General features: G+C 34.4%; 1 protein-coding gene across 7 annotated transcripts; it reads right to left on the bottom strand.

The window, feature by feature from the left end:
- Nucleotides 1-5,720: 5,720 nt before the first annotated feature.
- On the bottom strand, nucleotides 5,721-121,896 carry CCDC102B (coiled-coil domain containing 102B). 7 transcript variants are annotated; one of them, XM_085537551.1, is made up of 7 exons: nucleotides 121,756-121,896; nucleotides 113,710-113,758; nucleotides 103,637-104,260; nucleotides 102,153-102,373; nucleotides 98,048-98,156; nucleotides 78,026-78,235; nucleotides 5,721-11,837 (listed from the first exon to the last, which is right to left on the bottom strand). In XM_085537551.1, the coding sequence occupies exons 3-7, from the start codon at nucleotides 104,243-104,245 to the stop codon at nucleotides 11,748-11,750; spliced, it is 1,239 nt and encodes a 412-aa protein (XP_085393677.1). In that variant the 5' UTR covers nucleotides 104,246-104,260; nucleotides 113,710-113,758; nucleotides 121,756-121,896; the 3' UTR covers nucleotides 5,721-11,747. The 7 variants fall into 7 exon arrangements, with proteins under 7 accessions (XP_085393677.1, XP_015710675.2, XP_015710676.2 ...); XM_015855189.2 differs by lacking the exon at nucleotides 121,756-121,896 and adding an exon at nucleotides 118,121-118,229; XM_015855190.3 differs by lacking the exon at nucleotides 121,756-121,896 and adding an exon at nucleotides 114,212-114,244.
- Nucleotides 121,897-127,325: the final 5,429 nt, after the last annotated feature.

The following is a 127,325-nucleotide window of genomic DNA, read 5'->3' as shown; positions in this document are numbered from 1 at the left end:
TATAAACATAAAATAATGAACTGTGAACAAAAATTATATTTCTAAATTGCTGTGGTGCTTGTAAACTGCAGTCCTCTAACATGTAAAGTCATCACTATATACATGAAAGTTTTGGCAGCTTGGTGGGGCTGCAGGTGTAGTCAATGTGAACAGAGCCCAGCACTGCAGGAAGAGAGAAATAAGAGTTGTGAGAGAGTAGCCCTACAGGCACCAACGTCACTGCAGGAGGAGGGAGGAGTGCAGAAGGAGCTCCAAGCATACAGCAGCAGTTCCCTGCAGCCAGGAGAGGCCCATGGGGGAGCAGTCCATCCCCATTTGGCCACTGCACAGTGTATGTCTCCACGTGAAGCCATGCAGGATCCTGCAGGGCTACAGTGGATGTGGCCTGAAGGAGTAAGCAGTGATATTGGTGTCAAAAAGGAAGGAAATTTATTTGTATTAATAATGTATTAAACTGTTTTGCAATAATTTAATTTATCCCACTATGATATATTCTTGCTTATCAATGAAAAAAGAAACACTGTGGCAAAAATCAGACTAATCCCTTATTTAAGGTGAAGGTCATATGAATTTGTAACAGAGTTGGCCACAAAAATACAACTGAAATTCATTAACAATTGTAAGTTCTGAAAAGTTATTTTCTCTGGAGTGTAGGGAATGGAAAGATTGCTGAAAAATCTGTATACTGAGAATATGGTTCATAACTTGGTGCTTAGGGCTGCAATGTACCTAGTGCATGTCTGAGGTCCAGCACCTGTTATGTAGAATTTCAATGAATATGAGTTTTTCGAACAGCTCCCAGAGTAATGTTCCAGCTGTTGTTGCCAATTAGATATAAATTACCCTGCTTTTCTTTAAGAATCCAAATGTAATTTTTCCACTGGGCAAACTGGAATTATTGGTACTTCACACCCATAGAATGAAGACACAGAAGTTAAAATCATTTAGATACCTCTTCCCTATTGTCAGACCTATTCTACACTTGTTAGCGAAGGAATTCAGACCTTTTATGTTTCTAGTCACTCGAAAATGCGTCTGAGTATATCTGAATATTATAATATTTGCTACTGGAGATAGTGAGTGTTGAGTTAGTTAAGTCTGAATCTGTGTTAGCTAGGATCATTTCAAAGTATACAAACGTCACCAATAAGGTCATCAACCTTCTCTCTATGGAATGTTGGTGTGGTGCAACACACCATTACCTTACACTGCTTAACTCAGTGTTTACAACTGCAGCAGAGCAAGAATCACAAAATTGTAGGAACTGGAAAGGACCCCTAAAGATCACCAAGTCAAACCCCACTGCAAAGCAGGCCCTTTACATCAGACTGCACAGATAGGTGTCCAGGCGTGTCTCGAACATCTCCAGAGGAGGAGAATCTGCAGCCTCCCTGGGCAGCCTGTTCCAGGGCTCTGTCACCTTCACTATGAAGAAGTTCCTTTGCGTTTTGGAGTGGAACTACCTATGCTCCAGTTTATGACTGTTTCCCCTGGTCCTGTCCTCACAGACTGCTGAAAAGAAGTTGGCCACATCCCTTTGACTCCCACATTTGAGATATTCATAAACATTCATAAGATCACATCTCAGTCTTCTTTTCTCAAGGCTGAACAGACCCAGTTTGCCCAGCCTTTCTCAATGGGGAGATGCTCCAGACAGGTTCTTACTTCTGATGATTCACTCCCACCTGAGACCCAGGGGCACTGCGGAAAGCTTTTTCATGCATTCTAAAAACTGAAAAAACTATTTATATCCCAAAGGATGAAGAATTACAGACACTATAGTGACAGGCACCTTTTAGCTAGAGAATAATACTGCTTTCCTCTTGCTCTGCTGTAAGTTACTGTTATAATTAATTCTACAAGTTTAGATACAATATTTCTTGGAGAAAGAACCTTGGAGAACAGGTATTTTGGAGCAATATGATGAATGGTTGCATTATACTACTGCAACTGGAACACACTGTTGCTGTATGCAGCTCTGTTGATGGATAACTGGAATAATGCACTTTCTATTAAATATATCAGACTAAGCTCATGGAATGAGCTCCAAAGAATTTGGGGTTCACATGCCTATTCCCTATTACAAAGCCATATTTTTCTATTTCAATTGAAATTGTTTTCAAATTAATAACATCTTAAAACTCTGAAGTCATGGCATCAAAACCTCATCATACACATAGCTTATCATGACATATATCATGACCTCATAAGAAAGTCTGAGGATTTTGTTCTGGTTGTGAAGATAAATCTCTCATATTCAATTAATAGTCTTATGCTACCATTGTTCCAGTATGCTTCCATATCCTCTTAGGCTGTGGTCAATAAGAAGTAACGAGACAAGTAATTCTAGTCAAATGGAAAGTTCTTCATTCCTACACCCTTCTTAGTAGCCCTTGACAGCAACTTTCCAATTTAAATCTTATTTTCATGAACACTGGCAAAGAGTATTGTACATGGCATTACAGATATTATAACCTTCAGTGCTGTCACTGCTACTTTATGAACAGTAAAGAGGTTTTGAAACCTGTTGGTTGATTCCTTGCCCTTGGCATTTCAGACTACATTTATAACAAGGTTTTGGAGAATGTAGTTAGTTCTTAAATATATAAATTTTGATTTCTTGCTGCTGTAACTCTTTCCATTTGAATTACTTACATTCATCTGTCTCTTCAGAACTCTTTCATGTCTATATGGCATGATGGTTTGGAACCACTATCTTTGTGTTGTTAGCACTTTATAAGAACACTGTACGTTTTATTCCAAAGCCATACACAAGCTTATAAATCATGAAAGACAACAAAAACAGCAGTAGATGAAAACTACTAGTAAATGCTTTTAAATTACCTCATTTGACATCTATACCTGCAAGAGGGTATGCAGGGAGGATGCTGTTGCTGCCCCTTCTGGTATGGTACCCACTCACCAATGTCCTCTGCATCCCCTGTGGCCTATCCAGCCACAGGAATTGAAACCGCTACTCAGAGCTCCCACAGGAACACACTGTTGCTTGGGGACTGGTTGGGCATCAGTTGGCAGGTGGCGAGTAGTTGTGTTGTATATCCCTTATTTTGTAAATGTATATTATATTGTTATCATTACCAGAATGAGTCTCCTTTTTTCTCTTCCTTTTAATGTCTTAGTAAATCATTTTCATCTCAATGCATGAGTTCTACTTCATTATATTCTCTTTCTGATTCTCTCACCTATCCCACTGCAATGGGGGAGTGAGCAAACACTGATGTGGCACTGAGCTGCTGAAACAACAGCTGACCATGGGGAAGTCTGCTGCCTCCATAGGGCCTGACTAAGAGATGTTACAGAAGTCGCTAACCTGGTACAGCCCTCTGGTTATTAACCATTATTGGATTTTCATGTCAGTGGCAATGAAGCAGTAAAAAGGTCCAAGATCAATCAAAAGGGACCTCAGGGCCTTTGGGCAATGGGTTAAGGGACTGGGAGCACAGGTAGTGTTCCCTTCTTCCAGCAGCAGGGAACACTCAACATGCAGATCCAGCTGATAAATACAGAGGCTGGTATCATCATGAAAGAATTTTGGGTTTCTTGATCTACATTACACTGGGCCAGCTGGTGCCTAATGGCATACACTTTTCTCAGAGGAGGAAAAGGATTTTTGTGCAGGAGGTGGCAGGGCTGATTGATAAAGCTTTAAACTAGATTCACTGGGGGAACGGGATAAAACCAGCTGGCTGGTGATAAGTGATAGATGCTTCCCCTCAAATCCAGAAAAGTAGGACACTTGAATGTTGTCCTTAATTGATAAGCATCAAGAAAGATATATTAACATGAACTTTGAGTGGTTGTCTTAATTTTCATTTTTTATACCTTCAAACAATGTTGTTGCAAAACCTTGCAACTAAACTAAACCTTAATATTGTTATATAGCTGATGTCAAACCTAAAGATTTGTATGCTGTAAAGAAAGTATCTGTATTTTATGTACTTATATCCACTCACTCCCAGGTGTGCTGCTGATTTCAAGGTTTGTTACACATATCTCATTGATGGAAACTTTATCTGAGTATGAACAGAAGCTGACATGAGTTTTATAACATTTTCTTTATATTCATCCTGAGATGCATTCACACAACTTCACTCTGTGCATCAAACCAATTGATATCAATGCCTTATCATATATGTATTCAGTGTCAGAGATTGTGTGGAAGCAGAGTGCTTACTGCAAAAGAAAATGAGCTGGGATGTGCATTCCAAATACATTTATATGTTTATAAGTCCTTAATTATTTCTGGTCTTACAATCTCCTGAAGTGTTAAAGTGCTATGCTCCACAAGATAATTTTTTTCTCTAGGCCTTATTGTCTTAGTGTCTTATCTTTGTCCAAATGGCTTTGGTACTCATTTATAAGTTGTATTCCTATATCACTTTATTAGACTGTTTTGTATTTGTGTTATGTACAACACTTCTTTATTTTAATTCAATATAAATATATTACAAAGTCAATCTGCAGTGAAAGAGTTAAGATGACAACTACACTAAACAGAGAACATAGAATTGGTACCTTTAGAAGGAATATAAACAGTGAACTACATGCCGTGATACTTCAATTCAGTAGAAAACATGTAGATCATTTTCTTGAGGGCATAAAGCTTGATCTTTTGCATTATATCTTTTTCTAGCATGTATAATCTTTTTCTAGCATGTATAAAACCAGTATTCACTACGAATTGGTATAATATTTTCAGATTAAATAACAAGATTTTCTTGGGTTTTGTATGGGTTTTATTTATTTTCTGAATGCCAAAATCTTTTGTCTTGTGTGATTCTGTGTCTCATACAGCCTCTAAATCAATACACTTGCATTAGCCTGATATGCTTTTAAACTTACAATGTAAATGATTACTACATTAAGGATTAATTAGGAACTAGCATTGAAAAGATACTTTCATTTAAAAATATACGGAAAGTTTCCATATGGCCAAATCAGTGAAATAAAGCATTGTTCCAACAGTGCTGTAGGAAATTATGATAAAGAAAAGCTTGTCTTTTGAGATTATAGCATACAGTTCAATTTTCACTGAAAAATTTCTATGGGTGAATTGTTTTGCTATGGGAAATCAGGCTAGGAAAAAAAAAAGGCAATTATAGATTTTGAGTTATACTACTCAATTCCCTATAGGATCAGGTTATGAAAGTTTTATTTTATTTATTATTATTATTATTATTATTATTATTATTATTATTATTATTATTATTATTATTATTATTATTATTATTATTATTTCCCCACAGCACAATAAACAGAACCTTTAGTCAGTTTTTTCATGAGACCCTTCGATATTTTCCAGTATTCATATTTAGAAACAAGCATATCTAGATACATAGGAAAGTGTTCCTTACTTCCCCAGGAATTGTTTTCATCTCTGCCACCCCGCTTATTTTTCCTGTCAAACTTCCAGAGTCTAAATAATTCTTTTAAGAACTGGAAATTTATTTCTTGCATTTAATCACAACATGATGGGTCTTGACAGTTGCTATTGTAAAATTATTATAAAATTAATATTTACTACTTTTGAATCACAGTGTCTAGTGTTCCTATGAACAAGAAAGTTATCATGGGTGGAGCAGAACTACACATGGTCACACATATGCTTTTTTTTGTTTTGTATATTTCTAAGAAGATGAGATACTGGAACAGATATTGAAACATTCAGAACAAAAAAAAAAAACACAAATATCACTGACTTTCAGCACAGAAGAATTTATTAGGACAGATCTGGAACTCAGATTAGTTTCAAAATAAATACCTAGTAGCACAATGTAAACACAGCAAAGCTTTCAGTTTTGAGAAAAGAGACATGGAAAGCTGAATCTGTTTTGCTCATAAAAAAAAATCTGTTGCTCAGAGTGTTATGTGTATGCAAGGGATTGTTATGTGTGCACAAGTGTAGTGTGTAGGCTTGAGAATCCAAGAACTCCTATGTTAGGTTCCAAAGGATTAAACTTCATATTACTAAGAAATTTGGGAGGACAGAAATATATATTAAATAATAATAATAAAGTATTTTAAATAGCATTGCAAAAGAATTTCTGGTAAAATATATATATATATATTTATTTTTTAAATCTTTTTAATTTCAAGGTTTTCATAGTAATGAGAAAACCAAACCAGTCAACTATCATTTCAACTTTCTTACTGAGTATGTTAAAATGTGGATTCTACTTTTAGACTTAAAACAACAACAACAACAACAACAAAAACAAAAAAAAAAACCCACCAAACATAACTATACTATTGTATATAACATTTGATATTACATAAGATGACCAAATAATGGCACTGCATGCAACTTCTATGTCCCACTACAATGATAGTCACAGAACAAAATCTGAAATTCAGTTATCAAATTAAATTGCAATAATACTTTGCTGTAATCTGTAAGGAGGAACTACTCTAAGCATGCATTGGAAGTTGCACATGGCAAAAATACTAGCTTCCTTCTTTCCTGGTTATCCATTATGAAGATACCCCAGTAAAGTTTTTTTTTCTATTTTTGGACTCCCAGAATCTTGAGTAAATGAAATCCTGTCAGTAGAACAAAGTCCTATGTCTACCAATAACTATGCTTACATTTACTGTACAGTTCAAGAAATGAAATTTTTGTGAACAGTCTATTCCAGAATCTCTTACACCATCTTTTACATCCGAGTCTGCTTATATTCATATCCATGAAGCCAGAGGTTTCTTATAGGAATATTACAATCATATTATTAAAGATATGCTTTGCATACGCATTCAAAACTTAATTGTTTTCAGGATGCAAATTAGATTTTTCCTTTATACATAGGAATAATCACAGGTAAACCAAACATAGCTGAATATATACATGTATGTGTTTTTGGCAGAATACACTCCTCAGTCTGACTGAAACATTCCCACTTTCCTCACTAATCTTCAAATGTAATTACATTTGAAGTAGACATGTCATGAGAACAACAGAAGTACAATAACCTAATACATAGATATAAAAAATATGCAAATTATATTTAAAATATTCTGAAAAAGTATATTCAAGTTAAAAGTAGAGAAGCTCCACAGGTTTGATGATTTAATTTGTTTTCATAAAGGGTATTGCTTTCTTTCAACTTCTCTTTAAAAAGTACAGGAAAAATACATTGAAAAGTGAAATTGGCTGCTGTACAGTGATGTATAGTGACAAGAACGTAAAAACGGTACAAGAGAGGTGGTGATGAGTAACCAAAAGGTTGTATCCAAAAGGTTATTTAAAGGAAAGACTCAATCAGTAGAGGCCTCCAGTGGAAAATACAATAGTGGAAAATAGCAATCTCCACCAAGGAATAATCTCAAAGAGATGTTGCTTCAGTGGTAGTCAGCCCTTAAATGAGGTCTAGAGGAGGTGGAGTCACGCTCCACCCTTTCTGGGAGCACAGCTAAATTACCCTCTCCTGTGCTCCCACATCTTACCCAAATCTTGCCAATTAATCAGAACTTCAGGCTGTGATTACCAATTTACCATACAGCTGCATAGAGTGCTTTTTTTTCCTCTTTTTTTTTTTTTTTTTTTTTTTTCCCCCTGCTGTGGTTTTCAGTTTAGAGTCACATAAAACTCAGTACAGAATTGTTTCAAATAAATACATATGATCTGTATTAGAAATTGCAAATAAACCCACTTCTGCAAATTAGTTAAATCAGTGTTAATGTATAATATGTATAATAGTACAAACTGTGAGAACGTTAGTGTCTCTAGTTAACAAAATATGGAACATTTATTAACACTGATAATTACAGTGATTTTTAGCATATGGCTTACAAGTATGTGGAATCTATCAAGCAGTGTGTCTAAACTTCATTCTCATTAGTGAGAGTCCTGTTTAAGTTTCAAAAGTGTTAATGCAGTTTATTACACATTTTACTTTCTTTCTTAAACAAATATGCAAAAGAAGCGTCTGCAACAAAGAGAAGTAAAAACGAATGGTAACAGCAGACTTGCAGAGCTAGCAAGCAATAAAGCCTTCTTATTAACCAACTACACTTCCAGATTAACGTGTTTTTGCTTTCTTTTTTTTAAAAAATGAAGAACACATTCTGATCTTGGTGAATAAACTATCAAATATTACCACTAGAAAACTGCAGTAGTGGCAATAAGATTTCATGTCTTCCCTTTATGCATCCAAAAAACTTTGCTTCTTGTATTAAATAAGTTACTGCAGCTGCTTAAGTTTTATATGATTCAGTACTTAAGAACTGAATAACTCAATTTTCTACTGTAAGCCACAATATAAAGCCATCTGAGATCTCATAGTTATGTCTCTTAAATTCTGTGTTTTTGGATATCAGTGAAGTAGTATAATGTGCAAGGAGAAGCTGTTGAATCCATTGATATTTTCTTACCTGTCTGGAAGTTCAGCATTCATTTATTGACAGAAATATAGTATGTTTTGTATGTACCATACAGTCTTACTTGATGTGTTCAGAGATGGACAATATGTTAATACTTCTTCATTTTAGAATCTTTTACTAGGAAAACATTCAAAGCTTAAAAGAAAAGTAGCATGCCTTTATTTGTTCTTTTCTTATCTTCATTTTCTTCTTTTCAAATGTTAATAACTTTAAGAATTATTTTATTCAATCTCAGTATTGGCTTATTTATTGCCATTTTCTAATTATGATCAATTGACTTCTGAAATGGCTTTGCCTGGAAAATATCCTGTTCATGATTAAAGCAGGCAACCAAATCACATTTTCACTAGAGCATAGTAATTTTTTGTTGAACACCATCACAACATCCTTTGAAGTAATCACTGATTTTTAGATTTATTTTTTTTTTTTAATTTGACAAATTATTAATATGTTTTTTATTTCAGTTGAATAACATTCCTTACCTTCTCCTTGAAGTCATATAATAAAAGTTCTGTACTAGTAGAGGGCATCCAATAATCTCTGTAGTTCCTGAGAAGTTGTTGCATAGCGGTGTTTTCTTAATTTTGTATTTGAGGATACTGTCCCATTAAAGTGAGGAATACAGGTTCACGTTACCCTTTAATGTGATAAGACTTAGGCATGAACTCATTGAGGAAATAGGAACTGGGGAACAGAGAGGTAGAGATTTCGTGAAATAAATAAATTAAAAAAAAAAAAAAAACTTAGCTTTTAATTAAACTCTGATATCTCTGTCTCTCCAGGAGATGAAGTTCAGGACTGTTTAAATGCACTTAAATATATTCCAATGTTTGCTTGATGGAGCAGAAGAAGAACAAATTCTTATGAAATATATCTTGAAAAGTGTTTGCTAAAGTACTCTAAAGGGAAACTGATGCATTTCTCAGAAAAGCAGCATTTTATTTAGGAAGGAGGATGTATAAGACAACATTAACCTTATTTCTATATCCACTATTGGATTACCACTAAACCTCGGTAATCATTCTTTCCTATCTGTTTAATTTTTTAAATGCTTTTGTACCAATATGAAATTATATAAACATTTGTTACTTTAAATTAGATGTAACAAAATTTATCAGCTGTGAAAGTTATTTGTTGGTCTTTCTGTGTTTATTTCTTTTAGTAAACTAATTGACATGCAATGTATATAATATCATCTGTTAAAAAGAATACAAGAAATATCAGATAATTTTCAGATTATTTTTTTATTATTTAAAATTTTTTTTTTTCTAGAAGCATTCCACTATTTTAGGCACCAATCATTTCCTCTGACAGTGAGCATAGCTTAACTGTTTGGAAACAGATTTAGGGTGAGTTTTCCTGATAATTTTTTCAAATTTTATCCTTAATGACTCTGAGCAAGCCACTCTTTCTGCACAAATATGTGTGTCTTCTCTGTCCATTCCCCAGGGGGAATGTGAAGGTGAATGAATAGGAATACCAGTATAGAGCAAATATCATAGATGTATATTTAAGATCGGGAGACATTCTAGTATTATGATGAAAAGGTCATAAATTAACATTCTCTGACATTCTCAACTGCAATGAGGGCAATTATGTATTATTATCTCTTGGATTTCTTTCAAGTGACTAATTTACAGGTATGCTTCTTCACAGAGACCTCTGAAGTTCTCTGTGTAAGTAGTTGCTGAAATAAATATTTTATGCACTTAACAGATGAAGACGTAGCTGAATATTCTCAGAGAACAGGGAGAAATTACAAAAAACCAAAGTGACTTGTCTGATTATTGCACTCTTGCAATAAAACTTAAGCACCACTATTAAAAAGAAGGCACTTCAAAGTAAAATATGGTCGATAAGAATCATGTGGGATAGTGAGCGTTTCTTCATGAGAAATAAAACATACTGCATCATTATTCTGAAATATACATTCTAGAATATGTCTGATGATCTATTTATTGCAACCATGAGCACTATTATAATACAACCGTGTATTATAATACAGAGAAGTGAAGGACAAACATGTACTAAAGGTTTATACAGAAGTGCAAGTCAGATCAGCTGAAAGTAGCTCCTAGCTGTTTGATTTCCATCACTATCCTTATTAGTCTGGCAAGCTGCTACCGCACTGATGTTCTCCAGCACCAATCAAACATTATTTGTTTTTCTTTCATGTTTAGAGATACAGAGGGAAGGACAGAATCTAAGTTTCCTCAGTAACTTGTGGAATCATATGACTTGATTTTTAGCCACAGATTGTATTGTAGCCTTTAAGAGATTTTGCTAAATTGCTGAAACCCTAGAGTTTTATCTCTGAAAGACCCTTATTTCTAATGGCTTGTCAAAGAAAACAAGAATTGCTTGTCTGTAGAGGTTAGATAAAAACTTTCATCAGTATGTTGTATTCTGACATTACTATATTTTCAGCTATTTCAGTATAACCATAGAAGTACATTTGGCTGTTACAGAATTTAAAAATCAATAATTATGCACTTTCATTTTCTATGGCTCACACTGACATTTTCAGTACTGTTATGTTACACAATGGGGTGTCATGATATTGCTCCAACTCCAGCAGCTCACAAATTCCTTGGCAAAACATGATTCTTCTGTAATTGTTAACCTTCCACATTTTTCATTCACAAATCCCCACTTAAATCTAAGCAAATTTTAAATGAGACACGCTGTCTTCACACCAACTTCCACAACAGAGATACCAATTATGGAACTAATTATTCCTTTTTCTATGGTCCTATAAAAATTCAATGAAAAAAAAAAAAAAAAAAAGAAAGAAAGAAAAAAAAAAAGAAAAAAAAGAAGAAGTTTTAGAAGGAGTTTGCAGTAGATTAGTAGAGAGTGAAATGTTAGATTTATCTAACTACAACATACTGCTTTGGCAGAACTAGTGGTACTGAGAAATAGTTATTTCCCATTGCTGTATGAAAAGAAAAAAGCAAGAGACAAGGCAAAAAGCACTGACTTCCATTTCAGACTCACTGTCTTCACAAAACCAACTATGACACTCTCTCTTTCGCCATGTACATTGCAATTTTTTTTCCCAAAAAATTAAATTATGGGCTACATCAATTAGAATCCACCTTTTGCTTTAGAAGATAGAGACAAATGAGAAGGAAGAACAAACTGAAAAGTATTCTAAGATGGTGAACAATGACACGTTTCTATGGTCCTTACTGAAAATGTCAAGTACATAGAAATAATTCATGTAGTGTTTCTACATATGTTGCGGGTGCTTCCACTGTTTAATTTTTCCGTAAGTCTTTTGAAGTCTTTAAGTATTTTCTCCCTTTATTTCCTGTTAGCCTTTTTGCAGGAGGTAATGTCTCGTGTCTTCATTCACTGTCTTGGTGGAATCTCCAACAACATACAAGGAACTTTGCCTGGTCCCAAACTCTGAGCTCATTTTCTTCGGTCTCTTTAATCTGGAATTAAAATTGTTTAAAAAAAAAAATAATTAAAAAAGTGTGATGAGAGTACTGGGTGGAAAAGCCATTTAAAATTTAAAACAATTGCAGATCAAATTTCTTCTAAGACATTTCCAGAGGTGACCTGTAGAGTTTAGATGAGATACAATCTTACAGTGTGGTTAACTTTATAGTACGTCCTAGTTATTTTTCAATTGATTGTTCAATAAATTAAAAACATAAAAATAAAAGGAAAGAATAAAGAAAGAGAGAACAAGTTCTTAGAGCAATCACTTGGAATTGTCTTTCACAGGGAGAAGCAGGCTACACTCGCTTGTTTCCCTTCTGATGACTCAAGCCATTATTTATTGATTGACAGTTCTGAACTATGGTATTATTGATATTCAAGATACATTTACTGTACTCACATCTAACTCCTGAGTTTGTGGGTTGTTTTTTTTTTTTTGTTTGTTTGTTTGTTTATGTGTGTGTTTTTTATTGGAAGAAAGGAATATGGAGAAGATATTGATCTAGCCTCTCATTTACCTGAATTCTAGCCACTAGACAATTGCAAAGGCCTCACATTACATTAACAGCAGAAGGAAGAGGTTATTTTTAAAAACATGACCATTATAAAGTTCATGATTCAAACATACCTATACTAAAAATATATCAGTTTTTTTTTTTAATAAATCTTCCTTTGATAAACCACATTCTCAGTAACAATATGAATCAGAAGAATATTCATTCAAGTTGGGCACCAAAAACCTCTGTCAGCACTCAAAGCACAGTAAACAGATATTTAATAGTTCTGGACAAAACAACAGATTAATCAAGATTTACAAGCATTTACGAGCATTACCCAAAGTAGCTACACTACAAACTGATCCAGTAAGACTGCAAGTATGAGAAATAAATTCTGGAAGACCTACATTGTTTCTTTGTCTTACTACTTAGGTCACTCAGTATGGTCACTCACGTTGGCCAACTCAACATGGATTGTTTTCATTTTGCTGCTGCCACTGCTGAAATACAGTACCCACCACCTCACTGTGCTCACTGTCCCTGCTTGGTCTTCAGAAACATTCAGCAAGCATCAGTGAATGTCAATGGGTGACATTTTTCCACATGGAGGAATTCAATTACGCATTTTGCTCTGTATGCACTTCCATGTCAGACACCAATTTGTCAGACTGCTCCTTTGCTGCCATCTGTCACACTGCAACAAAATGTAAGGGAGTACTGGCTGGAAGGTTCAACCTCTACTGCCATACCATCAACATCTGCCTCGGATATCCCGGGCCAACAGAATAAGATAGAAAGTATTACTTTCAGCGTTGCCCTTCTAGTTTTTATCTCATCCATAATTAATTGAAAATGTCCTGTGTTTTAAATTTAAAGGCATACACCTCAGATTCTGTCCATATAATCTCTGCATTTTTATTGAAATCCTATCACAAACCACAGTGCAATTCCTATGGTTTTGTTTGTTTGTTTTGTATTTTTCTTACATAACTTGATCAGGTTTTCTGAAAAAAGAACTCACAAACCATGTGATTAGTCTTGACTCTAGGAACCTCTACGGAGCTGTATCTCATTTCCTGTCAGTGAGAAAGGGTCATTCATGCTACTACATACAAACATCTAACAATATGTCATTTGCTTAGAAAATGTTTAATTATTTTTTAGAAAAAAACAGAATCACAAGTAAAAATTAGTCTGAGTTAAGCAAGCTCAGTACAAAGTTTGTACAAATTCTTGTACTAATGTATGTTAAAAATCAGAGCTATTTTTGCAATTTGAATCTTTACAATGGCACTGTAAACATGATGCTACTGTCTACTGATGAACATGTCACTCTGACTAATAGCTAAGCCCTACATCAGTAAGAGTCAATAAGCTGGTAAATACTTTATCCTGCTGGATACACAAGATTAAGCTGATCAGAAACTTAGCTGTCACTATTGAGTTTCACTGGATTTTTAAAAAATCATTTCTTTGAAGCAGTGCTTTTTTCATTTACTTTAATTTCATAATGTCCAATAATAACTTTATTAAAAATTCTAGTATTATTAACTACTCCTTATTATTAAAAGTACTTGTGAATATATTAGTGCAGTGTCATTTATTGTTCCCTCATTTTTTATTCATTTTGCTAATCTATAATATTTTATTATAGCCTATATATATATAATCACTAAAGCTAGTAACTGAAAGAGTTTTAAATTAAAGAAACTAAAAACATATAAAATATATTAAACATAGTGAATAAGTATTGGCTTATATTGTTCCCCTAGGAACACACATGCTACATTTTTAAGGAAAATCACGTTACTTATTTTTGAATATTTCTTCATTAAATTAGAAACAGTCTGTTGCTTCTGCACGTATCATTTATCTACTGTCTGTAAAACAGAAAAAGTGTTTCGTTCTAACTATTTCCTAATAAAATTAATACAGTTATGCATATTGTGAGCTACTAATCAAGACAGTCCATGAGTACATAGTTTAGTATTTTCAAATGTTTATGCAAAAAAATACACACTTGACAGAACTCACTAGCATGTAGATAATTTCATTTAAAACAAGTCCCAATCTGTAGTGAAACACAGCACTTCAGAATGCCTACTGACAAGCTAATATACAAGAAATTCCAGTCATCTACAGATGGGTTTTAAACAATGCTCAAGCCTAAGCACAACTGACAAGACATAAGTGGTGTATATCACGCATATGTCAGAAGGGTTTGGCTCAGTTATTCTACTCTGTTTACATCACATAATTCCTGCAAGTAGTAATCCGCTATTGTACCTTTAATACATGTATTATTTGCATTATATCTGACAATAGTAAGGAAAGGCCTACGGAGTTTGTGTGACTGTATGTTCTAAAACGTGGTCTGCTCTTGATGGAGAGATACTGCAGTGAGGTCAAGACAGTAGCAATGCATTTATCAAAGCATAAACCTGTATTCCTATTACCGTTATTGCCAGTATACTAAATTCAAGGGCTTGTATGTAAGCAGACGATAATAATAAAAACACATTTAAGAAGAATTAATTATTCCAGATTTTATATCACAAGATAAAATCTGTAGAGCCTTATATTTTCCTACATCAACATCATAAACGTAAGTATACTAAGGCTATGAATGTATCTTGAATCATCTAAGGCAGGTTTGCACTACTTAACTTCTTACAGAAAAGCACAGGCACAAAATCAGTATGGAAAGCTATCCATGTTAACAGGCTAATGCAAGAAGCCTCCTAAAAACAGGGTGAATTGTTCTCTTCATACATCTATCACAATTATCAGTGGGATGTCTGGTGTTTCTCATTCAATTCTCCTAATCACTGAGTGATTCAAGGCTCCTGAACTGTGAGTTCTTATTATACCTCTTCCTGCTGTTGTGTTTTTAGAGATATCATAGTATTGGAATTGTGAACACTGTCATATTTCCTGACAGTTATTTGTATTACCTGCATGTAGGGTTAAAAAGTACAAAGATCTAACAAGGTAATCCAATATTTTACTCAAAGATTCCCAGAGTCATACAAAAAGATTAGAAGGAAACAGTGTAGGAGGGGGAGGGAGGATTATTACTACATTCAGGAACAACTCATTATTCTGTATTTAAATTTAGCATTTTTTTTAAAAAAAATACTTCTGCACAACAACATACATTTCTAGAATATTACATTAACATTAAATGGCTGATACCTCATGAATTTGGTAAAGTATCTATCTGGGTATAATTATGAGAGTTATTAAATTTACATGTGGTTTCTGAGTAGAATACACACCGTAAATTTCAGGAACTTTCCCAGTTTATATTTTTTTCTTATTTTAATTTCTTATCTATTTTCAACAGAATCAAACGGAGCTGTGTTGTGTGAAGAAAGCTGAGACAAGCTAGCAGTTCAGCAGCAGGTTGGTAGCTGATGGCATACTTAGATATCAAAGTGACCTTAAAGGAGAGAAAAAACATTGCAAAAAAGAAGACAACAGAGATAAAGGATAAAGGAAAACCTGTCCTTACTGAAAGAAGAGAGAAGGAAATTTTACTTTGCAGTTCATCCAAACATTGACTGCAGACATAGCAGAATTCAAACGGCATGTGAAAGATACAGTTTCAGAAACATCAGTAAGAGTGAAAAAGAAAAACTAACGATATTTTATACAAATATTTATTCAATATTTCTAATTAGCAGAAAAGTTTCTGTAAATATTTTTTTTTATCTCAGTTAGCTATTATTCGCAATTCTCTGTCTAAACAGAGCAAAAGATTCAATCTTTCAGACCTGGATAAATTCAATGAAAACAAACAAAACATCAAGCAACAAATAAAGACAGACTAGATTAAAAAATGAAATCAATATTTTTTATTTAGAAAAATAAGGAAATCTTTCCCATTGGTAGCCTGCACCAGCTGGCCTTCACAACACCTGGTACCCCAAAGAGGATGGAGAAAGTTGTTCCCTTGCATTTCTCATCCATGTGGTGTAAATGGAGCAACGTGAACTTGGAACCACTTCTGCTCCAGTGTGCTGGTGCTCCCCAAGGCAGGCAGGAAGTATCTGATTGCATATATGCCCACACAAAGCATGGTCAGCTCTGCAGTTACGTGAGCAGTTCATTAGGCCAGAAGAGAGTGTCAAAACCCTTTGTATGTGGAAGGACTACAGAGCTGTGTTCAAAATTGTTGCCTAAGAGGGTTTAAATTGTGGAAAAGCCTAACAATAAGATGAATATGCATTGTGCTAGGAAAAAAAAAGAGTCAAAATAAAATGTATGGCTTCTGAGATAAAGCATTTTAAAATCTTTTTCTTAACAGCAGAAAAATAGAAGGTGCTATCAAAGTTAGATAACAAAATCATGGAAATGCTCAGGCTTATAAAACAGGCAGCATACCATATGTCCACCAATATCCACTACAACAGGAACATTAAGAAAGCCATTAAGATAGTGTCCCCATTGTGCTCAGGTATGCAATAACATATGGCATATTTCCTGCTTCACTGTGCATTTTCTTCCTTTTGTTGTTCAGCATCACTAATTTAGAGCTCAATTAATACAGTTTGCACATGTATTTCTCTACAGAATATTATAAAATTCTCAATTTCTGCTTAACATTAATACATTATTAATGTATCTGTACAAGAAGTATTAAGAGGTATGATGTTTCCCAAACCTTATTTAACTGGTAGAGATAGAGAAATAATTTTAAAGTAGCTACACATCATACTAAAATTCTTACTAATTATGTCCTCACAGAATTTGCTGTAATGGTGACGCAGTGAAGCGCTACGAAGTTGATGTTGGCGGTAGTCAGTGAAGACTTCCCAAGGATAATGGGGGTATATATCCCAGAGTGTGGACTAGAGGCAAAATAGTACCTGACTAATGTAGCAGTAATAAAATACAACCAGAAATACAAACTGAATTTTTTTTCTCCATCTATATGTGTGGAGAAAAGAGGGAAATCAAAATGCCTGAAAGCCTTTTGTCCTCCATGAATATTTATATCCAAAATTCTGAAAACAATAAAGGAATATCAGAATTGTCATAAATAAAATGCAAATCATTTGGGATATATTGTTTCTCCCTGTGGTGTTTTTAAATTCTGCATGCCTTGCAGCATTACTCACCCATGAGTAGGATTATGAATCACAGAATCACCAAGGTAGGAAAAGACCTCCAAGATCATCCAGTCCTACCATCCACCAACAGTTCTCACATACCTCAAAACATATAAACATTCCCCGAACACCTCCAGGGCTGGTGACTCCACCTCCCTGGGCAGCCCATTCTACTGCCTGACCACTCTTTTGGAGAAGTATTTCCTAACACCCAACCTGCAGCAACTTGAGGCCATTCCCTCTAGTCCTAACACCAGTTACATGAGAGAAGAGCCCGACTCCCAGCTCTCCACAGTGCTTCAGGTAGTTACAGAGAGCAATAAGGTCTCCCATGAGCCTCCTCTTTTACATATTGAACAATCCCAGCTACTTCAGCTACTTCTCATAAGGCCTGTGCTCCAGACCCCTCACTAGTTTTGTTGCCCTTCTCTAAACTCATTCCAGGGCCTCGATGTCTTTCTTGCAGAGAGGGGCCCAAAACTGAACACAGATGCAGACTCACCAGTGCTGAGTACAGAGGTACAATTACTTTCCTGCACGTGAAACAACCAACCAACCAACCAAAAAAACAAAAACCAAAAAAAAAAAAAACAAAACCCAACAACAAGTATTTACAAGACTGGATTGAGAAACAAGGGAGGGAACTCTGATATAAAAACAGATTAGGAAGAAGAAAGGAAATCATTAAAAGCTGTAGTTCATGTCTTTGTGATATAAGCTGTGCCCCAAATGACACATTTTTCTATTCTTTTTCTATTACTTTTCCTGCTTGGAAATCATGTCGTTTATAGGATTGTAGGATTTTTGTAATGTTATTTTTATTATGAGGTGTTTTGTTTTTGGTTTTTTTTGTTGTTGTTGTTTTTGTTTTGGCATATAAATATACTTCCTCATAACTTTCAAGATTCTTCTAAAAAGAATTTCCCTGGTTCATTTCTGCATATTATGCATTAGAATGGATACCTCAAAAACTTCCTAGATAATTACTTGTAATATTTTCTCTAGCTTGAAACATGACAAAATGCATCTTTTTTTCAGCAAAACATTTGCACTACTGCAAATGGGAAACAGCAATTTGCAATTGAGTCACTGTAACTATAGAGATCAGAACCTGAAAGTAAGATTTCAGAAGACTGAGCAGTTCCTGCCATCTGGCAAGTAATCTAAGAAAGGCAGAGAAGAGCATTATGCAGTGGGCATAAAGACTCCTTAAAAATGTTATTCATAAATTCAGATTCTGTTACTTGTGAGGTTCTCCAAAAGAAGAATCACTTTCATTTATAAGATAACAATTTTACACTTTCAGCAAATAATAAAAATTAAGATGACCTTTTAAAATGCCTGATTTAGCTTAACCTATTTTTCCTTAATTCTCAGATAATCACATATTTCAGCTCTGTTGACTTTGCATAGTACTTTCTTCAATTGTACATTTTAGAATCTGATCATGCCAAGGTTGTGGCTTGCATTTATTTAAAAAAAAAAGAAAAAAGAAAAAAAAAAAAAAAGAGAGAGTGCTTCAACTACTTGAAGGAAGAAGAGATGCATCTGGTGTGCCTCCAGTGGCACAGTGGTAGGAATGCTGCTTTGCCACACCAGAGGCCTGGGTTCGAATCCCTCCTGTGGTGCAAGTGGTAGAAGTGTCACTCTGCTACACAGGAGGCTTGAATCCTGGGGGTTGGACTCGATGATCTCTAAGGTCCCTTCCAACCCGCACGAAACTATGAAACTATGAAACCCGCACGAGACTGTGATACTTTGATCCACTCTCTTCTCACAAAAGGAAACAAGAAATAATTTCAGGTTCTAGAAAACTCATGACTTTTCTGATATTTATTTCTAGAAAATCCTAAAAAGGGAAGAATGCGCAAAAAAAGTACTTTTTTCACAGTCTTACAATGTGTTTTCACCATATCCATATCTTTTATGTCTCAACTAGTTGTACCAGTAAATATATAATTTCTTGCATATTGCTATAACAGATCTGAAAATGTCCTAATATTTGAATATAAAGCATACTTAAGCTTCCTTTTTTATTGTTACACATACAGGAAGAGTAAATAAAAATCCTTTCTGATATTGTTCTCTCAAAATCATTGTGATTGACATTCATATCAAAAGCACTCAAAATTTACATACCTTTAAAACTAAAAATTGGAAAAAAATATGTCAGAAATATCAAATTTATCAACTTATAGTGTAATCCATTTTGTTTTATTTTTTCTTATGGTGAGATTAACACACACACACACACAAAAAAAAAAAAAACAAAAAAAAAACTTGAACTTTTAGCTAAAAGGCTCCTTGTTGAAAAACAAACTAAGGCCTACTTGGGAAAAGCAGATGCTGTAAGAAGATATGAGACATATTGGGAGGTAGCGTGAGACTTATTTGTCTAATGCCCTCTAATGTTTCTTGACAAAATGGCTTCTGGCTTTTTCTGGCTTTTCTAGGCCCACAAAGATTATAGTGTTAATAATATATACAAATAATTTTCCTCTATGAAGTATAATTTACATGGAAGGCAACCTTTTTTGATTTGTTTTGTTTTGTTTTTTTTCCTTAGCAGCTGGGGAAAAAAAAAAAAAAAAAAAAAAAAAAGAAGAAGAAAAAAAAAAAGAGAGAGATAAGAAAGTACACTTGATAAAACCTCTTTTCCCATTCTTTTTACATGAATTAATTCACTTTCTCCAGTATTACTTTCAACTACATAGTCTTCAGACCAATGAAAAGCACGATCATCTTTCATCCCAGTAATTACATGCTTGCTAGCTACAATTTAGTTCCATTTACCCTTTCAGAATTCTTAACTTTTAACAGTTGTTCAGTATGCATCTTCATTACTTCTCCTTTACTTCTTCCAGGTATAAGTATTCAACTCTGTAGCAGATATTATTTTTTCCCCCTTATCCACTTTCCATTCTCTGCCTAAATTTATCTAGAAATTTGAGTCCATCTACAATGGAGTATCTTAAGAAACATGCCAACTCATTTCTTTACGTACTTTAAAAAAATATATTTAAACAGAAAATGAAGTTCTTTTCAAAATAGGGATCGCCCCCCGCCCCCCCCCCTCACCCCCCTTCTACAGGCAGTACTTTCTGAAGACACTGCTATAAATTACTTTGTAGCCACAGAATGAAAAGTATATGAGATCTTTGAGAAGCACTAGAGAGTTCTGCAATACACCATGTCCAGCCTTGGACCATTGCCCAAAACACACTTTTCTTCTTTGACAGTATTACAGTCTGATATCTCTTGAAATTGCAGTAGAAACAAACACCGTGCATCACTGCAGTACTGTGATTACAAGCTCTGCAACAGCAAAAACATTTATTTTTTAGACTTCTAAGGTTGAGAGATAGAATGTGAACATGTACATGGCAAGCACTTATTCTATCCCCTTTCCTCCCAGCTTCAAATTCCAGCATGATAGAGGCTGCTATCTCACAAACTGTTAAAGATATCATGCAGCTAGAAAATTATCTAACAAGAAGTTCAAACTTCAGCTTTCAAACATCACAAAGCACAGATCTCAGTCTCCATGGTTTGTAAGGTTTTGGCTGCTGAAATCATATGGGAACTGACTTGAAAATAAGCGAATGGTGATGGTAATCTGCTGATGTTGAACAATTTGTTATCTTACGACCTACCATGTCTGATAAAATACTCCAAGTGCTTTTAGGGCAAATACCTTAAGCATGCAAAAAGCAGGTAAAGCAGTGATTCCTAAATGACAGTAAAACAGAAAAAGTCAATGACACCAATTTTTTATCTACCAAAGTGTTAGCTGACCAAATGTCATTCATAGTTTTGGTTTCATATCGGAAAAATGAAAAGAAGACAAAGAAAGGTGTCTTTTTCAAAAAGAATGATGTTTTCAGTAAGAAAAAATGCCTGAAACCTTCCACATCTCAATTATATCCATAATATATCTAATTTGCAATAAAATGTAGGACCAGTTAACTTGTTATCTGCAAACTGAACTGAAAGTTTCTAATTTTATTGTGACAATGCTAGGACACAAGCTGGCTGTTATTCTGCAGTTTATTTTCTAATAGATCTACAGCATCCAGACCAGTTGCAACAGGAATGTTTGAAAATAAATCTCTGCTTAGTACTTGTAGTATCCTTTTATTGACTTGTTGTTCAGCATTTCAGACACCTTCTGGAACCCATCAATATGTTCTTTCTGAGTAATCTCTTATAGCAGATTCACACAAATGAAGCCTGCAATCATTTTCAAGGACCTTTGCTAGACTTTCTGCAGTATGATCATATCTTTCTTGTACTACTGTACTGGGAGTTCTGTCACTGGGCTCCAGTGAGAAAAGCCTGTCCTTTTCTTCTTCACACTTTCCCTTCATGAATTCATATATATTGATAAGATCTTCCTTGAGAATCCTCTTCTTTACATGAAGCAAAACAAGCTTTTTCAGCCTTTCTTCACTGGAGAGATAGTTCAGTTACTTCACTATTTTTCTTATCCTTCATAACCTCTTAGATGACGCATCGTCCATCCCCAGTTAGAGCTCCTAACATTCCCACTGTTTTCTCACATAACGGCTAACTCTCTCTCCTTTCTGCCCTAGCCCATTCTTCCTAAAGAGACCATATCCAGCCATTGCAGTGTTCCAGTCATGTGAGTCATTTGACCACATCTCTGGTATCCCAATAAGATCACAGCCCTGCAGCTACACAGGCAGATCTAATTACTTGTTCATTCCCTGTGCTGTGTTTACTGGTGTACAGACACTTCATATGGTCATGCAGTTCTGCTGTTTTCTCAGAAAAGGAATGAGAGTTTCTCCTTTTAATGCTGTCACATCAGCACTACTAATATGTTTCAGGTGGGTCTCCTGCACTGTTTCGTTGACTTCAGTTCTTTGCTGTTCACATCAGCCCATGTCCTCTACTTGCCAACATGACCAGGTGGAGCAGAAGCCACCTGGTGCCATAAGACACTGTCTTCCAGACTTTACCATGATAGGAGACTCCACTGCTTAACTTGGTAAGCGGAGACTCTGCATGCCCCTCTTTCAGTATAGTTTCAGTATATTAAGCCTTTTAAGATACAGGCATGGGGAAGATCCAGTGAATTTCTTCATCATTTATGATTCTAGGCAGTCTAGTGAATGAATTGCACAGCTCCTTTGCTAAGCAATGCAGATTTATGACCAATGTGCAAAGAAAGGGAAGGAGTGTGAGGAGACATCTTCCTCTCTGTCAACTTCACTGAGAGTCTCCAGACACTTCTGTAGAGCTGCAGCTACTTTAGGATCTCCTTCTGGGTCAGTGCATCAATATGTGTCAATATTATCAGTGTCAATGTGGTGGCTGCAACGGGTGCTAGAGTGTGCCCTATAGGATATCATCACCATTGTTGAGAACTGTGATGTACATCTTAGCAGAATATCTGGCCATTTCTGTGCAAAACATTGCACGAACAGCTGCACCTATTTGCTGCCTTTCTTATTTGTGCTCTCCTTCTGATTTCAGTGCCATCTAGTTTTCATATTAGGTCAACAGCTGTGTTATGCTTTCCTTATCCACTGACTTCACAATTCTGCAAATCTCATTCACATCCTTCTCAGTTCTACTTTTCTCGAGTCCAAAACCTTTTAACTCTCTCTTTCAAAAACTATTTATTCATCAATTCAGAATTCTAATCCATTCAGAAGCTGAAGCAACTGTGGTTTTACTATTTATGCACAAATACAAGTGACTGCATTTATATCTCAGATGTAATACTAGCAGTATTTAGTATTTCATATACCTAAATCTTTCACAGCTTCAGAAGATCAAATATGTCAGACTACTCTTAAGACACTTTAAAGCCTCTACTACTCAAGGACATTGTAATAATATAAAAAAAAAAAAAAAAAAAAAAAGTTTACATTTCTCTTTATGGCATCAAACATTAATAGATTATTGGACTAACATCCTGTGAAACTTGCCTGTGAACAGAGATAGAATCCAGCATTTTTATATGGCTAAATCAGGCATAACTTATTCCCTTTATTTCCTGAAAATTCACAGCAAGTGTTTAAGAAGAATTATCATTCTACTGGGATCAGAAATTACAGAAGCAGGTTGAAAAGCTGTCTGTATGGTAATTATCTTAGATTTTGGGGAATTTTACAGAATTTTATAGAAGTACATAATCCACGTGATCATTACAAATGTTTTTTTCCTGGAAAATATGTAAGAGATGCCACCATGTGCGTGTGTCCATATAGATTTTAAGCATAAAACCTTGCTAACTGGAAGGAAACATCCAGACTAATAGGCATGAGTTTCCATTTCACACAAAATCAGTACTAATGTCTCAAAGTTCAAGAGGAATGAGCACAGACGATAGCCTTTTGTATTTCAGATTATGATTTATCTCTGTAACAGACATGCATAATTACAACTTCAAGGATGAATCTGAAATACATTTTCACCTTTGGAACATACGGAGCTATCTTTACCATTAAATTTCATTGCAATATAAATTTGGTCATTAATTTGATGAATTTAAGTCAGAAAATCATCATACAGTATATTTTATTTTTGACATGAAAGCTGGCCTAACAAAATCTCAAAATAACATCTCCCTATTACTTACTTAAGAATTTAAATACATTAAAGTAGCCCTGGAGTCCAACAAAGCTTGTTAAAATATGTAAAACTGGATACATCAAAATTCTCTTGCATCTTTGCTATATGTGATCTATTTTCACATAACACATATAACTTGGCACAAAATTTGCAGGATTGCTTCTCCAGCTCTAACTTTTCCCATCTTCACAGTAGAATATCTCTTCTTTTTTTTTTTTTTTTCAAATATTGCAAATACAGCTTTAGCTTTTTAAAAGGGGCCAAGACACTAGATTGCAAAAGTAGTTCTTCTAGACATTATGAATTTAATTAATCATTCAAATGGCAGGTTCCCAGGACCTTCTGCAAAGTGCATTATTGCTTGTAAGTCTCAGCAGTTGGTCATACATCACTTTTTAATTAGTGCACTTTCATATTACTTGCCACATTCTTACTTCTCTATTGTATTTCTTTGCTGCAGCTGCATCAATTAATTTTTTAATTATTCTGAGTTTGTGTAATTTGCAACAAATGACAAGCTTTCAGATTGTTCAATTCTGGATAGAAGCAACAACTTTTCCCCCACCTCCCAAATGCAATTTTTTTTTTTCTTTTGTAAAGTTTCTGAATAATTCCAGTTTGTCTTTTTAAAACTAGAATGCAATACAAAAATACATCAAAAAGTAAGAATTAACTTCATAAATTGAATAACATTTCAGAAAATGAAACATCATCAAAAATGTATTTCTGTGTGTCGAGGAAGGTATCATGTCTTTTGTTAGCTGTTGCCTTTAAATGTGCCTCTGAGGTGGGTAAGAAGATCAAATCAATTTTGAAAGCTTTTCAAAAGCTTCTTTTAAGAACAATGAGTAACCTACTTTTATCCCCCCCTCCCATATGTCAGCATATGCAGATCACAGTAGAAAGCTTTCAAGTGTGGAGGTAATGGTTAACCAGGCTACCACCTTAAAAAAGGTGTATACAATAATGCAATCCTTAACTGTTTGGAAATAGGGTTAAAAGAAAATATTTCATATATATGCTTCAAATACTTACCTAAAATCTATAAGATAATCTTTCTTCTTGTCTCAGGAATAAAATGTATCTGAAAAGTGTGCTGAGAAGTGATGAGTACATCTAAAAGATTTAATTAAAGCTCTCAGGAATAAAGAACAGAACTACTGACAGAGAAACTGACGTGATAAATTATCTGTTGAAGAACCTTAAGAAGTGGAAAATACACAGATGAGTACAGAGAAAATGCTTCAGAATGCTTATTGGAGACAATCAACTAATCTGAGCCATGATACACATTAAAAATGCTCAGTATAAGGTCATCCACTTACTCTGTTATAGTCAGAAATGCTGTAATTAGAAATTATTTCTTTTATAATCAATATGCAAGCAGTATGGATCTTTAAAAAAATTGTTTTCAAAGTTACATTTTAAGCTTACAATATTTTCTCTTAGCAGAAAAACATCCGGCAGCTAAATTACCAAGCTAATTATTCTATTAATCATTCTAAAAATGCTATTTGTCTTTGATGACAAAACAATTTCAGGAAAGATCAATGATGCATTTTAAGAACAATTATGGTGATGCTCTGCTTTTCCTATATTTAACACAGTCACCCACAATTTCAGGTTAGTTTTCAGATTAATGTTTTGTGTAACAACACATAACACATAAGAAGCAGTGTATGATGCTGTGGACATTACTATGTCATTTATATCAATATAACTAGACTTGGCTGATTGTATAGCTAAAACAGAAGCATTTCCGCTGAATTAGAATCACTAACTTGAACAGTTTCTTAACATCTAAAGCTTAAATAAACCATGGAAAACTTCATACAGAGGTGGAGTTTGCAATATCAAACAGAATTTTCTTTCCACATTTAATTTCTTTATGTTACTGCTGATTCCAGTTTTGAAAACAGAGTCAATGTAGAGCTTCAAGGATAAAGAAAACACAATTTATGCAATTATGAATTTAAATACTCTTCCATAGTGTTCATTTATTTTGCAGAAGCAAATATAACTGGGATGCTGTGTATCATTTGCATATGCAAGATATTCTCTTTGCAAAATTTATGTAAGTCTCAGTGGTCTCTTCCTAACGCTCATTTTACACACTGTAACATAATCTCTCATGTTCATTGAAATAGTATCCTTGTGATTCCTTCCTGCTAACACAGTAGGTCAAAAATACAAATATTTTAATCTGTAGATTAGAGAAAATAGTGCCGTGGTCCTACAGGTTTAGAATCAATCAATTCCCATGATGTGAATCACTTCCCAAAATCTACTGATTCACTGCTCTTTAAATTTTTCACATCCGCTGTAATAAATCTGTACATATATTCAGTAAGAAATAAAATATATTTAAATTAAATATCTTTTCAGGTTACTTATTATCTGTTCTGCAGTGGCATCAGTATTACATGCAATAATTCACACTTCTGCTGAGGGGAAATAATGCCTTCCTTAGGAGACAATTTTGACATAAGCCTTCAAACACGAAACTTTAGCAACTTTACCGAAGTTCCAATTTATTATTTTTAAGCCATAATTTACTGTTCCTGCAGGATATAATACAGTAGAATGCACACTAATCAGATTTCATATCTTTTGTGCTTGGTCAGTTCCATATCTCAAGAACCTAGTTTTAAGGCACTGAAACCTTCCTTTTTTATGATTCCCTGAATTGCAGAATCTGCATGAATACATGTTTATTCTTACTAGAAAGTTCTGTTCAAATGACTATTTCAAAAATTTTTCTACGTATTTGTCAGTTAATGGTGCAGGTGAACTAACCTATAAAATAATTTTAAATAAGATTTTTTTTTTTTCATTTTCCTTTTTGCATAAATGTCTAAAGAAATCAGAGTAAACACTCATTGAAGGTTTTTATCTAGTAAACACAGAATGTTACAAAAAAAGAGTAATTAATATCTAAATGTTGACTGAATAGCAATGTTTGATGTCTATTAAGGAAGGTAAGGGTTCACTAAAATGTTAAACTAGATCAAGACTGTTGCCCCCTCCCTCTCCATAAGCATTTAAAAAATTGATTTTTCATACAGCCTGAAAGCTGGGACCTTATTAGGAAATGCTAGATTTCACCTCCAATACTTTCTGCTCTGCATTATGTGTCTTTTATTCAAGTTAGAAGCACACTGTTAGAACTAGGGGGAATTGAAGAATGTCCACACAGTCTCCTACACTGATCTAGCCTGAAAAAAAACAAAACAAAAAAAAAAAACCTGTGAGAATAATCCTTTCTTCTTCCCATCCCAAGCAAAAAACAAAACAAAACAAAACAAACAAACAAACAATGCGAGGAAAAATAAGTGGAAAAGCCAAACACATCCTCTGTTTATGACATATTGTAAATTAGCCGTCACAATAATGCCTATACTGACAATAATTCCTCTATTCTAATTATTGCAAACTTTTATCATTATTATTACCCAACACATTTGCTAATAACATTGTCCTCTTTAGTCAGCAATTTATGCTGCTTCCAGCCTCAGTGACCTACATAGCCAGTCATACTAAAGAGAAGAGTTTGTTGTGTTGGAACTGTTTTTCTCCACATATTTGGAAATTCTCAGCAATAACAAATAAACTCTACATACTGTTAGAGTTCACCAAAGGAAAACAAACAAACAAATAAACCTTCCTATCAATATGGTAAGCTGGCAGATATTAGGGGAAGCTGAAAAAGTACATTTGTAGTAAAACAGCAGACTGCTGTGGAAAGAAAAGGTGGCTTTCTGGAAATATCAGCTAAAAATTGTTAGGAACGTCAAGCAGAAGCTGTAGAAGAGTGGATGATACCTTAGAATTTATCAATCACAAACTTCACTTTTCATTTTATTTATTTTTATTTATTTTTTAAACAAGGAAATTACAAAATGTTAAAGCACAGTAATGAGGTCATACAGCCACATTCTTAGATGCTTTATGAAGTAGTTTAAACCTTTATTCTCAGAGATGTGCCATTTTAATGAACTTAGAAAACAGTCTGAGAAGCAAAACATTTACATTCAGAAATAAAGCTCATCATACCTCTAATTATTATTATTATTATTATTATTATTATTATTATTATTATTATTATTATTATTATTATTATTTGCTATTTGGAATGCTGTAGTTTGCTTCAGTTGTAATTTTATATGTTAGCTGCTGTCATTTCCAACATACCAACTATGAATAATAGAAGCAGACTAGAATTGCTGAAGTATCTTGATTAAAAACAGCAGCTAGAGCTATCAGAGAAATGTCAAAGAACAGCAGAAATATTCCATTATTAACATATCTATTCAGGAAAGGATAAAATGAGTATAGAATTAAAATAGTGATGTATCTTGTTTTTGATAATGTACTGTTTTTGATACAGTACTCGTATATACACAAGCATACAACAATTTTTGTAGAGTTTCTGTGATTTGTATTGTATCTAACCTATGTCATAAACAACAGATGCTGAGATTATAGCGTGCAGGATCCAATCACCTGGAAGTATATTTCAGATGTATGGAAATACTGATGCTAAAGGTTACACTCTCAAATGCAGTACAAAGGCTTAAAAGAGATTGGACATTTGTGTAGATAACCAGTCTGTATAAAACATTTGGAAATGACATCTAAAGCTCTTAATTCCAAGATTAAGGCTAAACACAGTTTATTATGTAGATAGATTATTCCCAACCAACTTTCTGCATACACAAATTTCTTAAATGACTGATACCATCCTAGGGGTGGAGGGAATCATTCCCCTAAAAACATGCTGGTTTAACTAGCATAGATGCCTTTTGAAGTCATCACAGGGTCCAAACAAAGCTGTGATATCAAGCACAAAATCATTTTTGGAGGAAAGTAAGTGACATTCTTACATTTTATTAGAGAAAGTATTAATCCCACAACTTGTTTTGTTTCTGATGCATCAGATTTTCTAAAAATATAAACACTGCACTGTTATAAAATAGAACACTTTCAATTTAAAAGACTTTCATGTTTTATCTGATTTACAGTGTGCAGTTTTTGGAGAGCCATGACAAAGATCCTGCCAAATCCAGAGAGGCTGGGGGAGCTGGAGCTGTTCAGCCTGGAGAAGAGGAAGCTCCAGGGAGACCTATAAATGTCCTTCCAGTAGCCAAAGTAACTCTTGGCCCCTTTTAATTCTCAGGGGATGCAAGTATGAGCAATGTATATACAATTAACTTGCCCACACAGAGGGCTACAGTGCAGGCATAGTATTTTATATCTGCTAGCATATGCATCCAGTCCAAGCAAATAAGTCCAAGAAAGAGATGGAAGTTTATGGAATTAATAGTGGGAATGGACTCCACTGACCCTAGTATTAAGATTTTGTTTCTCTGTCAATGGATATTATGGAACATTTATATAAGTTACAATTACAAATAATTCACTGTTAATAATATCGTAACTCTAAAATGAATTTAATAAATGTAAAGTGTTGTTCTGCTGTTGTTGACTTAGTACTTACTGTATGGGCCATGTTCGACAATCAACAATTTATAACGATTTATATGTCAGATCCTTCATCAGTAATGAGCTTAATTTGACCAAACATTATTAAGTATCTTAATTAAGTCTTCCACAATGTAATTTGTTTCTTAAGCAATGCTGTTTTACTGCAACCCATTAGCCTGTTACTAATATATGGAAGTGAATTCAGAGTGCATAAGGCAGCACACAATGCTTTTCTGCATAGTGGTGTTACTATTCTGAGATCTGAATGCTGCTGCTTTTCAAATAAAATTCTGTAATTGCGTAATAAACTTTAAAGTAGCATTTATTTTTCCAGATAAAAGACTCACATACATTTGGATTTATTTGTTTGCCTCTGTTGAGATTACCATAGTTTGTTCATTAGCTTAACAGATTAAAAGCATAGCCACACCATGAGTTTTGTCAATTTAAAGTACTACAGTAGATATACTGCAACCAAATAGGGAAAAGGGAAAGTAAAACGTTCTTTTTCTCCTACAACATTTGCACCACTCCTCCTCATATACATATGGACAATTTCAGAGATCTGCACCACTTTGGGCTCATCTGCTCTGGACTTCCAACTCTTGACTCACGTGATCTTTTAAATTGCTTTCTCACGAACTATTCATCCAGTATACCTACAAATATTTGGCAAGACTGAAAAGCTGGAAACCAAACTCAAGTGAACAAAAAATCCACAGATGAATTAGAACAGTATCAAATGTGTGATATAATACAGTACAAAATACAGATGTGTTTTGGGAAAGATTCTATTTCAGAATACGTATTTGCTTTTAGAAACGGTTCAATAAGAAAACAGTTGGCATCCTCCTTCAAGATTAACTTACTACATTTAATATCTGTAATCACAGAATTAAAGAATGGTTCAGGTTAGAAGAGACCTTAAAGATCATCTCAGCCATGGACAAAGACAGTTCCTACTTGACCAGGCTGCCCAGGGCCCCATCCAACTCGGCCTTAAATACCTCCAGGTATGGGGCATCCAAAGCTTTGCTGGGCAGCCTGTGCCAATGCCTCACCACCTTCATAGTAACGGATTTATTTCTAATCTAAATCTACCTACTCTTTTAGTGTAAGATCATTATCCTTCGTACTTAACCTCATTAGGTGTTACTCCTCCTCTTTCCTGAAGCTCCCCTTTAAGTACTGGAAAGGTATCCCCTGAGCCTTCTCCACACTAAAGAACCTCAGATTTCTTAGCCTTTCTTCATAGCAGAAATGCTTCAGTCCTCTGTTCATCTTTGTGGCCCTCCTCTGGACCCACTCCAACAGCTCCATGTCTTTCTTTTGCTGGGAATCCCAGAGCTGAATGCAGTACTGCAGGTGGAACCTCAGGAGAGCAGAGTAAATGGTAATTATCACCTCCCCTGACCTGCTGGCCACCCCTTCGTTGATGCAGCCCAGGCTATGGTTGGATGTCATGACTGCAAGAATGTACTGCTGTCTTATAATCAGTTTTGCAATGATGAATCAACTTTGTCATTGTCTCATTCTTTCCATTCTGATTTCATCAGTGGCTATATAACTGTGTTTTATTACATAGTGCAAAGGATGTCATAGCTTCATGTCCTTCTCCCCTGCAGGTTACATGGGAAGAATGCTAAGATTTTAGCTCCCATAATCACTTTAGACTTTAAGCCAGAGGAGGTCACGGAAGCTATTAAGAAACCCGCAGTTTTCTGAAATTAATGAAAAATACAGCTGTGCAATGAGTATAGTTTTATTTCTGTGTTTAGTAGATTAGAAAACAACCTCCTGGTAACAATGAGAATTGCATAACAAATCCCCTGCGGACATTAGTAAAACTGTACCCATAAATGTTGAAAAGCTCTGCTCCAGCAGGATAGCATGACTGAACAGCACATAGACTCCTCTTAGAAGATTGTCTGCATGCATTAAAAGATTATTTTAACATCAATTTGCTTAAAGAACAGTTTATCCTTATAGCAGTCAATGTACCTGTATCCTATGTTAATAGTAATTATTAAAACCCTTTGTCAGTCATATGCTTATATCTTTGGCAAACTTCTGTGACAGAGAATGGTATGGATAGCCTATGAGTTCATACGTTATTGGCAAGACATACTTCTGTGGGAAGCCTATTTGTTTGTCTTTTTTTTTTTTTTTAATATGAAGACAATAAGCAGAATAATATTAAATTAAAATGTTGGAAAGCTGATAAATATGGCATCTAAATATACATTACACATTTCATAGATAGGATTACTTGATGGAAATGTATTGTCAGGGTATAGTATACCCAGCAGGGATTCCTGGGAGAAGGAGCATTGGATATGTTTCTAGGTAAAATAACACAATCTAAGCAAAGGAAAGAAGATTTGGTAAAAGTTCAGGGGCTTCACAATACAATTCAAGTTACATTAAATACACAAAACAAAGTAGGATGCAGGCATTATGGCCATGTGGATATAGTAGAGAGAGTAAGAACAGAGAAGTACCTATGTACAGCATACAGACATCTTGAAGTATACAGTATAACAGGAAGCAGCTCATATCCATAGAGGTTTTCTTTCTTTCTGGAAACTGTTACCATGAAAATGGAAATACATGTAATGTGACTATCACGTTAGTGAAATACGTTCCTGAAGCAAGCTACTTGTTATTCAACTAAATAGAAATTCTACTCCACACCCTTTGGTTCTACATTTGTATCTTCTCTCCAGATTATGCGGCATTTTTATTTCAAATGCAGTGAGCTAAATATTCAAAACAGAAAGCAGCTTAGACAGGTACAGTATTACACCAGAGGATCCTTCCTTTAAAAAACTGACCTTTGGAGATGTGATAGTGATAGAGAGATACCTAAATAGTTACACTGGGCCTCCTGCCTGACAGAGAGTTATGTGCACTTCTCCCTGTCCCCGGGCTTCCACTACTCCATGAGTAAAGCGTTACCGCTCCACAGTGGGATCCTGTGCCACTAGACAGACAGCTGCTTCACTCCTCAGGAACATTGGGGTCACCATTTGTAGACTTCTTGTGTCCTTTTCCCTGGAAGATTGCAGCTTGGCCAATCACTGAGGTGACACCAGTGTGGTGAACAGCAAAAGGCAATTTACTGAAGCTAATACACGCTTATATATTCTATGCTTATCGTGTACGCCCACTAAAGCTACACATGTCAGGATTAATAGCGTAAGTGCGTCCACCAGGACTGCACACATCATTAGTCCTTACCTCAATGGGAAGGGTCCTAACGCGTTACAACCCGAAGCCCGCTTTCACCTAATACAACAACACTCTAAACTTACAAATATGAATACAGTCTAATCATCTTGTGCTTTGAACATTATATGTACATATATATAGACAAATATTTATCTAAATCTTGTGCAAGGCAAACTGAATGATTACAGAAGTTAAAAATCGAGGTCTTTTAAATGAAAAACGCAGTAAGGACCCACACTAGAACAGATCAAGGCTCACTGGTGCTGTTTAGCATCAAGAGGGTGCATTCAAAAAGAGTGGAGTATCAGAGAAAGGCTATGGTGTTTTCCATGGGCTATTTCATCTACTTCCCTTTAGCCAGAAAATACATCTTCAGTCTGAGCAGAAAGTATTAGAATATATCATGCAGATGGAACAACTGCATGCAATGCTCATCTCACTGCAGGTTCCAGCTCTACAAGGTGAGTATAAGGAGTAAAAATGCAGTACTACTGCCAAATGCAGTAACCAACTCTAGAGTACCACACAGATGGCTCTTTGGAACAGGAAAAAAAGTGCTTGTATGTTGTTGCACCTTTGCTTCCAGGCCTGAGAGGTCTAGCAACCCAATACAGTGCGCAGCAGGATGAAATACTACAGACAGCAAAACAATTCATACTCTTAAGACTGTTTATACCATGAGAAATCAAATAATAAATTAGCTGTTTAGGACACTATTTAAAAGAACCAGGCATTAATGCGTTAATTCTGGAATACGGGAATTGGCATTATTTAAAAAACAAACAAACAACAACAAACAACAACAACAACAACAAAAACACTGCTTGGGAAACCAAAATTGAACTAAGCAAAAAACTGAAATGTGCAGAGTACTTGATAGCAGAAGACACCCTACTTTGTATGATACTCAGAAAGTGTCCAGTTATTCTGCTTCCTGACCCCTCCAGTCTCTCTAAATGTGCATAGATCAAAATACTAATAAACTCAGAGAATGAGGCTAAGGAAATATTTTAATTTACCATATTCTCTGCTCATTTTTGTGCTTGTTGACTCTTTCAACAATTAATTTTTGCAATAAAGTCTTGACCTTGTAGAAATGTTCAACACAAAACACAAAGCTCATAAATCGTGTAATAAAATGTAGTAAAGGAATATGCAGAAAAAAGGGTTGAACTCTAAGCTCCAGCACATTAACAGTGAATAAATATGATCATGTTAAGAAAAATAAATAAATAAATAAATAATATTTATGTATTGCTTATACTAAATATAAATATTACTATATAATATTTAATATTAATTCATGTATATGTATTGTTTATATATTGTTTAGCTTTCTATGATTTAATTATATATACATGTACTATATACTTCTAGAAACAATTGAAACAAATTTTGTCTTATTAGGAGTCGATTAATTGAAGAAACCCTTAGTAAGAATGATAGGCTGTACAACCCTTTTCCACTTCAGCTGCAGCATTATTGCTTTAAAATATAGATAATTAAGGTTTTATCAATATATTGTCACTGAAGACTTGGATTCAAGACATGTCACAATTAGAGACATACAAAAATATTCTGATAATTTGAAGAGAAATATTATTGGATAACTACTGCCAGCATGATGGCCAAAAATCATTAACAATCTGGTGCTTATTTTTGAACAGGTGTACAATTTAATTATCAAAGCCAATGGGCAATATTAATGCCAATTTCACAGAAGCAAAACACGGCTGGAGGTTCTGAGCCAACAAGTGAATAAATATCTCATTTCAGTCAGACGATCCAGGATAACCAAGAGTAGTCAACAGTGGTATGGAAAATACTGCAAGCAAGTAATAGAAATGACACTTTAATTCTAGAGTAAAAATAAGCAGTAGTTGTCATACTGATACATTCCTGCCAGAATATTTTGCCCTTCATTAACCTCTGAGATATTTCCAGATCTCATGCAGAATTAAGAGGGGCAAGACATGAATAGGTAAAACACATGATTATGACATTATTTGGATTACTTTCCTTTTCTATTTAGCTTTCTTAAGATAAAGGTTTCTAAAAGCTTTGGCTTCTAATCATTTCTCCAAGAAGTCAAACTTCAGAGCCTAGAAGATGCCATTTACTTAGAGAAAACCAGATGACTTGTAATCTCTAACTAATAAAACACTCTCCCTTAACTAAGAAATGACTCTTATTCATATTACATAGAGAAAATACGAATTCTGGTGAGTGTTTTTACTCTCTTTCTATTAACACACATAAAACAAACAAACAAAAAACCCAAACAATAGAAAAGTAAACAGATATGTTACAAAAACAAAAACAAAACAAAAAAACAAAACAAACAAAAAAAAACAAAAACAAAGTGTTTTCCAAATACAGTTTAGCAAAGCATCTAAAGCATATTTTGTTACATTTTATTTCCATTCTATATTAGATGTAGAACTGTAGCTTAATAACACAGTGTATACCTTCATGTTAGTTGGGTGAATCTGTTCAAAGGAAATCTCTTTGCAGTAAACTGAGAAATAACCAATTTAACAAGGTGACCATCTAAGTCAAGAGTCCTACTCCAGCCTGTCCTGTAGTTTAGGGATGATGGCGAATGTTCGTTTTGTGATTTTCTATAGTCCATGATCGTACTCTTTTTGTTATAGGGTCGTCAGTTCCTCATATGTTCAGTACACTTCTTATCCACAACTAAATATTATCTATACAGAGACACAAGAGGTGTATTGGTTTTAGAAAACATTTGAAGGTTTACGTTGATTTTTTTTTTAAAGGTGTCACAAAATACCATTTGACAGCTATTTCAGAATCTAAAATGAGCAACATCACTGAGGTTTTTGTAACACTGAGATATCAACTGTAATTTGCTCTCACATTTCAGATGACTGTTCTTTTAAATCAATTGTTGAGCAGCAAAAAAATATGCTCTGCAAGCAGCAAAACCATGACTGTCTCCTGATCTGGAGACAGCATGAGTTTGTAAGATTATTTTAAAATACTTGGATGTGCCAGTTTTGCCACTAGTTGATACTTATATATAGATATGCTTTATACGATTTTGGATAAATCATCCTGTTTTAAATATCATTCATCTGTTTTTTATACAGAAAAATATCTAGTAGCTGCAGCCACTATTAAGATGATGAGTTCCGCCAAAATCTGATTTATCAAAAAATTAGAATTTCGCATTTTCTATTCTCAATTATTTTATGTCTTTCAAAAATGGGTTTATATTGTATCTTTAGACATAGCAAATGTTTTATAAGTCTGTATTTGTTTAGTATTATAAACTTTATTAATCAACTTGTCAAATCACATGCCAACCTCTTTCAATATCTTATTCTATAATTAAGCTTAGATGGTACTTTACTGCACTCTGGTAGAGTGGCTGTGATTATCTTTATAACACCATGTCATTCCTTGTGTGTGTATGATATTATTAAATTTAGTAAAAATATTTTTAAGACTAAACATGATGAACTTTTCCACAAATTATTTAAATGTGTCTACATAAACTCAAATAAAGCCTTTCTTTTCTTTTTCTTTTTCTTTTTTTTTTTTCCAGTGACTTCTGTTAAAATCTATTTCCATGGGATTTATTTATTTTCCACCAAAAACCTATCACTATTAAGTCACATTAGATTAAAAAATAAAATAAGACATTAGACACTTTGGGGTAGTATAAGGCATCACTAGGGAAAGGCAACAGTAGAATAGTCAAGCAGCCCGTAGCATGGACTTTTATGCTTTTAAAATATAAAAGAGTACAACAAATAGAAAATTCTATTTCCTTGACGCAACGCAAGTATAATTGAGTAACATCAGAACTAAGAAATGACTATTCTTTTTTCTTTGTGGTGCTATATAAAAACCTAACAACACTAACATGAAATAAAGACTAGCCTTTCCAAAAACATTTAACTCTGAAGGACACAATCTCAATAATTTAATCAGATTGTCTGACAGTTAAATACGTTAATGCAGCTATTATAGTTTAGAAAGGAAAAAAAAAAAAAACAACCCAAAGCCCAGCCTTCTCACTCTGCAGGCTGAGTAGTGTCACTCCTGACAGTAATTATACGGTGCTTTGCTACATGATGCACATAATTTCGTGTTTAGTTGAGATTTGGAAATTACAAAAAAGCCAACACAGCAACTGCGAGTCTGAGTCATACATTTTAATCATTGTTTACTTCAAGCATTTGCAGCTTGTATTAATTTTAAAGAATTGCATGAGCACTACATTTCTATTCATCAAACATTTAATTAAAATAGACAAAAACATGCAAACAAAAACACAAGTAAAGTGACTTTATGTATGCATATGATATATATGTACTTTGCAGTGCTCAGACTTTGACTCCAGTAAATGAAATCACATAATTCTAGAGCTTATACAGTGGACAGTCACTAGTATTCGAGACAATGCTAACTGAAAACTCAAAAGTAATAGCTGATTTTGCAAGCCTATAAGACTAACTACGGTTCATCTGAAAGTCTTTAGTAAGTCAACATAATACCACAGTTTAAGAAAGCTAAACATTTGACTTGTCACATTTACAAATATACCTTTCCAAATGGAGTTTTTCAGTGCATTCAAATTGTGGCCTACAAATTACAAATGGGAATTTCTCAACACTACTAGAAAAATCACTGCTACATTCTGGTGAGACTTCTAGATATCTCTAACGTAAAACACACAACCACATAACAAGTTAACAAGTCTCTGAATGTCATCTTCACTGCTAGTGTGGTGAGTGTTAAAGATCTTTTCTTTTAAAGCAGAATGAAAACTATGACAAGGTTAATGTATGCTATACACATTTCCTACTCTAATTAATGATGGTTTAATCTCAAATCATATCACATTTCAGAATGTATGACTGTCATTACATAAAGATGTGTTGAAGGATGTTATCCTGCTATAACAAGGTCTGTTACTAAGAACTTCTAGTCTTTGCTCTCAGAATCACCTTTGACCAGAGTGTTGATCTGTTTGAGGGTAGAAAGGGTCTGCAGAGGGGTCTGGAGATGCTGAATTGATAGGCCAAATCCAATACCTTTTCATTTACCAAGGCTAAATGCCAGGTGCTGCACTCGAGTCATAACAACCTTATGCAGTAAAATAGGTTTGGAGAGGAGCAGCTGGTTGTACATCAAAAAAAGTCCTGGGGCTGCTGGTCAACAGCCAGTTGACAATGAGCCAGAAGCATGTCCAGGTGGCTAAGAAGGCAAATGTCAACCTGGCCTGTACTGGGAACAGTGCGGCCAGCTAGACAAGGGAAGTGACTGTCCCTTTATACTTGGTATTGATGAAACTATGTGTCAAGAACTATGTTCAGTTTTGGGCCCCATCAGTAAAGGAAAGAGTTGCTGTAAGGTGTACAGAGAAAAGCAACAAAACTGATGAAGGGGATAGAAAACAATGCTTCTGAAAGTGGCTGAGTGAACTGGGGCTGCTTAGTCTGAAACAGTAATTATCAGTGTCTTAAAGCTATTAAAATATGTTTCCCTTCATCGCCTAATTTCCTACTGCTGAGAGGATAGAAAATATTCAACTCATTTTTGCTATCAAGAACTCTGAGAACAAATGCTCAAGAGATGAATTGTCTATTGCCTATGAATTAATCAAAAGAAAAGAGAAAAAAATAGCTGACGCATCTGCCTTTCAATTATTTTTAAAGCCCTCGTCCTGTATAGTGAATATTTCCATATGTAATCTATTCCTGTTTATTTACGTCTCATGCAAATCCCTTCAGCATTACTTTCATAATGGCTAAAGTAAAGATTTGAAGATAACTTGCTGTTGAAAAGAGCAAAACTGAAAGTGATAACATACTAATAAAAGGTTAAAGCCTGACATAGTACACATTTCTTTTTTGTTCTGTCACCAGATTCCTGTACCTTTAAAATCCATGCTTCTAATTAATTGATAAACTACCTCTAGCCTTGGGTTACAATTTAGCAAGAAAGATTTCTTGCTTTCTGCACTCCTATGTATTTTTATTCGGATTTTAACATGAATAATTTCTCAGCACTTTTAGCTATGAATTCTCACAGTAAAAAGTACCATTCGGAAGAATCTGGTTATAACATTTGCCATTATAAATTCAAGCGGAAAGTCCCTTCATTAACACTTGTTTCAGTTCATATAGAGAAACCAGAGTTTTCACACTGGTGGCTATTCTAATTAGAAGGTAATGAGAAGAAAGGAAATAAAACATGACACAAAAGGAAAAGGCTTCCTCTTAACTAGAGAGATAAAAACCAAATAGAAAGACAATGATTTCAAGAGAGTGTTAGATAAAATAAATTGGAACCTAACTTTATGCTTAGTAGAAATCTACAATACAGCATGGAAAATGGTTTAGCCAATATATCTTTGTATTTTCTTGTATTTTGTTGCTAATGCACCCTAAGATTTCCATCTTAGAGAAAAAAATTGTTAGCATTTTATGCAGTGATACAAATAACACTGTAGAATTAAATCTCATATTATTATTCAATATAGAATCAAATCTGTCTAATATGTACAAATGTCAATTCCGTATCTGTTTCTCCCTTCCTCCTTCTGGAAGCATAATTACTTGGAAAAAAAAAACAACAAAAACAAAAAAACTGTAGGTTTTCTTTTCACATTCTTTCAGGTTTCTCCACTTTACAAGTGCAAACAATCAATCTGAATTATTTAGATGACAGCCTGTGTTATAAATTAGAAATGCCGAAGGAAAGTAAGGTTACCAAGCTATGAATATGATAGCAGCGTTGAAATATCTAGCTAGATGTAAAATTTGGATGTTAGGTCTCTGCAGAAGATCAGGAATGTTCTGAATATCAGTTCTGCTTGCGGGAAACAATATATAGAACAGTTCAAATTTATTATTCACATATGCCTTGAAGAACTGTCTGACCTTCCTTGCTCATGTGAAGACTTATTTCACTAAACATTCATATGGATATGCACACAATCTGAAGTAATTTTTGACCAGCCACAGTAAAAACAAAGAAAAAAAACCAAACTCAAATCTGACTTACGAATTAGCCTTTATTTTCTGTTTTATCCCCCATTCTTCCTCAGAAAACTTTTCACCGGGCCAAGTTTCATGCCATGATTTTATGTTCTATGTATAGGACTGCTACATGATATATTATTCACTAGGTACAGAATTTCTCCCAAACCTTACGCTAAAGCAAGAATAAGAGCTCTTTTAATTTAATACTATGTCCGTGTATTACTTCCTAAAGGCTTTCTCCAAAAAATCTGTAAAGCCTCTTCTTCTCCAAGAAGACAAGTAGATTTTTCCATAGTTACAAAGACTAAGATTCAGGAAATTGCATTTTTGGAAATTACTTCTTTTGAATTCTCACTTCAAGGAAGTTAACACTGCTGAACAAATCTGCCCATGCTGAACTAAATGACTTCTGAAGTACATATTTCAACATCAATTTTAACAGATTACATTTCCTCATTAGCTTCTTACTTTTCTTAGCCTGGTTCTAGGATTAAAAAATGACCTTTATACTTTACAAGGAAGAATGTATTTCTTCCATGAGTAGATGGAAGTCTTAATTTTATTTATTTTTGTATGGTACATTTACATATAAATTGCTGCTAAGGAATATGGGGGACACACATTACTATTTAATTTTTTTTTTCTCTGACAAAAAACTCATACTATCAATATTCAATTAGTGCTCTTCCTTCACTATTAGCACAGAAGTACTGTGAGTAAATTAGTCATTTTAATAATATACGACTGTTTCTTAAAAAATAATTATTAAGCAGTAAATTATGGGTTTTCAGCAAAATATTAGCTTTTCTTCTTGAAAATAATTTGAAATCTGATTTCTCCCAATAAAAGATCATTAGATGCCTTTAATTTTCACCTATTTTTCCATTATAATGATAGTGGACATCCATTATTTTTCCAATATATCCTTTACGGTTTATTAAGAATCCTTAGCAGAAATAACATTTTTACTCATAAGTTATGCATGCTCATTGAATACTGATGTAAGTATGTGGCTCCAGTTTTATAAAACCAACAGAATTTACTTAATTAGCAGTTCAAGTATTAAGTAGACATTTTTTCATCTTATTATGTTTCAAAAACAAAGCTTTTGTGGATACTAGATCAATCTTCTACTCCGATAAAAACTGTCTAGAAATTCAGTAAAATTAATTTTAAACTTCCATGAAAAAATTGCTATTATCCTTTCTTATCACTTATGTTTGTAGTTCTTCACATTTGTAGTTTTAAAAAGTCATGACAGAAAAAATACCTCATGATAATACATTGATACGCAACAGCTTAGTATTCATATTTCGTTCTCATCTTCTGTTTTATCATTAACCTTTCTGTTAGATTAAAAACTACAGATTAGTAATAGAATCATAGAATCACACGATCACATGGGTAGGAGGGGACTTCTGGAGGTCATCTAGTCCAACTCCCTGCTAAAACATGTTCCCTACAGCAGGTTACATAGGAAAGCATCCAGACAGGTTTTGAATATCTCCAGTGAAGGAAGCTCCATATGTAATCCCACATTTTCCCTAGCCTTCCTTTAGCTATTGACATACTTGAAGTAGTTTTTGTTGTTACCCTTAACCTTCCACACCAGATTTAATTCCATTAAACATTAGCCTTCCTTATTGCATCCCTGCATACCCAAACAACGTTCCTACATTCCTCCCAATTGACCAGACCCCTTTTCCACATTTTATAAACTTTCTTCTTCTATTTAAGCTTTTCCATAATAACCTCATCCATGACACCTTTGTCTGATTTCCTGCTTTCAGGGATGATATGATATAGCAGTTATTTTCTATGCTATGCTTGTATGAAGCTAAAAAAAACATTACCAAATAATGAAGTCTATATTCTTTTGTATATAACAGTATACCACAATTTCCTCTCTGTATTTCTTAGACTTGGCAACATTTGGACTATTTCATAGGGAAGAAAAGATGTAAACTAAGATATAAAACAGATAATAATATTATCATGTACCTGTTTTTGCCTTCTTTAATTTTAAGACAGAAAGTTTAGAATTTTAACATCATTTTAATATTATTTAATAATATCATTCTTCTCTTTTGCATTTTTTCCTTTTAATTTGCCTTTTTGTTTTCATTAGTTTCTGTATTCTGTATTTTCAGCAAGGACAAATAATGGTACAAAGAAAACCAGGAATGTTTACTATAATAAGCAAGCTAAGAGATGTTTTGTTTTGTTTTGTTGCCACTACCAAGAAAACATAAACACCATTCATAAAATGAAGAATGAGAAGAGCACAGGTGCATACAGTTTCATAGAACATAGAATCACCAAGGTTGGAGAAGATCATCCAGTCCAACTCTTCACCAATAGCCCACTAAATCATGTCCCTAAACACAACATCCACTTGTTCCTTGAACTAGTCAAGTCTTGAAGTAAACAATAGTCTAATAAATGGCAATGGACTGTCATTATAATGAGAATAAACAGTAACATAAAACTACAGTATCTTAATTTTCAGGAACAGATGCAAACTCTAATCAAACTAAACAACATAAATTATTACATAAATTTTTATGGCATCAAGATACAGCAAAGTATAAATGGAATTAGTAGGATAGCAGCTACAAAATAAATAAATAAATAAATAAATAAATAAATTCCACAGAATGGATATTCTAATATTTAGGACTACAAATGAAGGGAAGCATCAACTTCTTTTAAAGAGAACTGGAGTATAAATATATACCAAGAAAGAAAAACAGAAAATTAAATGAACTGTTTTATGAATCAATAAAACAGAATACATAGTTCTGTTCTCAGCAATTAAGCCAGAATGGAGAACAGATCTTTAACACACAGCATTTACTGAAAATATAATCGTATTTTAAGTTTTTCCTCTTTTTTTTTTAAATAGTATTTATAATATATAAATTGTTTTCTAGATCACTAACCTCATGCAAGCTTACTCACCATTGTTCCTCTTGATGATTAATAGGAGGAATAGGTTACCAGTTTATAATGAAATTTATTAAATGAATACAATTTAATCAAACATGATAAATTTTTCTCTTCTTCTGTCTGAGTGTAAGCAGTAGGATCAAGACCTATGCCATTATTAGCCATAGCAGGACTGAAAAACAGATAAAACACAGTAGCCACATAACATAATAGTTACACAGAATATGTACAAATTTTCTATCAGGAATACTTATTACTCAAAAAATATGTAATATGATATATGGCATTTGGGAAATTGCAGGTCTACAAAAAAACTCAGAATAAAACTATGGTATAATTATCTTAACTGAATTCCCAAATTGCTATGATGAATAAAAGGCCTAATACAATCTTTGGACACATAAAATGAAAATCAGAGGAGAGAAATAGAATTTTATCTTTTGAAATTAGTAACCACTGTAGGGAAAAAATCAAAGGACATGCTGTTGTACATTGTAAATTTGTAAAATTTGGATAGTTATTTGAAATATGAATAAAGAATTTTAAAAAACTACACTTCTTCCATGTTTATAAAAGTGTGAAAGGCAAAACGGACAAAAGGAAGATGTTTTTGGTGTTCCCAGCTTTTAACGTTTCTTCTCTCATATATTCTACTACAATTTGCCAAACCTTGAATGAAAGTAACTATCAGCACAAAAATGTAACTAAATTTTAAATCAATCTGCTATCATTGTTCAATTCTCATTTCAAAAACATCTGTGCTACTGAACAAAAATAAGTACTGTATCATTCAGCTTAACATTTTAGACAGTAACAGTTCCTCATAATAATTTTGAATGAGGGCTACTAATGAATGGCAACTTCACTAAAATGGAATGGTAAATATGTTTACCTATGAAAACTATGTAATCATTTGCAGATTAAACATTTAGTCTTGGATCACAGGAAAGATGATACTCTAAGCATTTACAATTTGGACAGCTGCAGAAATTACAGCTATATTTTGACTGCAATGTAATTGTTTTGTGCAGAGTATAACTAACTCTAGAGTTGTCTGCTTTGTGTTATGTTTGTTGGCTTTTTTTTTTTTTTCCCTTTTGTTTTTGTGCTTTTTCCCTTATAGACAAACTTGCATTGAAATAATGTAAGAAACTATTTTGACCAGTCTACAAAATGATAGCGTGTATCCAGATTTAGCTCAAGTCCAGACATACTCATTCTGCTCCTTTTCTCAGTCTTGGAGACACACATCTTCATTCACCTCCCTGAATGCAAATGAACCAGTATTAAACCTGATCACATTTTACGGAATGAGGTATTGCTTTCTAACAGTTTTAGTATCTCATATTCAAAAGAGAACTTTTATTTTCACAAATTGTAGAAATAAAAGAAACAACTTTTCACTTAAAGTAGCTTCTTAACCTTTTAGAGTACTGGACACTGAGGCCTGACTATGATTCTTCCGTTAATATTTTCCATAAATTTTAGTCATAGCAAATACCAGTGAGAATATATATATATATATATATATAAAGTGTTCATATAAATAAATAAATAAAATGATGAAATAAGTAGCTGAAAAATCACAAAATTAAAAAAATTAAAATAAATAAGAAAATGCCACAGTTAAAGATTAGATTACAAGATTTAAGTCAGACCCTCAGTTAAGATATAAATTCATCATTTGACTAGCACAATGTCATGTTTGCTTAAACCAGAAATGAACTTAGTTATTCGTCTTATAATTTGATTATAATTTGTTACTTGATTATAAATAACAAAATTTGATTATCTCAGCTTCAATTGAATTCAGATCTTCATTTATCTTGTTTATTAATTTCTTTAGAAGAATGGATTTAGATTTCCAAAAGTAAGTAACAATCAAAATTTGCCTTTTTTTTTCCCCCTCAAGACTAAGTTTAGAAACATTTGTTAATTCTCATCCTCTGAACAGTTGATTAGCATCTTGAGACTTATTTTAACAATGTTGTCTTCCATAAATCCAATTATTTTAGATGCTTACCAACAGTTCTTGTCTACTTTTAGAATTTCTGAGAGTTAAAACAAATGAAGAGAAAAATAGACACACACGGTCCTAACTTCTACCACAGGCATGGAACTCCCTTTGCATGGAGAATCAGAGAATCCTGAAATCTTTTTATGAGTACAGCCTGAACCACAGCAGTCCCAGTCAAATAAGGAAGGATTCTGGGAAAGGCTAGAAACACCTGGAAAATTATCTGCAATATTATTATTATTATTTAAATCTGTGATTACTCATCTTGATGAGGGGATGAGTAAATGGAAGGAACTATTTATGTAAGGTACCAACTAGTAAGAGTACCTTTCAGAACATAATTGCATTTAAAGTTCTTTATTGACCCACATAATGGCAGCAGTAACAGAATTTTCTCAAAATTGCTTTGCTACTATGCATCAGTGAGTTGTATCTTCTCCTAAGATACTAGCCTCCAGTTCCCTGCTGAGATTAAAAAATAAAAATAATAAAAATAAATTATCAAATCAAATTATTTTATAGATTTATCCACGGTGGGGAAAAAAAAAAAAAAAAAAAAAAAGTTAACTTCAGTGCAGACATTATTTAGTGTTACCTTTTCTACCTTTTCTTTTCTAAAGAACCATTGCTTTTTACTACCATAAAGATACAGAAAAGAAATACCAGTGAAGAATATCGATATATAAATAAAATGAAAGAATCAGAGTTTTCTTGTCTCACTGTCAGAAGATGAGAATGAATGCATGCTCAGGCATATGGTTTCTTAAAGGAGAATATGCATACATTCTAGAACAAATGCAAGGGTAAAAAGCTGAGAAGAAATAAATTGGTATTATTTACATCCTTCTGTACTAGCTTACTGTTGAACCATGATCCTAAAAGAGACTTTTGGTTCTAGGTTGTTTAGAAGTGCTTTGGAACCAATTAGTTTATTATAAAAGCCACCAGAATTTTGAAGATTTGATTAAATAGTCTCTCCAAAAAAAGGAAATATCAATAACCAAGTCTATTTTAGGTGACAATAGCAAAATACAGAGGTTCTAGCAAAGTGATGTGTAATTAAAACTTCTACAGTCATAAAGCATTATGTTGAAAATAGACAAGGCTCACAAAGCACTTAGAAACACTTCATGAGAGACAAAAGCAAAAGTAATTTATCAGTGAGATACTGAATTTATGTGTTTGAAGAATGAGACTAAAATCCATTTTTTTTGAAACACTTTTCTTGCACACGCACACACAAAAGCAGAAAATATGGTTAATCAATCTGCATTGTACGGAACAAGTATTGAACTTGGAAGTCTTAAATGTGGAAGTAGGAACAGCAGGAACTTACAGTAGTTCAGACATATTATATTCAAATTCTTATGCCATAAAGGGCAAAAAAACATTAGCTCTATACACAATAAACAGACCGACATAAAACTAATGATCTACAAAACTTGAGATTGGAAAGCCACAACAGCATGAACTGAATCTGTCTTAGCAATTAAGAATACAGCATTAAATACTCTATGAGGAATGTCAGAAAAATAGAATGCAATTAAAAAAAAATAAAATAAATCAATTGGATTGTCATTATAAATGGAAATGCACATGAATTGGGAAAAGCTAACAAACAGAATGATAATACATGAAGTCATGAAAATCAGAATAAATCCTTGCAAAAGGAAATTTTAATTCTTAAAGTTCTGTCATGAACAGATTTTTTTTCCCCTAATATTTATAATTTACAAAAGTATACCATAAAATACATAAGCCTTATGGATTCAGATTTCTTCTTACCTTGAGCAGTATTACCTTGGCAACATTAATTACCTTAAGGGTTTGGAAAATATATACTATTTTCAGGGATACTCATAAAGTCAGCAGTCTAATGCAAATTAGTCTAATGCAAATTAGAGTGAAGCATCTCGGGGAAGAACTTTTCTTCTCAAAGAAAGACCTCATAAGCCTTTCTTGTCATTCTTAATTGTCTTATAATAGGCATTTTGATAACACAGACTGCAAAAAAATCAAAGTTAAGGCATTAACTTTTTAAATGGACAATGGAAAAAGCCCAGGAGGAAAAAGAGTTTACAAAAGTTTTCGTTGATTAGGATAGAATGGGCATTCTGTATATGCACTTAACATTTCACTAAGATTTTCTGTATTTCTTTTCTCAGACAGTGTTACAGGTGTTCAGTTTTCCTAAGAACAAAAAAAAACAAAAGCATTTGTATCTTCCTTCTTCTTTAAAGAAAATTTTCAGCGACAGAATTTAAATAAACTGAATCAATTACAGTCCATATACTTTTTAAAAGTGCATTAATCAGAGGCTTGTCTTAGCTGGCAACCATTATCTGTTCATCCAGAGGCACAGTCGTATATGCATTATAACCATTAATATTTACGTTACAGCAACTACAGGAAAAGCATGTGTATCAGTAGGTATGTCATAAGCTATCTTTGCCTGGAGAAGTATACACATATGTTTGACAGCAAAATTGAGTTATGTCTCTGTGTTTCCTTATTCTTTTTCATAGATGTATTGATGAAAACACCAGCATTGAACACACCTTTTAGTTGTCATTTAGATAACTAGTAGTTTACTAAGACACACTAAGTTTGAGCCAGGTCATATCCAGATAGGTCTTCTAGTGGCATAAGTGACTATTAAGAAGCAACAAAGAAAATGAAAAATTGCTATGAAAACCAACCAAGTAAACAAGTAAACAAATGATGAAAAAAATATTTTTCTATAGTAGTCATGCTCAACACTATTTAGGATGAACACAACTGCCATCTGGAAAAAAAATGTTTTTCATGCAGTTTATGTTTAAAATATAATATTCATTACTGATGAAAATAATATCTTGTATATTATACACTTCATTATTTTCATTTGCTTTAAATTGTCATTTTCTATCATATACAAGAAACTTGATGGTTATTTTCTTTTATAACCTATATGTAATATTTAAAAGAAATACTTGAAATTTCAACCTTCATTTAAATTTCACAAATTTCATTTTAAATAGTATAAAAGAAATAAAATTAAAAAGAATAAGAAGGGGAAGTGTTGAATCAAGGTGTCCTTCCAGTGCATGTCTTGTTTCATAAGCTGTTCCTTTCTCTAAGGAAAGATGTCAAAATAGAGATTTAACACAGAAACAGAAAAACCTCACAGGAAAAGTATAGTGTCATTTTATAAATCATTTCAACAATATATCAAAGCTCCAACTAAAAAATAACTTCAAGATATGGTCATATGTAAAGTTAGGTTTGTTTTTTCCAAGTAAGAACACCTCAATTAATGTTCAGGACTCAGTAGAAGATGCTGCTTTTCTAAAGCAGCTAAATGCTTTTTTGGTATAGCATTTGTAGGATCAGATGCATGAAATATTTGTAATTGTAGCATAAGAGCAAATATACGTTTAAGTACTACTGAATTAGCTTGACCACTGCGTTGCCTGTAGTGCAATAAAGAATATCAAAGGGTTCAAACCCATAAGATTCTGAAATGTTTTCTCTCCACACAATTCTGCTAACGAATATATATGTAGACATATGCATATGAATAAAAGATAATGAAATAAAAGAAATTAAGAAGAGTAATAAGAATAGTCTAAGTAATGCTAATGTAAGTGCTGCATCACTTCAAATTATTTTGTTATATTTTAGAAAACGTAATTAAGATTTAACTTACAACCTTATTATTCATTTATGAGGCTTGATTAAATCTGATTTTTATTTTAATTCATTCATGATAGAAAGAATTTGGCCTGCAGACCATAGAGTCATTTACTTTATGCACTCTTCCCAACCAATTCTATCAATAAAGCTGATTATTAAAAAATAAATAAATAAATAAAATTGTTAACAACATTTATTACACATAAGCAGGAATAAAAAGACTGTAGAATACAGGAAGTTGAAGCACTACTTTATGATCCGCATTAAACATAGCAGTATTCAAACAGCTGTATGAGCAGGACATCCAAAGCTGAAACTAAAATATGCAAAGATAAAGAAGCAACACTACTGTAAGAGTAGATCAAATGCTAACAGTAAATTATCCTGAAGTTCAGTTATCTCCCAGATGAAGCAGCGCACCAGTCAGTGATTGCAGGTGCATTTCAGGGACTCTGACCCTGAGCTCAAGGAAGAAAAATATTTTAGAACACACTTAAAAATATATAAATGGCTGGCTATTAAAAAATGGGCTAGTTGGCAGAACAGCGCCTTAATGAGAAAATGGGCATAAAAGTGTCTCTTGATGATTTATTATCAGCTTCCATTCTAAAATGAGATAAAATGCCTGGAGGGATACACAGCCTCCTCTCTGACCTTGCTGTGCTAAGTCATATGAACAACACGATCACAAAGCAGATTCCTGAAGGATACAAATAATATATTTATGATTTACTTCACTTTATTTAATAGGAAAAAATTGTTAACTATTGTTATTGCCCATCCTTGGGAATAAAAATACTTTGGAAAGTTAGTAAGACTATAAGACACCACAAATTATTGATCCATAGCTTCATTTGTATTACAGGGAAGCTTTCTAACTTTTATCAGTGAAAAAGAAATCTAAACTTTAAGCAGATTATTTTTTTTAATCAGATGAGCACAGGTACAGCAAAGAAAGAACATAAAAATTTAGCCATAGAAACTGAACCCCTATATAATTTTTTAATATTGAGCTGACATTTATTCTTCCCAAACTCGTGGAAAATTTGGTATCAAAACACGATGTGTCACCTTGCTAACCATAGTCCACCTTATACAAGTAACAAATACTAAGACCATCCATATCGCAAAGCCAGAGGATAGGTTAGAAGGAGCATAAACATGTAAAATGTGCTAGTTTAGTTGAAGATTTACATGCATTAATTGTTTATATCCTTACATTGTGTAAGTATACTAATCAATATAAAAAGCAAAATATGCTATGATTTTGTTAAAAGTTCAATTCTTTTTGCCTATTATCTCCAAATAGTCCACATACAGGAATGGCACTACTCCATTCAAATAATATAATTTGTTTGAACAGAATCAAGACTTAGCTTCTTATGATGGGAATTACAGCTGAATTTAAAACTCAACTGTTCAAGATATTATTGATTGTAGAATAAGGAAAATTTCATAACATAAAGACAAGAAACTGAAAACTGTTCTCTAAATGCTGCTTTCAATATACAATGAAAGCATCTTATCCAGCAGACATGTTTATTTAGTTTTAAGTAGATTTTAGGAGCTCAAGAACATTTCAGAACTATCCCCAGTAAAACATGTCAGCATTCTGGTGTCAAAATACAACTTTTTCATAAAAGCACTTATCCATATTTTTACTGAGAAGATGAAGGATGTTTTCCTAGATAATGCTAATCTTAAAATACTGTCTAATCACAGAATCACCACCCGCCTATCACCAATAGTTGTCACTAAACTATGTCCCTCACCACAATGTCCAAGTGTTCTATTAATGCCTTCCTGAGCAGCCCATTCCACTGCCTGGCCACTCTTTCAGAGAAGCAGTATTTTCTAACGTCCAGCCCAAACCTCCCCTGGTGCAGTTTGAAGCCATTCCCTCTAGTCCTATCACCAGTTACATGAAAGAAGAGGCCAACCCCCAGCTCACAACAACCTCCCTTCAGGTAGTTATATAGAGCAATAAGGTCTCCCCTGAGCCTCCTCTTTCCCAAGTTGAACAACCCCAGCTCCTTCAGCCACTTCTCATAAAGCCTGTGCTCCAGACCCCTCACCAGCTTTGTTGTCCTTTGAACACGCTCCAGGGCCTCAATGTCTTTCTTGCAGTAAGGGGCATATAACTAAATATAGTTTAGTTATATTCCTTTTCCTGAATGGTGAATCACCTGATATGACATCCTGTGTCATCACGCCAAGTGCTGTCACATCACATATCGTCAGCTGGCTACTCTTTATAGATGCTTTACTGAGAGCACAAGAGACAGGCTGAGGGAGCTGGGCTTCTTCAGCCTAGAGAAGGCTGCAAGGAGACCTCATCGCAAGATTCCAGTATTTAAAAGGGGATTATAAGAAGGATAGGAATCAACTTTTTACAAGGGTAGACAGTGATAGGAGAAGGAGGAATGGTTTTAAGCTCAAGGAGGGACGGTCTAAACTGGATGTTAGAGGGAAGATCTTGCCCAAAAGAGCAGTGAGGTGCTAAAACATGTTGCCCAGACAGGTTGTGGATCCACCATCCATGCAGAGTTCAAGACCAGATTGGATGGGACCCTGGGCAACCTGGTCTAGTACCAGATTTGAAGGTTGGTATCCCTGCCTGTGGCAGAGGTGTTGAAAGTTGAAGATCCTTGGGGTCCCTTCCAACCCAAGCTATTCCATGATTCTGTGTCAAGACACAATGACATGTAACTAACTGGTCATCACTCCTCATATAAATGAGCCTAAGACTTTGAGGTTGTAATGAACAGCAAAAACATTATTTTCTGATTTGACAAAAAGATGCATTTAGGGATCAGACTTCTCAGTCACCATTTTCCATGCCAACTTACTTTCAATCAGTTTTTTCTACTGCCATGCAATTGACAATCTACATCAAATATCTTTCATTTTCTCCAAAACTATCAGGCACAGAATTTACAGGCAGAACATGCATATACACAGCACAATTACTTGTTCCTCAGTGAAGCTCCTTTCCCAGGACCTTCATTATTTTTCCTTTTCAGCACCACCACTGCTTATAATTTGTCTTAATGTTGTCACAACTGAAGTACAAAAACAGTATTTAAGCTCTGAAATACAGGTACAGAATAGCAAAACAAAATAATCGTTTTCTTACTCTAAGTACTGTTAAAAACTGTAAATCTAATCAACGCATAGTGTATCTTCATTTAATCTAACTAAACCTAGCTGTTAGTGCGATTTACATACTTTAAAATGTCTACGCTGGATTTACAGATTTTGTTTTGCACCTGTTGCTTAGCCGGCACTGTTGTAACTTTAGAATCTAATGTGGCAAACCATCAGGATGAAAAAAAAAGAAAAAAATAAACAACAAAACAAAAACTAATTTTAAATACTCTAAACACCTTCCTAGATTGATGTTATAATGCAATAAATGCAAATAACAAAAAATATTTTTGAAGCTGCTCTCTGCATGTGCTTATTTGTTACTTTTTAAAATGTTTAACTACAAAGAGCAGTATTCTGCTTTGCATGACTTGAACAAAATGTATTCCAATTTTATTTCATATATATTGTTGTAGTCCATATTCAGGATGCACAATATCATTTTCTTAGTTACTGTGAAATTCTTCCATTAAAGAGTTATGTAGCACCTTTATGAACAACAAGACACTACATACAACTTTCTTTCTAATCACAATCAAGGATGTTTCATTATCTTAATGTAGTTCTCCAGTTTGTATGCCACTGCTAGTTAATTATACATCACTAGTATGGAAAAGCAAAACAAACAGACTGTTTAGAAACATGCTGCATAGAATTTTTATTCCAAAACTGCTGTTTGAGCCCTATAAAACCTCTGCAATGAAAACAGGTAATAGATGATTTATTTTTTTCTGTTTTTGATAACTACGTAACTGATGCACAAACAGAACTTCTGCAAAGGATTCATGAGAAATGTCTGAGCTCATTCCAGTGTCGAGGCTTTGAACTCTTTTAAGGGAAGAGTTGATGGACAGAGGAGTGTATTCTCAGTCTCAAGAAAAAAGAGCAGTCTCAAAAGGAGAAGCAAGTAAAACATAGATAGTCCAAAGCCTACATTTATATTTCAAAAAATAGTTCAGAGTATGTCCGCATGTTTTAATATCATAATGGTAAAACTGAAAAAAGCTTTTAATGACACAATTGATATTATGGCTCAGAAACAGTTTCGAATCATGAGCTCTGTAATAAGCATCAAGATATTCTCAAAACATTCTGATTAAATTCTAAATAAAGACAGAAAAAGAATACAGTGAATGATATTCTGCACTATTTCACAATGGCTAACAATATGCCATCTTTTTTTAAGATAATTTAAGAGCATTTACAAGGGATGCCACTATGACCAGTACCACATGTCCATTTTCTATAATACCATATCCCTAATATAAACACTAATATGTTTAGATGTTTATTTCAACAGGTTTCACTTCAAAATGTAATTGACAGCATGAATAATTATACAAAAATTAGGATTTGATGTATCTCCAAAGATAATGATTTGATCACAACTTTTTGCCTTTAATTTGTACTTCTCTGAAAGTACAAACAGATTATCCAAGTCCGAATCCAGCCTGGATTCTAATTCCAGTCCCCAGATTCCCTCATCTCTTTTTTCTTTTGCATAAGAATAGCTAACACTTGATTGCCTTAGAACAAGTAGCAAATGTCAGAACATCGGTTGTTCTATCAAGTTATCAGCCTTTACATGCTGTTAGAAACTGATATACATCATCCATTTAACTGTAAAATTAAGATCTGAAATCTTATTGTTTCCAATCCCCCTGTGAAGCATTTACATCAAATTATCACATGCTAAAAGATAACCTATGCTCCTCTTTCACAAAGCTATCCTTTTAAACTTGATCAGAATGTGACTAGCGTGCTCAAAAAAAAAAAAACCAAAAAAACAAAAAAACCAAAACAAACAACAACATTGCCCTTATCTGTACCAAAAGAAACCCCATGGGTAAACACGTATTTATTGGTCAAAAAGAAAAAGCACCTTGATCACAAGGTTGATCAGCTTCAAGAGAATTGGGCAGTCTTCTGGTTATGTATTCTAATTACTTTTGTATTGATTTTAAAGTGAAGATTAATGAAATACCACAGATCTTCCCTAGATTACTACGTACTGTTAATACTACACCTTTCTCACATTTTATTAATGTTTTCTATTTTCACAGCTCTATAAATTCAAAGCATCAGTAGATGAAAGGTAGTTGATTTTGGCTACTGAACTTCTTCAGTGCCTTCGACAGGGTCCCACACCACATCTTTATCCCTAAATGAAAAAAGATGGATTAGAAGAGAGGAATATTCAGTAGATAAATAATTGGTTGGATGATCACAGCCAGGAGGTTGTTGTCAATGACTTTGTGTCCAGATGGAGGTCAGTCACAAGTTCAGTCCCCCAGGGGTATGTCTTGAGACCAGTGCTCTTTAACATCTTTAGTAATGACACAGTGGGACTGGGTATACCCCCAGGAAGCTTGCTCTGAAACTGAACTGGCTTCATCTCTCAAATCACTTTCCAAAAATTAGCAGGGTGATTTATCTGTCTGACCAAGTCCACACGAATGCTACTAACAATACCTAGTGACACTAATTAATCAGTAGTTAACATACTGGTGGAGGAAGAAGTCAGTCAATTCCCTATTCACTAGTTTCATTAGTACAAGAGTTCCTCCTACACGTAATGTACACAGGAAGTGAGAAATACACCAAATAGCTTGTTTCCTTCAAAGCATGCGTGCATCATTTCAAGTGAGCTGTATTTACACTGGAATAACATTATCTTATTTGCAAGGATCTGTCATTATGGAAGTTTTATTGTGAGCAAAATCTACAAAAATGAGCCATCATAGTTAAGAAGCAACAAAGTATGCCCCCAGTAAAGGAGTCAAGAGAATAATGCTTTTAAAAAGTGCAGCAAGTAAGAAAACTAAATATATGCATCTTTTCTAATCATGACTTCTGAAATCCCTGAATTTATGTTTTGAATTTCTGAGCAGATTGAGATAAATGGTTTCAATGAATATGCTGCATATAGCTCGACTCTTTACTAAAGTGACTCTTCATCTGCAAGGAATGGAACATAGTCTCTCTCAAGTCTTTCTCTGTGAAATCCCATGTAGAATGATGCAGACCTTGATTACATCAACTACATACAAAAGTTAAACTTGGACCATTGGTAGGATGCTACTCCACAATTTACAATAAGGGATTACGTTAATAGTGTATGAATAATTTTAAAAGTATAAATCAGTGGAAACTGAAAAGTTGGTATTCTAAGATCCTTGAGACTGCACTGCTTTTTTGCTTTTTTTTTTTTTTTTTGTTATGTGTTCAAATTGATTCTTAGTACAATATGAATGAATATGCTGTGTTGCTATTAATAAAAACACTGTTTCAACTCAAGAAAAGTGTTATCCATACAACCGAATTACAAACAGCTTAAGTACAAAGAAAAGGAAGGAAATAACAAATACTGAGCTGAACTGAAAACAGAGGGAAAATACAATTATATAGAATGCAATCATACAATTCGGTACAAGACTAGAGTAACACAGGAAATTCTGCCATATGTTCAAATTGTACAGTCTCACTAGAATCAAAGGGAAGATCTTGGTTCAGTATCTGTTAAAATCTGAGTCACTGGACTTAATCACTGCAAACAGTCAGGACCTTGGATCAGTGCCTGTCTTGAAGAGGAAATTGCATACTTTCCCTATCAGAACATTTGATACACTACGTTTAAACATCCAGTTCTCTTTAAAACAAAAACAAACAACAACAAAACAGAAAAAAAAACACCAACAATCTTCTGAACAGTATTACCACATAAATGGCTTAAAACACAACCCACCATACTGGGAGGTGCGTAGAACAACCATCTGAAACAGGCAATATTTTAATTCGGGAGAAGCTATTGGCTCCATCAAGAATAGAAGAGCCTTTCAAAGAAATCTTGACAAATTGAAGAGCAAGGCCATTTCCAACTACATGAAGTTTAATAAGAGCAAGCGCTGGATTCTGTACCTCAGATGCAGCAATCCTAGACCTGTATGCGGACCATGATCATAGAATCAAAGAACTATTTGAGTTGGAAGGGACCCTTAAATGTTACCTAGTCCAACTCTCCTGCAACAAAAAGAGGCACCTGCTGCCAGATCAAGTTGCTCACAGCCTGGTCCAGCCTGACCTTGAAGGTCTACATGTCACAACAGACCCTGCTGATGAGCCTGCCCCCTTATTTCTTATGGCTCCATTTCAGATACCTAAAGGCCATTCTCCAGTCTCCCTGCAGCCTTCTGCTCTCCAGGCTGACTAGCCTAAACTCTCTTGGCCTGACCTTGTAGGGGGAGGTATTCCATTCCTTGGCTCATTTTTGTGGTCTTACTCTGGATGTGCTCCAACAGGACAGCATCTGTCCTGTACTGAGTACTGCACACATGAAAGCAGTACTCCAGGTGAGTACTCACCAGAGTACATGGGCAGGATCACCTTCATCAGTCTCCTGGCTGCACTTTTTTGTTTGTTTTTTTAAATGCAGCCCAGGATATGGTTGGTTTTCAGAGCTGTGATGGCACAGTGCTGGCTCATATCCAACTTGCCATCCACCAGTACTCCCAAGTCTGTGGGAGTCCACATCAGGACTGTGCTCAGTCCTTACTTCTCCCAGTTTGTACTGGTAGCGTGCTCTGCACAGCATTACGCAGAGATATAGGGATGACAACCTTATCAGAAGTTCCTGCGAGGGGAAGAATCTGAGCTAGCTTCCAGTCTTTAAGAGACAGCCCACAGAAACATGCAAGAAGGAAACTGGATAGCCACCTCTGCTTGGAGCAAAAGGAGGAATCTCCTCCTTGCCCTCAAAGCATCCCTAAACATCAGATACGGAGTTCTGCGGTTTGAAAGAAGAATGGGTACATATGAAAGTTGAGACCTGGGAAGGGACAACCACATTGAGTTTGTTCAACCAAAGGCCCAAGTCAGATCCAGTGCCACCAAAAAAGTGTGAAGGTGGTAGTAGCCAGGAACTTCTCACTGAGGAGCACACATAGTATTCTCCTTAATCTTTACTTGGAGACAAGGACTCTGTTAGAAGGACAATGGATCAGTTGAATGACTGGCTATATGGATGCTCTCGGTTTGTGATACTATGATGCTGGACATGCCTTTAAGAGACTAAGCATACTGATACTGAATGAGATGCAACCTATCAGGAAGGATGTAAATGTTCTGGTAAGCAAGCTGCCCAGACTGATAACTAGAGCTTAAAATTAGGTTTGATGGGTAAGAGGATGTACTTCTGACTGACAGAAAATATTCAGAGAACACAGTCACTTCAGGCAGCAGCAGGAGAAAACTTGATAATTATCCCCAGAGGTGGGGGAGTTGTCCTCTATGATACCTAAAAGGAGCTTATAATCAGGAGGGGGTCAGTTTTAACATTGTTTGATAGTGACAGGCAAAGGGTCAAATGGCTTTTAAGCTGAAAGATGGGATATTTAGGTTAGATATGAGGGAGAAATTTCTTCCTCATAAGGTGGTGAAGCACTGGCACAGGCTGCCCAGAGAAGCTGTGGACATCCCATCCGTGGAGGTGCTCAAGGTGAGGTTGAGCCGGTGGGTGGAAACCCTGCCCCTGGAAGGCTGTTTGGAACCAGATGACACTTAAGGTCCCTTCCAGTCCAACCTATTCCATGACAACTATGATGTGGCAGGTGTTTGGAATCAAACTCGATTTATACCACTTCACACCAAACTCCCATGCCCCCCAATTTTATTTCATTTTGTTTTATTTTATGGTTAGTTTGCAGAGTATGATTCAGAACTTAAATACAATAGAGAAGATAAAGAGAAAAAAAGAATTTCCTTTTTGACTAACTTGAGCATGGTGCTTCATTAGTCATATGGGGCATACAGTAGCAGCTATAACTACCACAGTTACACCATTTTTGAGGGAAAGCCTATTTCCACATGAATAATAATGCTTTGGTCAACAATTATAGTACAATCACACTTTCAAAACTATGTCCTGCTTGACTGCATTGTGCTGATAGCCTTATAACAATCCAGCTGAGCTTAATACCCCTATTACTTGTACTGGAACACTTACTCTTCCATGTAAACAAGTTGATTCAAGTGCAGAATTTACTAACACTATGAACGAAACTGTTCATTTGAAAATTGGTTAGACATCACTCACAGGCAAAAAGAATCAACAACAACTAGTAATTAGTTACTCAGAGTATTGAAGTACATCTGGTGTTTCTGGCTCAGTCTTATCATGCTCTAGCTTCAGCCAAGACTACCAGTATATATGAACCAAATTAAGGGAGTTCAGGGACATTCATAAATATATATTTAAAAAATTATCAAAACAAAATAGTTTTTAAGTTGAACTCTCTCCCGCCATTACTACAGAATAAATTTATTTGTATTAAGAAAAATAATAATAATTAAACTTGTCTTTTTCCATCATCTAATTTTAGAAAACCTACAGCAAAAATTCCAGAAGTGTCAACATGGCAAGGGAGCTAATCAGTGAGAACTGATAATATGTCAGTCATCTCTCACCAAAACCTTTTCTCCTTAAACAGAATTTTTAACATTTGAACTGCTTACTTACATTTAAAAATAGAACACAAATACAAAGATTAATAGAGAATAAACCCAAGTTTCAGTTCATACCTTGTAAAACTCATTAAGTGGCTCAAGATGGTACTCCAGCTTTAACATATATACATAAAAATGTATGTATATATATATATACACATATATATATATATATACACACACACACACACAGATATATATATATATATATACACACAAGTTTATTTTGCTTTAGTTTTCTGAAGTACAATTGAAAATATTGTGTAGTACTCTGGAGAAAACTAACATGAGGTACATAAGGGCACAATGCATAGAGAAATTACTAGCTTTATCAACTCAGTAAAATAAATACTGTTTGCTTTAGAAGTGAAGCACCACAATATTTGAATTCCTACTATAAATTTTCATCAGTTTATGAAATCTTTTAGTACACCTAGAGATTCCTCAGCAGTCTCAAATGGATGCTCTTCCCCTAAAGTGCTATTAGGATAAGAAACTTACTGAATGAACTTTCCAAGACATGTGAAATCAATCATTGTAACTATTATAACCAAGACAAATTCCCATTAGAAACTATACTGCACTTACAAGCATCTATTTTAAATTTTTATATACTTGGTGTGCCCAATATAGCAGTACTTCTCAAATTACTTTTATAAATCTAACAGATTTAATAAATTCACACTTAAATTGCTATTCAATTACTTTTCTCTTCAGCAATTTCACAATCTAAAGCATATAGCAGAACATGAATATAATTAAAGAGCTTATTCATTAAAGAAATATTTCTCTGCTTCTGTATCACCTGGGTTTTTCCTCAAGACATTTAAGCTAAGTAAAAATATCATTATGAAAAAAAGAAAATTGTACATACTTAGTAATACACAGAAGGGGACACAATTCATCATGCAGTGAATTCATATTTTTTATTTATCTCTTAGGAACATACATGTTCATTACAGATGCTTTCTTAATATTTATTAACTGCACATCCATGGCCAAATAGGTCTTCATACATTTTTCCAGTTCATTTAATTTTTCAGTAACATGCATCTTTGGAAGGGTAACAGCTTTGACATAATTATATGTATAAATGAAGTAAAACTAAAATCAAGTTACAAAGTTCATCTGCATGTAAAGCTACTCACATCCATTTACACGTCCTGTGGGTGAAATTTCTGAAAGATCAGACAAAAGTGTGGGCCAATTATTTGGCAGTATTTGCAACACAGTGAAGAAGCATTAGCATTTTAAGCATGCAGAGGTATTGGATGTTAGAACCTTAAATTTCTCTCTGGTACCATGGACCCACATTCCTTAGAGGTCTTACAATCAAAAACTTCTGCTTATATCTAACTAACAATATAGCAAAGTATAGCCCGTCCACTTTGATTGATGAGAACTCCAAAGCACAGGAGTACTACCTACCTTCTTCTAGCCTGTACAAAACTGAACATACAAAACAGATCTATTAATCATTAGGACAATGCCTTGATCAAGATCAACACATCCTTTTCAGAGAAAAAAAAAAATTAAAATAAAAAGAAACATTTTTATCTTGAAGCTGCAATAAATCTCGCTAAAGTGAGATGTTACTACTCCAAGCAGACCCAGATAGTAGTTCCCCATATCCAAGCTAATCTAATGCTCTGATGTTCCAACCAACATTTTAGTATTGCTTAGTGTGGTTTCCTAATAAAGCGGGAAACACTGGTACTCTTCCTGCCTATGAGCAAAACCAACATTTCAAAGAATGGCGATGCTGTTAGGTGGCAGTATAACTAACTCAGCTTTCTTCACACCTTGCATTTTTCAAGGAAGGTTTTGTATTGCTTCCATTCTTAGTTTTGTATTCTCATCCATTCGTCTGCCCATACACAGATAAGAAGTCAATATAGTTTACTGTGTGCAATTTTAAGTTCTATTTTAACACAGTCTTCATGATGCTTGGAAATTTTAGTTAGATTCAGGAAAAAAAAACAAAACAAAAAAAAAACCCACAAAACAACGACAACGACAAAAACAAACATAAAATCACCAACAAATACACATGGAAGTCTTTCTCCCTTCATGCATGAATGCAACACATTTAGTGATTTCAGTGTGACCTGAGCTAGAGCACTGTGTTTCTTAAGTACAATCAATCCATATATAAATATATCTATTATCTCAGAATTTATATATGTATATATACATATCTATATACATTATATGCATTTATACACACACATATATGTATATATGTATGTATATATGTATGTATATAAATATATGAAAATGTATATAGATATGTATATATGTATATAGATATACATATATAAATTCTGAGATAATAGATCTACAAATTGCCTACAACAGTACTCCATAATTTTTACTAGAGGATATAGTCAAGTAAACAAATTATAAATGTATTTTTTAGCTTAAAACCAAAGTCCCTTCATAGACTTAACTAATTTGTGTGTCTTAATTTGTTTAAGCATTCCCTTAAAATAAAAAATGAAGCAAATTTAACTCTTGTCTAAATAAAATTTAGACAATAATAAAGCTGCTGATGAGTATGAAACAATTTTTCAGTTCTGTATCACTCCACAAACAGCACAGATGATAAATATTTTGTAAGATGGGACTTCGACCAAAGTTGTGTTAAAATCATACCTGACTTCTGCACAAAGCCTTTTGACAATAAATCTGCATTGGTAAGTGAAAGCTTAGTGTTATCAGTTACCTTGACATTTTGATGTACCAGCAATTTTTTTTCCACATACAAAACAAGTTAAACTTTAGTATGATCTTATCTGACTGTTAGATAAATCATACAAAAGGATTACCGGGGCAATGAGGAATGATGCTTCTGCTCTACTGAATTTGAATTGGACTATACATGCATCACCTCTATGTGTCTGAAGAGCTGCACTGAAATATGGAGTACAGATTTCAGTGGGATACCGCTTAATTACATGCAAGTAGGATACACTTGCTTTTTTTTTTTTTTTCTCCTGGAAGTTGCTGTGCTTAATTAGCATTATTATAATGTAATCATTATGTATACATATATTCATAATTTTCTCATCAACACAGATAGAAACACAAATATACTGACTATTTTGTATGCAATCTTGTAGAAAATTGCAAAAGCTTTCTAAATGTAATTTAATGGTTTTTGCTTTCCTTGACTTCTCTTAATTCTCTTAAGAAGGTGACTTACCTACCCAGCAGATAACATAAGGTCACCTGCACACACACAGCTGTCTTTTTTGTAATCTCAACCCTGTCTCACACAGAAAAAGAATAGGCCAGAACATTAAGGAGTAAGATGTTAAAAAGATTTCTTAAACAACGTCATTTAAATCTGACATCCTTCACTCTCCTCCTATATTTATGAATAAAAAATGATTATAACATTATGAAGATGACAAAGTTATTTATAGAAACAAAACTGAAGGGAATTGTAAAACACTAGCATATCTTTTTTTTTTTTTTTTTTTTTCCTTTAAACAAGGAACTAAGAGCTTATATGTGAGTATAGATTATAAGAGTAATGTGGTTCCTTATAAGAAAAAAAAAAAATTAGGTAGGTTTCAAGCTGATAAGCTATTGTAGGTCAAAGCAAAACATTTTAATAATCACTCAACAAACTGATTAGCAGTCAGCAGTGATGGAGAAACACAGCAAATTCTTTGCCTTAAACACTACTTAGTAATTGCACTCCCTCTCCTTTTACAAATATCATCAGTCACAAGAACCACGACATCATTCTTACTACCATTTCTCTTCACATAAGAGGCATTATACCATTATATTCTGTTGAGCTTCTGCCAAGTAACTTACCACACGAAACATTATCTGAACCAGCAGAAAAAGTGAGATATAAACATAATGTTTCCACAGCCAGAGCCTGAACACTAAACAATCCACACTTTATCATTCTCTTTTCTTAGTCCTTGCTTGTCCCAGTGAACTGATAACCAAATGCAAGAAAAAGAGCTGTTACTTTTTAGACATATCAGCAGAAAGCACAATCCTTTTGAAGTTAATGATTGCTACTGCAGTCCCAAATTGTGCCAGCAACATCTCATGCTTGATTGTTTTCCTGCTAACCAACAAACTTTAAGGAATTGTTGGTACTCTATTGCTATCTGTTGCCAACAGAACCTTAGTACATTACAAAGGCTGCTCCAAAAGTAATGCTTCCCATTTATTTCCATGGAAAATACAACAGCTACAAAGAGGACAATAACACTATTTGATAGAGAAAACAAATAAAATGCTATGAGGCTTTTCACTTCAGCTACAAGAAGCATCACACCCTCAGGTTCTCATCCTGATAGGGAATTTCAACTACTCAGTTATCTGGTGGGAAAACAACAAGGCAAGCTGCTAGAAATCCAAGAAACTCCTGTAATCCATTAACAATAAATTCCTGGCTCAGGTGTTGGACAGTCTCACCAGAGATCATGTGATTCTACAACTCTAAATTTCTTTTGAGTTAAATACTGCAGGTAGGTGATGTCACTACGCTCTCCGTATTTCTTTTTATATTTTTTCCATTCTCCAATTTTAGTAGCTGTGCTTAGCTGTAGAATATTTGACAATATGAACAATACATCACTGACATTCACAGATTAAATTCATTTCTACCTTTCATGTTTTACATCTTACATGAAATAAGAGAAGGATTAGGAAGTAAATAAGTTTTAAGAGTTCATCTACTCATGTTCCAAAGGGCCACTTTATTTTTCAGTTTCATTTCCTCCTGTTTAAATAGTAATCACTGTCACTTTATCAGAATTATGATATTGTCAGCATGATCAATACTCAGAATCCTATTGAATTCAGTACAGCTTTTGCAAATTTAAACTCACAGATTTAAAGCCTACTCCATACTTCAAATGTTTGTAACTCACTACTAAACTACTGTTTTTTAATACAAGTTAAGGAAATAAAAATCTTTACTGATGCAATTTATTAAAGAACCCGAATAAAAAAGAAAAAAAGCCTCTCTGCTTAGAAAAGCAGCAAAGCAGAAGCTTAAGAGAAAACAGAGGAGGTTAGCAAAGAAACATGTAGATAAAAAAGCAGAATATAGTAACTTCATAAACTTATTTTTATAGTGACAACATTACAGCAAGATAATCCATGATAATTTCTGTTATTTAAGATGACTTCTACTGTTTAAGGAAAAAAAAAAACCAAAAACAACAACAAAAAAAAACAAAAACAAACCCACCCAAAACCATAATTATTGAATAGAAAGGAACTTTTATCCTATGAGTTCCCTATTAAAAGGGACTATGCTGAAATGCAAATGAATGTGGAAAACAATGATACTAGGTTACCAACAAAATTATTGACATTTAAGTACTTTCCCCAATTTCTTCCTTACTTGATTTAGTGGAACAAAAAGATATTCAAACAAACAGCAGTTACACCAAAATATCCTCTGCTCATCTATCTTATTTTTCTTTGCCTTTTTACAGCAGCACTCAGAAAGAGAGCGGGACTGCAGCAGTGACTGAAATTAACAACACAATCAGATGTTTCATACTTTAAAAATCACTACCTGGTAGAGATCTGCAGAGTTTATTGCAGTTATTTATACTACATTTTATCAACAGTAAAACAAGCTATATGTATGATGTTGCTTTTACTCTTGTTACATCTGTAATCCTCTCTTTGCAATTTCTTAGCTTTGGATGATTTCTCAGCTATAGTTGCCAGGTCGTATAAATGTAAATCAAAATTAGCTCCCCTAAAGCACAGAGAACTAAACATAATCTCAAAGAAGAAGTGTGGAAACTGCTTTATATTCTTATTCAGGCATTATACTGAAGAGCTACTGTAGATAAAGAAAATCTTGCAAATTATTTAATGCTAATCAGCTAATAGACTAAATTTTCCTAAGTATTAAATTAAATATTAGCTTTTACCAGCTAAGCTCAAATTCCAAGCAGCATTTATCTAGATACTTAATCTTCTAATTTTATCCCTTAGGTCCTTTGTGTTCATGTACAAGTTTTAGAAAGAGTTAATATTGCAGCCAATTTTATAAGACATCCAACTACCAGAACCTGAGTCATAATGATAGATGAATTTCTGCTGAATGATGTGCTTGAGATAGAACAGTCTCTGTTGATCCTTTAGGCCATTCATGAACTTTTGCAGAATTCACATATTGTTATGAATTGATTCAGCTTTTCATTTCTGAATGATCATCTCATTAATGACTGACAGTGAATGACATTTGACATGCAGCACCTGTAACAAATAATCCCCTTCAAAACATCACTGTGTTTGAGACACAGAGGACATGCAGCATTACAGAGCTTGGTCCACGATTATAATACATGGGAACTGAATTCAAGCTAGAATCATCCTGACTTTACATACAACTTGCTAAACAAAGACACATTTAAAATGAAAAATAAATTCTGCTTTCAGAGTATGAAAGACACCACAAAAACTGCACTGCTGTTAAGTTCATGCTTTAAACTGTTCCTCTTTAGATGGCACGTAGAGTGAGTTTATAGATGGTTAAACAGAAACTAGCAGTTCCAAGTAAATGAAGCCTCTCAGGAAGGAAATCACTCTATTCATCTCCCAGCATCCTATTCTACTATTACAGACAATTAGATTTATTCCTCAACATTAAACTGCCCATTGTGTTGCATGATAAATTAGAGATACAAAGCATGATTAGGCAAGTTAAATAAAAGGTTATTTTTCACCCCAGAAAGACAGTGAGTTGGTTTAAAACTGATATTGTAGTGCAATTCTTGTCTCCCAGGAATACCTAAATAAAGCTGTCGGTTTCTGAAATAAAGCTGAGAACACATTTCATTTAAAAAAAAAAAAAGTTTTCTTTAATCTTCTATGTATTTTTAAATGTAACGTGCAAAGTACAGGCAAGATGAGAATAGCATCTTAGCATGATGCTCTCTGCATTCTGGCTCCTACTAAAATATTATTAATCAGTAGTTTTGTACACTAAGATACCAGAAGTGCTCTTTTACTGTCCTAATTTAAAGATTACTATAGCATAATCTGAAGTGTGGATGAGCTTTCTCAGCATACGAACCTCTTCAGTTCAAGACCTCAATTTTCATTTATTTATTTGGGTTCTGGTGTGACATAACTACAACTCCAAAACAGTCATCAATCACTGTACAATCAACAAATGTACAGGTAGAGTGGCATGCTTAGGATGGTATTTCACAGATTGTATAATTAGAAATATTACCATGGTGGAAAGAGATAATCAATGATAAATGAAATGCTCACCCATGTCCTAGGCTTACAGTAGGAAACACCAAAGGGAGGGATCTCCAGAAAGAGATTCTTCCCCAGTGGCAGCCCTTGAATTGTCTCTAGGAGAGGTGCAGCCAGGCTCCACCCCTTCCAGTCACACAGCTGAATTGTCTTCAGCTGTAGTACCACAGCTGACTCAGTCCTTGCAATCAGTGGTTTAGGCGTGACTCAACAGTTCCCACAGAGAGCACCAAATACTATCTAGGATACATCCTACTTACTGACAGCATTCAAAGTAAAAACCAGAAAAACAAAATAAAACACCAAACATCAGCAGTAGCATTCCTTCCTCTCCTTCTAATCTCCATAAACAGATGATAAAAGAGCTAAAAAAATGCCTATTCAACATTCATTGTTGTAAATTCAGGAATAAGTGATACTTGAAAATGATTGTCCTTATTAGTTTTAGCAAGAAAATCCATTTATGGTATGAAAGACCATTTTCTTCCATTTGATGAATACTCTAATAATTAAGTTAAAAAACTGACAAAATGACAGATACAGTAGACCTTATGTTTTCTGCTTTATTCCATTTTACTTATAATTATGAGGTATGAACAAGCACTTTAGACTACAGAAAAAAAATATATACCGCATGATAAATGCACACAGGCAAAGATAAAAAGATTGTGAAGAACATTCTCAAATATAATAAAAGAAACAATAATACCATTATTGCATTCTTTTATGAAGCAGATAATTAGAAATATATAACAAAATTTCCATGATTGCATAAATATGCGCTGTATATATTGTCTAGTTTCATATATTGTCTGTTCATTCTTAAAATTCTATCAATATTAAGAAAAGATATAAATAATTTATGTAGATGCTTTTAACAGACAAATGCCTGATTTTAAGCAAAGTAGTACTGTTTTAGCTTGCCTTAGAGAAGAGAAAAATGTAAGCCTAAGGAGTATTTCTTAGATTACATAAATATCATAGGATCGCTAAGGTAATGTTTAGGTTCTTACCATAATGGCATGAAGAAAAAATGCACAAAAAATGAAGGAATAATAGTTAGAAGCTCAGTGAAGATTATGGGAAGGAAGGAAAAAAAAACAACGCAAAACTGCTGTAAGAAGTGTCCAACTAGTGCATCGGTATAGTTTTCAGGCAGATACTGAAATCAACATTTTTTTGCTTGTTTATGCGTTGATGCCTGGAGCATGACTTGGTGCCAATAAGGAAGAGTGACAGTTATTTAAGATAACAAAATCATGCAGAAAAATTGATCAAATATCTACTGCACCATATCCAAATCTTGAATATGTAGGAAAGGTACCCCCTAAAAATTGTTTTTATCACCATTTACATTTCAAAAATTTTTTGTTCTCAAGTTTTTATTCTCCTTTAATGTTCATTAACACATACATGTGTCCTACTCAGCATGAGTATACTGAATCCATATTTTTCAAGAAGTCAGATCTATCAGCTATAAAGTGCGTAAGAAGTCACAAGTGCATTTAGGAATGCCAATACATTCTGCTTATGACAAATTTACTGTGCATGATCAGACCATTGATTCAGAGCAGCCTCAGTAAAAGATCTGAGCCTTTCACAACACTGACATCTCTGTACATGTCTCATGAAGCTGATGTGCATTACTGATATCAGTCTTTATGAATTTTTTTATTCCATTCAAGACTTGTACCCTGAACAAGACATCTTCGTAACATCTGTAATAAAGACCTTTGAATTCTACTTGAATACAGTTTGCAGCTGACAGGGCAGAGAGGAGATATATCCAAAACTCTCTCAACAAATAAGCATCTTAGCATAAAACATTTATTTTTTGCTTGTTTTGTGTTTAATGCAACTGTGCGCAGTCTTCAGCTATATCTTAAGCTAGATACTATCGCACTAACAAAAACATTCATTTTGCCACTTCCTATAAATAGGGTTATTCTATCATGAGTCATTCTGCCTCACGCTTCCCAATGAATTAATGCATATCACAGACTAGTTCATTTCAGTAGTTTCACATAGCTGCTGCACACTGAACACACATGTAAAAGTTAAAAACAACCTTCCATCTGAATTGGTTTCTAGACAAGTTAGTAAGATATCGCAGTTACTGTAAACACAAAGTAGCACACTGTATTAAAATAGAATAAACTAATATGCTGTTTTATGTTTTCTGCCTAACCAATTTAACACTATTTCATTCTGTTTGTAAATTGAGTGCTGTTCATGTCAGCATACTGTGGTAGCATTGGCAGCATGATTGCTTGTTTGTTTGTTTGCTTTGTGATGCTTTCGTTTGGTTTGTTGGGGTTTTATGTTTGTTTTGTGTATGTGCATGCAATCTTTGCAGTAACCATACAAGCATTATTAGGCTCAAAGGATAAGCACAAAAAATTGAATCCTTTCTGATTTTGACACTTTTGTAAAAGCTATTTAGTTTGTACATTGTGATGGAATGAATCCACAACAAGCAGTCTTCAGAGCACACCTAAAGCTTTTTTGCAAGGTAATATCTCACTACGCTATTTCAGATCTTGAAAAAGAATGTGTGAAGGATTATTCTCAGATTACCATAGAAGTTCTCTAATGTACATCTTATGAAACCAGCAAGGCACTTCTGTCAACTCTCTGGAGCAACTTGTCTGAGGACTATTCTACAGCAGAATAATTTTCCTGTCAACTTTTGCTGTGTTGTCAACAGTTATACCTAGTTTGACAGCAGGTTAGGGTAAAAGAGCAAGAGGACACAGTATACTGAAAAAGTAGAAGTTAAGAGTCGGAAGTCTCCTCTTGGTTTCTGAAGGATTCACACAAACAGAGCACTACTCCGTAAAGTTTCTGGTTAGCATGCTTATTTTATCACGACTTCCCATTTATTTTTCTAACATCAGCTATTCCTCCTTTCCCAGACTAACAAAATCCAGGCCTTCCCTACTCAGGAGGAATTATTTGAGGAATGACATAGTGTACGTATTTGGACTTTCAAAGTCCATAAAGAGAACTTGCCAAAATAAGCATTTTTCATGAATGATTTTATTATTATGTGGTTTAACTGCATGAAGTCTTAAGAAAGTGTACTTGAGCTCTGGAACTAGATGATTCACACTCTTCCAGTAATTACAAAGCATGTTTTCAGGCTCAAATATAGAGGCTGTACACTATTCATAAGGTATTCCTTGTAACAGGGCTTTATTTTACAGATTGCCTCATCTATCATTCACATTAAATATTTGAGGTTAAGCAAAATTCAAAAGCTTTGTACTTCCAATTATTCACCTTTAATCAGAAAAACTATTTTTTGACCTCCTGTTTAGGAATAATACAACAGTCAAAAATTAAAAATAGAACATTTTTAACATGCTAGCTAGAAACTATTTTCATAACACATCCATTTGTGGCTTGAAATGCATTTCCAAACCAAGCAAATTTATCACAGCATAGATATCAGTTCAATTTCCCATTTTGTGGGTGTTATGGTTTAACGCAGCAGCAGCTCAGCACCACACAGCCATTTGCTCACTTAAACTGCAATTAAACTGCTTGCCACTTGACATACAGGACCAATGTGGCACCCAACCACCAACACAAAGACTCACCCCTGAGAAGGAGCACATGGCAACCCTCAAACAACCAGTCCCAGGTAACTGCCCACAGCTTTATGACCTTCAGTACAATGCCATGTGGTACAGAATAACCCCCACAGCCTAATTCAGGTACCTCCTCTGGCTCTGCCACACCCCTTGCTGTCATGCCCTCCAGGCGCTGGCTCCAGATCACAGCTTGGTCCTAAGAGAGCACTCATCTCTCAGCAACAACTAACCATTGGCGTGCTATTAACACTAGGGCACCAATTAATTATAAGACAGTATAAAGGAGTTTATAATTCTTAAAATTTTAGAATGCACACCAACGGCAAAACAACATTATTAATAAAACCACAGTCTACAATAGTTTTTTTACCTAAGCAATTGTTATATACCGGGGGGGGGCGGGGGGGGGGAACGGGGGAAACAACAACTAATAATGATGTCTCATGTTTAATGCCTTTTTGACCATCCAGTTTCTAAAATGTAAGATATGCAAGATAACACACTATGATATAATAAGGAGTCTTCATATGTACTACTTATGAGAAGAAAAATAAGTACAATCACACAGATAACCACACATTTTCAAGTAGTCTTTTCAGACCATGTACTAATGCAAAAATGTTACCACACACCTTTCCATAGTATATGATAAACTTTAATATTAATACTGAAATTAAATATTAAATTAGATATTAATATTAAAAATACTTAAATATTTTACATTTATCTCCTGAGATAGATGAAAGTACCATTGAAACAGTGACTATTTCTAGCAATTTTTCTAATCTCATTTTTTTTGCCTCATGTTTGCATATAGATAAAATAATTAGTTTTAAAACCTCACATAGAATCGTAGAGTTACCCAGGTTGGAAAAGACCTTAAAGATCATCAAGTCCAACCACAGCCTAACCATAGTACCCTAACTCTAACAACCCACTGCTAAATCATATAGCTGAGCACCACATCCAAACGGCTCTTAAACACATCCACGGATGGTGACTCAACCACTTCCCTGGTGAGCCTATTCCAGTGCTTAACTACCCTTTCTATAAAGAAGTGTTTCCTAACATCCAATCTAAACTTAACTTGGTGCAACTTTATGCCATTTCCGCTCATCCTGTCACCAATGAGAAGAGACCTGCCCTGCTCTCACTGTAAGCACCTTTCAAATACTGGAAGAGAGCAATAATGTCTCCCCTCAGCCTCCTTTTCCCCAGCTAAACAGACCCAGCTCCCTCAACCTCTCCTCATAGGGCTGATTTTCCAAGACCTTCATTAGCCTCACAAGACCAATTTACATAACCTTCAAAAGATCTGCTCCAGCACCTCCATGTCCTTTTTGTACTGAGATGCCCAAAACTGAATATTTAATGGTTAAGATGTAAATAAAATTTATATGCAATGTTGCTGGTTTTGAATATAAACAATTTAGTCTTTTCATTTATCAGAACAACAAAGAACATTTACTTGCCAATAGTGACAGTTAAAAAGTAAACATCTTTGAAGAAGCAGAAAACATTCCCTGCATATCATCATAGTATCATAGTCTCGTGCAGGTTGGAAGGGACCTTAGAGATCATCGAGTTCAATCCCCCGGGATTCGAGCCTCCTGTGTAGCCAAGCGGCACTTCTACCACTTGCGCCACAGGGGGGATTCGAACCCAGGGCCTCCGGTGTTGCAACGCAGCATTCCTACCACTTGCGCCACCGGGGTACACTGCATATCTGCAGATTGAACTTTGATCACAGAACACAGAACACAAGGACATATTTGTCATACCTTGAAAAACATTACTGAATACAGGCTGAACCTCCAGTTGAACGAGTGTTTCAGCAAGGAGACCAACCACACGATTCTACATCTTTACCCTGAGTATCTTTACTAACTGCCTGAGCAGTCAGTCTCCAATACACATCTACATTTTAGAACACAGAGTCTCATGTAGGCATGAATATAATGATCTTAGAGATTTTAATAACAATATTCTTCATGTAAATTGATGCCATTTTACACCAGTGAAGCCAAGGACAGAAATCTGCCAAAAGCATTCACTCACAGTTGCAAATTAAACTTCTTGCGAAAAAGCAGTATTTTCAATCATAGTATGTGGCTTCTGTATACATGATGAAAGGTAAATGACTAAGATAATTCAAAACCATGGACACCGTTACACCTAGTAATCATGAAACCGCAGGAGTGTGAATGTAGAGTAACCAATTTAAACTTAATCAGTTCTAGGCCATTAGACTTGGCAAAACGGTATTTCCACTCAAGTATACTAAGGCCTGCTGCAGTCATTTCCATTTGAAGGTCAGTGATTTCCAATGTTGACCTCCAGAAAAACATAAAAGATGATAAACAATGAATTTATTCCAATAACAGCCACAAAATAATACCAAAAATAGATCAGATTTAATCATCATGAAGACAAAAGAATCTTCTTGGTATTTTAATGAATTAGATTATATTGTGCTGAACCTCTCCCTGCACAGACACTTTGTAGCCTCTTAGCCATGGTCTACTGCTGATACTATCATTTGGTGCGCAGTGAGGAATATCTGGCCTTTAAGGACACACTCCCTTCCCGCAGTTTGGCTCAGGACCAATTTGTAAACATAGATGAGGGCCAGCCCCTGCTCCCCTCTTGGGAAGGTCCTTAAGCAAAGCTCTTCCCTAAAGCTCTGATGGAAACCCTAAGCAATAACACTACCTCCTTCTCTTTGGAGTTTTTAATGGTGATGCTCCTATAGGCCATGCTTGAGGCCCAGTCCCACATGCCACACTGTGAATGCAGCCATGCCCGTGCTGGCCAAGTCAACAATCAGTTTGGGCCCCCACTATGCTGACTGAATTACAAGTCTGGAAAGACACTAAGAACTTGTGTAGTGATCTTTATTTTCAGCTGACTTTGTCCACCACCACCTAACTTATCTTTTCCATGGGCTGAAAGAATTCAGTAGAACTGAATAAGGTTGCTGGTTCTCCTGGCCTTGGTAATGTGGTCAGCTATGGCTCCTCTTTTCTTACAAAACAGGTAGAAGTCTGACATTTGACACCAATGCCAAAATTACTGTAGCACAATATACGAGACATTCAGAAGTCCAAATACTTAAAGCCACACCTTAAAGCATTTATACACAACATATATATATGTAGTATATATATAACATAAACAGTTTCTATAGCCTTATCACCTTCTGAGTTTTAAAGACATCTTGCACAATACAGTGACAGATAACAGATAATTATAAAAGCTTTAAGAAAGATTGCTACAACCCTGCTCAAACAGATTATACTCACAATGATGTAGAAAATACAGTCTGTAATTCTGTACTAAAGAAATGAATTCTCTTTTCAACATGGTTGCTGCTAATTTAAAATACACACTTGGTAATATAGCAATAAATGGCATTGCTAGGAAGAATGACTTAAATAAGTAAAAAAAAAAAAAAAAAAAAAAAATTAATGTGAAAGTGGGAAACAAGTTGTTAAGTACAGCACGACAACACAGAAAGAAAGTCCCAGACCGCAGCAAATGAAAAAAAAAAAAAGCTCAAGTGCTGCAGCCATAAACACAGGAAAAAAGGAAAGAAACTGCTTACCCTTCAAAAGCCTCAGGTACACAAAGATCTCCAAGAAGATACCCTCACCTCTACTGCAAGCCCTTAAATGAGGTCTGAGGAGTGGATCCTGGCTTTGCCCCTTCCAGTCACCGCATGAACTGAGCTCCCCTGGGTTGGCCCTACCTTCCCACCAGGTGCTCAATCACTGGTTGAAGCTGTGACATAGCTTTTCCATTACACAAGATGTGAAATGAAAACTAAATGAATCAATAAATGAGAAAATGTGTGTATTACCAACTGAAAGAAATACAACAATTACTTCAAATATCCCAGTAACTGGATTAACTAGTGTTAATTTCTATGCTAACTGATTTGTTGATATTTCTGAACGCAGGGAAAATAGGATGAAAAGGGTAAATAATGATGAAAAACAGATATTAGATGACAATAGCAGATTAAGAATGTTAGTAAGTCGTTCTTTTCTAATGTACCTAATTTTCAACGTTAATTAAACATAGAGATTAATAATACTAAATATTCTTCATTTAAAAATAAAAATCTTCCACACCGTTTCTTCATTATGAAGCTCAGATGTAGGATTTACTTGCCTTTTGAGGAACAACCTTTTCCTTCACCAAATATTAAAGAAAATTCTGGACAAGCTGCCTTAAAAAATAAATAAAAACAAACAAAAAACAAACAAAAAACCACAGATCTTACTTTTTAGACAGAGTTGCTGGTTACTTCTAGTATATCGACTCACTTCCTCACAAATTTTCTGAAACAGTGAAGGACAGAGACTTCAACATCCCTAAACTGAGCAAAGCAAAGCATATGGGATATGACTGACTGAGACAAGAGGTGTTCAGCTTTATAATTCAGTATTTAGGCCATGTGAGGATTACTCATCTCCAAAGTATACAAAACATAAGTTTTTGGTTACACCATCCCTTGACGAAATAACTTCAAACATAAGCTATATATTTACCTTTTATTATTATTTCTTTGGCACAAGATAGTTTTAATGTGGTTCTTAAGCTCTGATTTATTTAGAAACACGTAATTTGAAAAACATTAAAAATACTATGATGAAAAGATAATCCTCTTAATAAACAGTTCAACCACAATTACATGGATGAAACAACTGCAGCTCTACTCAGATGAGCACAAAATGACAAGCATCAGACCTAAATTAGAATGCTTCTGATTACATTGCTCTTCCTTTATACAGGTATGAATAAGAAACACAGAATCACAGAATCACAGAATCACAGAATCACAGAATTGTAGGGGTTGGAAGGGACCTCTAGAGATCATCGAGTCCAACCCCCCTGCCAAAGCAAGCTCCCTACACCACGTCACACAGGTAGGCGTCCAGGTGGGTCTTGAATATCTCCAGAGAAGGAGACTCCACCACCTCCCTGGGCAGCCTGTTCCAGTGCTCCGTCACCCTCACTGTAAAGAAGTTCTTGCGCACATTCGTGCGGAACTTCCTATGCTGTACTTTCATCCCATTACCCCTAGTCCTATCCCCACGCACTAGAAACAAGAAATCCCACGAGATTTAGCACTGAGAAATATTTTCTACATAGACCTAGTTAAAAGATTTAGAAAGGCAGTTTCAGAGAGAACTGAGAGCCAGGTCTCCTCCATGAACATAATAATCCAAGACAGCTGTCTTGAAAGCAATGAGGAAAGTGAAGCACATCAAAACGAAGCATAAGGTAATTCAAACACATACTCCTGGCTGTTCAAAGAACTGAGGTTTCCAAAGCTGGAAACCCACATTTCAGAACTATAAGTACATATTTTTAAGTGGAACACAGGATAACAACCCTTTTCTTTTTTCAGTACTGACAAATGATGCCCAAAATTTTACTGAAGGTTGAATTCCTGAATTATCTCTTTATTTTTTCCTCTTTAAAAGGAATTTGTCAACAAACAAATCTTAAAGGCTGTTACTTCAAAGCAGCCATTTTATTCAAGTCTGAGGCATTTCACCAGAAGTGTAATTAGGAAAAAAAGAACAACAAACATATACAACAACTGTATCCCAAGTGGTAATTCTGACAAAACATATTGCACTTGAAAAATCTGCTAAGGGAGCAAATTGTGCAGCCATTGCTCCTTAACCATCACAATAACCATCCCAGAGGTCTGCACTGAAATGAAGATAATTCTCCATTGGATGAACAGTGCTAAGTGAAGTATCAAAGTGTTTAACAATGCTAACAAAATGCTCTCTCGAGTATTATTTTCTGACAAAGAGTTAAAACTATATTAAAAATTCAACCCATGAGATCTGTGACACAGAACCAGGAATGAAACACATAGCAATTATTTTAAGCCCTTACTAATCAAACTTCTCCTAGGCAAATTACAAAATTCCATCTGTGTACTGAGGTGTCTCCTTGAACGCTTCTGGCAGATCACATGCATTAAGACAAGGGCTACAGAGACACAGACCTCTGAATGCTGTTGACAAGGTAGCAATTTGCATACATTTTTGTATCTGGCTGTATTCACACTAGTAAATCATCACAACAGAAGACAGTAATCACAGAATCATTAAGGTTGGAAACGACCTCTAAAATCATCTAGTCCAGTTCTCTACCCATCATCAATACTGCCCACTAAACCACATGCCTAAGAACTACATCCACCCTCTCCTTAAGCAGTCTGCAGCATTGGGTTCAGTACTTAGGCTCAAGCTGAAAAACGTGCAAACCTGAGTTTCGTCTGCTACTGTGTCCCCTTGATGCAATTGCAGAAATTACACTCTCATTCAGGATACTATCACTAAAAAAACAATTTTTTCCTGTGATGCGGATTCACAAATCTCTGGCATTGGGTTGGTGGTGACAGTGGCCCCTGCCAGACTTTCTCCCACCTCGGCTGCTGGGCCCGGCCATGTACTGTAGCAGGGCGTTTGGAAAGCGCAGGAATCAACTATATCCAGTAGGGGGCAGCCCCGGCCTCATTTCACAGAGAAGCCAGGCAGCACCCTGCTACCAAAACCTGCTGTGTAAATCCACTATAGGCGAACGATCTTTGTTTTTCAAAGTATTAGTGTATAAAAAAACGGAGTGCTTCTTACCTTTGAAAAAACAAGCCTGAAACGCTGATGATTGAAAACAAATGCTGCTAAATAATGTTAGTGTAAAATAGTGTCATAAAAATACATGCTGGCCATAATCCCATCTTTAAATCATGCAACAAAATTATAGTCCTGTAATATTAAAATTTGAAACTAAACAAAACAGCAACAACAAATAGTCTATAAACACAGTTTACTGTGCTGTACTCAGGCCCTATACTAGTCAGCTACAAAACATATACAATGAATAAAATGTTTAATGACTAACTATTGGCCATAATAATTAGAGACAGTACAAAAGAACACTGTTCTTATTCCCCCAAATTAATGTAGAAGTTTTTCTAAAGGTGATATTCAGAAAGAGAAAATCTCTTTCCATAAAGGGCACGTTTTGGGTATTGATCTGTGCTATCAGAAAGCACTTTTTCTTCATTTTATCTCTTCCTAGATGAACCAGTTAGACCCACTTAATATTTATTCCCATGCTATTTGTCAAATAATACAGCTATTAATTTAAATGTTTTTCTCCATTCCAAGATGCACAATCAATAAAACTAAATAGTAACAATGTCTGATCTCAACTGTTTCATCAATTCTGCTCATCTTGTAGAACAGGAGTTAACCTTTGAAAAACTTCACACAAAAACATTTTCAATCAACATAATGCCTGCTAAGAATAATGTTAAGGCTTCACACTTTGTGCAAAGTATGGTAATAAGTTTCGTGCTCAGAAACTGAATTTGCACGAGTGGCAAGAGATTGCACAAATTCTATGGACATATAAATATTAAGATAATTGTCAACGTGAAATCTTTTACACAAGAACATTAGAACTCCCCTTCTGTGTTTTGATCCCATGCCTAATATTGCCTAATATTCCTAGAATTGCTAATAAAGGAAAAAAGTTGTTGTTTGCTTGTAACCTTTCAAACTGAGAATCAGACACATTTCAACTAACAACCCTATATGCTGTTTTAAATACCTGGAATGGATGTCATATATTCTCTTACAAATGCAAGTTTTGGAGAAGCAGGGGTATAAGGTAACTGCATTTTGCTCTGCAGGTAATTCCCCAACATATTACCCATATCCATTTTATCTACTTGATAAGTAAATCTGTAATCATCCATAAACATCTAACCAATAGCTATGTCTTAAAAACCTTATGTGCTCTTCTAATCCTTGATATAACATCTGATTTCATTTGAACCAAAACTACCATCCAAGTAAAAAAGGCTTTTGGATTAGAAGCCAGACATTCTCTCAGGTTATGGATGATGCTGTTCTGTGATTATCATGAAAAGCACAGACAAACAGCTACAAATGAATCATTTCTCATCTTATTCTTTGGATGATAGCTGTTAGCACGCTACCAGATGACGATTTACATATTTTCAGTTGCCAATAAATCATCATTTTTTATTTTCTCATTGAAACTGATAACCAGTTGTTTTGAAGACAGTCTTATTCTAATATTTTCTACTACAAATAGGTAGACACTGCATGGACATTCATTTTTATGATAAGAAGAGAATGATGCCTGCACACCATATTCACCTTTTGACTTTGACAAAAATGATGCAAAGTAGTCTCCAGCAGAGCCATGCTAGTAAAAGTAAGAAATATCACAGATGTCTAACAGGTGTCTAATTCTTACAAAACTAACATTTTTTTAAAAGGCAAAAGAACAAAATGTCTAACTATAATATATTTGAAACACGGGAACATGCTGAAGCAGATATACCTCATTCTGGCCATATCTCTAAACTCAAAAACTCAAATTGCTTACATTACGAAGAAATCAGAAAAATCTTCATGTGATACAATATGATTTGATGCAATAAATGTCACTAAAGGAAAGTTAAAAATGGATGTTCATTATATAAGATGTTCTATTAGGTTAAGTTTGACTCATGAAATGCAACTTGCTGCTTTTGAGCCATCATAGAAATGCACAAAAAATCAGTTACATCTAAAAGCAGACCTCAAGCACAGAACACCTTGTTCTTCAAATCTTTACCAAGATAAATTAGTTATTTCGTCTTTCCTAAGAAGAGATTCAGTATTCAGAATGACTGAGAAACAATTTGCCTTACAACTTTTTTGCTTCAGTCTTCATCATGTAGCTACCAAAGTTTACTCAATCTTTTCAGTTCCTATTAGTCATTACTTTCACCCTTAAGTTTTCTTCTCTAACTTGTCAGTTCTCCTGGTTCTTTTTAAGACTAGAGATTTTTCTTTCTGCTTCTGTACCCTACAGACATTCACAGTCACTGTGTTTTAATTGCCCAGGTTTTAGATGCAGAAACACAGTTATTCTCTCTTGTTTTAGGGACATATTTTGTCATTTGTTATTATGAAATAGCAATTCTACACAGGAATGCTCCTAAAGTAATGAAACATAGCAATATACATACCTTATGTTTAACCTGCAGCTTACTTTGTGCATTTTGATGGTCACAACTCAACTTAATTGGTACTGCTTTATTTTTCATCTCCAGAAGTTCCTGAATTTCTTTCACTTGCAACTTCAACCTTCTGCTCTCTTCTTCCAGACACTGTTTTTCTGCATCAGGTATCTCTCTCTTTTCCCATTCAGAGGTATTCTCAAACTGCCATCTTTCCAGCTGGGAAGGATGTGGGGGCAGAGTAGGAGAATGACCAAAAGAGAAAAAGAAAGAGAAGTATGATATATTCTATTTAAAGGATGAAGCTAGCAGCCTCATCTCATACTAAGCCTTAGAAATCAGTCTAAGATAGAAGCTTACAACAGGAAACAGTCAAGAGCTTCAAAAAGGGAAAAAAAAAAAAAAAAAAAAAAAAAAAAAAAAAAAAAGATAGCTTTAACCAAGTAAAGTATAGGTAAGATTTTAAAATAATAATATGCAACTAAATGTTATTTGTTTCAGTTTCCCATTTCTTTAGGGAATAACTCTACTAAAAAGAAAAATGTTAGGATTACATATTTTCAGTTTTGTATGTCTTTACGTAGAAGTTCTAAATTAAATCTTCAGCACTAGGGAGCTACATCCTAATAAATAAATTCCTTAAGGATTTTAATTTTTCAGACTACTCTATTTCTTGAGGTCACAATTAGTACCCTTAAAAGAAATACTATCTTTTATGGTCAGTAGTGCTATTTCAGTGCAGTATAAATAACTTTTCTTAATTCACTAATCCATGTATAGGAGGAATTAAAATTAGCAACAAAAAACCATGTTACTGAGTAGTAGGAAGCAATTATCTCACAAGCTGAAATGGGCCTGAAAAATAACATTCATTTAGTAGCATGATTCAAAATGAAAGTAAGTACGGAAAGAAACACATAAACCATCAATTAAATGTTTACTATTCTTAAGAAAATATTTGAATTGACAAAAGACAAATGATCTTTTAAAATATATGTATTGTATTAAAAATATATGTATTAAATCCAAATATAAATATATATTAGTATTTTCTAAATCTATCTTGTGATGACAGAAACTATATTTGATGGAAAATGTGAAGTGATTGTCTTCTAAGACAATTTTTCTAGATACTTCTCTAGCTAGTATTCTAAATACAGTACACTGGAGTCCCAAAAAGACTGAGCGAAGCAGGAAGAAAGAGAAAATAATGAGGCTTTTTTCCTCCACAAGTGTCCTTTACCAATGATGAAAATGAGTAAAAGAAAAACAATAATGCTTTTGATTCACTGTTTCCACATACAAATTAGAACTCAGCCATGAGCTTCTCTGAAAATGAAATCTATAATACCCAAGTATATATGTAATTTGGGCATGGGCACTTCATTAACAAAAGGAATAATAGGAAATCAAAGACAAAAGAACTCTGAAATTACAAGAGAGTACTTATTTATCAAATTAATTAGAGCCAAATCCAAATTCAAAGTCCATTCACATAAATACAGAGAATGGGTGCCAACTAAAAAGTCAGTTGTCAAAGAGTTATAGACTGAATGGATTATTTTTAAAGACATTTCATCCTACCAACAAAAGCTTGTTCCTCAGGCTGTTGCTTCTCATCGTGGATTACTCATTTTTCTTTAAAAACAAAACAAAATAGAACAAAAAGCCACTCAGCCACTCTTTAAACGCTGGTCAGTCTTAAGGGTAACATTTGGAAAGAGGTCCAAAAGAGTGCTTAAAACTAAAATGGGCTTTTAATCTAAAATTAGGTACAGTAGCAAGCAAGCAAGAAACACATTCCTTTTATGCTCTGCATTATATTAACAGATTATCTGGGAACTAATTTTGACTTTTCAAAGCATTACACTATTCAGCAGTCACAGATCTGTCTTTGTATACACAGCTACAAAATTAGTCACTTGGTTGTTGTTGGTTTTGTTTATTTTTTTTCCCTTTGTTTTCCTATCTGCATTTACAAAGATACAGCAGAGTGAAGAGACTATGTGTTATACATTTATGCCATCTCATTACTTAGTACTACTTAAATAAATTCTCTAGAATGTGATAAGCATCTGCAATAATATTAAACCGGGAACCAGGGACTGTTTTCTTCCATATGATCTTCACACAAGTGACAGGAGGAGCCTAAGATGTTAACTCCAACTCTAAAATGTTAGATGCCCACATATTTAAATTCCATACAATGAATGTATGTATGATAACTGGAAAATAAAACCACATAGATCTGTTTACCATCCAGTTATTTTTCCCTCATATTACTCCGATTTATAAAATTCAACTACTGTCTATTGGACTACAGTCACAAAAACTGTATTTTTGTTTGTTTTTGTTTTTTAAAAAGGAATAATGTCTCTTAAGTGCCCATGAAAGATTTGGAACATGAAAGTTTATTCAAAGTATCTGCCAAAAGACACAACTCAAGTTTTATGCTTCAGAGTTCACCTTTTCACAATGATGATGCTAATCAATACCAATTCATTTTTGGCTGGCTTCACATAGAGAGAAAACACAAAGCCATCCAAGGTTGAATTTCAGTCAAGCAATTAAGCCCAAGATGACTACTAAGCCAAGAGGTGATGTTGAAGATAAATTTACTTATCTGTGTCTGTAAAACCTGAATTCAGTGCAGCCAGGATGTCTACAAGCTCATGTCTATAATGATAATTTTTAACATTTAATATACTAGATAAACAAAGATCTCCAGAATAAAGTCACAAGATGATATAAAAATATTTGCTATTCAATAATTTTCCGGTGAGATGCATGAATCCAATTTTATCTCTCCTTTTTTACTCAAGACACATTTTCAAAACAACTTTAATAATTGCAGTTGTATTGGTATTGAATGTGTGAGAAATATTTCCTATGACAATTCAACTACATGTTCAATTAGATAGCTTTACTCTCTTAACTTGATTAGGAAATAAAGCACATTTCAAATAGCTTAATGATTGGTCAGAAAAAAAAGCAATTGCTTGTTCATTACAAAAGCCTCAGAAAAGCTGTGCATGTACAATATTTTTAAACCTTTTAAATTTGAAAAAATAAATAAATAAAATAAAGCAGGTTTCAGTGATAAATGTTAATTTCTTTTTTAAGAGTAAAATAGAAATTATAAGGTTATGTTCTCTTGCTATTACACTGTCCTTCAAAGGCGAAATATAGATATTCAGTCAGAAATCACACTACCGCTTTTCTAATCTGAAGAGGCTTTATTTTTAAATTAGAGGTTAAGGTACACGCATATAAAACACATAATAAAAATCTTTAGAAAATTGCTTCTTCATCATTTATGTTATTACTTCAAGATGTGTAAGGAGATTAAAGCTAAGCAAAAAGATCAGGTTTTTAATGTTAGAACAAGCAAAATCTGTATTTGATGACCCCTCTCATTGCATTTTTTACTAAAGTCTTACAGAATTGTTATTCTGTTTTAGAATGCATTCATGTCTGCTGAGACCACTTTCAGATGTAAGAAGGGTCTTTTTATAACTTCCTGCTGTAGCTTCTGGAAAAGATTAGACACAATAACTAACAGCAGTGTTAGACATTAACTCAGATTTTTGGGAACAAATCCTCATTAAAACAAAGTAAAACAAAATAAAACCAAACCAAACAAACAAACAAAAAAACCTTCAGGAATCTGATTCCCTCTAGAAACAAGATCTATGATATTGTTTGTTCGCTAATTGAAAAAACTCACCAACTTCATTTTCCAAATACAAGCCTTTATGGAAAGTAAGTTTTTCACTAAAATAAAATGAAACAAGTTATAATAAGCTGATGAACTCCGTATACTGTCTCACAACTGTACTCCTGAAGGTTCTCCAAGATACCTAATCCCGCTCACTGAATTTAACATTAACACAACCCCACACACTTTGGGACTGTATGATCTACTCCTTGCTGCATAGTTTCAAAAGCCTGAAAATCACGTAATTCACTATGTAAGTAGCAGATCCACTTTCCACTTCGCAGTCAAAGACAGTTACTGTGAGACCAATACAACAAGATGGAAAAGCAACTAGAGGAACTTTTCTCAGTAAGGAAGCTAAGCCAAATGCTACTGAAAATGCAAAGAAAGGCAAATGCTCAAGAAATATTAGCTGCTTTGGAACTACAGAATAAAATTTCAGAGGATATGCATCTGTATGTAACATATATGTGTGAATCTGTGTACACACACACACATGCAGACAAATCTGTATTTCTTAAGAGACAACTTTGTAAAATAAGTATTTTAAGTATAAAGGACAGAGGTCCTGAACAAAACAACAACAACAACAAAAAAACCACAAACAAACAAACAAAAAACAAAAACAGACAGAAACAGGAACTCTTCCTAATGTGGTTAAATTACAGAAAAAGTTCTTAAAGGTATACTTCTGTTTAAAGCAACATAAGAGTTCTTCAGGCTTAAAGAGTTTCACTGGAGCAAGATTTTTCTCCTTCCTTCTAAGGAGGATGAAGTAGGCTGGAGGGCAATACCTAGTCATTTTAATGGAAATAATGATAACAAATACAGGATGAGGAAGAAGAAATGTGTGATTTCAAATGGAAAGTGGAAAACTCAGGAAAACTACACTGAAATCTCTCATGGAAGTTCCAGAAAACAGCATTTTTTTTTAATTATTATTTTTGTTTTTGGTTTGGTTTGTTTGTTTGTTTGTTATTAGCAGATGGTTCTGTTAGTTTTCTATGAGACTTGGAAAAGCTAGGAAAGTATTTTAGAAACTTCGGGCTGTCAAAAGAAAGTATTTAAAAGAGAAATGGACAGAAGACAAGCACTATGGCTAGAAGCTATGGTTTTGATTTTATCTGGTACAAACTCACAATGAGATCAGAAACAGAAAATGTTGGTTCAACATGAAATTCTCTGTAGCGCTTTTTAATAATAGCATTTTCTCACAAATATTCTCCAGACATCTGAACAAAAAAAAATAATAATAAAAAAAAAATTCCACATTATATGCAAGATCTTTTTCCCAACAGAAATGGCTAACAACAGAACATTTTCATTATTTTATTTAAAGTCTGAGCCTTGCTCAATCAAACTGAAATATCAGTTTCTAATACTGTCTGTCTTCATACTTATAATCTACAGGCAAGACAAATATGACCTATAGACCCAAGACTCAAAGAAACATGGATTACTGTTTAATAAAAAGAAAACTCTTGTAGTATCTCTCAAATATCTGAACAGTATCTGCTGTCAGATCTTGGTATTCCTAACCCTTCTCTCCTTATGTGTCTTGCTGCCTTGGCCATGAGCTTACCTAACCCCTGTGGACTTCTCTGGTGATAACAGATAACAGCCCCAGAGATGGCTCTGCTCTTCTTATGTGCTGTAGTACTGCACCCCATGTGCACTGTTCCTGCTGAATCCTAGCAGTTCTATTACAAAACCCCCAGAACTTTTGCCCTATCTTGGTGAAATTTCACATTCTGAAATTACCATGGGGAAAAAAAAAGAAGATTGCATTTTTGTTATAATTTACTAATTTTATATATTTTAATTTACAATTGAATTCTGAACTCTAAAATAATAATAGAAAATATAATTGAAGTGAGATAACTAATAAAATATCTAAATTTATGTGCACAAGTTGATAAGAATATGGTAACATTAAAAACCTCCTTCCTAAAATTATCTGTGAAATACTTCTATCACTGAACATTGATTATCTAACATATGAAGTTTTAGTTCCTGCTTCACAGTCTTTCCTACCATCACATCTTCCAGCAACAGCAAGCAGCTCTTCCTCATTCCCCTCTGAGGCTCTCAGAACTCCATACCTCTTGACTCAAATCCATGTTCTATATGCTGAATTGAATTTGTTGTTAGAAATTCATTAGAGTAATACCACTTATAATCTGTGCTAATATCATATTTCTTCCTAAACAAAAGAGAATTCTGTCTGGGAATAATTTTCAATTTAAGTTTCTGGAGGTAAATTCTTATTTTATGCAAGTAGACTACTATCAGCATAGTCATCTTCTTCCAGCATGGAAAATATATATATATATATGAAGGAAAGGAAGAAAAAATCTGAATTAGAAAATAAATAAATAAATAAATAAATAAATAACAAAACAAGAAAAGGTATTTTCATATGATAAAAATGCTATTTGAAGGAAATCCAGCTGCTAAAACCATTCCAATTCAAGAAGATTCAAGAAGAATTTAAAGACATTATATTTGATGATCTATTTATTTAATTCTACCTATTGATTTTCTACTAGTAGATTTCTTTTTTCTATTATTTTTTTCTATTGATTTTCCTTAGATGACTACAGTGCCATTCCACTGCATACCTTTCCTTCAGAAATGTGTAAGAAAATGATCAAGATGCTCATGTCCAAGAGGATTGGAAATACTTTAAGGAGTCTTTGTTACCTGTAATACAACTGTTTTGGTGCATTTTATTTCTTTTGAGATTACTGCTGCTGGAAGACTTGGATGGCAACTGCAAAAGCTCCTGATTCTGAAAGGATTCACATCTGCTTACCAGCTCAGTACTACTGTGCACAGGTGCAATGGCAAGCAAAATCATGAGGCAGTTTGTTAATGAATATTTACAGTATGTGAGACTGTTTATGTAACTTTTTTGCTTGTCATCTCAAAAAAAAGTAATTGAATACTACTAGAATGGATATCATCCTACCATAGGAAAGGTATGACAAATGTTATTTCCCTTTTTCTTTGACAAGTGCCTCAATATGCAGTATAGGAAAAAAAAAAAGTACGCTGCTTTATTTCTTAGTGTAAGCAAATCTGCCAAGAACCTTGGCTAGTCCATCAGAAACTATACTAATAAATGAGAAATGTTATCTTGTCTGACAATATCTTGAGGCAGCAAGACCTGCAAAAACTGAACTTTTAATGAATGTTTATATTCATAACAACATATTTATCTGAGCCCTAGTATGTTTAGTAATCAAATATTTCTTCCTTCTAGTACTACTCAAATGTTCAAGTCTGCAGGAACCTGATATTATTATACTGTTTTGACACTATGTTGACATAAAAAGGAATTTGCTGATTTATTGGCATTTATTTTCATCCTTCCTATCTACTCACAGAGAAAATACTTTTGGGTATATGGCTAACTTACTGAAAGAGTGATTTCTGCAGAAATCTAAGATGTTCTTAGAGGCATAAAAATATATAGGCAGAAACTTTAGAACAATCGTGGAATAACTTTCAGAGAAGTATGAATAAGTTTGAGAAATGAAAATGCTTGGAGTGAGGTGGGTAAATCACTCTTCGCCTCACAGATCTTTCCATCCATGTTGACTCTGTCATTGCTTTTATCATTTTCTTTTAAATACAATTTATATTGACTGCATATTATGTTAAATAAACAGAATCATAAAAACCCTAGAAACTGTATTCACCTTACATAATCCTTAATGCAGCTTTAGCTGTCTGAAGTAACATTCATTAATTTAAAGGACATGAAAGATAAGATTATTCTGATCTTTGCTACATTCATCTCTCAAGTGTATCATCTATGTGGAGCATAATATATCTGGTGGAGCCCAACTTCAAGCAAAGAATTCACATGAAGACATTTAAAATTACCCTGCTGATTTCACGAGAATCTAATGTGCATTCAAAAGAACACTTTTCTTTTTCTTCTTTTTCTTTTTCTTTTTCTTTTCTTTTCTTTTCTTTTTCTTTTTCTCTTTCTTTTTTTTTTCTTTTCTTTTCTTTTCTTTTCTTTTCTTTTCTTTTCTTTTCTTTTCTTTTCTTTTCTTTTCTTTTCTTTTCTTTTCTTTTCTTTTCTTTTTCTTTTTCTTTTTCTTTTTTTCCTTTTCTTTTTCTTTTTCTTTTTTTTCTTTTTCTTTTTCTTTTTCTCTTTCTTTTTCTTTTTTTTCTTTCTCTTTTTCTTTCTCTTTCTCTTTTTCTTTCTCTTTCTCTATTTTTTTTTCCCACCGAGTATCAGAGATACCTATATCTATTATGTCTGTCCAAAAATCTATAGTCATCAATTATCTGAAAAAACAGAATAAATAATTTGACCTTCCTAAACTCTTGGGATCAGTAACAACACCACCAAAACATAATATGCTATTTTTTTTACTGTGATTTATCTTACTTTAAACAAAAGAGAAATATTTACATTTTTTCATATGGAAATAAAATAAGGAAGATGTTAAGGAAATGAAACATGCCCACATGTTCTGATCATCCAGCTTACTAGTGCAAGTGTGAAAAGAACAGTGCACTTTTTTTCTGTTTTGGAACAAAACTTCTATACTTTCAACAATCTGTAATTCAAGATGCAAACCTCACAAATTCCTAGTCCATAAGAACACTTGACACTTCTGTCAAATAGGTATTTGCAGTTGAGATAAGTCACAAAACTTATTCCTAGGCCACATGTCTCTAAAAAAGAATGCTTTATTACTATGAAAACTAATGCAACTTCTCTCTAAATAAAAAATTAATTAGTAAAACTAATTAATATATATATATATGTAACAATTTCCATACACTTTGCAAAACAAAATACAATATCAGCCTTATTTCAGAGTTCACTCTTTCTCTTTCATATTTGTTACTATAAATATTTTAATATTTAATCACCATTCCTTCTTGGGAGCTCTCAGATTACATTCATATTTGCTGTCAAAAGGTAGCAGACCATATATTTGCATACATCAAAATAAAATATTTGAGTAAGAACTTTTCTTAAATTTTGTCATTAATATTGATGCTGACTGAAGTAGTGAGTGCATTTAGTAAGTAAATATTCCAGACTGAAGTTGAAAGTATTCAGCTAAGTCTCTCCTTCAGTTACTGGGCACTTTGTCAGTAACCATCTAAGGAATCTCTGGAGAGCTGCTGGACTAACTGTCCCTTTACTATCAAATTCTTAGACCCCAACAGAGCTTCAGGAGGAAGATGCAGCTCAGACTGTAAGGAATCCTTGGGGCCTCTCACTGGGGCATACAGTCTCAGGGACTGCAGGATGTGAACAATCCATACGGAGGACCTTTGCGGAAGAGCTTACCAGACTGCACAGCACTAGAGAGAATGAGACAGAAATGGACTAGATCTTCCCTGAGACCCTGAGGGGAGGCTGAAGGGGCAGGAAAAACCAAAAACTGGGAAGTGGAGGAGTGTAAGAAGCCAGAAAGTGAAAAGGAAAGTAGGCAAAGGCAGTAGGACGCCTGCAACATCTTTCAGCTTGTACAATATTAACTATTTGGAAAAATAAGCTCTTCTAGCCTACTTCATACTAGCCACTTCTAAAGGTTTCCCAACTTCTTTAAACTGTTCAAAACTCATATACTTGTAATTCTACCTTGAGCATGCACACAAATCTGAAGACACTGATCCTCAGAGCAGTTCATGATATCAGAAATCAAAGTTGAAGTCTCGGTTCCCATGGGAAGAAGAGTGTACACATTGAAGACAATTCTTACACAAATGTGTGAATATAAAATATTTCCAACAGAATTCAGTGAATGCACACTCATAAGTTTCATATTAGCCATTCTTGAAGCATCTTTTGACATGAAAGATATTTTTTTGACAAAAACTCAGATTCAAGTGCTTCCTGTAATTGGAGACTGAATCTAGATGTCTATGGATATATGTGCCATCTACAGCATCTTTTTGTAGAAACTTTATTAATGCATATTCTTCAAATAATCATTGTATTTTTTGTCCTATTTAGCAAAATATCAATGAATAGACAAGCACAATAAGCATGATCTCATATAAAAGTGGATTGAATAACATGCTCATTTCCTATGTTACTACACGCATTGATAACTGAGATGGGGTTAATGACTTAATTCCCAAACTACATTTCTTTTTTTTTCTTTTTTTTTTTTTTTTGCCTGAAGCAGAACAGAATAATTATAGCTTCAACTAAGAATAATCTAAGTGTACCAAAAAAAGAATATGAGTAGTCTAAGAGCAGTTCTTTAGATAATTTTAAATTGTTCTGTAATCTCACTCAAGAAAGAAATTCACATTTCAGTTAATCCCTTGGAGAATATAGCTTGAAATTCATAAAGGATGCAACCAGAACACTCAAAGCTTGACAATCCATCACTCATTTTGAGAATCAGCATGTTGATGCAATAACATATGCAGGGTTGCTTTTGCTACTATTTATGAAGAAGTGGAACTTTAATTATGAGAGTACACAAGCAAATCTCCCATATTGGCAATGAACTGGTCCACAAAAATTATTTGAAGCTAATTTAATGCAATAAATAAATAAATAAATAAATAAATAAATAAATAAATAAATCATGCTTTAATTTGTTGTGTTTCACTACTAAGCAAAGGCAAGTTAGAACTCTTATCATTCAGACACAAATATTTTTTCTGCTTGCTTTCTTTGCAAACAGTATCATGCTTTTCTTGCAGTTGTTTAGACTGTGACAGAACACAGTGGGGGTAATGGTGGTAATAGATTGAGCAAACTGTGTTAAAATCTAAGTAAATGGTGAAGATTGTTTTTGGCATAGGGATTACAGCAATTACGTCTCTTAATTTAATTTTAAATCTCTAAGGGCATCTGGTTTGGATCATTCTGCACCAAAAGATCTGAAGAAAAACATGAACTTTCATCCCTTAACTTGCCTCAGTGACATCTTAGCTTTATTAGAAAAAAAATCAAAAACCCTGTTCACTAACTCCCCAGCATAATTAAATGTTCAATATAGATATTTTGGTTTACATTTCAAAAGAAAATATAACAGGCCTATGCTGAGAACATTTTTATTACTTGACATATTTTATTAAACTCTGTTTTCCTTTTCATCTCAATAGTGTTAGAAGTGCAAGCTGAAATTTTTCAGTTTAAGATTTTTAATGACCAGAAGTTACTGTTCCTATTGCTGTTACCAGGGGAAAGACGATGAAAGGAGGATGCCGTTTCTTTCCTCTCCAAACATAATGGTACAACTTTCTCCCTAAAATAAGGAGGAACACAGACTACCCTCTTAGAAAGCTGAGACTGACTAATTCAAATCTTTCCCACCATCAAGACTTGCCAGTTTGCATGCTCATGTATAGAAATATGCATACAGGGTGTGCTTGTTGCATAAATAAACTTCTTTTGTCTGCAAAAGGTTGAATGATTATATCATTAATCTCAATCATCAAAGCACTAAAAGTTTACCTATAATTTACCAAAGATAATTAAAAATATAAGCATTTTTACAGAGAAACAGCATACAAACTTGATTATAATCCAGATTATATCAGCATGCCTTTGTTTCAAGTTCTAATCTATTTCTGTGTATTAATTATTATTTTTTTTTAATAAATTCATGTATCATTCTAATGTTCTGGCTAAAAGAAAGAAGATAACTCAATTAACTGGTAGACAGGAAATAAGACACAAAACTGTTTCTGTTTACAGTTTTCAGTGTACTTGTTAATAAATTGTACCAAGAATACATAAATACAATGGCAACAGTCAAAGCACCCTTCACACACTGATTAAACTTCAGCAATTCATTACTTCATTGTTTCTTTTTTCAGTAATAGTACTTAGAATATAGAATGTAAACTCAAAAAACACACCCCAGGAAGCCATTGGCCTTCTTGGCCACAAGGCCAAAGTGCTAATTTATGGTCATCCTGCTGTCTACCAAGACCCGCGGGTCCCTTTCCCCAACACTGTTCTCAAACAGGTCAGTTTCCAATCTATACAGATACCTGGAGTTGTTCTTGCCCAGGTGCAAGTACACTTGGCCTTGTTGTATTTCATTAAATTTTTCCCCATCCAACTCTCCAGTCTGTCTAGGTTTCACTGGATGGCAACAGTGCCTTCTGGCATGTCAGCCACTCCAAAAAAAATTCCAAAAAAAATTGGAAAATAAACTAATATTCTGTGTGGTTCTCTTAAAATTGGCCAAGCTGAAATATGATAAATTTAGAAAGTGAAAAAAATTACAAGATTCTGTTAAAATGTCTATCCATTGAATTTGTGCAAAGGAAACTTAGGAAAAATCCACAAGTACATCTTAGTACAGTTTAAATTTAAACAAGTCTAAGGGGAGAAGTGAGGAGGTAGGCTTTCCTGCACTTTCTGAATTGCATTTCTTGAAAAACAGCTAATCAAATGGAATTTTGACATTATGTATCATGACAAATTATACTTCATGAAAGGAAAACATTCACGTTAAGTATGTAATTTCTAAAAATAGCACTAAATATCACAGAATCACAGAATCACAGAATTGTAGGGGTTGGAAGGGACCTCTAGAGATCATCGAGTCCAACCCCCCTGCCAAAGCAGGCTCCCTACACCATGTCACACAGGAAGGTGTCCAGGCGGGTCTTAAATATCTCCAGAGAAGGAGACTCCACCACCTCCCTGGGCAGCCTGTTCCAGTGCTCCGTCACCCTCACTGTAAAGAAGTTCTTCCGCACATTTGTGCGGAACTTCCTATCCTGTACTTTCATCCCATTACCCCTAGTCCTATCCCCACGCACTACTGAAAAGAGACGAGCCTCACCACTATGGCTCCCACACCTCAGGTATTTATAAACCTGGATCAAGTCCCCTCTCAGCCTTCTTTTCTCAAGGCTAAACAGACCCAGTTCTCTAAGTCTCTCCTCATAGGGGAGATGCTCCAGGCCCTTCACCATCTTAGTGGCCCGACTAAGTACTAGTACATTATACATTACATACATGTATGTACATTTTGGGAAGATTTATGGAAACTGGAAAAACTTTACTGTCCTGAAATTTTTGCTTCAGAAGGACTTCAATATTCTTTTCTTGCTCTCACACTATGTGTAATATTATTAAGACAAGAGAAAGAAATGCACATATTTGAAATCATTTTTTCTCTGTTTTCATCAGAACATCAGTCAGATGTGTGCATCATCCCATTTCACTTTGAAAACCACTCTGGCATCTCCAACAAATGAACAATAGAGCCCAGCAAGGAACACTCCAAATTCTAAATCAACTTCCTTCAAAACTAACAATACCTTACCACAGGGAAATTAAATGCATAAAGTTTCCACCCCATACAGTCAATTAAGTTCAAAAATAACTCAAACACTGTTTTCAGAAAATTTTCAAAAGATACTTTAAAACTCTGCTTTGAGAATTCTGATATCAAACTTGGCATAAACTCCTTTAATTATTCCAACTGTCTACTCATTATTCTGTAGTATATAAAGCCATTGGAAATTTTAGTCTTGGGCCATCATTTTACTCATATGACAGTCACACATCATAAGCGGTATTTCTGCTCATCTTAGATGAGAACTGAACAGAACAGTTCATGGTAGCTAGCATAGTCATTTTACCTACTGTTTTATCTTCAATAATTATGATGTTTTCTGCAGGAGCTGGGTGGCAAACAAAATGAATCCTGGGGTCAGGCAAAGAATGAGGGATAGAACAGATACTATGTATATCTAAATTTATTGTAAGATTATCAGAGAAATGCTGTTTCTTCTTCATGTATGTGCTAAGTGACTGAAAACAGCATCTGTGGAAAAGTAGCTTTTCCGCTTCTTCACACTATAAAGAAATTTCAGATTAAAAATTTCTGAAAAAAAAAATGTGGAAATAATTAAAATTGGCTGTTCCAAAATGTTATGCCATAATATATAAATGTCTAAAGCAATTTTCTCCAGAAACCTCACTTACTCCTGTGGAATTTCTTCCACCTAGGAAAGAACAGTGAGAGTTTTTGTTATAGTACCCTTCAAAAAAGTAAAAGTGTAAAACATTTGCATACTGAGAAAAGAAAACACTTTTCTTGAAAGGTCTTACTTGAAGTGTCAGTATTTATTGGCTCTAGTATAAAAGCAACAACACTGGTGACTTATCTTCAACTCTGTGCAAAAAGCGATGGAACAATGGTAAACCGATGGGGTTTCCACCCCATACCTCTGCCTAAAGATTCAAAATGCTAATTTAGCTTATGTTCTTTTTCATCAACAGTTTTTTTTTTTTTGTTTTTTGTTTTGTTTTGTTTTGTTTTTATGTTTATCTTCCAGTGTCTTTAAGAAGCAATTAGAATAATTTTTGTTTCAGTTCCCCAAAAATGGTCTTTAAATTTCCTTCATTTATTACCAAGACAATAAGAGTATATTCTGTACTTTAGCTAGCAGTACATGTTTCTTTACACAGAACTCATTGCCTATAGTGGCATTTGTAAGTCTACAGTGCACACCAGTGGAATATAGCAGTACATGCATGCTTTCTGCTGTTCAAAGTATAATGCAGTGTTGTTTTATAAGCAGTCCATCTTATTTAAGTTTTAAACCATGTGAAACACGTATAATTTAGAAACAATAAAGGGAGCTAAAAAATGTTAAGGAAGACTTCCAGTATGTGTAAACAATAACATTTTGTGGTGCATGTTATAAGATAAAAATTCTAAAACCTTATTCAGTCTTGCTAATTATAACTCAGGATTTGAAAACATCTGGGCAGCACAGCAAGGATTTATACTGTTTTACAAAGAGCTCAAAGATCAGGCATAGTTACACTGTTTATGTCTTCCATATTGTAAGGTCAGTTAATTGATGTAAAAACTAAGTATTACATAACAAAACCATATAGCACAGAGATGACTGTGAACATTCAGCTAGAAACTTCACTGACTCTGAAGTTTTTATGTTTTTCAGAATGTATACAGAAGTTAAAGAAATTAAGGAAAAGCAGAAAAAATCTAAAGGAATGAGGACTTCTGAGTATCCACATACATATGCAGATCAGAAAGTAATGTTCCCTATTTGTTTCCATGATGCAAAGAGCAAAAAAAAACCCTTTTTGAAAGAGAAAATTCTCAGCTACAAAACACTATTTTTCATCATGGTCACCACCATTACCTATGCATTTTTGCCAGCCATGAACAAGAGCCTGCATGCCATGATCATAATAAACTTCTGCACCAGTGGAGGTGAACCACCGTTGTGGCCATTTCTGCCAAAAAGCAATACCCACTGCCTCATTGTGCTCACATCCATGGCTTGGTTTCCCTAAGTGTTCAACGAGCATTTATGAATACAAATAGATGCAATTTTTTCTGTATGGAGGAATTCAGTTACACATTTTGCTTCATACACACTTCCATGTCAGACATAATTATGTCAGACCACCCCTCTGATGTCATCTGCTGCACGGCAACAAAATGTAATGGCATGTTGTCAGAAAGGTTCAACCTCTACTTCCATTCCACCAACATAAAACTCTGACATTGTAGGCCAAAATCCGAAAATAGGAGGCATTACTTTTGTAGTACCCTCATGGGAACTAATAAAATTGTGTGCTGTAAAAATATATTTATCAAGATCATCAAAGCTTTCCAAATATATATATATATTTTCTTTTAGGTAAGTGAATATTCATCTTTTAACAGAACATAATTAATTACTTGGAGTGCTAATACTCATTTTTAAACAGCTAGTTAGCTGTGGCACTAACAGTGAGAATCTAAAAAAAATATGTTTTCACATACCCAATGCAGCTGTCAGGTGATCTACAAAGGGAAAGAACAATTTAAGCTTTACTCTGAAACCAAAAAATCTTGGTCAAGTACATAGAAGTAGCCCTGAGGTAATTAAAAATGTTAATCTAGAAAGTCCTATGTGATTTTATATTGCAAGTGTACATATGACAGAGATTCCATGTTTAGTTCAGTATGTGTCTGTGTTTTCCTTTATTTTCCCTTTGAGCTACTTAATGCCAAGAACTTTGTATGGGGCTCTAGCAACCACTCCTCATCTATGGCATTCACGTGTACATTGACAACACACAAGACTTGTGCATTCCAACAAATGAAGAATAATAAAAGCAACAACAGCAAGCAAAAGTAATTTCATTCACATTTGCCAGATTAATATAAACTGATGCTTTTCTGTAATTTAAAAAGTAGATATATGCCTTGTAAATCTCAGTAATACAAACAGAATGCTCAAAATATCACCTCCTGTTAACAATTAAAGCAATTCAGCATGTCCTCCATTTAAAAAGCATCAACACACATGTATATGTACGCATGCACATAAATAAAAATTGGAAGCTATTTATTACCAGCCTCCTCTCATAAAATTTCTTATTGTTATTGTTCCATTTCTGCTGACAGTGCCATAAAATATGAAGACTGCATTTCTTAAACAGAACTATTAATTAAATATGAACTTCCTCTGTTATACAGTAAGCTAAAATCCTACTTCATGAGCAAATAAAATAAAGAACTAAAATCTGAAGGGACTCAAATATGACAGAAAGATGTTCTTTTGTTGCTATGGATACTCATCTGTGAAAGAAGCTACATTTTTATATGCACTGCCTTATAATTGTAATTTAATAAACTAATTGAATCTAAACTTATTTAATTGGGATTTAAAAAACTAATCAAAATCTTTCCCAAAATGTGAAAAGAAAGTAAATTTTCCCAAGATTTTTCCAAATCAGATATGTTAAACATTAAAAATAAAAAATAAAAAATTGTATAGTTACTATTATTTTTATATACAATTTATAATTATATATACTAATTGAGTTTTGTTGGATGTAAGAAGTCCTTAACTAATTTTTATGAAAGCTATATTCTGAAAGATACAACAACAGTATTTATTAGCCTTCTACTCATTAAACTTTATTCGAATGAATGTAGCTTTCCTAACACTGTTCACAAAATCACAGAACTGTGAGGATTGGAAGGGACTCGAGTTCATTAGTAGGTTACACAGAAAAGCATCCAGGTACATTCTGAATACGTCAGAGAAAGAGATTCCACAGCTTCTCTGGGCAGCTACTTCCAGTGCTCTGTGAACCTCTCAGTAAAGTTTTTTATCATGTCCAGATGGAACTGTCCCATGATTTCATGGATCACCTCCAAGTAGGTCCAACGAATGTTCCTATATTTTTTTTTTGTAGTCTGACCTCCTTTGCCCAGGTGGCTTGTATCCAGAATGGTGTGGTGAGCAGGACTAGGGAAGTCATCCTGCCCCTGTACTCAGCACTGGTGTGGCTACATGCCGAGTAGTTTGTTCAGTTTTGAGAACCTCGGTACAGAAAGGACACTGAGGTGCTTGAGCAGGTCCAAAGAAGGGCAACAAGGCTTGTGAAGGACTTGGAGAATATTCCCTATGAGGAGAGACTGAGGGAACTGGAGTTTTTCAGTCTGGGGAAAAGGAGGCTGAGGGGAGACCTTATTGCTCTCTTCCAGTATCTGAAAGGTGCTTATAGCAAAAGCGGGGTTTGTCTCTTCTCACTGGTGACAGGTGACAAGACAAGAGGGAATGACCTCAAGTTGCGGCAGGGTAAGTTTAGTTTGGATATCAGGAAAAATTTCGTTACAGAAAGGGTTGTTAAGCTCTGGAATAAGCTCCCCAGGGAGGTGGTTGAGTCACCATCCCTGGATGTATTAAAAACCATTTAGATATGGTGCTCAGGGACGTGATTTAGTAGAGGGTTGTTAGGGTAGTATGGTTAGGTCATGGTTAGACTCGATGATCTTAAGGTCTTTTCCAATCTGAGTGATTCTATGATTCTATATAAAAGTATAGTTTTCTGGCATCGAAATTCCTTTCTGATTTCCTTAAGTTCAAGGTATTTTCTTACTACTTGCCTTTCTCATTTCCTTCAGAACTACAGTCTTCTATATTTCAAAGTCACTATAGAGAAGGACATTATTCACAAACACATCTTAAACTAGTTTCTTTCATAACAGTTAACAGCAGACTTAGTTATGCATCACCACTAGTTAGTCCATTTAATGCCTACAGAGAGTAATAATTCCTGAAATTCTCCATAATTAGATTGCTTTGCATCCAACCATGATGCCCTTCTAGCAGCTGTACTGTCGGTCCCCCATGAGAACCAGATTCTGAAATTCAGAGATATGAGTTCTTTAAAGATTATAATCTCCACCTCATCAGGTGGCCTGTAACAAACTCCCATCACAATCTCATCCTTACTGAGCTCTCCGAGTCACAAGTTTTCAGTCCAGCTATCACCCATTACACAGAAGAGCTCAAAAGATTTTGGCTGCTTTTAGATCTGAGGTCAACTTCCATCCCTTCAGGCGTCCTCTTTCCTGTTTTTCATGAAAAGTAGTCTGTCCTTCACAGTACTTCAGGTCTACAAACTTGGCACAGTAAATAAATTGCTCTAAAAATATTTGAGTTATGTAACTAAACATAGTTCTTTCTGGTTGATTGCCAGGATGCGTGCATTTCTGTACCAATTCTGCCCATGCAGATGAGCAGCTGGGAACACTGGTCTAAGGTCCAGACAGGCCTTGGTAGTCTCTCCGCAATGTTCTGGATCGAAGTCCACAGCAAGAGTCAGCCCTCGAAATGAAAATTGAGAGACATAGGGGCGTCCCTCCCCACAGAACAGATTAGTGCTTGGGCTGATAGTCTTTAGTATCTTCGTCAGTGACATCGAAAGTAGGGCTGAGTGCACCCTCAGCAAGTTTGCTAATGACACCAAGCTGAGGGGTACAGTTGGAACACCAGAGCTGCTATTCAGAGGGACCTAAACAGACTTGAGCAGTGGGCCCAGATGAACCTCATGAGGTCTTGCACATGGGTTGAGACAACCCCCCCATACCAATATAAACTGGGGGATGAAAGGATTGAGACCAGGTCTACCAGAAAGGACCTGTGAGTAATGGTGGATGGCAAGCTGGATGTGAACCAGAAATGTGCCCTCACAGAGCAGAAAGCTAAACACATCCTAGGCTGCTTCAAAAAGAAGCATGGCCAGCAGGTTGAGGGAGGGGGTCCTGCTCCTCTGCTCTACACTGGTGAGGTCTAACCTGGAGTACTATGTCCTGATGAGGAGTACTCAGTACAGGAGAGACACAAACCTGCTGGAGCAAGTCCAGAGAAGGGCCACAAAAATGAACCACAGAATTGAACACCTCTCCTATGAGGACAGGCTGAGAGAGCTGGGACTCTTCAGTCCAGGGAAGAGAAGGCTGAGAAAGTACAGGGTTTTTTAGCAGGGTCTGTGGGAACAGAACATGGGGAAATGGTTTCAAGCTGAAATAGGGTAGATTTAGGTTAGATATAAAGAAAAAATCTTTCACTGTGAGGATGGTAAGGCATTGGAACTGGTTACCTAGTATTGTGGATGCTCCATCCCTGGAGACTTTCGAGGTGAGGCTGGATCAGGCCCTGGGTAACGTAAACTAGCTGTGATGTCCCTGTTCATTTCAGGGCAGCTGGACTAGATGGCCCTCAGAGGTCCCTTCCAACTCTAAGTATTCTATGATTCTATGATCTCACAAACCCCCCTATGCCCTCAGGCCTGTTTCCCCAGACTCTGTCTCTGTTGGCCTGCTAGAACTATTGAAAAGTTATCTGGGGGAAAACTTAACAACAGTAGATGAGGATGTGTAAGGGATTACTGGAGAGATCTTGTCCAGTAGGACACAATGGGTTCACCAAAGTGTCCTGAGAGAGCAGTGTGGTGTCCTCCAAGGTCACTATTGACTTTGAAAGGTGATTGAGAACAGAGAGGTCCTTGACAATTGCATAAAGGCAAGTATGAGAAATAGCTGCAGATAATGTCAAAAAACAGCACTAGATCTGCAAAGAGAAGCTGAAGGAACAGGGTTTGATCATTTTGGTGGAGATCGCTTCAGTGGGATTTAATAGCAATGTCCCAGTACTTATGAAGGGATTATCAAAAAGATAAAGCCAGATTCTTCAGTGGTGCAAACTGGGAGAACAATAGAAAATAATCGTATTCCTGGAAGAAGAGATGTTCTGACTGGGCATTGCCAGAACCCAGAACCTTATTCACCATGAGTAAAGTCTACTAGTGGGCCAGACTGCCAATTTGAGCAGCAATTGGACCTGAGATTTCTCCCAACTTGAATTATCCTATAGTTCTGTTGTGAAAACAGTTTTCAAACAAACATGGATATTTCTTTATTATTTTCATAAAGCCTAAGTATAATTTTATTCTTAGTTAAAAGAGGTAAGTAGAAGCCGCAGTTCTGTTTCTTATTTCACATGATAAATATGTATTGCTAACATACCTGGTTCAGACTTTCCAGTTTAGATTGTTTTAGTTCTTCATATTTCCACTTCCAAAAAGCTAATTCATTTTCTGTCTTTTCCACTTCTTTTTCCAGAAATAGATTCATTCTGAAATGTTTTAAAAATCATTACATTTTTTGAGGATGACAAAACATAAATGACATTTAACTTCTGTTCAAAGCTTCAGTTATATTTTACTGCCTTTTACAACTGCATATTTCAAATTATTTTAAATCTGTAGTATAACCACATAATTATTCTAGGAGAGTTATATATATATTAAAAAAAATAATAATAAAATTGCTAAAAAGAACAGACAATTCCAGTACATAATTCAAATTTTTAATTAAATAAATCCTTGTCCTAAACTTAATAAAATTTGGGAATGAACTTCAATTAGTTATTTTGGTCATGTAATATATATGGTAAAATAGCAAAGATGCTCAGAGAATGGATACAGGGAAAAGATTAAGTACACACGTATATCAGAATATATACATACAGTATGTGCAGAACACTGGTTTAAAAAAAAAAAGAATTCTTGAAAGAATGAAATAAAAACGTTTTGAAAATGTCGATTATTTATCTCAGCAATACTACATCCTCACTAAAATGACAACTCTAAGGATTCTGCTCTGCAATGTTATTTGAGTAAAATATTTACACCAGGGCAAGTTTAGGTTGGATATTAGGAAGAACTTCTTCACAGAAAGGGTAGTTAGGTACTGGAATAGGCTCCCCAGGTAGGTGGTTGAATCGCCATCCCTGGTTGTGTTTAAGAGCTGTTTGGATGTGGTACTCAGGGATCTGATTTAGTGTAGGGTTTTTAGAGTTAGGGTACTGGTTAGGCTGCGGTTGGACTTGATGATCTTCAAGGTCTTTTCCAACCTGGCTAACTCTATGATTCTATGTTTCTATGATTCTGGAAAATTGTTAGAATAGTAATTCACAAAGAAGGAATGATGGCTCCTACTGAAACAGTGAAGTTTTTTTTTTTTTTTTTTGGCTTTTACCTCTTTTCAAAATACAGTATTATCAGCAGTTCAGGATATAATGAAAGAAATATGAAGCACTACAGATGTTCCTGTCTTTGAGACTCATTAAAAATTTCGTTTCTGTGTCCACAGCGAAGACTGTCAGCCAAAGTCCAAAGATAACAATGAATAATAATGACTTTTTCATAATTTATGTCCTTGCCTTCTTAATTTCATTTCATATTTGTGTAATATGTGTATACCACTGTGCAATAGTCTAACAAAACAGAATTTGGCTCACAAGAGAAATGAAAGAAAAGAAAAAAAAAACAACCAAAAAACCAACTCTTAATTACAAATAAAAATATTCAACTTATATTTCTAACACTTTTTAATAAAAACAGGTCGTAGTTTATAATCCCTGAATATTCAGATAGTTATAAAGGTCATTGTAGGAAAAAAGCATATAAAATCGGGACCTTGAATCTGCAATCTGAAAAACAGTAAAACTGAAGAAGTATTATTATGTTGGGAGAAGACAATTTTACATAAGTTTTGTGATACTACATGGATGAAACATGAATATAAAGAAAAATATAAAAATATTGATGATAAAAAAGCAAAAATTCATCTAGTAGTGAAAGATACTGTTGTATGACACAGTAGTTATTTTCTGTTCTGGGACTAAAAGAACTTGTTAACCTTTTGACAAAAGTTACTATTTCCACGTTGAATTAGCTACATTCTGAGGATATTTTATTTAAAATCTTTCTTCCACAACAATATCGTTATGCTTAAGGAAAACAGCAAAAGGATATTTGACAAGGCTTGCCTTTGGGGCATGTTCACACAGTATACTGTAGGCTTGTGCAGAGACACCAGAGTTATCACTGAGTGGTCTGACTCAAGGCCTGGAAGCAACGTTAACTTCATCAGTGAAGCAATTCATTTGAGTGAAAAGTGTCTTCTTGTTGCCTCTTTCTTTATAACTAAACTGAATACTCTTGATCCAGAACCACCTAAATTACTTATAGAGAGGTTAGCCATTTAAGTAGGGGCAAATGCTAGCTCTACGAGTGCTGGTTTCCATTTGTAAAAAATCTAGCCACAACTCTTGAGTACTGAAAGTAAGCCAAAAAGATCTGCTGAGAGGTCCTGCACAGAATGAGCAAGAACATACTGGCTGCCAAAGTAACCTTTGGCCTAGAGGTTCAAGCTGTCTGTAACCCAAGTTTGCTTTTGATGTCGCACAGCTGTGTCCTTGGCTGAAGTTTACTGAGAAAAATTCTAAATTGTTAGGAAGAAGCTGTGAGAAAGTACTTAAGCTAGAACTATGCAAACAGAAATGAGATTGTTGAGATAGTGATTATTAGCAGATCAGAATTCAGGAGCAAAAATACTGATGTGGAGAAGTATAAAACTAAAAGAGAGAGAGAGAGAGAAAAAAAAAAAGGAATCTGAAGATGTCGAGTCATCAAAATAAGCCTATTCCCATGAAAAGCAGAGACTAAACCTGCCTGAACTAGTAGATAATAGTCTGCCCAACGAAGATTCATAGGGCAACTCAAGAGACCAGTGATTATCACAGATTATGTTAGTGCTTGTCTAGTAATACTTTTCATAGGTAACTTTTGTGCGCATAGCCAAACATAATTGCTTCATATGTCTCAGCTGAATATATTTTGCTTACAGAAGCTCTTTTTATACAGGAAATATTACCCAAAGAGACCTAAAGAGGAAGTTGTGCACAAATGCCTACCATTATGTGAAAACCGCTGCTTCATGAGCAGTTATGGCCTGAGGTTGGAATTGCTGCATGTTGCATGGCATAAACATACACCAGTTTTTATCATGCCCCAGTAAATTTATTAATATATGACATAGTGAAGAACAGTCAGTATATACCTAGGGATAAATATCAAAATCTGGCATCCTGAAACACATTTACAAACTGTCTGGAAGTTTGAATGTGTCTGGAAAGGCACATTAACAAAAACAAAATAAAAGGTAAACAGGGATTTATTAAATTGTTATCCAATAGGAGTGTTGTTTTAAAAATATTGAATGATTATATTCTTTTAAAAAGGAAATTTCTGAATACTATGATCTCTGTTGAAGAAATAAAGTACATAGAACCCTAAAGATTTCAAACAGGGGAGAGCGGATTTATGAGGTATCAGCCTCCGAACTCTCATGAAATATCATAAAATTTGAATCATTTTTGGATTTTGGCTTCCACAAAAAATAAAATCTTTTTTTATTAAGATAGATTATAGTTTTGGTAATCTGCTGCAGTATGATTCAATAAATAAATAAATAAATAAATAAATGAAAAATGTTTTCTACAGCTTCCTAGCTTCCTAGCCCATGTAATAACACAGTAAATACTTTCTAAGAATCTAACATTAATGTTTTTTTTAAAAAAAAATTTAATATACTTAAGACTTGAATTATCCACAGGAAAATTGTAAAAAGAAAGAAAATGACAGGAAAGATTAATCATAGTCTAATACATACTTGTTGAACTGAAACTTGATATTATTTGCAATAGAAGAGGTATTTTTACTTTTTCTGAGTAACCTTAATCTCTTTTGAAGTTATAGTCACATTGAAACTAAAGTCTCCTACTACCTCACACGCTGCACATGTATCACATACCACATGTTTCCTTGCAAAGAAATTTTGGTGTAATTCAAAAATGGCCTTCATTCTGCAGTCACTGTTTACTAGCAAAAATTTGAAAGAGTCTATGGCAATTTCTTATAATGCCAGGTTGACCCAATAATTGAGTATAACATGGCTTAGATTTCACTTAATTAGTATCAAATCTCTAAGTACAATCTTTTAATTAGCTGTATATTCTTAACAGTTGTATTATGGAGTATTTTTTGTGCTAATGATAAGCAAACCAAAGGAAATGAGACATACACACTACTGTGAAACACAATATATGTAATTACCAATTTCCAAAACCATTTAAAAATACATATTTTCTGAATTAGGGCTTAGAAATACCTAGGAGAACATATGAGCTATAACTGCAAAACTTCAGTATATTTACATCAAAAAGTTTCTTTAAAAACTTATTTCTAAGGAAGAATTCTCCAAGGAGAATATATTTTGCACTTACTCTCTTTCTTTGGTTAAGATTTTCTGTAACTCAGCCAAATGCAAATGCAGAACAGAAGCATGCATTAAATCATTCTCTGATGTCTGAGCTGCGTTGTGCAGACCTTTTTTAGGTTCCTCAAAATAAATACTGGTAAATCCACTGGGAAAGGAATCAAGATGCTTTGGAGTCATCTTTGTATCCTGACTGCTTCTTAAGGGATGTTTGATTACCTCCACATCCTGAGTAAAGAGATAAACATGGCATTTGAGAAAAATGTAAATAAAGGAAAAGTCTAAATATGACTTCTGCCAGCTATCAGGGCTCTTCTAAACATATAAACCATGTAGGGGAAAAAATAGGAATAAATGCCATCTTGTATAGTTGCAATGACATACAGTTAGAAAGTTCTCTAATGCAAAAAATGTCTTCTTGATGGAGAGATACCATTGCTTTGTTCACTCTGTGAACTTATGAAAGGTTTCTCTACAGAAAAATAGGTCCCAGTTATCACTAGTTGGTATAACTATTGTCAAGACAGAATCCTGGAATTATGAAAACCAGGAAAGCAATTTATATGTACAGACAAAATATTGAGAAATTCCACATAACTACTCTCAGACTTCTAATGTAAGTCATGTTGAAACAAATGATGGACTTTAACAACTTTTGTGTAAGAACCAGTTATGTGCATAACATACTAGTCTGGGTCCCAATCAGAAACAAAAGGTGTTGTATTATCTATTTTGAGAAGGCAGATTTTGCATGCAAAACATAAGGAAAACTAAAAACACTTAGAAAAAAAAATATAAGAAAATATATGAAAAAAAATATAAGAAAATTGTGTGCCTCCGGTGGCGCAGTGGTTAAGAACGCCACTTTGCAACACTGGAGGCTTGGGTTCGAATCCCCCCTGTGGCGCAAGTGGTAGAAGTGCCGCTCTGCTACACAGGAGGCTCTAACCCTGGGGTTTGGACTTGATGATCTCTAAGGTCCCTTCCAACTCACACAAGACTGTGATACTGTGATATCTGTATTGGGATTTCTTTTGAGATTTTAATAGCTCTTTTTGCCAAATGAAAAACTTTTCACGATGCAGAAGAATTCGCCTCACCTCTTTCTTTCATTTCAGCAACTGCAAGTAGTGAAAACTAAATTTTATTTTAGATATCAGGAGCCTACACTGCTTTTTTGAGGTAATAGTACACAAAAACATAGAGTTTCAGAGATAATCTGATAACTTGTAATGTGAAAGATAGTCAGAGCATTAGGTTGTTGCAGATAACAGCCTTTCACTTGCAGCTTTAGCTGAGGGATATGAATTGTTCTGTGTTTCTCTATATTAGGATTATAAAATGGGTGAAAATCAAAATAAGTGCTTTTATTATGGATCAGATCACATTATATTTTATTGAAAATCCTTGAAAAATCTCATTTCTGAGTACATAATCTTCTTCTTTTTCATGAACTTAAAAAAAAATAAAAAAAAAAAAATCATTCTTTACCTTGTTTGAGTCTTCTGTCCAAGGCATCTTGTTGGTTTTGTTCAGTTCTTTCACTGGTTCTTGTTCCAAAAATGTTAACTGGTTTAGGTCTTTTTTTATATGAGATATTTCTGAGGAATTGAAATGCACTGTTTTCCATGCACTTACATTTTCTAAACTTTCTTTCTCAGTTACTAAATCCTGGTTTATCTTCTTAAGCATACTCAGTTCTTTTACAACGCTGTCCAATTTTATTCTCAATTGTCTGACTTCCTCTCGGGCTTTATTTCTTTCTGCTCTAACTTTGCTCCATTTCTCCCTCCAATTAGCAGTACAATCTGACCACCAGCGCATGGTTTTCTCCATTTGGGCAGCTCTGGCTTTGACTTCTTCTAGTTCTCTAATTCTTACTGCTTCAAAAATTTCCAACTCGCTGCAGTAATTCATATGCATATGTGTACAATGAGGTGAATATGGGTAAAAATTTTGAGATGGAAGATTTGAATTACACAGATCGTCATCTGTTTGACAAATTCCTTCTAATTTATTTGGCTGTCTTGGTTGGGTCCTAAAAATCTGTATATCTTCCATTAAATGATGAACAGATCCTATGTCCATGTTTTGATTCATAATCTGAGATCACCCCTAAAAAAAGACAAAGAATAATTTAGCTTCCTTCAATAAAATTATTAATTAATTGATATTCGATTAAATAACCTCAAGCAGCAGCTTATATTAATCTTAAAATAAAAATAATGCTATAACTATCTTATTAATAATAGCATTAGATATTTTAGAAGTGAGTACAGCATAAACAGGTATATTTGTTACTTAACTAGAAATTGTTACCAAATATCGCTCACTTGTCTTCTTTCTCAAACTATGGAACCTCACGCTAGGTGAAATTGTAAGTTAAATTTACCTACGTAATGAACAGAATACAAATTCACCTTTGATTTTTTTTTTTTTTTTTTCTTCTCACAAGAGAAGAAGTTCAAGTATCTTTACAGTGGGTATTATTTTGCTGTCTACATTCCACAAAATACCCAGGACATATATTTCCATATTATTCTTGAAAAGATAACACCATCATACTATATAGCTTATTGCCTACATAGTGATGATATGACTGCTACAAAATGTTGCTGCACCCTTTTTCATTATTTATCCACTGTTATTCATTTGCTTAGACAAAAAACAGCACTTCAAAAATTGCTTTCTCACTCCAATATTGAGCAAATTGTGATATGGAGAATCTGCCATCACTTAAATTTGCTTATCATTTTCCTCATGGCTATAAAAACATAACCTAACAAAAGAAAACAAAATCTTGCTATCCCAACAGAAGAATATGTTGATAAAATTATTTTTTTTCCAAATGTTCCAACATCTGTCTTTAAAGAAGCTTGTTTATGTCATAGCGATTAGAGTTAACACCTGTATTTGAAATGGAGAAAGCCAAGACAGTAAACAGAACACTGAAAAATAGATAGTTATGGCATTATGTATTCTTAATTTCAACTGAATAGAAGTTTTTTTTGCACTTCCTGCTTCCAGTTTCTCAGTTATAAACTGCTGCTTTTCAGCTGCATTCAACTTTTCAGTGCTTTCTAGGACATTTATATGCCATTATGCAAAAATTTCTTGAGAACGAAAAGGACAAAAATGGACTCCAGCTCACTTTGTTATCACTGCCTGGTGTAGCATCACCACCCCACACAGTGCTACATAGCTGCATCACAGCCATTATCAAAGAACCATCAGTGTATCCAGAAATTGCATTTGAGTAAACTTTATGTAGATGCCCCAACACATGAATTCAAATAAGGCCTATTAGAGACAATATAATTAAATATTAAAATCTTGCTGTAGTTTGCTACTTTAATTTTTGGTTTGTGGTAATGCCTTTGTTTCTGTCCCAGAGCAGTGAATATCTGCAGACACTTATTACTGTGCTTATAACCAGCAGGGTTTAGTGGATTTTGCTAGTGGCTTTGCACATTCACTGGAACATACTGTAAAGTATGCAGCTGACAAATCTTAAAAGTTGGAGAAATATGGGTGGAAATATTTTTATTTGGCAGAAGTTTCAGAAGTCCTAACAAGAGTATAACTAAATCTTCACGTCTCAGAGCAGGCATCTCTGGTTTTAAGGCAATTTACCCACAAACTGATGATCAAACAAGTGGTCTCATCCACTATCCATGAATTCTTGGCCATTCTCCACAGTGTTGGCAGGGACACTGCTGATAAAATCAAACTTGCCAGTCCAACTTAAAGCTGGTAATTTTTGAAGTAAACTTGCAGATCAACTACAGCAGCCTAACAGTAAGCCTACAACAGTTTTGTGAAATACTGAACTATGCATGCATTCTTCATCCTGGATAACTGATTCTGACTCTGCACCTAACCAAACATTAATTAAATGTAATTTAATTTTATATATTTTAATTTTAATTTAATAATTAAAATTAAAAGTAATTACACTTTCTCCAGAAAATAGTAGTGCTGACTTAGTCTGAGGTGGTGAGGAATGGAGGACGTTCACATGTGCCTTAACTTCCTTATGTGTTTTTCAGTTAACGTAATCAAATTACAAAGAACTGTAAGACTGCAGGATGTAGGACAGCGTTTTAGATATCTAAAGATAAGAAATACATAAAACACCAAATAAAAGATTCTTAGCGCTGATTTATGAATACATTTATAAAGCCAAAAAGATCCATCTAAACAGTGAGAAATCTAGAAAATCTGACTGCATTTATTAACTCTTTATTATTGATTTCTAAACTTTTAGAATACAGATAGGTACAGAAAATGGCTTTGTTCATTATTTCTTAGTGATAGTAGGGTTGATGATGCTAATATATAGCAGATAGACACTTGATTCAAACTATTGCTGATGTCACTCAACACACATTATGCAGAAACCCAAGGTTCTAACTGCTCCAAAAATTCTAATTTAAACTTACGTTGGAAAGAGAATATTTCTTAACTAGACTACAGACAAAGAAGATTCATATTATTATTGTTACAGAGTCCTCTAAACATAAGAAAGAAGTCAACCCTGAACAGCAACCAGCTTGAGTTTGCAGCAGCAGACTAGCTAGCTCAGCATGTGGAACTCAATGAGCATAATATACTTAATAGTAGATAATTGGAAAGTAGATGAAAGTGGAGTTTTCTTTCCAGTGAAATCTTCTGGTAGTTCCACCTGTTTAATAATTCAGGGAGGAGAAGTAACACAGAATCCCTCTTAAAGTAATCTTCCTAACTGAGTAATCTAAAGAATGCCCAAGGTGTAGAAAGCAACATTTATAGTATTGTTTGAGAGGGCTTAAGACTGCATAAAAGAGATCTGGTTGATACAAGAAGGAAAATGTTACAGACATTTGGCAGACAAAACAAGAAATATGCTTTAAACCACATTATATTGCAATTTTGCTTATTTAAAGAATGTTCATAAACAACAGACATGAAAAAGGAGCTTCTGATTTGTCAATCCAGGCTATTGTTATGGGCAAAGATAAATATATTAGCTACTGGTGACAAATGAGACAAAATCACTAGAATTGAAAATAATTATTGTACTTCACTTGTGTTAATACCTGTTCATTGAACTCAAGTTTTCCATGAGTTCCACTGCAAGACTTATCAACTTGTAGATACCATATTAGCACCCTTTTTCTAACTGTGTGTCTTACTTTTCAGTTACATCTCCTAGTTATGAAAGCCCCAGCCAAATTTTTTTTAAAAAGGGATTCTATCTCTTTACAGAAAGTAACTGCTTCAGATGAAACCAGTTAATTTTCTTTAGTATAAGCTGTAAATGCAATAGAAATTTTAAAAAAGTCCAAAATGATTATCTTCTTTCATAAGTACTACAGGAAACGTCAGAACCTTACATAATGTTGCTGCAGTTATTTCTAAAACAAGAAAAATGCAACAAAAAGTAAATTTCGTTTACTCCAGGAGGTGCAAAACTGTTTGAACTTATATAAAACAGACATATCAGTTCCATAGGGAAACAAGAATCTTTTGTAAAGCTCTGTCATAGCTGGAAGCGCGTGATCTATTTATGTATTTATTTTCCCCTCGGCTTCTGGGTGGTTTGAGTTAGTTGATTTTAAAAATGATTCTAACTGGAAAACTGCTACTACAGGACAGAAAACCCTTGTGCAGCTGTGGGCTTTGTATGGACATCCACAGGTAACAAATAGTGGGATTAGTAACAAGAGCGTGGCATAGGCTAGAATATCAATTGAATCCTCTCATCTGCTCTTCTCTGCTGGCAGAAGTGTGGGTCGCATGTGGGAGTGCACAGTGAGTGGGAAATTAGCAAGAAGTAAAGCTACAGCCATACCAGCACAAAAAATATAGGGAAAGTCTACACATCAGGAGCTTGTGACTTGGTCCAGCTGATAAAGCAGAGCTTAGAGGTGTGAAAATAGCACTGAAGCACTGAGCCATACCATGCCTATGCAGACTTGTATGCTATGTGCGATTGTTTGATCCTGTGGCTAGAGAACAGGGTGAAAAAATAAAATAAAAATTGACAAGTAAACAGCAGAAATGTCTGGGAATTAATACAGACCAAAAATTTATTGATGATTTAATTTAATCTAAGAATGTGCACCTACTCACAAAAAGCCCACAAAACCTGAGGCAAAGAGAAGTCAGGCGGCTGGTCATTCTGCAGAAAATCCTAAGAACAGGTAATTGGTTACAGGAATGGTTATGGCACAATGGGACTGATGATTTGCTTTAACAGGATGCAAGGAGATGTACAGTGACATCCACTGGCAAAACAGATTCTATTCAAAACAGACCCTGTTCTATTCACAACTTTCAAATCGCCTTGCCTGTCAAAGTTCATTGCAACCTCAAAATCAGCCCTAAATATCTGGATGTATGTGACTTTACACTGGAGATCCTGCTGAGCACAAAGCTCATGCGTGCACCTGGGACCAGAACTATCTGGATGAGCATACCACATATATGAACGGCACAGCAGACAGGGAGGTAAGGGCCACTCCGCAGCTATTTTTGCCTGCAGCCAGCTGAGCTCTGTAGCTTCTCTCTTGTTTCGTTGTAAAAGCACTGTTCACAAACTTCCTGATATTGTATAGTTTAAATTCCAATCTGAAAAGTACAAATAGGTCAACATACTCAAAAAGCTTTGAAATTACAACTGTATTGCTGAGGCTTACTGGCAACACCAAAGCTGTAGAAACAGCAAAAGAGTGAGCCCTGACATCATTATCTCTGAAACTATTTTGCTCGTAGGTGCACTCACTGAAAATCAGACAACTTATTAGCTACAGAAATTCATGAAGTAATGAATTTATGTACTGTTGTGTTAGACTAGTCTATATGAAGAGGATTGAGCCTTTGTTTGATCTTTCTTTGGTTTTGGGTAGGTGTATGCTTTTATTATTTTTTTTACCCTCAATAGGTAACGAGCACGTAAATTAAAGTGCGACTTACAGGGTATATTTTTCCTGTAAATACTAGAGATTTCAATGGACAGTGACAGTGTATGCACATTCTCATATTACAACAATCTGAGTCTGAGCAAGTTAAGAAAAGTGTTATTTTAATACTGAAAATTAAAGGTGGTGATTTCAATATTTCTGAATGTATAGCCAAGGATCATTGCGTTTATTTTTTTTTTCCATAGCTATAAAATATACCATATGGTTTAATACTGTTATACTTTTAAGCAGATGATGTTGTCTCCAAGCATTATATTCCTTACATGTGTCAAAACTAGAAATCAGCCAAAAAACATCCTGAAATAAAGACACATGCGATGCAAATTATTTCCTGTCATAAATTATCTGGACATTTTTTTTTCCCTTTTACACTTATGTAGCCACATTTTTTTAAATATAAAATATTTGATGCAACACTCACTCACTTAAAAATTCCTATAGTTTCTACTATTTTTTGATAACTAAAAACAATTAAACTGCAAAAATCATATAAAGTTGCATTTCTATTTTCGTGAAGAGAAATGTCTTACAGGTTTTGCTGCTTTTCATTTCTTTTTTCCTTTTGTTTGATTGTAAAATCTGTAAGACATACAAAAATAAAAATTTCTCCCACTGCATCACTTCAGTAATTCAAGTTTGTTAAGTACATTTTTGGAATCAAATTGAAATCACAACCACAATTTGTATTATATTGTGTTATCTTGAATTCCAATATCATATTTAGTAAAATTAAGTTTCCTTTTAAGATCATTGATGCTGCTCTGTCTTTAGGCCCAGATCCCATTTCCCCATTTCTAAACTTTTTTCTTCTTTAAACCATTTTCAGGCTGCAATGATTGAAAGATAAACCCAGACTGATTGTTTCAAAAAACAAAACAACAACCAACAACAAAAAACACCCCACCAACAAAAAACAGCCGAGTTATCCTTACTTATTATTCAAGGGGAGTAATACGTTTATTGCTTTTTACTTATTTTTCTTCCATTTCAAATGCAAAACAGACAGACAAACAGCAAAAATCACCACAAAGCACACAATGATATATTTAAGCCAGCTACACTCCTCAAATCTTCAATTGGATAAAAGTTGATATTTTTATGAGATTACGTTTATATAGCTTCTGTGAGGGCCTACACACTCATCCATACATCAAGTACACAGATTTTAGAAAGAAATGCATTTTCTAACATACTGAGATATGAACCTTGATTGCACATTGACAACATATGTTCAGTTGTGTAACTTTTCTACTTCTATTACTGCAAGTTTATTTGTTCCTTCTTTCCAAGAAATCAAAATGCTGGCAAGTGAAGAAGAAAAAAGTTCTTAAAGTGCACATGCAGGATGCAAGAGAAACTCAAAGAAATCAATATGTGCTCTGCACAAGCCAGTTAAAATTTGAAAGTATAAATGTGATGAAATATTTAGTTTTTCACTATTTGGCTACATTTGAATCAAACAGCAAGCAGAAAGCAACAATAGAATGTGCAAGATCAGAGAGAATCAATTAGTTTAGTTAGCAGGGTGGTGTAATCAGAGTACTGAGAGAAAGGCTGACATCCAGAGAGCCCAAAGAGAGACCAGATGATGAGTATTAATACAGTGATGAGAAAGAAACCCCACAGAGAAAGACTTAAGGCTACTGGTTGGTGAAAGACCCAGTATGAGTTCAGGACATGTGCTTGCAGAATAAAAACCAAATAACAAACAGCACTATTGTATACCTGCCTTCTTTCATGCCTTATATGCCTTCAAATCAGTTGAAAAGTTTCCAGAAGATGGAATAAACTTTTAATCAATAAATTAACTCCTAACATTTTTCTAAAGCAAAGAGGCTGGTTAGAAAGTTAATTAAGTATCCCTTTGAAAAGAAAAGATGCTACATACACTCAAAAAATTATTAGGTATTTGAGAAATCCACACAGGTTTTCATAGCACTCAGAAACAGTCATAACTTGAATGGGGGAAGGTGGGGGGGTGGGGGCAGGAAGGGAGTGTGATATTCTCTCAAAATAAATAATTACTTTACTCTTACATTACTGTTGTCAACTGTTTTCTCAGCAATTCCTGTTCCGAATAAATCACTATAGTTCTTTTTCATAGAATTACAGTGTTTGAAGGAGAACCTTTAAGATTACCTAATTCCACCATCCCTCCCACTGGCAGGGATTACTAGATCAGGTTGCCAATGCCCCATCCAGCCTGGCTTTGAACACTTCCGGGCATGGGACTTCTACATCTTAAAAGGATGTGCCAGAAGAGAAACAGACTTCACTTCTCTGCAATCCTACCTGCTGCTCTCTTTTACTATTTTTCCCTAGTAATGAATAGGTTTTACTGTAAAAATGGTACATTTACATTACAAAACCATGACAGTGGTATTTCATTATTTTTGTGTCTTTTTAAATGCAGGAATATATTTTATATCTTACAATAGAGTGAGATACCATGCACATACAGATTCATAAAAAGACAACTTGGAAGGTAGTCACAGATTATAATAAGGCTAAAGACTGAACAAATCCTACTCCTTTTCCTTTTTGGCTGTCACTTTTAGTATAAGCAGTTTGTAGACTTCTTCAGGATGAGAGCCAGTATTATATACTCAATATGATTTGAGCCTATTGGTTAACACTAGTCATTACATATCATTTTAGTATCTTCCGAATTCTTTTACAGAGGCAAGCTTATATTTCTTTATGTCTCTGAAGTTATGTTCAAATACTTAGTGTCGAATATGGACAACATGAATTTGTATAGAGCTGTTGTCATTTAGTACCACTACTAGTCCACAAAAAGCTCAGAAATACTTCAATTGTTTACAGTATTTTCTTTCCCACATGAATGTTTTATTTGATTACAAATCTTCACAACATTTTAACCATAACTTCTCTATGCACAAGCCTGTAGTATTGATACTAATTTATTAGTCATTACACATGGAAAGAAAGTGTACAACAAGAGTACGCAAGGAGTATAGAATGTCACCGGTTTCCTAGACAAGCTCAAGGAAAACCTAGTATTAGACAGAAGCCAAATCAAGCCTTACCCCATACATCAGCTATTTGTGGTTTCTGTGGCAAGTTTGATTAGCTGGTTCACCACTGAACTTATTAGCTTTTAATAGAATAAAAAATGATTAAAAAATAAGGCAAATTCAAGTTACCAGGTAATTAGGATATGATTGAACAAACAGTGTTTTAGATGCATTTAAAGAGGTACACAAAATCTAGTGTAAATTTATGGACTACACAAGTAGCCAAGTCACCTTAGTTCTAATCTAATTCCACTTATTCCAAGTATAGGCACCTAGTCTTTATTAGTCAACTGAAAATGTATTAATTCTGAACAATTTAATATTCTCACTTTGAAAATGGAAAGTGATTTTTGTTAATGACCAGTCCAGCAAACTTTATATGATTTTCTGCTTTTGAGAAGACATCTCTCCATCTTTCAACAGTATCCATTTTTACTACTGTGACATCAACAGATGCATGAACAGAATAAATGCTCTTATTTCATAGAAGTATCACCATGGTTCACTTCCAGTTTAACAGCAAACCATATTTGAGAAGAGTTACAGCAGGATAGACAGAACTTTTATAATTGTGGTTACATCAGACAACTGGTCAATGTCTGAGGGAAAAAACATCTTAGAGGTTAGACCATTTGGACTTGTACCTATTCCTTTTTCAAAATTCTTCCATACTTTTAGACAGGACTGGCTTCCTGTCTTCCCAGTTTGACTGATTACTCTGTCACCTTGAGAGATTTCTCCCTTTGCAAGGATAACTGACAAGACAAAGAGTTGCTACTGTATAATTAAAATTTCTTTGGTTATTATTGTGCTGAAAATAATCAGGATCTCGTGATGAGTAAAGCTGCCTAAAACCATAGGTTAATTTTGATAGCCGTTTGATGCAATATTGATCACTTTTTGTGGATTTTCCCTGAACTTTTGAGGGAAAGCTCCCTCTCTCCCAGAAAGAAATGTAGAAGGCTTCAGAAATGTATGGGAGTACATATCCAAGACATTCATCGTTCACAAGGCTAGATCTACCTTTAGGCATGATATTCATAATCTGTTCTAGACATCTTTTTAAGACTTGCAAGCACTAAATTCAACTGAATAAGTAAAAATTGAAGGAGAAAACTAAGTCTCCTTCATTTTAATTTAGTAAGCCTATAAACGAATCTGAAGTAACTGGAACAAACATATTCAAGAAAGCTTTAAATAAGTTTATGGTAAGTTATTCAAACAGAAGATTGTTGTGTTGTGGTTTGGTTTTCAATAATTAGTTTCCTTTATCAGCCATTCATAACCTCAGCAATATACAATATAGCATTTTAAGATGAGTAGGAAAAATGTTAAATTTATCTTGGTGATTTTGTGAGAACCTCTGTAGTTTGTGATTGTTTACAGCCAGAATGTAAGATATTCACTTACTCCCAGACAGCTCTGAGAGCTTAAGAGAAGATCTGGTTTACTTTTTTTCCTCAGATTGTCCTATAAATCAGGTTAGTGGGCTTCTTTGAGTTTCAAAAGGATGGTGAGGCATTGAAACAGGTTGCCCAGAGGAAGTCTGAATGTCCCATACCTAGAGCTCCTGAAGGCCAGGTTGGATTGAGCCTGTTTCCAGATGCAACCTGTTGGATAATTAAAAGTATCACAAGTTTATATCACATCTCTTTACATTTTATATATTACTGTGTTAAAAAATGAGTTTTATCTGTATAGGTCCATTTTCTTCTATAGGCATTTTCCCCTCCCTTGTAACAAAACACTGAGTGGACATTATTTCCAGTGTGAAGATTAAAGCTCTGAATATCCCCCCCGCCAAAAAAAAAGTTTAAAATCCTGCTTTTTTAAAAAGCTCTCGGCAATACCTTGGAAGTATATAATGATATAAGATAACAAATCATTATGTTATACTTGTAATTATTCATGATCTTTTCATATGAAAAACATGACCTACTTTCAAAAGCAATTTCATAATACTGGGAGAAGGACAAAATTAATCACAGATATCTGACACTTTTTTTCCAGATAAAACAATCCAACAGTTAAGATACAAAACAATTTTTGTTCAAAACACTCACCAGTTTCCTGAGTGACACTGAGCAATTTCCCACCCACATAAGAATGCTCAAGAATATTTTGTTTTCTCTGGGTCAGAGCCTATTTCTTCAGCTTGCTCAACCACTCCAGTTCAGTTGGATAATAATTAACAGAATTCTGCTGTACAGAGATTCACTCAGTTTAATCGGAATAGTTTTAGAAGCCATTAGGTCTTTACAGAATTTTCTTTAAGGGGATTAATTCTTGGACATTTACATGTAATTAGTTTCAGTTATCCTTAACTATTGTAGTATATTAACATTAATAATCTTTTGTCTTTTAGTAGTTCAAGGGTTGGTGGTTTTTAATGGTGTCACATTATTTTATGATGATTCAAACTCCACAAATATGAAAGAAATGTACTAAGAGATAATATATATCATCACAAAGGCCATAGTTCCACTGTTACAAGAATTATATAAAATAATCCATGAAGTACTGTGTATTATGTGGTAATGGTCACAAACATAGAGAAGCATGAATATCTTTATCTTCCCACTGCCTATAGAGGTAGGTAACACCAAAAGAGGTAAAAATCAATTGCATACAAAGTTACTGATCCTGGCTCCACTACAAAATTTATTTTGAATATTTTACTCCAGTCAGAAGAAGCTACCATCCTTTTGCCAAAAATGATACCTACCAAAGTTAAGGAGAAGCATTCAAGTAAACTGCAAATAGGTTAAAAAGCATTAAAGCAAAAACAAGAAGAGCTTTCTGGGCACTTCTTGCCTGGTATTCTTCCCTAGTATTCCTCCAGTTATGTGATTGACATTAAATATGGGATCTGGCATGAAACTTCTCTCATTTAACCTAATGTAAATCAGACCTAGAAGCAGCATGAGCCCAGAGAATCAGGCTGTTCAGGGAGGATCATTTTCACAATAAATCAGCCAATGATATATTACCACATAGACTAAAAATGGAACAGGAATAAAAGCGTACTTAGCTCAGAAACCTGCTTTTCCAGATGAACAAGGAATATGGTTTCTATCATGCCTTAACAGGAAATTACTTTCTAGATAACATTTCATTTTCTATATGTTAATATACCTCTATGTTATGTCAGTAAAATTAGGAACAAATTGACTTGCACAATCCTGTTAATACTCCATAAAAAAGTCACAGGAAAATGTTTTTTTTTTTTTTTTTTAAACAACTTAGAAAATTAAAGACCAAGTCCAAGCCCTCCAAAAAGGTTTGTGCAACAGGAATGGATTATAATAACAATAGAAGTGGTATTTAGGAACTAACTTGCATACTCTCTTTATTATATATAAGCTTATCCCGAAATAACTTTTAACTGTAATAAAGATCTGTTTAGAAAATGTAGGAAAAACTTTAACTTTAAAGCAGCTCTTGCAAATATGAGATTAATGTTTAGTTTGCAATTACAGTTGTAACTCATTGATTTAAAGCAGAAGATTCAAAGCTGAGAAATTGAAGAGTAAGGGCAAGGAACAGGCAATCATTACAGAGATGGACTCTATATAGGCACATGAGCTACAAATCAATCCATGCTAGGAAAACAAAACTCACAAACTGAAATTGATTATTTCAATTTCAACTGAAATTGATTATTTCAATTTCAGTGTTACCCAAGAGTTTGTTGTTTTCTCTATTTTGCTACAACATAGTTTAATATAAATGCAAATAAAGTCTTTATCTCTGTTTTCCAAGGTACGTCCTTTAGAACCACTGCTTCTAGATGCAGTTTTCTCTAGAAACTCTATCACAGAAGAATAATTACCTTTAGATCTACTGACACCTACTTAAGAAATGGATCGCACTTATGGGAGTGAATAGTACTGAATAATCAGGCCCCCAGTAATGATAATGACATAAGTAAAAGCAGCTTTCACATCTATATAAACAGTTTACAGGCAGAGAAGGAACTGCTTCCTCTTCCTAGAGGAGCGGAATGTTCCTCTCTAAAATAGCCCTCTGTGTTGTGTCCTGTGTTGCACAAACATGGATCTTTGGAATAGAAAGTTCATGCTTGCACATCATTTTTAAAATTTATATATAAAGTACAGAAAAACTTTTAGTGCTCTAAAGGGCTAAGACCCTCTTAGGACCCTCAAGGGGGGTTTGTTTGCAATTGGATGAAAATAAACCAAACCCTGAAAAGCTGCACAATACACTTCAGAGCACATGCTCATTTACATAGATAATTAACAAAGCCTGAATATTAATGTAAGGTTTGTGTTTCCCTTGGAATGTTGCTGCTAAATACTTCATTCAAGTGTACCACTGTAGTGACTTGCAATGGATATTTTAAAAAGTAAAAGCAACACCGAAATTCAAAATGTATACCTCATTGTTACAATATTTTTCAGCAATCCAAATAAAGCAAGATGAATTTAAATCTGCACTAGTAGTTTATCCTGATAGAAAGTTGCCCTTAATTTTTGTACATACTCACCAATGAACGTTCAGAGGAAGTGTGTTAATTAAATTTTTTTTTGTAAAAATGGCAGTATTTTTTATTCTCAATATAGTTTGAAACATTATTTTATTATTATTATTTATCTTTTGCAGATACTAAAGGGATAATAGTTATTAGGATGGAATTATTAATGTGGATCACAATTGCTAGTCTCTTGAGCCAACAGATTAGCCAACCAGCAGAACAGTAAATTTGTATGGTTTAAATGATTCCAAGATCAACACCCTTTGTTGCTGAACTCAGTGACAGTACTTTCAGTTTACCCATTACCAGTTACTTTATAGTATTTGTTTTCTGATGAATTTATACCTCAGGTCCACCTAAAGTCAATATTTAATTTGAAAGAATGGCCTCAGTTCAAAGCATACTACACACACATACATGAAAGTGGCAGACATGTTAATTTTTCCTCCAATTTTTATTTTTTTTTTTTTTTGCAGAATTATCAGGAACATTTAATGATATTGAGAGATATGCCTATTTCAATTGATGATACCAATAATTCTATGGAAATAATTTTATCTTCAGTATATTATGTAAAGAAGTATATTCAAAATATTTCAGAAATGTAAATTTTTTAAACATAAATAATCTAGAAGAGGAGTTAGGCTTATAGCAATAAGATTACTGATACTAGAGTCTGCCTTACAAAATGGCTTTAAGAATTACTTCAAAGTAAGACAGACAAAACACAGCTAACTGTATATTCAGTAGGAGGGCTGTTAATTCTACTTGCTATATACATTTATTGAACTCATCAGAATTATTTTTGAAATTTGGCTCCTGGTTCTCAGTGGTGACAGATGGTCCATGCATTCTCACATCATCTGGGGTACAGCCTTTCAAATAATGACAAACTAGACACCTTTATCCAGAATCAGCAAATTGTAATACTAAAAAAATAATAATTCAATTAAGTATGATTATGTTGTATTTCCCACTTTTTTTCTTATGCTATCTGATATTTTCCGAAGGAAACGAGGATTATATTAATTAGAAAAGAGAAATACTGAGACCACTTCCTAACAATAACATGCAATATGAACAGCTGCAAATAGTTCTCAGACACTAACTTTTAAAACATCAGTGATTAAAAACTATTAAGGATTTACCAGCATTGTCTACTTCAGGCATATTTCACAGAGTGATTCGAAAAAGAATTTCAGTATTGAGGTATACTTTCCATAGTAAAGGGGGAGTGTGGGGGGGGAAGAAGTGAAAAGACATGGTTAACAGAGTGTTAGTATTAATGTTACTTGGTGTCAGTAAAAGGAAAGAAGGGACAGCTAAATCTAATTTAGCTGCTTTTCAAAGGCTGCTTTCTGATCTTCAGTATTTTTTACTGAATACTGCAGATTGTTTTCCTCTCCACTATCAGCATGATAGTAACCCAAAAGAAATATAAGAATTAATTATTAAATCCAATCTTAAGACCCCTTACCCTCTGGATTTTCTAGGCTCCTCTTGCTTCTCAGAGTTACAGAAACGTGTATAAACAACAGAATTTCCTGCATCCTTTTCTCATCTGCACAGTATTGGGATTTGGCCAACAGTATTATTTACAACCTTAAGGCCACTTCACACTAACTTGAAAATGACTCCTATTGGCCAGGCTTTATCAAAACTAAAATCAAAATATTTTTCTTTTATGAACAAGTCATTTATCCAACAAAACATTATGCCATATTGTCCTTTGCTAAATATTACTTTCTTCAACTTGTATTCCTGCATAACTTTCAAAACTGAAGACTATGACCCCTGCCTCCTAATTATGCACAAGCTAAAATTAACTGTTCTAATCCCATTAATTAAGTACATGCACAAGACTTAACCATAGTTTGTGAATTTTTATGCTACCCCTCACTCCTATTCAGATCCTGAGTTTGAAATACCTGATGATATTTCTCTCTGGATGTCTATAATCTAGCAAATATATATATATATTTCTGTAATTAACTATGTAATTAACCAGACATTATGCAAATATTTATCTTAGATTATCATTGATATGAGAATGCAGCAAGGAAAAGATGAAAAATTAAAAGCTCATTTCTGAAAAAATGAAATAATAATGAAATAATTCACATTAAAGTTCAGGGTTGTGGTATTAATACAGAAGGTAAGAAATATTTCTTCAAATCAGCACACCAGTTTTTGCAACTGACATATAACAATGCATGATGCCACTGGTGTTCTGAAATTGATACTACAGGCCAACTACGTAGCATGTGCTAGAGGTATAAAACTGATATCATTTCACATAGCTTATATTGTATTTGCCATAGCTTTGAACAGCTAAATATTCTCAATTAAAAAAATCTCATTGTATCCCTTGCCAGGATTTCAGACTGAGAAGCCAGATTTCCTTATACACAGTTTTAAGGAACATGTTTACTTCCCTATTAATATTTCAGCATCTATTAATAACAATAAAGCAGTCTTTTCAACAAGAGTAGCAGCTATAGACACAAGACTCTTCACTTAAATAAGAGAATTCTCTGACAGTACATTTACTTTGAAGAAAGGAACATACCTATCCTCCCACTCCTATCAATAACACTGTCACCATATGACATCCATGATGCAGAAGCTCTGCTACACTGACCACAGAGAAAGGGCACTCAATGGGACAGGGGCGGGGGGGAAGAAAGTGGAAAAACTTAGATATTTCTATTAAAAACCTGTATCAAATTAAAAAAAGACTACTGTCTTATTGTGTCTTCCATGGCTCTTCCTACAGCCATATCTCATATCCCACTGGAATATTCTCTAATAACATCACCCATTCAGTCCTCATGTACAGATTATTACCTTTTTGTTTTTTTCCCCCACAGTAAATGAAACCTCAAATTACCTGTAAAACAGTTTTTACTAGAAAGCATTACTGTATATACTCAATAGTCAAATAGCAAGATCTTCAAACACTGTAAACATAGTTACTGCATTAAAAAAAAAAAAAAAAAAGGATTTCTTTTTTAGAGGACATAAATAACAGTATCACTCTGGCATTACCATTCTCACTAATGTGAACAATTTGTGCCTTCAACATTTTGAGTTACAAAACTTGGCAATACTGAAAGCACTATGTTACTAATAAAAAGAGTATTTTCATTTAGGTTTCAGATTGTCTGGATTTCATCTCTAACCATTTCAGAAAAGGAACTCTCATAATTATGTCTTTAAAACATCAAATTATATATTAAAAAAAAAGAAACATACAAACAAGTATGTTTCTGATTTTTTCCTGTAGTCCAAAAACAAGATGAACATTGGCTGCATGCAGATGGTGAAAGTGTCTTAAAAGTACTTATAGGCTTACAGCAATTAAAGAGGCCATAAAAAGTATGAATATATTTAAGACCTCGTGCCATGCTATCATGATGACTTTAAGTCAGTTGCCCCTACTCAAGATTAAATCAGAAGTAAAATCCAGATCACAGGGTGCATTTTTTTTTTCCTGCTTTGTTGTTGTTACAGTTTTTTTCAAAGTGATCATTGTACCATTTTTCCCCTTTTCTAATACACAGTAACTACAGGAATGCAATATTTTCTCTTACTGCAGTATTCTTTATTTGTATCTACTTATCACCTCTCAAGTATTATAAAAAAAATATACTTTTGGATAATTCAGTAACAAATTTCAGTTTTAAAGCACTTTTCTCAGTTAGCAGCCCAAACAGAACTGCAGGAATTTAGAACTCCTTTACTTGCAAGCTGTTCCTCTACTTGCTTTTATTTTTTCTCTCCCCAGTTGCAGAAACTCATCACAGTTTCAAGGCAAACATTATTAATCACCCAAGACTATCATGTACAGGATGAGACAGTGCCATGAAGCGATATGCATGTTGCTCCCAAAATTATGGAGCATAGAAAAAATAACTTGATCTGGGCAGAGTGTCAGGGAAATGTCTTGAATTAAATTGTAGTGAAAAAAAAAAAAAAAATCACTTTTCAATTATTGTAGAAGGAACAGCATATGTGGTTATACTCAACTATTACAAATAATCTACAAGTATTATGCCATTGCATATCCAGGAACTGGTTGTGAAGAAAAAAGGGTTGATGTTAGTCTAAAGACAACAATGTTTATAATAGTTTTAAAATGCTCTCTCATTAAAGTACTTTGTCTAATCTATTTGGTTCTTTACAAGTTGTCTCAAACCAACTGCCAGTTACAGTCTGAACTGATAAACACCCACTGCAAAACTGAGGGTTAAGATCATTGCAAATTTCTTGCATCTAAGATAGTTCTAAAGAAATTTTAAAAATCACTCACTAGCATAATCCTTCAGAGAAGCCCCTTGGTAAATTGATCCATTCTAACTGCATATAACTGCCCAAAAGGTTAACACATACTGAATTGACTGCAGATGGGTTAGCCTCATACCTACATTCACCTCCACAAAATTTACTAATATTACTATAGAACTTTACTTTTTCACTGAAAAGGAAAAAGACATTTCTTACTACTTGCATTTTGGGCTTAAAGTGCTTTTGTCATTTATAAAAGCATAGGAAAGACTGAAGTGTATAACAAAAATATTTACTCTCTCAACACTTTTAATTTCATGTTTTTTCAGTAGCACACTGCTCAGTAAATTTAATATCAGTAAATTACTTTGCTTAATCTTATTCTTTCCCTATCCTTAGCATTTTGTCATGCTTACACACAAGAATGCCTGGCAAAAAATGAAAAGGTGCATTTTCCCCAGTATCCAGGACCCTATCACAGATAAGCCAGATACACATACATACTGTACCATTTAACTTGATCCAAGTTGATGGCACAGATTTCTTCAGAAGAAAACAAAGACAGAAACATAAGAAAGCAGCAGAATAAAAGCTGTTATGCATGAACTTCTAAGTTACTGTAACTAAGACAAAATGTGAGAAACTATAAAAAACCCCTTAACTACTGGAATAGTTAAATAAAAATGAGAACAGCATAAGTGTATTGGAAGGAAGCTAAAAAAAGAAAAAATTACTGACATAAACATCTCAAGTAAGGTTTCCTTCACATTTATTCATTTGTATTCTATATTCATTTGTATTCTAAAAATACACATTTTTACTTACTGTGCAAGTGTCCACTCAAAAATAAGGTATTCTTAGGCAAAACTTCTCTGGTTTCTTATTATGCTAAATCTCTGCTCCTTGTTTAAAGAAAGTCATTGCTAGAGTTGAGAGATGTCAGTCTCTAAGCCTAAAGAAGTCGTTTCTCCACCCACCAGGCTTCCTCCAGAATTTATCTATGGCAATTGAGCTTCAACAATTGCTGAAAACTATGATGTTGTGGAATAAAAATAGGCTTCAAAAATGTAATTTTGCAATGAGAGAAAATATGCAAGCAAATTCTGATATCAGAATTAGAAACTGAAATCATCATTAAACTGATTTAGTAACTTCTGTAATATCAGATTATTGTTGTTTTGTGGGGTATGTTTGTTCTATTTTTCTCTATTCTTTATTTTTATTTTTTCAGATGGGTGGGACTACCACTAGTCTGTCCCAGTAATAAGCCTTAAATATTTTACAGGCCTTAAGAACTCAGCTGCTCATCTTGTTTACAGACAGACTGAAAAATAAGGCTTGCCTAGTATCTGAGAAGGTGATCTGCCTTCACTTGTTAGAGTTCAGCAAGGGTTAGCATCCTTATGGATGTATTGCATTAGCCAAGAGTTAATCAACTATAAGCTTCTAACACAAACTTGAAATTTTCTAAAGAACATAATCTTCATGGAATCATAGAATGGCCTGGGTTGAAAAGGACCACAATGAACACCTAGTTTCAACCACCCTCCTATGTGCAGTGTCACCAACCACCAGACCAGGCTGCCCAGAGCCACGTGCAGTCTGGCCTTGAATGCCTCCAGGGATGTGTTAAGTCACAGCCTGAACCACTGATTGATCACCTGGGGAAAGAACCCAGTCAAACCTGGGAGCACAGGTGAAGGGGTGGAGCCTGACTGAACCTCTCTTAGACCCCATTTAAGGGCTGACTGCCCCTAGGGAAGGATCCCCAGGTGGAGATCTCACCTTTGTGGAGTACTTTCTGTAAGCATAGATCTTTGGAGTAGCAGTGAGCACAATTACTCTTCCTGTGAAATATCATCCTTTGGAGAGTAGTAAGCACAATTACAATTCCTGTGACATATCATCCTATTTGTGTTGGTCCCCTTGCTTTTATATTGCTATATCCCTCTCCCACTGTGTTAATCTTTTTGATTGTAACTGGGCTCATTCAACTCATGTCATGGGAAAGTGACAAGATAAGGAGATGGGCCTAGGAGGAAAACAGTAGCAACATGCTAGAGAACAAAGCTTACTACATTTAACAGTGATATGTGAGATAATACAATATAATACAACTGGAATTGAAGTGAATAAATAAAATGAGAGAGTTTCCAAAACAGAAGTCCTTATACTAATGCTGTATGCAAAATGACTAGGGAATACAGAGAGCAAAAAGCTAGTCTTGTGACTTACTAAGTCAGTTTTATCATTCCCTCCAAATGGGAAATGGAAAATGAAGTCTTCTGGGAAGCTGTAGTTCATTCATTCTCTTCTGGAAGCAAGAGACCAGAAATACTGACGTTTCATGGAACTACAGCATTAACTCTTTCAGCTTATGATGTGGAATACAAATAAAAATCACAAAATCACGATAAACTGTTTGGTATTATTATGTATTACATAACCTATTGTAACAGCTGTTTATCATCGTCAAAAGGTTTAGTGACAATATAAATTTAGTTTGAACAATTAAAAATCTAAACTATGCAAGGGTCTATAATGAAAATTAGATGTAATAAAATGTAGGTAGAATTGTGAAGGGATTTTATCAAGTGAAAAGAAAATTATGGGTTGACTTCACAAATAAACAAAACAAGAAACAGCTACAATTCTGCTCTCATAACAGAGAATATAATAACTTTTACCATAAGAGAAAGAAGAAATGACACTTTGAGTTAAATTTTCAGTACTAGCTTTTATTCAGATGGCAGTAAGTCACTGCTGAGAAGCGGAAGCAGTAAAAATTCCATAATTTTTCCTTTGACTAAGTAAAATCTGAACTTCAGTGGCTAATTGCTAACAGACCCATAACTGGAATAACAGATATACAGATAGCGCATTTTTTTTTTATTTTTTTTCTTCCATACGCACGTAATTTCTATGGTGGTGGGATTATTTTCTTTATCTGTGGCTGATTCCAGTCTATTGAAGTTCTTCTGAAGAAGGCAACCTGAATTTCCTTCACCTGTGTTAAATGGCTGACTCAGTCCTTGCCCCAGATGATCAATCAGTGGCTCACGCCTTGACTCAACAGTTCCCATAAGGATCCACAGGAGCCTCAGCAGCCTGCAGAAGTGACTGTGCAGCTTACACAAACCACTACAGCCTGACTTACAGAACAAACTCTATCACCACAAAGTAGTTATAAAGCAGGTATGTTTTATTTGGAGACAGGTGCAGGGGGTATAATTTCTTCCTAGCCTGCACACTGAAAGCAGGTAAACATCTTTATTTATGGAAGGAATACATGCATATTCATGGTATTTCTAAAATGAGTGGATTTTTAACAATTAATTCTAGAAATTCATTACAATATTTCATGCCCAAACTCCACCCCTAATTAATGCTTCTACAAATGCATAGTACCTCCTGGTGTTCATGAGGATGAAGGCTGTATGTCATCCTTGCGGTGTTCTTCTGACCCTAGTGTAGTTTGAGGAAGTATTCCATCTTCAACTGGTTCAGTTTCTAGGATGGTTTCTGGGATGTGGCTCCTTGGACAAATCAGCAGGCTCCTTGGGTTACGGTTGAGGTATCATCATAGTATCATAGTCTCGTGCGGGTTGGACCCCATGTCTTTCCCACTGTTCATGCTTAACTACTTTTACAATTTTAACAGTATAACAAAATTAGCCCTTTATTCAGGCCCACAGTAGCTACGGCAGCCCACTGATGCTGTACCAGCTCATGGAAGCCGCCATGGTCCAGAATGTAGTAGTGGGGAGAAAACTATATATATACACAATTTAACATATATAAAGGATATAATATTATATGTATAATATATAATAATGTAAAGATAATTGGAACAAACTAATGTTCATGCAGGAAGGGATCTACAATACATTAATTGATCTGATGGAAGATCAGCGCACACTGCTGATGCAGGGAAAATAAGAATGCAGGAGAAAAGTAAAAAACATGATGTAACACTATTCTTCCAATAATATCAGTACAAGCAGCTATAAGAGGAATGGATTACAGTGAGAGATAATAGGAGATTTAATTGAAGAGCAAATAGTCAAAATATACTGTAAACACATGAGGAAAGCAATCTGCAGGACGCAGCTCTACACAGTGTGGCTTTTACAGCCCTTACTAGTATAGATAAGGAATGGAACCAGGAAAATTGCAGTTTTGCAGCAAAATGAGATAACATATCTATTTTTACTACATTTACTATGTTTTTCATGCAACTGATAGAATGAGTGTTTTAATGAGATGTTGCTTCATTGGTTTGTTCTGTTTTGTTGTTGTGTGTTTTTTTTCCCCTCAACAGTTCTGCAATATTGTTTATTGTTGACTGCTGGATCAATAAACATTACATTTTTATTCTTGTTTGGAATGTTAGAAAAGGGTAGTAATTCTAGATTTGTTTATAAAATGAAATGACAAATCAGGGAAAGATCTCAGAAGAAGTGTTTGAAGAATTAAAAAAGTTCACAAAAACAGAATACAAATGAAAATGAAATCAGTCACAGAAGCCCACTTAAACAGAGCACCCGTATCTCACACTTTCTAGTGACTTAAAAACAACCTGTAGATAACCAGAAACAGGAACAACTTACAAAAGTTTAATGTTATCACAGATCACAAGAGAATACCATTATCACAATAGGAGAATCTTTAGAAAAATACTTTGTATTCTTACTGTTTGTTTCATCCTACAGCTGAAACACCTTCAAGAAAAGAAAACAGCTGCCATGATGATGCTGGGAAGGAGGTGGGTACAGAATGGGCTGGTCTGTGCTGCTTATGGACTACAGGTTGTGGGTTGGACATGCTAAAGCAGGTTCTGTGCAGTAGTTTGCACAGGGAAGTGTTAAGGTGAGTTGTGAATATCTCCAGAGAAGGATACTCCACAGCCTCTCTGGGCAGCTTGTTTCAGTGCTCTGTCATCCACTTTGCATAGCTTTTTTATTTTTTATTTTTAAAATTTTATTTATTTATTGTCTTGTGTTCATATGGAACTTCTTACAGTCCAGTTTGTACTCATTGCTTCTCGTTCTGTCACTGGGCATTGTTGTTAACTGGTCTCATCCACTTAACTCCTGCCCATTTGGTATTTATTAGCATATATGTTCTATTCTTTTTTGCACATTTATGTGGTACATTCTGGGTGTAATTTTTCTAGGTACTTAAGTAATTTTTCCAGTATTTTTTTCTAAGCATTTAGAAAGATATTGTCAACTGTACTCCTTGTAAGTCTGTGTGGAAGACGATCAAATCAACTCCTGTATCAAAACTTCTGTGATTTATTTAAGGACTTTCCCAGTAGGCTATTCTAATTGGAGGTAATGAAGTTTGAACAATGCATGCTAAAGGCATGTGTGCTTAGGAATAACTTGTATCAAACGAAGGGTAACAAAGAAATACAGATAAATAGTGAAATTACTTAATAAATTACTTATCCATAATGATGCTCACAGGACTGAATAATCAGTAACAAACACTATTCCGTGGAACATAATGTTCTTTTTGCACTGTGAGTCAGACTATAGTGTCCAAACTCAACACTACTGTATGATCACATACATCTGTTGTACTGTCAAAATAAGATGAAAACTCAAATGAATAATAAATAAATTAGCCAGGCCAACTCCTACCAACCCAGCCAGAAGCAGAGCAGACGGGTGGTGCAACAGGGTAGCCCTAGCACACGGCCAGGCTAAGAATGGGCAAGAAGAGACTGTGGCTGGGCCCAACAATGCTTTGTGGGGGGGAGATCATAGCCCAGCTCTACTGCAGCCTCACTGGATCTGTAGAGGAAGGCAAGTATGGGAATGGCTTGCAGTGCCTCAGAGCATAATCTAAACAATGTTTTTTTCTTTTCCTTCAGTCAATATTGAATATCTTAAAGAAATCAATATAAAACACAAAAGTGTTTTAGAAGTGAAATTTACTACATATGTGAATTAAAACAGAAAAAATTGTCTTTGATATCCTCAAATTCTCTTGGTAATTTGATGCCAACAGTATCTTTCATATATTTGATTGTTATCTTTCATCATTGTGCCATATTGTTCCCCATACAGGAACATGAAATTCAAAGTTATACTTTGATTAGAACCTATTCATAAAATTTGGTTTAGCATCGTAAACCATTCACAGCGTGATCTTCTGCCCATTTTTCCCATATCTAACTTCATTTCTCTGTTCTACTGCTTTCTTGGCTTCTCTCTTGGTACCTTCTCATTCATCACCATATATTCCTGTGGTAGGGTTTGGCCATCTGAGAGAGTCATAACCCCTCCAGCTGACCTTGGCTCTAGCTTGCTGGGAAAATACTTGTTGAGATGTGAGAAAGTAAGTGAGTGAAAATGAGAATTGATAAGGAAAGTGAAAACAGATGG

The sequence above is a fragment of the Coturnix japonica genome, chromosome 2, assembly GCF_054131305.1.
Source record: "Coturnix japonica strain WE chromosome 2, WE-NBRP24, whole genome shotgun sequence".
Taxonomy (NCBI): Eukaryota; Metazoa; Chordata; class Aves; order Galliformes; family Phasianidae; genus Coturnix; species Coturnix japonica.
The sequence above is the reverse complement of the archived record's forward strand: the minus strand, read 5'-3'. Positions and strand labels throughout refer to the sequence as shown.

Excerpts from the sequence above, each read along its gene's own strand:
- CCDC102B (XM_085537551.1), bottom strand. The coding sequence starts at position 104,245 with ATGAATCAAAACATGGACATAGGATCTGTTCATCATTTAATGGAAGAT. Across the intron at positions 102,374-103,636 it reads GGACAGAAGACTCAAACAAG|GATGTGGAGGTAATCAAACA; the intron begins GTAAAGAATGAT and ends CTCTTTACTCAG. Across the intron at positions 11,838-78,025 it reads AGCTGCAGGTTAAACATAAG|ATTAAAGAGACCGAAGAAAA; the intron begins GTATGTATATTG and ends TTTTAATTCCAG.